Source organism: Festucalex cinctus, chromosome 17 (genome assembly GCF_051991245.1).
Source record: "Festucalex cinctus isolate MCC-2025b chromosome 17, RoL_Fcin_1.0, whole genome shotgun sequence".
NCBI lineage: Eukaryota > Metazoa > Chordata > Actinopteri > Syngnathiformes > Syngnathidae > Festucalex > Festucalex cinctus.
In genome coordinates, this window is record NC_135427.1 from 14,105,807 (window position 1) to 14,232,110 (window position 126,304).

Below are 126,304 nucleotides of genomic sequence, written 5' to 3' on the forward strand. Positions count from 1 at the left end.
TCAGGTTTTAATAAGTTTAATGTGTTTACATTATGTGAGATGGGTAATATTCTAAAAATAAACAAACAATTCCTTCTTTGTTGTTCCTTTAGAAACATTAGATGCATTGTTCAGTGACCCGGCCAACGGTGGCGCCGCCGCCGCCGCCCCTAACGCGGTCCGTCAACTGAGCCCGCAGTTGTCCACGTTGACCCGGCACCCGGCAGGAGCTGCGGCCGCCGGCGCGATCGCCGTCCCGACGCTCCAAACTCCGGCCGCTCCCTTCAAATCCACCGTTAAGAGGTCACCCAAACTGTGGCCCAAGAAGACTGCACACTTGACGCCCATTCACGGCCCGGCCCCGCCCGCGGGCGACTGCGCGGCGGCGTGCTCGGACACCCGGGAGGACTTCAGTCAAATGCACGACAGTTTCGGGAAAGAAATCAAGGAACTGGTTGCCGATTGGTCGAGCAGACGAGCCGGCCGAGAGACTCTCGATGAAAACTTGATCGATTTGAGTTGTTTTGAGTGAATTGGTCCGATAACAATTTTACAAAATCTCATTTCAAGAATATTTGAATATGTTATCATTTATAAACATTTAAGTTTGTTTTATTATCCTGTTTCTATGCCCTAAATTGTGCATACCCTAAAGTGAGTGTTTGTTTATTCAGTGGACATTTCCTGTCAAGTACGTAGAAATGACCTTTTTGGTACTGATCTTTGTTTCTTCTTTCGGTAGCTTACATTGGAAGAGTGAAACATGAATAATACAACGATGAACATCAGCGAAAGCGAAGATTTCCAGAATTTTGATCTGTAAAGCTGTTGCCAAAGTTTCAAAGGCGCATCTGGAGGAATTCTTTACCTTTAAGAGGAGGTTTGTTTACTGATGATGTCATAAGCATATTTGTCATCTCTGGAATAGTTTGTTACTGAAGATTTAAGACTTCTAAGTAATGTCACATTTGGAACGCAGATCATTTACATTAAAATATTATTTTATTACAAAAATGTAATTGCCCCGTCGTTTTACTTTGACAGATGTAAACTTTTCTCAATGTATAGTTGATTAAAGTGTGTTAGAATGTGCTCGACGTTTGGCAATATTTGTCTCTTTACAGCATTCTGAAAGTTGTGAAGGAATGGAACTGCCAAAGTAAAACTTTTTTGATTGATGAGTACATTTGGACGTTTTGCAAATATGCTCCAACAGACTCACAGGCTAAATGCTACAAACGTAGCACATTTTAAGACAAAATTAAATCTTGCATTGCAGACATAATAATAAATCATCAAAGTTACGAATAAACAATGTTTTGTTTTGTTTTGTTTTTTACTTAATTTTAGAACGTATAGGAATAATGTGGGCCAAATACTGAAAGAAAACATTTTTTTTCACATGCACATTATGGGAAATGTGCTACATTTGTAGCATTTAGCCTAAAATGTCAGTACATATTTAGCTTTTTAACCATGTTTACCAAAAGGTGATATTGATTCCCATTTTTGACCGGCAAGCGTATTTACATTTGTGAATACGCTCGAACGTACTCGCAAATACGTTCAAATGTACTTGTGCGCTCTAAAAAGACAAAACAGAGCATTGTTGACCAACTTAATTGCTTCAAGTGGTAACACACCATTGAATTAAATTAATCCAAAGTGATGTATTAAGTTTAATTAATGATGAGTTCATTAAACTTAAGATATTCACTTTGGATTAACTGATTTCAATCGTGTGTTACCACTTGAAGGAATTAAGTTAATTTAATTTAATATATCGCTTTGGATTAATTTAATCCAATCATACCACTTGAAGGAATTAAGTTAAGTGAATATATTAAATTGAATGAACTCATAATTAATTAAACTTAATATATTCACTTTGGATTAACTTAATTTAATATATCGCTTTCGATTAATTTAAACTAATCATACCACTTGAAGGAATTAAGTTAAGTGAATATATTAAATTGAATGAACTCATAATTAATTACATTTAATATTTCACTTTGGATAAATTTAATTACTTTAATATTTCACTTTGGATTAATTTAATCCAATCATACCTCTTGAAGGAATTAAGTTAAGTGAATATATTAAGTTGAATGAACTCAATTAATTAAACTTAATATATTCACTTTGGATTAACTTAATTTAATATATCACTTTGGATGAATTTAATTCAATTGTGTGCTACCACTTGAAGCAATTTTATTAAGTTCTGTTTAAATTGGTTCAACAATTGTCTTTTTTGAGTGTACAAGTACATTTGAACGTATTTGCGAGTATGTTTGAGCGCATTTACAAATGTCAATGCGTTTGAATGTACTCTGCCACGCCAGTCAAAAAGGGGAATTAATATAACCTTTTGATAAACGCGGTTTAAAGCTAAATATTTACTGACGTTTTAGTCATACTTTTAAATGTAACTTTTAGAGTAACAAAGAAAACTGTTTTAGTGATCTGTATTTACAAATACCGTCGTTCAAAGATTGAAAAGCAAGTCAAGATGTAAGTAGTCAAAATGGTTGCGAATGAGAATGGCAACAGGGGGAGGAGGCGTTCGCTATTTCCATGTGTCCAGCTGTCTTGTTTTTACGGTCTTTCTCTCTCTTCACCTTCACCATGCTTCAAGTGAGTGACCACACTGCTGCTGGTGACCTTCAGGCCGCGCTCGCGTCATTAAAACCGAACAGAATCCAATTGAATGACGATAATGATCCAATTAGGACATTTTTGAGGACAACAGGTGAGTCAAAGACGACGTGTGGGGTTCACTTTGTACTCGCCTTAGCTGCACATTGGCCTGACTGATGGCTTCCAGTCCAGCTCATATATGGAAGTGAAGTGGGTGGGCCTCCGCTGCTGTTTGAAAGCGACTATAATGGGCTGGGTACACCACCCAAATTAGTGCGACCACAAAAAAAAGTGCTCATCAAGTTACGAAAGAGGATTAGGGCCAGTGAAGAGAGAAAAAAATTCTCAGCATTCTTACTTTTAAGTCAGAATTCTCACCTTATTCTCAGAATTCTGAGATTAAAGTCTGAATTCTCACTTTAAAGTCAGAATTCTGAGATTAAAATCGGAATTCTCACTTTTTATTCTCATAATTCTGACTTTCTGACTTCCGCCCACATTTCATAGCACTACGTCACAACGTCAGAATTCTGAGACTTTAAAAGTCTGAATTCTGACTTTAAAATCGGAATTCTGAAATTAAAGTCGAAATTCTGACTTTAAAGTCAGAATTCTGAGATTAAAGTCGGAATTCTGACTTTAAAGACTAAAGTCAGAATTCTGAAGTTAAAATCTGAATTCCGAGATTAAAGTCTGAATTCTGATTTCTGAGATTAAAGTTGGAATTCTCACTTAATTCTCAGAATTCTGACTTTCTGACTTCCACATTTCGTAGAACTATGTCACAACGTCAGAATTCTGAGATTAAAGTCAGAATTCCGACTTTAATGTCAGAATTCTGAGATTAAAGTCGGAATTCTGACTTTCTGACTTCCTCACACATTTCATAGCACAACGTCAGAATTCTGAGACTTTAAAAGTCTGAATTCTGACTTTAAAAGTCTGAATTCTGACTTTAAAATCGGAATTCTGAAATTAAAGTCGGAATTCTGACTTTAAAGTCAGAATTCTGAGATTAAAGTCGTAATTCTGAGATTAAAGTGAATTCTGACTTCTGAAATTAAAGTTGATATTCTCACTTTATTCTCAGAATTCTGACTTTCTGACTTCCACATTTCATAGCACCACGTCACAACATCAGAATTCTGAGATTAAACTCTGAATTCTCACTTTTTAAAGTCAGAATTCTGAGATTAAAGTCGGAATTATGATTTTAAAGTCAGAATTATGACTTTAAAGTCAGAGTTCTGTGATTAAAATTGGAATCCTCATTTTATTCTCAAAATTCTGACTTCCTCACACATTTCATTGCACTACATCACAACGTCAGAATTCTGAGATTAAAGTCGGAATTCTGAGATTAAAGTCGGAATTCTGACTTTAATGTCAGAATTCTGAGGTTAAAGTGAGAATTCCGACTTTAAAAGGAACCCCGGCTGTCATGACAAGTTTGTTCTATATTATTTATTTGGTTGTTACTAACATAACTATGAGATTCATTTTTCACAAATCATTTCCAGTTTGATGCATTTTGTATAAACTTTATTTAGACGTACGCCGCCATCATTTACGTCACAACGCATTCCGTGCGTAGTGACGTAGAATGGTGTCGGTTCTCTGCCGAGCAATGTGAAACGTCTCTCAAGAAAGCAAGGTGAACATCGTAACGTTCCTTTTAAAGTCGGAATTCTCACTTTAAAGTCTGAATTCTGAGATTAAAGTCGGAATTCTGATTTAAATCAGAATTCTGAGATTAAAGTCAGTTTTTGGAAACTTCTTTCTTCCAATTCTGAGATGACATGAACACTCTATGACATCATTAATCACTTTAAAACCCTTTTAAGCTTTTAAGCCCTGCTGTGGTTCTCACTTTGCTCTATCTATCCTTCCCTCCTTCCTCTCTTTAGTTTTTCCTCTGGTCACTTGAGATCTTAATTTATTAGAAGTATGAGGTTTCTGGGGTTGGCATAAGACTCTGGTTTTGTAACCACGTAGGAGGGGTCTTGTTGGTGCTGGACTTCACTTTGATGGATTGGATGTACTGGCTTCTATGGATCTCTCTCTGCCTTATCGATCCTTCCCTCCTTCCTCTCTTTAGTTTTTCCTCTGGTCTCTTGAGATCTCGCCAAATTTGCTGGAATTTAGAGGCTTCCGGGGTTGGCGTAAGACTTTGATTTTGTAATCATGGGGAAGGCAGGAAGTGTTTGGTCGGTGCTGGATTTCACTTTGATTTTCCTTTCTTTTCTCTTTATTTCTTTTTTTTTCTGACCTTTTCTCTGGTCTCCTGACCATTTAAACCTCACGACTCTGGCAAGATTCTGAAGTACCTGGTTAAGGCGAAGGGTAATGGGATATTTATAAGGTTTTAGGTGAATGAATGAGTATAAATTTATACGTATTTGCACGCACGCACACACGCGCACGCACGCAAACGCACACACGCAAACGCACGCACACATACACACACACACACAAAAAAAAAAAAAAAAAAAAAAAAATGAATCGCTTTAAAACATGATCCGCAATTACGCGACGCGTATTACGTGCTTCACGTACTTGTTGGCATTTCTCAGTCATATCACAGTCCTTGTCGTCGCGTGCCTTCCCTGGCGCTAAACCAAAGTCCGTCAGCCAACTGTTTTCATGTTTCACGGCTGTTTATAAAATCCTCCAGGCTTCCACTACTCATCCATTCCACCCCTCCCTCCCTCAAGTAAGCCACAGATGAATCCAATCCTCGAGACAGGTGATGATACTCGGATATGCGGGGGCGCGTTAGCCACTTCGGACTTTTGGCATCAATCCACAGATGCTCATCTTTTGTTCTGATGAAGCTGACTTCTACGTGGGCCGAATCAGTCCACCACATGATGTCAAAAGTCCAAGCCGGCGTGTTGGCATTGAATTCGCCTCATTCCAAGACCCCTGATGCCTATTTTGGAACGCGGGGTAGCCAATATGGGCCTCGCCACCTCCTTGCCCCGCCCCCCTTTTCTCTTACTGTTTTCCTGCCAAACCTGATGCTGTGGCTAAAGTTAGCCTGACACAGGCTGGTATAAAAGGGCCAAAAGGGCCTGTTTATTCCATGTCAGTCACATCGGCTTGGCGCAGGCTTCTCTTCTTGACCAACAACAACCCAACAACCTTGAGAGATGGTGAGTGTTTTTCGGACCGGGGGCTCACTTGCTGGGGATTTAAAAACAATCTTTGGATTTTGATTTTTTTTTCAATGCTAAGGTGTGGCTTACTTCCCAAACTAAGATTTAGACTTTATCCATCTCCTGTGCCCATCCATCTATTTTATATAGCGCATATCCTGAGCTGGAGCCAATCCCTGCTAACTTCGGGGTACACCATGGATCAATTTTAGGTCACCTTAAGATTTGACTCAATCTTAAATTCACACATGCAGAAGCTGTGATGCAAATAAAGATTGATTTTTTTTTTTTTGCAATATTGTTTCCTTGACACTAAAGTTGAAGCTAATCTAGTGGCGTCACTATCGAATATTTTTAGAATTGATTAATCTATTGATTTTTTTCGGATTCATTTTAATTTTGCATTAAAGTGTATTACAAAAGTATTTTTTTTTTTAGTTATTGTTGATATGCTGAATTTAGAGGATTTGGTCAATTTAAAAAATAAAATAAAATGGCTCCAAACGATTACTTATCAATTAATTTTGACAACTCTAATCTAATCTATAGCTAACATGTATTTTTTTACCTTGCATTCTAGGCACCCAAGAAGGCCAAGAGGAGGCAGCAGCAGGGCGAGGGCGGATCCTCCAACGTGTTCTCCATGTTTGAGCAGAGCCAGATCCAGGAGTACAAGGAGGTAACCTTCTCCCCATCGCACGTGAATAGCGCGTATAAAACTGATGACTCGGGAGTTTGCGGGGGGGGCGCGGGTATGTGACCCGCCACTGGAATGCTGCCCAACAGCTGGTGGGATTAGCAGTCAATAGAAGCAGGAACAGTCAAAATTGAAATGGTTGGAAAACAGTGACGTGGATGTTGTAGCGATAGTGATGATACGGTATGGTGGAAGACCCACTTGAAGGCCTCTGTGGTGATGGAACATTGCAAAAAGGGAGGAAACATGGTCACAAGACGGAAAAAGTGGACGAGGTTAGGACAAGCTGTAACCGATACCGCCTGCCCGAATGTCGCAACGGGCTTGTCTCGCATTCCGAGAGCATTTTAACACCTCGGGAAAAACAAGTGGCCCACCAGCTGCCGAGTCCCGAATGGTTTCCAATGTCATCTACGGTTTAATGTGTAAAGAGACACGGGCAACATTCACTTTAGCACGAATTTTTGACATCCATGTCACATCATGTCATGGCAGGCGTTCACAATCATCGACCAGAACCGAGACGGAATCATCAGCAAGGACGACCTGAGGGACGTGCTGGCCACCATGGGCCAACTGAACGTGAAGAACGAGGAGCTGGAGGCCATGGTGAAGGAGGCCAGCGGACCAATCAACTTCACCGTCTTCCTCACCATGTTTGGCGAGAAGCTGAAGGGTCCGGTTGACGAGCGGCGCGCATTCACAGCAGACATTTTCTTTTGGGCTTGACCTCGTTTGGGTTACAAGTAGCACTGAAAAACTTTGACTAATCATGAAATTGCAATTTTTTTTCAATGTCGCGATTGCGATTATTTTTATACTACATTTAGCATAGTTAAAAAATTACATAATCTTTGTCATTTTTATGATTCATTATGTTATGCATTTTTTCCCATAATGCCACAGTACATGCCCAAGTCATTACCGCATATGGGAAAAAAAATGCTTCCATTGTTTTAGCTAAAAGTACTTTTGAAGGTACTTTGTAAGCTAAATAGTTAAATATGAGCAGATGGGACAAAATGCTACGTTTTTAGCATTTAGCTACAAGTACGTTCCAACTTATTTGCAAATATTTACGAACATACTTCGTAGGCTAAATGCTAAAAACTTTTACCCATAATGCCACGGGTTATGTACATGCCCAAGTCAATACCCCATGTAGGAAAAAAATGCTACTTTGTTAGCATTTAACTACAAGTACGTTTGAATGTCCTTTTTAAGTTAAATGCTAAAATATGAGCAGATGGGACAAAATGATAGCTTTTTAGTATTTAGCTACAAGTAGGCTACGTTCAAACTTATTTGTAAATATGTTCGAAGGTACTTTGTAGGCAGGCTAAATGCTAAAAACTTTTACCCATAATGCCACCGGCTATGTGCATGCCCAAGTCAATACCCCATATGGGAAAAAAATTTACGTTGCTAGCATTTAGCTACAAGGATGTTCAAATGTACTTTGTAAGCTAAATGCTAAAATATGAACAAGTGGGACAAAATGCTACCTTTTGTTAGCATTTAGCTACAACATACGTTGTCAATACGTTTGAACGTACTTCGTAGGCTAAATGCTAAAGACTTTTACCAATAATGCCACAGGCCATGTACATGCCGAAGTCAATACCCCACATGAGAATAAAAAATGCTATGTTTTTAGTATTTACCTACAAGTACTTTCGAACGTACTTGTAGGCTAAATGCTCAAATATGGGCAGATGGGGAAAAACATGCTACGTTTTTAGCATTTAGCTACAAGTATGTTCAAACGTACTTTGTAAGCTAAATGCTACAATATGGGCAGATGGGAAAAATATGCTACGTTTTTAGCATTTAGCTACAAGTACATTCAAACGTATTTGTAAATACGCTCGAATGTACTTCGTAAGCTAAATGCTAAAAAGGTAGCTTTTTCCCCCCCATAAATTCACGGTGTATTGACTTGTCTAAGTTAAAAAAAAAATAAAAAATAAATGCTATTTTAGCATTTGGCCTACTTTATACCAATATGTTAAAAAATTACATAACAATTGTTTAGATTATTATATTATAATTATTTATTAGGTTTGTTTGCCGTGCATGATTTCCATTCGGTATTTTTACCCATAATGCTAGAGGGTATTGTGCATTCCCAAGTCAATATAGTGAAAATAAGTAACTCTTTAGCATTTAGCTCAGAGTACGTTCAAACGTATTTAAACACGTTCAAAATAAATACCCCGACTAACTGGATTTTCCTCATCTAGGTGCTGATCCCGAGGACGTAATCGTGAGCGCTTTCAAGGTCCTGGACCCCGAGGCCACCGGCGCCATCAAGAAAGAATTGTAAGCTATCCGACGTTCCTATTTTGTTCATTGCGTCATCTTAAATCAACATAACCTTTTCATCCATTTTTACTCCTCTAGCCTTGAGGAGCTGCTGACCACCCTATGCGACAGGTTCACCGCCGAGGAGGTGAGCGCTGTCGTTATTTTTAGCACTTTATGCTATGAGAGGTTCTAAGCCAGGGAACGTCCTTGTGTATAATCACAGGCATATATTCTTTATCCTCTGCGAAGAATGACTAACATTACTGTGGATTTTTTTGTACTGTAAGTCAAGACACCACTATTTTTTTAGGGTAAAAAACTTTTGTAATCACGATGCACAATCTCTTTTATTTGTCGTCCATCCAGATGACCAACCTGTGGGCTGCTTTCCCCCCTGATGTGGCTGGCAACGTGGACTACAAGAACATCTGCTACGTCATCACACACGGAGAGGACAAGGAAGAAGAGTAAAGCTGCCTCTCTGAAAATAAACAGAAAACAAAAACAAGCAAAAAAAAATAAAATCCACTTTTATGCCAAACTGTACCGAACCGTCCCCACACAACAACCCGCTCTGACCCCGCGCACATGCCCCCCCGGGACGACCTGAACGAAAGCTGCGGTGGTGTTTGTGTGTGACTACCGACATGGGATTATTTAAAAAAAGAAAAAAAGTCTCGTTCTATCTCTGTCCCTTCTCCTTTACCGTCCATTCTGTTCATACGTGTTAAGGCCAGCAGTTGCATGCATCACACCTACATTATGCAGTCTATAAAATTTCTCTTGGGTGCTGCGCGGTGCATGCACAGCTACCTACTTGAAACAAGTGAGCAGTCTGACCCACTTGGTCTGTTGGTCTCAACCTCGCAACGATATTGAATGGTGTTGACCTCGTTTTGTGGAGGAGGAGTGGGAGTTTTGCACTAAAATAGTCAGCGTCCATCCGACTCTTTCTCCCAGAGGACAGGTCAGGTTGCAGGGAGTTTAAGTCAATCTGGCTTCTTCACCTCCCTTGCTGCTGTTTTCCCACCTGTTGTTGTTGTGACTGTCCATGTCTCCACTGTAACAAAGAAGTACAAATAAAAGCCACTGTCTTTCGTATCATACTGTCTTTTTTGGGGGGTCAAGAGTACTGTAGAGTACAGGTATGGCCACGCGCTGACTAATAAATGCAGTCTAATCATACAGTCAACAACCTCAATTTTTACAAAACCAAATAAATACTAAATTCGCTGAAAATGACATCATAGTCGCTCAGGTAACGACCAATCGCGGCTTACGTGTTTTCCGAGTCGTGATTGGTCGTTACCTGAGCCCTAAGTATTTGTGATGTCATTTTCAGTAAGAGAGCATCCCCCTGGGATGGATAAAAACGGGCAGATTTGGCTGCCTTAATTTATATTACACAATGACAATATTATTCAGAATATCGTGTTTAGACTAGTGGGCCTGCATGGAACACATGATAAAGAAATTTTTGGCCTTATCTTCCCTTTAAAAGATCTGAAAATTATCATTTTTGGTTCATCTTTTTATGCCAAACCAAAAATAATTAGATGCTATTCCACTAGATGGAAGCAGATAGCTCATTAAACTGTGAGCCCACTTTTTTGGCGTTTTTGTTTGGTGCTGCTGAGAATGTTTTTCTAAAGTAAAATATGTGATCTGGCTCTTTGGTAAACAACAATGAAGTGTAGTAGTGGATTGTGGTGGTGTACCTAATAAAATGTCCACTATCTGTGTTGTCCAAAGTTGAGCCACGTGATGTATACGCAGGAAGTAAAGAATCAAAAGCAAAACGCTTTCTCTCGTCAAAGTAAAATATACCTTCCGTTTATTGGCTTTCATAAACGTCTGTAGAGAAATCCATGATGGATATGAATATATACTTAATTTAAATTTTTAAATTAGATTCAAGAATGAAATATGTTATTACAAGGTAAGTAATGCCATATTGTACAATTCTACTTTGAAAATACAAACAGGAAGTGAGCGTTATGCCGACGTTTTGACGGCCGGGAGTGGGGCCTTTTGACTGACGGTTTCTGGACGAGGCCATCACCACATCAAACCCACTTGCTCTCTGCACACGTGAAAATGGCAGCTTGGTAATGTGGACCGTGGGCTCCGGAATCCCTCGATGTCGCCTCGCCGTGCCTTCGTGAGTACCGCCGCCGCCCGGCAGAGACCCACCACCACCACCTCCACCATGGCCTCGCCGCTGTCCCCCCGCCGCACATCTGTCAGACCGGCTTCGGCGGTGGTCGTCGTCGTCGTGCTGCTGATGTCGGTGATCACCGCGGAGGGCTCCCAGGGCGACAAAGAGCCGGTGTACCGGGATTGCGTGAAGCAGTGTGTCCAAACCAACTGCACCGGAGCTCGGCTACGGTGGTACGAGACGGTCCAGCCGCAGTACATGGCGCTGACAGGTGAGCAAGATACCCAAATTCGTGGATTAAATATTTATTTTCCCCATGAATAAGCCATACACTATTTCGTGAAAAACGCATATTAGATTTATCCTTTTTTTTTTTTTTTTTTTAAGATTTCCCTTTGGTCACATTATTTTTTTTTAAATGCATTTTAATTGTCATCAATTAAATGTGAATTATTTTGTTATTTGAGATACGAGTGTATTTGATTTACACCTCCCAAAGATACAAGCCATTAATCGATTTTTTATTTATTTTTTTTCTTCGATTTAGAGCAGGGCTGGACTGGCCATCTGCCCTACCGGGCATGGGCCAGCCTGTTTTGGGGCCGATGCATGTGCTTTTGAATTATTATTTTCCAGGGTTTTTCCTGTCTACAAAATTCACGGGTGGCCACCTCCACCTTGTTTTCTCACCACCTCCAGCCTAAGTGACTGATAATGAATGAATGCTTTAACATAATAGTCATATTCTTACTGGAACTATTATTCTTATTGTTTGAAACATGGAATTATTATATGATGCCTGTAAAAAATGAAAGCGCGCGCACAGAATAAACACACGTCATGATCGTCATGGTGCATAGTCAGGATTAGGGATGTTCAATACCACTTTTTTTTCCCGACCAATAATGATACCAAATACCGATACCACTAGTAAATAAAATTCCCCACCCATAAATGATAGATGATTTTAAAGAAAGACCTCAATATATTCCAATATATTATTTTTCCTTAAAATTGCATGAAGTTAATGACAACTTTGTGTTCATATAAGTTCTGATTTCTTGTCCCTGATCGTAAAACGGCCGCAAGAGGGCGGCTGATAATGGTATCGGTCAGCACCGTGAGTCCCGATACCTTAAAATAAGACTGGTATTGGTATACCTGATATCGGGAGTCACCCATCATAGTCAGGATGATACCACCTCACTTTGAGCCAGGAAAAAACCCTGTAATTTCCTACATTTTACCCCAAGAGAACTGGCCCACAATTTCGAGAGACTAGTCCAGTAATCCAGTTTGAATATAGATCACAAACTGAAAAATCATCAGTAATCCTGTTTATGATCAAACATTTGAGACACTAACATAGACGACTGTTAGCTAGCTTCATGCTAACATTAATGCAATTTGCAAAGACGAGCTAACAAATTGTGTGGCAATGTTAACTCAAATCACATGTAGACAAACAATATTACAATACCTGCGGACATATGTTCTTCAACATTTGCCAAAACTACTCCTACTGCATCCTACGAGTCACTTAACTCATTCACTTCCAGTCCAGTTAAAATGGATTTTTAGCGTATATAGCCGTCAATGACAGTGAATGAGTTAAATTTTGAAAGTCTTCTTTTAATCCCACTTTTACTATTGACTATTATACTGCTCCGTGTTGTATCGTAATTTCCATGAGGATTGAGTGAGCAGTGAATGACATAATTTAGGTATTAAGGAGCGAAAATGTTGAACTAGGTGGCTATGGAATTGTTTTTTTATTTAATTTAGTGGAATTGGGCCCAAAGCTGATGTGATTTAAAATCTAAGATAACCACGGGGTACTTTGAACAAATTTGACAACATTTCTCATTTTGTTTTTGTAGTAATATTCTTTAAATTGTACTTTTACTTTTTGAAACATGCTGTAGTTTTGTTTGTGGTTAAAGCTACTCCTTGGAGTCACCGTACAAGTTAAAATCAGGTTTTTCTTGTCGAGCAAGGCGTCGCATAAGTGGAGCGTTAACACTTCTCTGGTTTCATCGCAATTATTGTCTGCTGTTACTACCAGGATTGAGTTTATGATTCCAATTTCCTAGAATGATGCTAATTTAGGAAATATCCAAAGTGGGCCTTGGTGTAGCATGTTGTATACTTCAGATAGCTTGGTGGTCTAGTGCAGCGTTTTCCAACCTTTTATTGGATATATTTTATTCATTCAAAAATTCGCCAAATTACTCTGGCCCTGTTTAAGTGACACCAAAGCTATTATTTGGTTAGCAACAGGTGAATACAAACGCTCCACTCAGTCTGAAACGATACAATCTGTATTTACGTTTTTCTTCTTAACGTTGTGAAATACAAACATACCAAACATTCCACTTAAAAATGCGACTGTCACTTTTATTTCATTTCTGCCCTCAACTCTTATTCCCATTTGTCTCCCAGGTTGGACTTGTCGTGACGACTGTCGCTACGAGTGCATGTGGACCACCGTGGGGCTTTACCAGGCTGGAGGTTACAGAGTCCCGCAATTCCATGGCAAGGTTCAACATCTTTTTTTCATGATTGAGTCGGTATCACGTGTGTTTGGAATAATTACTATTTTGTATCATTTCCAAACCCAGTCACAATTATTAAACATTTCTTCCGCCATTGTTTTGTCTTAGTGGCCGTTTACACGCTTCCTGTGCTTCGAGGAGCCGGCGTCCGCCCTCGCCTCTCTCCTCAACGGCTTGGCATGCCTTCTCATGCTGCTGCGCTACCGGAGCACCGTGCCACGCCAGAGCCCCATGTTCCACACCATCAACGCCTTCTCTCTGGTCTGGCAATTTGACGCTGTCGTAGAAATTGGAGCAGAAAAGAAGATTTTTTTTTTTTTTAACTAGGTGGTGTGTGTTGTTTGCAGGTGTCCCTCAACGCCTGGTTCTGGTCCACAGTGTTCCACACCCGGGACACCTTCCTCACTGAGGTAATGTCCTAACGTGGTAGGGTTGTACAAGTTCAACAGGGGCCCCAAAATTGATCCATGTGGAACGCCATATGACAAATGGGCAGAGCGGGACTCAAGAGCAACCAAGGCTAACACAAAAAGTCCCAAAACATGAGTTATTTTTCTTTGTTTGATGTTTTTGCTTGCAGTAAAAGTCAACTGGGAGTGGCATTATTATTTTTTTGCATCCAACTCAGAACGAAAAAAAAATTGGCCAAGTAAGTCAAGGTACCTTTTTCTATGGTGGGCAATTTTAACACATTCAAACCCAAAAACGTGTAAATACGTGTTTTAATACTTTGTCCTTCACTCCCAAAAACGTATTTATACGTTGTTGTTTTTTTTTTGTTGTTTTTTTTTAAAATGCTAGAGCATACAGAAGACTTTGGTACAGCTTCTGACATGAAGAGGTGGCTCAAAGTAATGGTAGTTATTACAATAAACGGCCATCAGGTGGCAGCAGAGTATAAGAGATCAGCCAGGGCCATGTTGCAACAAGCTCTTTTTGCTAACGTTTTCACCAGGAATGTGACTAATGATGAAACTTAACTACATTCTAATGCTAATTGCTGCAAAACGGAAACAGATACAAATACTGTTTTTTTTCCTGATGAAAGAAGAGACTCTATTCTTTGTTTTGGTAGGTTCCATGTTTTTATAGCAATAGAACAGAATATTCTGTGGACCTTGCAAAATCAGTCAAAATCCAGTAAAACAGCCGGGAGTTGCTTCAGTGAAAATGGCTGCGAATCAATGAGTTAAAAAAACCTTTTTTTTTTTTTGCTCTTTGTATTGTAAGCCATTACACAAGACTCATGTCAACATGAAAAATCTTAACAAGTCCCAGTACCGCTGGCTGTACGACATGTCCCAAAGCTCCTATTGAGAAAGGTGTATTTATGTTCAGTTTATTTAGCATCTTAGCTAACGAGTAAGGTCCTAATTCCAATTACTGACAAGCTTTCCATTAGTTGAGGCACGTCCCTTGATTTTGATCTTACTTTGTGTTCTCCTGCAGAAAATGGACTATTTCTGTGCTACTGCAGTGATTCTCTACTCGATTTACTTATGCTGCGTCAGGTAATTGCCAACGTTCTTCCCGCAGGAAATAATGTAAAGTGAATCGGTAACGTTTTCCCAATCGTCTTTGGCAGAACGTTGGGCCTGAAGCACCCCGCTGTGTCCAGCATCGTCGGGGTGCTGCTCATCGTGACCTTCACGTCGCACGTGTCCTACTTGACCTTCGTCAGCTTCGACTACGGCTACAACATGGCGGCGAACATCTCCTTCGGTAAGATACGCGACTAACGACGAGCGGCGTCCATTTTGTTGATTTGTTTTCCCTCTTGATGTGAAAGGCATGTTGAACATGCTGTGGTGGCTGTGCTGGTGCTGGATGAACCGGCGGACGCTGCCCTATTGGTGGAAGTGTGTCCTGGTGGTTGTGCTGCTTCACGGCCTGACCTTGCTGGAGCTGTTGGACTTTCCGCCGCTGATGTGGGTGCTGGACGCGCACGCCATTTGGCACCTGAGCACCGTCCCCGTGCACTTCCTTTTCTACAGGTGGGGCCAGCACAGCTGCACTGGGGATTCTGGGGGGGTCATTAACTCATTTGCTCCCAAAAACATATAAATGCATTTTATTTTAAATATTACCAGTGTCCCAAAGATGTATTTATACGTTTGTTTGTTTTTTTATCTAGAGCATACAGAAGGCTTTGATGCAGCCTCTGAACTGAAGAGAAGGGTTGAAGCAATGGTGGTTATTACAAAAACGGCCAGCAGGTGGCAGCAAAGTATGAGATCAGCCAGGGCCATGTTGCGTTTTCACTAGGAATATGAATATCAAGCAACTTTGCTATATTGTAATGCTAATTGCTGCAAAACGAAAACAGATTTTTTTTCCTGATGAAAGAAGAGACTAATCTTTCTTTTGGTAGGTTCCATGTTTTTATAGCATTAGAACACAATATTTTGTGGGCCTTGCAAAACCAGTCAAAATCCAGTAAAACAGCCGGGAGGGAAGGGGGTTGCTTCAGTGAAAATGGCTGCGAGTGAATGAGTTAAGCTCCAAAATGTTCAAGGAAATGCTAGTTATTACAAAAATGGCTAGCAGGTGGCAGCAGAGTATAAGAGATCAACCAGGGCCATGTTGCAACAAGCTCTTTTCCCCACTGTTTTCAACGTGAATAATGATGAAACTTTGCTATATTCTAATGCTAATTGCTGCAAAATGGAAACAGATACAAATATAAATTTTCTTCTTGATGAAAGAAGAGACTAATATTTCTTTAGGTAGGTTCCATGTTTTTATAGCATTATAACACAATATGTTGGGGGCCTTACAAAATCAGTCAAATTCCAGTAAAACAGCCGGGAGCGAAGGGTTTGCTTCAGTGAAAATGGCTGCGAGTGAATGAGTTAAAAAAAACAAAAAAAAAACACATTAAAAGTTATTAAATGTATTTTGCTCAAATTAAGGCCTTGAATCATATTAAAAAGCACTAAATACAAGGTCTGGAGGCATTAAAAATCTAAATACAATCGATGTATACAATACAAATGCTCTGTGCCCATCACTAATGTCCAACATGAAACACTAATGCCATCCAGTGGCAGGGAAATTACCTCAACACAAATCTATGACTCAGTCTTTCACACTCTTTTTAACCTCACACAACTTCCTGAATTACTTTCTAGATATGAGCGAAATTAACTTATTAGTAACTTATTAGAGCGTACTAGTACATAGATCTTAACCTGGGTATCCAATATATGCTCCACACTAGTTCAACATGAAAATTGAAAGGCGGGCTGATTTTGTTTTTAAATGGTAAACTAATGTGCATTTTTCCCGCCCAGTTTCCTGATCGACGACAGCCTCTACCTGCTTAACACCGAGAAGCTGGGCGTCAAAGTCGAGTAGGGGCGGAGTCCCGTCGTCCGCCGCCGCCACCACACCTCTCCAACCATGGCCGCCGGAGCCCCCGACGTAGAAATAGACCCGCCTCCCACATGACCTGCATGACACCTCCCATCAAGGCACAACTGTTTACATTGTTTTCTTCTTATTTATTTGCATTTGCCTTATCATTCATATGTGTGGGGAAAACAGGGTGAAAGAAATTCTCTCTGCTCACAAGTGAAGCACAAGTGCAGTTTATGCTTCCCCTTCGATAGGTGGCGCCAAAATCCCGTTAAGTGGCCGAGTGGTGCCCCCCCCAGTTCAGTGGACTGTTCCAGAAAGAATGGGAGGAGCTTTATGTTTGAAGGTCGGTTTTGCTGACTGCTTTCTTTTATTTTGTGCCTCTGTTTTCTCCTTTGCTGCTTTTGTTCCTTAAAAAGAATCTATCACCTGTTCCCTTAATAATTTTTTTTCTGATTTTTTTTTTTTGCGCTATTTTATTTAACAGAGTGGGAGGTGCTTGACCAACATGAAATTGAAATATTTTGTTCACCTGGATTGCCTTTTTTCTTAGCGTGAGGACAAAATGTGAAAAGAATATTTCTGAAAGATTGTTATATATTATGATATTTAAAGAGAAATTTGAACAAGTATTTAGGTAATATCTTGATGGCTTTTGTGTGGATTTCATTAACTGCAGTATTCCCTCAGAATCCCCCCCCCCCCCCCCCCCCCCAAAAAAAACCACCCATGTTTAAATTAGGGCTGAACAATTTAAACAAAACAAAAAAATTACCCTCAATATTGCGATTGCGATTTAATATGCGCTCATCATAAAATAATAAAAAAAATATCAGTTAAAATACACCAAAGACTGATGCTAAAATAAAGGCAAACGGAACAATGACTTGAAAGACGTCTACTTCATTTAGAGTAAGCGTTCATTACGACAACCTCGATAAATTCTAAACAAGTCATAAATCAAATCTACTTATCGAGACACTAAATAAATTTAAAAAAAAATTGCTTTCTACTACATTGCAATATTGAATTGAATTGTTCAGCCCGAGTATTAAAGGTGCAGTCAAGTCAAAAATGTTCTTTGCGCCCCAACTAGTCTTAAACGCGCTATTCTGATTAATAATGTGTATGTGGAATATGAATTAAGAAAAATCCACCTGTTTTTAATCCATCTCAGGGGGTGACTATTTTGCCCAAGTTGTACTGCCAATTGCTGATCGCAATTGTAAAGAATTTTTTGACTTGACTAAACCTTAAACCTTTTAACATTCTGGCGCCTCATACTTGTAAATGAGCACGTTGCCCTCCGAGCGGTATTCATCACCATGTTCAGTTTGTTGTCAAAACCTCTCGAGCTCCCCACCGTCCCCACTTTTGGTATGTGCACTTTAGAGATACGCGCGTCCGTGCGTTGTGTTACATGGAGGACCAAAACTGCCAAAATTCGAAATAAATAAATGACTAAAAGTGAAAATAAAAATGAATATAAAAAATTATTTTGAAAATTATATCTAAAAAAAAATAAATATAAATGGAAATAAATCCGTTTTTATTTTCACTTTTTGTCATGTATTTATTTAGTCATTTATTTATTTTGAATTTTGGCAGCTTTGGGCCGTACTGCCAAGTCGAAATGTTATTCAAATGAGGGTGCGGTCCTAAGCGTGTTTTGGGTTGGACTCCACCGTTGCAAACTGCCTGTCATTGGTCAAGTGAGCAGCTCGCCGACAAGGAAGTCTCGCCGGCTTGCAATGGAAAGCTCCAGCAATGGACGACGATCGTGTCCACCTGTCTACCTCAAGTTGCAACTTGAGTTGTTAGACAACAAGTGAGAGCAGACATTTTGACTTGGCAGTACGGCCCAAAACTGCCAAAATTCAAAATAAATAAATGACTAAATAAATAAATGACAAAATAAATAGATATATGACTAAATAAATAGATAAATAAATGACTAAATTAAATGACAAAAAGTGAAAAATAAAAACGATTTATTTCCATTTATATTTATTTTTTTTTAGATATTTTCAAATTATATTTGTTTATATTAATTTTTATTTTCACTTTTAGTAATTTATTTATTTATTTGGTCATTTATTTATTATGAATTTTGGCAGTTTTGGTCCTGCATAGTATTATATTATTAAGAGTTGGGCTCGTGCCTTCTTTCTGTTGAGGCGGTACAATGGTCGCTATGTGTATTTTTAATTTTTTTATTTTATTTATTTTTTTGTCACTGTGCGAGACTTGTACGGTTCCAGACCTCTTCTGACGCAAGTGTGTGTAAAGGTACGCTCGGGTGACAATTTCAGAATACAGCGGCGCCTTAAGTTGCAAGGGACGGCCAGAAAACATTTTGGGAGCAAAAATTAAGTTTTATCGTCAAACTTCAAAAATGGATTACATGCGTATGTAAAACCACCACAAAACTTTGACTTCTGCTAGCTTAATGCTAGCTGTTCAAAATGCTTAAAAAAAAAAAGGGGGGGGCTAACAAATAGCATAAAGTGCTATTTTTATCATTGAAAACCCTACAATATATTTTGAGATACAAGTGTGGTTGCAGAACAAATTAAACTCATCTCAAGGCACCGCTGTATACTGTACGTTTACGTCAAATGGATGTAGTCGTGCTCGCAAAGGTTTGAGAGTGCGGTGGGATCAATTTTGCTTTGCCGACGGACGGCCTGTAATGGTGAGGGTGAGGGAAACTCGTATGGACGTAGTGGACCCTATGATATGAGAAATGATTCTTATGAACACTTGCATATTTAAAATCATAAGAAGCTGTATGAACATAATTTATAAAAAAAAAAAAAAAAAATCACAAAGAGATTCAGTGCTGTGTTTTAGTGGGTTAAAGTAAGATACCATTAACTGCAACTTCTTTGTATACATTACATACTGTGTCCCTTTTCACAATCATTCTCACAAAAACATTTTAAGATGTTGGAAAAAAAATAAAAAAAATATATTCTTTGTTGAAAAAGGAGGATTCTCACTTGTGTGTTTTTCTTGTGTACTAGAAACTGAATTTAAATCACATTTGTAAAAGTGCGTCCCAGCCACTAGGGGTACATGGCTCCCTCTAGTGGTATATGAAAGAATTGTATTTGACTTATGTTTGTTTTTCAACATTGAATTGGTATATTTAATCATGAAGTACACTTTTTTTTTTTATGTTCCTATAATAAAGTACAATGTTAATGTTCGATTTGCTTAATAGCTATAATGGCAACAAATTGACTTTAAAAACAGAATTGTTCACTTTTCATTAATTAGATATTGTGTCTTGACGTCCTGCGATTTTCTCATGAACAATGTAAATTTCAACAGAAGCTCCGAATGGTGAACTCGGTGTTATCAAGCGGACTCCGTAACTAAATGCAGATTCGAGCTGTCAGGAAGTGACCTCATTTTAACTGTTGCCTGATAAATCTGTGCAACTAGCTTTGGACTTTGACCCCGGGCTCCTGTGGGTGGAGACACTGGGGAGTGGGGAGGTTACATCAGGATGAATGAACTTTATTCTTCCTCCGCCTGCTCCCGATTTGCAATAATGGAGTGAAGGGCATGAGAAAAAGTGAAAGTAAAGAGGGGTTGGTGAATAATTTGTCTCCGTGTGACGTCCGAGGCTTTTAAACATCAGCAGGAAGCAGAAAGTTAATTTGGCACAAGGTCAATGATGTTGTTTAGGGGAGAAAGGAGGCAGAGCACATTGTGGGCTTTCTAAGTTTTCTTTTGGGGTTAAATTATGTAATATAAAAAGGAAATACTATACAACTATGTTTCTGTATTTTGTCTTTGTTACTTCCCACCACTGGTAAACACACAAGAAAAAAACATTAAGAACATTTGAATGTTGATTTCGCGTCAGGGTTCTTCGAGTTCACAACATTTGCTAGCGTGGCAAAAGTTCGCCGTTCAGTGAGATGCGGCCTTTAGTGCAGCTTGCAGAAATGCTGAGACAATCTCCATAATTATGGTTGGCCAAAACGTGCACATCAGAAGGAACAACACAGTGTCAGTTGAATTGAAGCAAAAAATGTGGAAACAATTGTTTATTTCTTTATTCGCTATATAATTATGTAGTTACTCAACCAAGAGGACAAACTTACGTAAATAAGTAACAAAAATTGTCTTATTTTGATCATATGCATAACAGGTTTGCATTTGGTAGTGAGACATTCAATCCAGGCTAAGTATGTGGTAGAAATATGAAAAATAGAAGAGAGGACATACGGTACCTTTGTTCTACCCATTATTTTTTATTTTTTAAACTGTTGCATATCATGCAATTCACTGCTTTCTTCTTCTACTGCAATGCCAAAAAAGAAAAGTTATGCTAATGGGGTGCATGTTGTGGGACACACATTCCATGAATAATAATTATTTGAAATATGTTATTTAAAGCATATGTTCCCACAGTCACAAGAGACCGCAATGAAACAAAAAAAATGACATTTAAATAAAATTTTGAGATTCAATTTAGTTCGTAGGTACTAGGGTTAGAGTGGGACAAGAGGAAAAATTGAAAAATTTTAGTGGATACTCCAGATTTATTTCGTATTTTTAAAACAGATTTCAAGCGCTCTTTTCTTAGTTTTTCTGGATTTGTTCTCGGGGCATTTACAGTGACTCGGAGACGGCATGTTTTAGTATTTTGTATGTAGATTATTTAAAATTGGATGGGTGGAATTTTATTTTTATTTATTTATTCATTTATTTATTTGTTTATTTATTTATTTATTATTAATTGAAACTCTGCATTTAGCATTCACAGCATTGCAACAAACATCAGATCAAAGTTTGAAAACCCGCAAACCACCACACCGCGAAGTAGCGAGGGAACACCATCATAAGAAGTTGGGTTGTCTCGGCCACTCCCCTCCTCGGGCCTTCACGGGAGCGCGCCGCCTGCGTGGTGGTGCGCGCGCAGACACGCTCTACCAACAGGCACGACATTCCACAGAGCAACGCTGAGACTTATTTTATTTTTTTGTGAGGGGCGACAAATCACGAAGCATCCAACCCAACCGTGGCGAACTGCCTCAAACGTGGACAAGAGGACGGCAATAGTGTCCGGACGGACGTCGCGAGTATGGACTAGTTCGGCCCGAGTAGTAGTGGGAGGGGAAGTCTGGCAGATGGAGGCGGTGAGAAGTTTGCTCTTGCTCGGGGCCGTGCTGCTCCGAGGCTCGGGCTCGCTGGCCAGGGAAGGTGGGTGACTTCGAAGCACTAAAACACACATTCAGCCGCCGTTTAGCCCACCGGAATAGAACCTCACTAAATTCGAACGCTTTTGAAAGAGTTGAAGAAGTCTAAATGTGACATTTAACAGCTTTTTGAGGTGACTTAACGAGCTGGGAATCACACCTGTTGCTCCCCTACAAAACTCAACGTACAACTTCCCCCAAAAAAGTGCTTCTACTTTCCATGTACGCACAAACCGCGCGAGGAGTAGTTAAAAAAGAAAAGAAAAGAAAAAAGTCAGGTAACAAATATGAGAACCTGCTTTGCAACTTGTGTCGTGTGCAGTCAGTCAGTCAGTCAGTCAAGCGGCTAGTTAGCCAGTTAGCCGCGCATGTAAACAACAATAACAACAACAAGAAGTGCATTGTGCACCCGAGGATCATTGCCATGTCAATTATTCACCAGCGCTACCCAAAACAGGAGTACATTGTCTGATTAGAGAGCCACTTGTCTGTCTGCCTGCTGGCTGGCTCACTGCAGGCTGCCCAAGTCGTGTGAGAGATTTGAGTGAGTGCATGCCCCAGTGTGAGGAGAAACAAACCTTCGCACGCTTTTGAATGCACACGTCCGACTGGTTAAGTTTTTGCACAACTCGATGTTCGCTATCAGGTTTCTGGATGGGGAAAATTCACTATTTTTATTTTTATTTTTTGCCTGTCAGTGACTCTTCCAGTCTCTGTTGCAACCTGCTGACACTTTGTGACATTCTAAATGTTGGTAACAGTTGCAAACAGCTTGGCAATTTTTGAATTTGGAACTTTGACCAAGAACATGTACGCAGATAATATATGATACGTTTTGCAAGTGCAACTGTGTTGAAATGATATTTTTTTTAAATCTTATGTTGTTCAGAAAGAGACAAGTTTCTTCAAGTCTCACTCAAATATAACACTTTTATGGTAAAAATGTGTCATTACTGACATTTTAACACCCAACGTCTCAGTCTGAACACTAGGGGGCACTATGTAAAAGGACTACCTACAGTCAGTATGAGATGAAGAAGAATGATCAATTACGAGTTCTGTCATTAGAATACGATTATAAATTGTCATAATTGTAAACCAAACCCCAAAAAACTTATCAGCCCCCGTACACCTTTTTTTTTTATTCTAAGGTAACTAATTTGATACATTTTGCTAAGCCTAAAAGGAAATTACAAAATTATGTTTCAAAGAATTTTGTCAGATTTTCTTTCTATGTAAAGACGTTCTTGTTTTGTAAACGATTGTGATTTCAAGTATCACCTTCTTGTGCATATTATTTAGCACCATCTAGACATGAACTAATAATTCATTTCAATAATATGCAAAAAAAACTTGTATCACAAGATTCAACATTGATTTTTTTTAATATAATTGTAGGTCAAGTAAAATAATTTAATAGGATGTCACCAATATCCAACATGAAACACTAATGCCACCAAGTGGCAGAAAATTACCTCAACACAAATATGACTCAATGTCTGACTCCTTTTTAAACATATATGTTAACTGTAACTTTATAATTCTGTAAAATTACTGTATCAATGAACTAAATTATGTCTATATATTTGGTAACCAATAGCCATATTTGTCCACTTTTATGTTAATTAACAATAGTAAGAAAACTTGAAAAATATATATTATTGTACATTCAGAACAGATATAACGTGCAATTAAACACGAGTTAACTATGGAAATATATTCTGTATTTTGATCAAGCACTACTGTATACAGTATAGATATCTTTTTTGGCTGAATATGAATAAATACCTCAGCCAGTGTTCTGTTTTATTCAGAAATGTACAAATAATGTATAAATTGAAGCCATGGGCTTTCATCTTGATTTATTGTCATTACAAGGACAGGATTTCCAGTGCATTTGAGTGTGTCGGTGTACCTAATGAAGTGTCCCGTTGCACGGTCAACTAAGCCAATGGACGCATACATTTTTTGTTTTGAGATCAACACATAAAGATCAATATGACTGAAAGCACTGTTTTGAAAAGTGGCCAATAAAACACACTAGCACGGATGGATTCATCCGGGACGTGCCCTTGAAAGTTTGCGAGTAGTAATAATCATGTAACCACTTGGCAGCGCCTACGAGGACCATTACGGCACACAACGTGACACAGCCGCTTGTCGCAGGTAAATAAGTCCCCATTGTTGGCGGGAACAGGTCGGTGCACTTTCTGTGCCTTGCTGTCAATCAATATGAAGCACAACACACTTAAGTTATCATTCCCCATTGAAATGAATGCAAATGGCATGAATTCTTTACAGCCCCCCCCCAAAAAACAAAAAAAAACAAAAGTTGACACAGTGCACTTTCTAGCTGTCGTATTGGAACTCCTCGGATTGCGCAAGTGTCACCTGAACGGCGTCTGCGCGGCTTCGGTAGGTTCGGTGTCACTGAGACCGACGCGCAAGCAAGTGGATTAGCTGAGCTGAAACTGAACACAGGTTCAGGATCAGCCGGCCAGTTGTGATTCACCAGTCTAGACGTTCGTGTTTGGGATCTAACTCACTCTGCAGCTGAGGAGGGGTGGGGGGGTTGACATTAGTAACCATGGCGGGAACTTCCAAACGACTCAAATTCAATTTATAGGCATATGCAAAAGGTAGAAAAGAGGATTAGGGCCAGTGAACAGAAAATAAGGGTGGGCACTGCAGGAGTCTCACTTTATGCTCTGACTTTAAAGTCAGAATTCTCACTTTGTCACTTTAATCTCAGAATTCTGACTTTAATCTCAGAAAGTGAGAATTCTGACTTTGTGACGAGCTATGAATTGCGGGGGAGTCAGAAAGTCAGAATTGTGAGAATAGTCAGAATTCTCATTTTAAAGTAAGAATTCTGAGTTTAAAGTCAGGATTTTGAGATTAAAGTCAGATTTCTGAGATTAAAGTCAATTCAGCATTCTGAGATTAAAATCAGGATTCTGAGATTAAAGTCATAATTCTCACGTTAAAGTCAGAATTATGAGATTGAGGTCAGGATTCCGAGATTAAAGTCAGAATTCTCACTTTAAAGTCAAAATTCTGAGAATAAAGTGAGAGTCAGAATGCTGAGAATAAAGTCGGAATCCTGCCAACATTTTCTTTTTTTTTTTCTCTTCACTGGCCCTAATCCTTGATTTGGGGGGGTATGTAGTGAGTGTGTAGTCTATTTAACTGCTGAATTTATTTACTCCTAGCATTCATCCACTTCCAGATTCATTTCTCCAACATTCGTCACTTTGTCCGAGCCTTTGATACAATCGGTCCATTTTGAAGCCAAGCGCAGCTGCGGCGGCAGTAAATGTGTTTGCCGCGTTTGCGATGCTAATCGCAACACGATGACAGCGGCGTGCGTGCGTGCGTGAGTGAGTGCGTGAGGACGACGCATATGTAGCGTAGCGTCAGACTTGTTCAGATCCTGTTCAGCTTGTCTGTTGAGCAACACTCATCCGTCCCCCCCCCACGTCATGGTTGGAGAAATGTGTTCAGGGAGCAGCTTTCAAAGAACATCTTGATGATCTTTGTAGACTTGTCCATTGAGTGCACATGCTAGTAAACAACACGTCATTAGTAAACAACACGCAACCGCGTTACTGCTGCATTGACTGGCGCGCTGCCACGCTAAAAGGTGCGGCCTCCACCTCCATTTACGGTGTACTCGTTAAATTTTTCAAGGTCTTTTGTTTTTAAATTTAGTAAATGAAACTGTATTGTCTAATTTACCTTGAATCGATTTGAATTTCGATTCACAAGCGTTCAGGTCGATTTAATTTGTTTTTTAAAATTTGATTTGAAGGAGAACAAAAAAAAAAAAAGGATTTCTCAAGATGCATCTGTGTCTTTGAATGTGTGTGGTTTTAAAAGGTGGAGGCTGGTCCGGTGAGTGACGCCAGTTGGGGCTGTTGTGAGCACAAGGTTAGCGGCTGGCTGGCTGCTAACTGATGAGCTAAATAAAATGAAGCAAAGCTTTGAGGCTGAAACTTTCTAATTGAGTTATTCAAGTTACTCAATCATTTCATCGTTTCAACCCTAATCGTAGCAATAAAATAACTAAAAAGCACCATTGTCTGAGCTGCTGTTTGCGGTGGCAATTTTGTAAAACGGGATCATTTTCTGTGTCTAATTGTGACTCTTCATTTGTCCATTTGACGAGCGAAACGATTTGCGATGATGTCAGCGCTCAAGCAGCGAAGGCCTCAGTCAGAATTGACACCCGACACGAGCCGTGACGGCCGGCCGTGTATTTTTGGCAAGCTTGCGTTGCGCCATTTGCTGTAAAGCGAGTTGCCGGCGATAGTACAAGTGGGGGAGCGGGGGGTGGGGTGGTGGTGGGGGGGTACTACTACTACTGGAAAAGCTCGTGGACTGTCGAGGGGCCGTCGGCAGCGTGCCAGAGGAAGTCATTTATAACCTCAAGAAGAAGAGGAGGCGGGGCTATCCGCTGTATGACCGATTGCTAAAGCATGGGAGCTATGTGTGCATGTTTGAGCCCCCACTGTGGGTCATCATGTTGGATGACCCCCCCCAAACTACTCACCCACTGTGGGGAATCTCTTCTATCTCTATTTTTATACGCAGTACATTCTAATTAAATCATGATTAAATCCATGTAAAATGAAAAGAAATATGTCCCTTTCTCACTGTGACGTGTGTGCACTCACAGCTGCCAACGGAGCGCTCTAATGCGGCATCGATGAATCGGATTAAAAAAACCCCCATAAATTTCAATCCCTTTTGTCAACAGTGCACAAACAATCATTTGAAATACAGAAATCGGAGAATATTCGCTGTTGAGGAGCTGAAATTCTGAGCATTTTGACAGTTTTAAATGAATTAAAAAAAAAAAAAAGATATCTGAACGATGATCAAAAATAATTAGCGATAAATTTGAGAATTCATTACTTGTCGATAGGGCTGTGCAATTAATCGAAATTCAATTGCAATTTGAATTATTTCACTCCACAATTACAAAATCAGCATAATTGTAAAAACAGATTAATACTGTACTTATTTTTGAGTTGATTAAATTTATACATTTGCACCTTTTTATTTTTTTTTAAAGTAACTAATTTAATAAATATTGTTAATTATAGTGTTTCAAAGATTTTTAGTTGTCTTAATATTTTTTGTTCGTTTTTTATGTTTAAACATTTAGTTTTGTCCAAAAAATAAATGATTATCCTAGTTTTTGGCAACATAAATGAATAAATATAAAATATTAAAAAAATTGGTCTTAATATTTTTAAATGTGTAAATATTTTCTCATTTTGTACTGAAAAATAAATGTTTGAATAATCATGATTTCAATTATTGCCAAAATAATCGTGATTATTTTTTCCATAATCGAGCAGCCCTATTTATCGATTAATTTTGACACCCCTATTTTAGTGCTACAACTAACAATTATTTCAGTAATCGATTAATCTGTTAGCTTTATGATTAATTGACGAATTGGGTAAAAAAAAAAAACAACAACTTTATTTCCATCCTTTTTGTTTTTCAAAACAGAACATTATTTCAACTTGACAAACTACATAAATTGAATATTATGTACTGTTGTGGAGCTGAAATTAGTAACATTTGGACATTTTATATTAAAAAAAAAACACGAAAACGATTATCAAATATAATTATGGATCAATTTGATAATTGATTGTCATTTAATCGAGTTTATCGTTGAACCTCTGATCGTAAGAAAAACTAGAGTGCAGTGCAATCCTTAATCAGTTCCTCAATCCACACAATTCTTAACAACCGATTAATCGACTAATCGGTTTCAATGCTCACATAAGAAAGCGCTTGATAACTCCCAACCCCACCCCCCAATGTGTTGCAGTGTGCCTCGGCACGGACATGAAGCTGGCCCTGCCCTCCAGCTTGGAAAATCACTACGAGACCTTGGGGCTGCTTTACAGCGGCTGCCAGGTGGTCCACGGCAACCTGGAGATCACGCACCTTCACGGGGACCCGGACCTCTCCTTCCTACAGGTGCTTTCTTTTATAACCCACTTTTAGACTCGAGAGGAGGCATTCAATAAGTCTGACATCGCTGTCAGCGTTTGATTTTTTTGAACCAACGGGGGCTTAGAACAGAACCTTGAGGAACTCCACATTTGATGTTCTCGTTTTCTGCAGGGGATTGTGGAGGTGCAAGGCTACGTGCTGGTGGCTCACGTCTCGGTGAGCCTCGTCCCCCTGGACAACCTCCGCATTATCCGAGGCAGCCAGCTGTACAATTCAAGCTACGCCCTGGTGGTGCAGGATAACACCGGGGGGGCCGCCCCAGGCGGACTCAGGACACTTCGTCTTCGCAGCTTAACAGGTCGGAAAACTTGAGCTGGATCTCGCTCGTTTTGACGAATGGGGGTGGAATGTTCACGTCATTTCATCAACTCCTCCTGCTGTGATGATTCACATCCTCCGTAGAGATCCTTTTGGGCGGGGTCTATATTTGGGGAAACCCCCAGCTGTGCTTCCCGGACCCCCAGAACATCGTGTGGAGGGACACCTTGGACGAGCAGAACGTCCACGCCGGGCCGCACCGACTGCAGTCCCGGGCGTCCAACTGTGAGCAGTGCAGTGGAATACAGTTTTCCCTCGTTTATCGCGGGTGTCACGTTCCAAAAACTACCCGTGTTAATTTAAATTAAAAAAAAAATAAATCCCGTTAATTACGGTATATATATATTTTTGTTTGTATGTTTTTTTTGTTTTTTTTTAATTATAAATGCTTTTTCATTTATCGTGCTCTTTTTCATTTACATTCACTTTTTCCATTAAAAGTATGTTGTTGTTTTTTTTAAATTATATACAGCACAGTAGGGGTGTGAATTGCCTAGTACCCGACGATTCGATTCGTATCACGATTCATAGGTCACAATTCGATTCGATACCGATTAATCCCGATACGAATCTATAAGTCAATTGTCGCGATTTTTTTAATTTAAATTTAGAAAATACTAATCAGTAAACTTGTACAGTGTAAGATTTGTATGAAAATGTATTATCTGAAACTTCAGTCTTATACAGGTTGTAATCTGTTTCATGTTTGAACAGCATTGAAATAAAATTTTAAGGCTTAATGTCCATTAACATAACATTCGTCCATGCTTAAGGTGTGAACCCTAAGACGTTTTAGTGAATATTTTTCCATCAAAAATTTATATTTAAAAATCGATTCGGACGCCTATTGAATCGATTCGAGAATTGCGCGATGTAATATCGCGATATATTGCTGAATCGATTTTTTTTAACACCCCTAGTATATATATTTTTTTCCATTTTGTTTTTCCGTTTTGGTATATTTATATTCTATTATAAATGCTTTTTCATTCATCATATGTTTTTTCATTTACATTCATTTTTTCCCACTAAAAGTATGTTTTTTTTTTATTTACTAGTTATACAGCACAGTATATATTTTCTATCTTCGGAATGCAAATGTCGTGGAGCGACGGGACAGACACGGTTGGGAAGATCTCGTCGAGACGAATCCGCGGATGCTCGTATGTCCCCGGTCGGACGTAGGGTTCGAATTATACGGCCGCGCAAAGACCAAAAAAATAAAATTAACCACAAAATCCGCAAAACCACGAAAGATGAACCGGCGATAAACGAGGGAACACTGCATTCAGCACCTTCATGTAATGGCTTGCTTGATTTTTTTTAAATATTCGGTACCCGATGCAGGTCCAAGTTGCTCCTTGAGTTGCAAGAACAGTTGTTGGGGAGAAACCGCGCAGGATTGTCAAACCTGTGGGTTTTACCTTCACTCACATTCAAGTCATTTTCATCACCAACATGTCGTCACTGAAATGTTTTTTTGGTTTTTTTTTTCACAGTGACGCGTATCCGTTGCGCATCAGGATGCCAGCGGTGCAAGGGCCCTCTGCCCAACGACTGCTGTCACATGCAGTGCGCCGCCGGATGCACCGGACCCAAAGACTCAGACTGTCTGGTAAGATTGCACCTTTGCATTTTTCATGATAGTTTAGTTTGTGAAATTCAGTTTGTTTGATTTAGTTTTTCAAGCAGGTTTGTTCATTTGTAGTTTAGTTTGTTAGTTTTATCAGAGGCGCAATTATTAATTGATTCATCAACAACTGCTGCAATTGGCTGGCAGCCAGTTCAGGGTGTACCCCGCCTACTGCCCGAAGCCAGCTGGGATAGGCTCCAGCACCCCTCATGACCCTTGTGAGGAGCAAGCGGTTAAGAAAATGGATGGATGGATGGACAATTGATTATCAAATTGATTTTTTCCTGTTTTCCTCACGTTGCAGGCAAAAAGCGGTAACTGAAGCTTAATTAAACTAGACTAAGTGCAATTTCTAAAGAAATTGCGCAGGAATGCTGAAAGCTGAATGCTAATAGCTGAATGCTTAAGAAGGAATTGATGGGTAAATCATGTGAAAAATTAGGTAAGGTAATTAACTCTTACTGCTAGTAATTACTTACTAGTAGAATGTAGTAGTAGCATTCCCACAATTATGTTTGTGCACCGTCGATTTGAAATAATGTCCTGTTGTTGAAAAAAGGAATGGAAATTTAAAAGCTGCTTTTTAATCCGATTAAGTTTAATCCAGTTACTGAAGTAATCATTAGTTGACGGCTGCCGCCCTAAAATATACAAGCTGTCAAAATCCAATTGACTGATCAACATTTTTTTTCCGGTTTTCCTCACGTTACAGACAAAAAGCAGTAACTAAAACATAATTAAACTAGATTTTAGTGCAATTTTTGAAGAAATTGCGTGGGAATGCTGAAAGCTCAATGCTAATAGCTGAATGCTTAAGAAGGAAATTGATGGGTAAATTCTGTGAAAATTACAATGTAATTAACTACTACTACTACTACTACTACTACTAGTAGTAGTAGCATTACCAGAATTATGTTTGTGCACCGTCGATTTGAAATAATGTCTTGTTTTTGAAAATGGGATGAATTTTTTATTTTTTTTATAAATCAGATTAATTTTAATCCAATTAGTGAAGCAATCATTAGTTGCCGCCCTAAAATACAGAACTGTCAAAATTAATCCAGTAATCAACACGTAATCAATTATTTTATTAATTGACAATGCTTTCAATAATTGAGTAATTGTTTGGTGCCATTTTTTACCCTAAACTTGTCCAAATGCAAAACGAATAACTGATTTCTAATTATTTATTTTCTGTACAATCGTTTTCAAATAATATTCTGTTTTGTTTAGTTTTTTTTTTTAATATAAAAAAAAGATGGAAATCCAAGTTGTTGTTTTTTCTGATTCATTGAACAATAATCAACAGATTAATACATTAATCACATAATCATTTGTTGCAGCCCTAAAATACAGAGATATCAATTTAATCAATTAATCGACAAATAATCAATTATCAAAATAATTAACGATTTTAATAATTGAGCAATTGTTTGGAACCATTATTCAACTTAAAAATGTCTAAATACTCTGATTTCAGCGCCTCAACAATAATTATTCAGATTTTTTAAATATTTTAATGCACTTTATTGTAAAATAAAAGTATATCAGATTAATCAGGGGAAAAACTGACAGCTCAATCGATTACTGAAATAATTGTTAGTTGTAACGCTAAAATGTAGCATTGTTTACATTTTAGCGCGCTTTAATGCAAAATGGAAATCTGTCCGATTTATTCGATTCATCGGTTGAATGACGGGATAGCACAAATACCGGCTCGTGACGGCACCTCTTTTCCCCCCCGGCAGGCCTGCCGCCACTTCAACGACAGTGGCGTGTGCAAGGACAATTGCCCCCCGCCCACCATCTACGACCCGGTCACCTTCCAGACCAAAACCAACCCGGACAAAAAATTCAACTTTGGCGCCACCTGCGTCAAGATGTGCCCATGTGAGACGCCGACGTTTGTCGACGACGATACCTCGCCTTGCGAACAGTTTTTATTTTTTTTTTACTTACAGACAATTACCTGGCCATGGACGTCGCCTGCACGTTGGTTTGCCCCAAAGCCAACCAGGAAGTCATCGTCTCCAACCCGGACGGGGACGAGACACAGAAATGCGACAAGTGCGAGGGCGACTGCCCCAAAGGTGCGTCTTTTTCGGACTCAAATTCAAGAAACGTTTTGTAATGGTTTGAAAATGGACAGTGTGTTACGGACCGGGTATGGACAACCTCGGCGTCGCCGACAGCCAGGCGGTCGCCACGGTAACCTCTTCCAACGTGGAACAGTTCAGCGCTTGTAAGAAGATTTTTGGAAGTCTGGCCTTCCTCCCGCAGAGCTTCCTTTGGTAGGTTGCGTTTGGAAAGAAGGCGACCAAGTTGCCTGGTTGCTGATGTCTGCCGTTTTAGGGACCCCGCGACCAACACGTCGGGCCTGACCCTCCAGCAGCTCAGGGCCTTCAAGAACCTGGAGGAGATTACAGGTAGAGAACCGGTGGCTGTTTTTTTTTCTTTTCTGAATTAATACAGCAGATATTCTCATGATGGGGATGATCTCTTCAGGTTATTTGTACATCGATGCCTGGCCAGAAGGCTGGAGCGACCTGTCCGTGTTTGAGAACCTGAAGGTGATCCGAGGGAGGAGGCTCTACAAGTAAGAAACAATTTCCATTTCGATTATTTATTTATTTTCCTCTTCATTCAATTCAGTGCAGTGTCGGTTCATTTATAATGATGGAACATCAATTCTTAAATGACAAGGACGTAATAAAAAAAATAAAATAAATAAATAAAATGACATGAGGAGAAAATACTATTTTTGTAATTCATAGGAAAATAAAAAGTGCATAAGTCAGGTCTTTCACAAATGTAAGAAAATAATTTTCAGTTCCTGTGAACAGTAAACTTCCATTTCATTTTTTTTTCTCATTAAAAAAAAAAAAAAAGTAAAAAATAAACGAATTATCACAAATAATTATTGATTAATTAGGTGTCAGTTAATCGTTAAGTGCCTTGCAAGAACAAAAAAAACTTTTCAAATTAAAAGGAGCAAAATAATGGAAAGGTTAATGAATAGCAAACTGTTTTTTGTTTTTTTTTTCTCCTCCCTCAGTCTGCGTTTGCGTTTCCTGCTTCTGGCGGCTAATTATTAGCCCTGCCAGCTGCGTTAACTGGCAACAGGCGGCAGCCGGAACAAAAAGTAACAGTCAGTGAGGACAAGGACAAGCACAACGTGTTCAAAACTAGGTCACGGGCAGCACGTGGAAACAAATCGCCAGCCGCGTCTTCTTCCATATTGTTTTGGAAAATGATCATGAAACATGACAGTTGAGCTGTTTTTTTTTTTGTTTTTTGTTTTTTGTTTTTTTTTCTCAGGGGTGTTTTTTCCCTGGCCGTCCAGAACCTGCGCATCCAGTCACTGGGGCTGCGTTCACTGCGCAGCATCAGCGGCGGTTTGATTCTGTTGCACAACAACTCGCAGCTGTGCTACACCAACTGGTTGCCCTGGGGCAGCCTCCTCCATCCCACCCAGGGGCCCCACTACATCGTCAGCCGCAACCGGGACCCCCAAGTCTGCGGTGGGGGAAACCAAAAAAACAAAAACAAAAGTTTTTGGTCGAAATCTGTCGGAATGTGAGAAAACAATTTTTTATTATTATAATTTTTTTTTCCTTCAGAGGCGCAGGGGCGCGTTTGTCACCCACTGTGTGAGGGCGGCTGTTGGGGCCCGGGGCCCAGCCAGTGCGTGGCCTGCAAGACTTTCCGGCGTGGCACCCAGTGTGTTGAGCAGTGTGACCTCCATCAAGGGTGAAGCAACAGCATCTTTTGAAAATACATTTTTGTTTCTCAAGAAAAAAAAAATAAAAATTATTTATATATATATATATATATATATATATATATATATATATTCTTGACTGCTTAATGGAAATCAGCATTATAAAAAAAAAAATCCTGTTTTGTATATTTTTTTCATTTATTATATATGTTTTTTTCGTTGTGGTATTATTTTTACTTTGTTATAAATTCCTTTTCATTCATCGTATATGTTCTTTTTTCATTTACATTCATTTTTTTCCATTAAAAGTATGTTTTATTTTTTATTTACTTCTTATTCAGCACAGTATATATATATATATATTTTTTTTTTTTCGTTTAGTTTATTATGATTGCTTTTTCATTCGTTTGTTTTTTTTCTTCCATTTACAGTAATTTTTTTCCATTAAAAGTATGTTGTTGTTTTTTTTAATTATATTCATCACAGTATATATTTTTTCATTTATTATGCTTTTTCATTTTGGTATGATTTTTAGTTTATTATGAATGCTTTATCATTAATCATTCGTGGGGGGGTTTTTTCATTTACAGTCATTTTTTTTTTTCATTGAAAATATGTTTTATTTTGAATTTACTTATACAGCATAGTATATATATATATATATTTTTATTTATTTATTTATTTTTTTGTGTGATTTTTAATTTTTTTTATGAATGCTTTATCAATCATTTGTGGTTGTTTTTTTTTTGCATTTACAGTCATTTTTTCCCTATTAAAAGTCTGTTTTTATTGATTATTTTTTTTTTTTTGTAATTTACTTTTCATTCAGCACAGTATATATTTTCTATTTCCGGAATAAAATATCGTGGAGCGACGGGACTGACACCGTTGGAAAGGTCTTGTCGAGACGAATTTGCGGATGCCCGGTATGTCCCCGGTCAGACGTTGGGTTCGAGAGATATGGCGGCGCAAAGACTAAAAAATAAATAAATAAAAATAAACAAACCAAAAAACACGCTGTAAAAAATCAGTGAAACAGTGAGGCCGCTAAAGATGAACCTGTGATATACAAGGGAACACTATTAATTATATTTATAACAATGATGCTAATCGTGTTGCAGGGCTGTCCGTGAATTCATCGACGGGTTCTCGTGCGTGGCCTGTCACGCCGAGTGTCGACCTCTCAACGGCTCCGCCACGTGTCACGGCCAGGTGAGATGTGCAAGCAAACGGATTCCCTATATAATTGGCAATACCGTAAACACATACGATAATAATGACGACTGGGCGTTTCCCCAGGGTCCGGACCAGTGCAGCGAGTGCCAGAACTTCCAGGACGGCGAGTCGTGCGTGGAGCACTGCCCCAGCGGCGTGAAGGAGGACCAGCAGACGGTGTGGAAATACAGCAACGCCACGGGGCATTGTCTGCCCTGCAACACCAACTGCACGCTCTCGTGAGAGGACATATAAACACACAAATACGCATAAACATGCTATTGTAAACGCACTTTGTTGACACTGACGACCCGGTTGTTTCTTCTCTCCGTCAGCTGCACTCAGATGGATGAGAGAGGCTGCCCGATCCATCCAAAGACAGGGTAAGATCACTTCCAAGCGGACTGCCACATGATGGGACATTTTCCCACTTGAATTCTATCATCTTTCTTGCCGTCTTTATAAAATGGCTGCCATTCTTTGTCGTTTTGTGTAAATAATAATCTTTTTTTTTTTTTCATAATCGATTATTAAAAGTAATTATCGAGTAATGTGATTATTAATTAGTTGTCAACGAAATGCTGCACCCAATCATTTTTTTTTCTCGATGTAGACCAAGTCATTATCAAAACTAATTATTGATTAATGTGATTGATTAGTTGTCAATTAATCAATAAATCTCACCTCATAATTTTTTTCTTGATGTAGACCGATTATGACAATAATTAGCAATTAATGTGATTATTGATTAGTTGTCAATTATTCATTGCACCTCTAATAATTTTCATTTAATATAGCCCAAATAATCAATTATCAAAAATAATGATTAACGTGATTTTAGTTGTCAATCAATCTTTGCACCGCTAATCATAGTTTTTCTTCATGTCGGTGATTATCAAAAATAACGATCATTAATGTGATTATTAATGAATTGACAATTATTCATTGCACCTCTAATCGTATTTTTTTTCTTGGTGTTGACGATTATCAAAAATAATGATCTATTGTGATTATGAATTGTCTTGTAATCACATTTTATTTCTCTTTAGACCGATTAATCGATTATCAACAGTAATTAGATATTGTGATTATCGATTAGTTTTCACTAATCGTCATAATTCAGATTTTTTTTTCTCAATGTAGACCAATTAATCATCAAAAATAGATTGTCATGATCAATTAGTTGTCAATTATGATTAATGTTGCACCTCTAATCATCTTTTCTTTTTTTTTTTTTTTCCTTTCTCGATGCAGACCGGGCACAACCATCGCAGCGGCCGTGGGCGGCGTGGTGCTCTTCTTCATCCTCCTGGCCCTGCTCGTCTTCTACCTGAGGCGACAGAAGAAGCTGAAGAAGAAGGAGACCCTGAGGAGGATCCTGCAGGAGCACGAGGTGGGCGGCACCAGCGGGAGGCCCAACACTCTCAGGAAAGTGCCCAGAAACCAACATATTTTCCCTTTGGCAGCTGGTGGAACCTTTGACACCCAGCGGGGCCTCGCCCAATCAGGCGCAGATGCGCATCCTGAAGGAGACGGAGTTGAAAAAGCTCCGCGTGCTTGGCGCCGGAGCCTTTGGGACCGTTTACAAGGTCTGACAACTTTTCCCCGTTGACAAACAAGCCCTCACTTAATCAACGTTTTGTTTACAGGGAGTGTGGACTCCTGACGGGGAGAACGTGAAGATACCGGTGGCCATCAAGGTCTTACGGGAGAACACCTCGCCCAAAGCCAACAAAGAGATCCTCGATGTGAGTCTTTGACTGTTTGATTTCTTTTGACCGCCAAAAACGTCGAATAACGATTACTAAAATCACTGTGTACGCCGCCATAAACATTAATTGACGTCAACCTTTTTTTTTTTTTTTTTTTTTTTTTTTTTTTTTAAAAGAGCTCAGAATTGTTCATTCGGTAGTCTTACCGATTCAACGTCTTGTCATCATTGCTCTTTTCTTTTTATTTATTTTTTTTATTTTTTTATTTTTTATTTTTTTTGTGTGTGTATGTGTGCGTGCGTTTGCGTGCGTTTGCGTGCGTGCGTTTGCGTGCGTGCGTGCGTTTGCGTGTGTGCGTTTGCGTGCGTTTGCGTGCGTGCGTGTGCGTGCGTGCAAATACGTATAAATTTATACTCATTCATTCACCTAAAACCTTATAAATATCCCATTACCCTTCGCCTTAACCAGGTACTTCAGAATCTTGCCAGAGTCGTGAGATTTAAATGGTCAGGAGACCAGAGAAAAGGTCAGAAAAAAAAAGAAATAAAGAGAAAAGAAAGGTAAATCAAAGTGACATCCAGCACCGACCAAACACTTCCTGCCTTCCCCATGATTACAAAATCAAAGTCTTACGCCAACCCCGGAAGCCTCTAAATTCCAGCAAATTTAGCGAGATCTCAAGAGCCCAGAGGAAAAACTAAAGAGAGGAAGGAGGGAAGGATCGATAAGGCAGAGTGAGATCAATAGAAGCCAGTACATCCAATCCATCAAAGTGAAGTCCAGCACCAACAAGACCCCTCCTGCGTGGTTGCAAAACCGGAGTCTTATGCCAACCCCAGAAACCTCATACTTCTAATAAATTAAGATCTGAAGTGACCAGAGGAAAAACTAAAGAGAGGAAGGAGGGAAGGATAGATAAAGCAAAGTGAGAACCACAGACACCAGCACCAACTGATTCAAGGGGCTGTGGGAGGGAGAGGGTACTTCTGTTGAGTTTCAGTAGATGCTGGTGCGACGGATCTGGCATGCATAAGGACCACCACCAAAGAAAGAAGCCGTCAACCGCGGTCCAGCAAAGCGAGCACCCCCCCCCCCCCCCCCCCGGAATCCCCAGGCCGCGGCAGCAACAAGGCCACCCCCAAGCCACCCGAGCGGACACCGGTCGGCGAGCCGACCCAGACACCCGGAACACCCCCGCCCCAGCCCCGGCCCACACCCCCGAGCCCAAGGCCGCAGAACGAGGCCCAGCGGGCCCCCACAGCGCCCCACCGGTCCCCAGCCCCCATCCCCCCACGACCCCCCCGCACCCCACCCAAACCCGCCATCCACCACGACCCAGGCCCCACCACCCCCGACCCCCAAACCCCCGAACACACCCCGACCCCCAGCACCCAACCCCCCACCCACCCATACCTCCACCCCCCCCCCAAACAAGCCGCCCCCCCCCCGACGGCCGCCACCCCCCCCCCCCCCGCGAACCCGGCCCCCCGCGAGAACCCCCCACCCCCCCCCCGGAAACCGGCACCGGGCAGCAGCGCAGAGAGGGAAGATGTGCCCACCCCACCTCCAGCCGCGCGAGATTTGCACAGCGGCGGGAGGGGGGAAGCAGAGGAGGAAGCACCAGGGGAGAAGGCGGGACACCAGAACACCGAGCCCGGTGGGGAGAGGCCCCGGTCGTCACGCCAGAGTACAAGTGACACCTAACCCTGTTACTGAGTCCGCCAGCTCGCCGACTGGCGAGCTCTACCCTTACACCGTGAATGTGGCCCCACCCAGTGTATATACAAGTGTGTGCATGTGGTGCATTAAAATTGGGAGCAGGTGAGTCGGAGCAGAGGGAAAAAATTTCCCCTACTCCGACACACCCGTATCCCCCCCCAAAAAATGAATATGTATATGTGTGGTGCATTAAAAAAGGGAATGGAGGGACAAAGTGGTGGGGCAGGGACACAAATGGGGGGGACCACAGCGCTGCCAGGCACTGCAGTCCATCCCCTCTGATGGCTCCCCGCCCCAACTCACCCCTCCCCTTGGACGTGAGGTGCATTAAAATTAAATTAAATTAAATTAATTAAATTAAAAAATAAATTAAAATTGACGTCAACTATTACTTAACTATTCTAATAATATTATAATAATTTATATAATAATAATAATAATAATAATATATAATACAATGAAATAAAATAAAATAAAAATAAATAATGATCAACATGAGAAGTAGACAGTGAATTGTTTAGTAAAAGGCTTCCCCTGTTAATGTTTCAAGTTTATTTGTATTTTATATACAACAATGTTGTCCAAAAAGGAAATAAAAATTGAAGTGAAAAAAAAATATACAATACAATACAATATAATAATAATGATGATAATAATAATCATAATAATAATAATCATAATAATAATAATCATAATCATAATAATTACCTATTATTTGTTAATTGACGTCAACTATTAAATATTAACTATTATAATAATATATAATAAAATGAAATACAAATAAAATCAATATAAAATAAAGAAAAAAATAAAAGTAAAATAATAATAATATTATTTTAATTAACTATTATTTGTTAGTTGACGTCAACTATTAACTATTATAATAATATATAATAAAATGAAATATAAATAAAATAAATATAAAATAAATACATATAAATATATAAATAAAATAATAATTAATATTGATATTATAATTATTGTTAGTTGATGTTAGTTGATATTATAATTAAATGTTTGTTAATTGACATCAACTATTAATTATTAATGATTGTAATAATATATAATAAATGAAATATAAATAAAATAAATATAAAATAAAAATAAATTAAATAAATCAATACAAAATAAATAAATAAAAATAAAATAATAATAATTAGTAATAATATTATAATAATTAACTAGTATTTGTTAATTGAAACATGACGAATATGATGAAATAGAACATTTTCAAGTATGACACGAATGATCAAAGCCTTTGTCACATTAAATCTAATTCACATTTCTTTTTTCCTTTTTTATTTGCGAGCTCAGTATTGTTCATTTGGCAGTCTTGATTCAACATGTCACATAATATCTCTCTTTTTTTTGTGTGTGAGTTAGTGCTAATTAATTCACCTGAAACCTAATAAAAAAAAATCCATACCCTTCACCTTAACCGGATACTAAAGTCTTGCCAGAGTCGTGAAGTTCAAAAGGTCAGGAGACCAGAGGAAAGATCAAAGGAAAGAAAGATGAAGCAAAGTGAAATCCAGCACCACTCAAATGTAAAATGTGAAAATGTATCTAAAGCCTGTTTTCTCATTTTTCTACTTTTCGCCTGATTGTCACTCAAATGACCTGTTTTCAAATGGTGATTACTAGGGGTGTTAAAAAAAAATCGATTCGGCGATATATCGCGATACTTCATCGCGCGATTCTCGAATCGATTCAATAATCGGCAGAGTCGATTTTTTTTTTTTTTTTTTTTTTTTTTTTAAAGGATTCACACCTTGAGCATGGAAGAATGTTATATGAACGGAACATTAAGCCTTAATATTTTATTTTAATGCTGTTCAAACATGAAACAGATTACAACCTCTATAAGACTGAAATTTCAGATAAATAAATAATACATTTTCATATAAATCTTACACTGTACAAGCTTACTGATGAGTATTTTCTAAATTTGAATGAAAAAAATCGCAACAATCGATTTATAAATTCGTATCGGGATTAATCGGTATCGAATCGAATCGTGACCTGTGAATCGTGATACGAATCGAATCGTCAGGTACTAGGCAATTCACACCCCTAGTGATTACTAAAGAATGGAATAAGGTAGAAAGTTTTTTTTCTAATGAAAGAATGGAACATCATCTTTCATGTGGTATCCACCATGTTTATGTAGTAATAGCACACAATATTCCATTTGCCTTGAAAGATGAGTTCAAATGCTCGAAATCGGTTGTTTTTTTGAATAACGCACGGCAGTCAAAGAGTGAAATAGGGAATAAAAGATCTGCGAAAATATAAGTGTGCGTGCGTCCACCGTTTGCGCTTCTCCAGGAAGCGTACGTGATGGCCGGCGTGGCCAGCCCCTACGTGTGCCGCCTGCTGGGCATCTGCCTGACGTCCACGGTGCAGCTGGTCACGCAGCTGATGCCGTACGGATGCCTCCTCGACTACGTCCGCGAGAACAAGGACCGCATCGGCTCCCAGTTCCTCCTCAACTGGTGCGTCCAGATCGCCAAGGTGGGTGAAGCCGCTCGACCGCAAAATATGGCTAGGATTTCCCACTCCGCCTGATTTTCAATGTGCGAATTTGGACTCGCGTAGGGGATGAACTATCTGGAGGAGGTGCGCCTGGTGCACAGGGATTTGGCCGCCCGCAACGTGCTGGTCAAGAACCCCAACCACGTGAAGATCACCGACTTCGGCCTGGCGCGCTTGCTGGACATCGACGAGACGGAATATCACGCCGACGGAGGGAAGGTAAAGTCGCATCAGCCGTTTGCCATTGAAACGATTCACCGACGTTTTGATCGTTTTAGGTTCCAATTAAATGGATGGCGCTTGAGTCGATCCTGCACAGGAAGTTCACGCATCAAAGTGACGTTTGGAGTTATGGTGAGTGTTATTCCTACGTTACTGTCGAATAGTTTTAGAGTCGATTCAATCGATTTATCGACTAATCTCATTCATATTAATTTTGGATTACTGTGTAATAAAAACATTTTTTCCCCTAATTACAGTTTATTAACCAGTAATTCGTGTTTATTTCATACTTTGTATTTGTATAGTGATTGTTTTGTTTTGTTTTGTTTTTTTAAAGGCGGACCCACCATCCTCACATTGTACACTATTATGACTTTATGACTTTACTTGATTTATTTAGTCATGTATTTATTTTTATTTTTTTCTACATAACATTTCAACTTGGCAGTATGGCCCAAAGCTGCCAAAATTAAAAATAAATGACTAAGTAAATAAATAAATAAATAAAGTGAAAATTAAAACTGATATGAAAAAAATATAATTCAAAAATTAAATACAAATGTAGTTTTATATATATATATATATATATATATATATATATATATATATATATATATATATATATATAATGTATGTATGTATGTGTATATGTATATAATTTCATTTATTTATTTTTTTGCTCTTTTATTTCCATTTATATTTGGATATAATTTTCGACTTATATTTTTTTTATATCTATTTTTATTTTGACTTTTATTTATTTATTTATGTATTTATTTTGAATTTTGGCAGTTTTGGTCTTCCATACTAGCGTCAACACATGTAAGCGTATCTGTAGAAACCCCAAATCCTGCTTCCCAATTCCCCAAAACTATTACTTATTTATTTTTCCCTGCCAGGAGTGACTGTGTGGGAGCTGATGACGTTCGGCGCCAAACCCTACGACATGATCCCGGCCAGGGATATCCCGGACGTCCTGGAAGGCGGCGAGCGCCTCCCTCAACCTCTCATTTGCACCATCGACGTCTACATGATCATGGTCAAATGTGCGTACCCCAAAAACTTCCCAAAAGTCTTGAACGTGTCCCCGTGTTGCGCCGCGTTCGGACCAATCATCTCGTTTTTGTCTTTCCCGACGCAAGGTTGGATGATCGACCCGGACAGCCGACCCAGATTCAAGGATCTGGTGAACGATTTCTCCGCCATGGCCAGGGACCCGCCTCGCTATGTCGTCATTCAGGTGTGGAACAAGAGTTATTGTCGTTTGGGAAGTTGCATTTGACTTAGTTTTTATTTCGTTTGGAATTTTTCTTTTCTTTTTTTTATTTATTTATTTTTATTCAGTTTAATTAGTTTTCAGGGTGGTTCTGTTATTTTTTTATTATTATTTTTTTAAATGCTTAGTTTTAGTTTAGTTTTAATTAGTTTCAGTACTAGTAAAGGTCAAAAAACTAAAATTCAAAAAACAATTTCGTTAAATAAATAAAAACGAAAATGCTTTCTTTAAAAGACGAGAGCTAACTGAAACTACATTTTATGTTTACAAAAGTAACGAAAACAGCAAAAATGTCCTTTGTTTTAGTCTTTGGTAATTAATTGAATGCATGAGCCTTTGGGGGTGATTTTAAATGCGATTTTTAGTAATTTATTTTGAGATTAACCGGAATAAGGACATTTGAAAGTGTGTCACACAGAAGTGACGTCATATAGCAGCAGCCAATAGGAAAGCACCTTCAGATGATGTCGCTTCTCATCGTGTTTTTTAAATATTGCGCACAAGTAATACACATAAAAAAAACTAAAACTAATACTGAAACTAACAAACTAAGCATTTATTAAATCACTAAAACAAACAGAACCACCTAAAAACTAATTAAAACTAATTACATTTAAAAAACAAAACTCAAAACAAAATCAAAACTCAAATGGAAAATTCTGAAACTATAACAACCCGTGTACTAGTTTTCTTTTTCTTTTTTTTCTTTTTTTTACATTTAGTTAGTTTTAATTCGTTTTCAGGGTGGTTCTGTTATTTTTTTTATTAGTTGTAGTTATTTAATAAATGCTAAGCATTTATTTAGTTTAGTTTTAGTTAGTTTTTTTTTTTTAAACGTGTATTACTTGTGCGCAATACTGTATTTAAAAACCACCATGGGAGTTACATCATTTGAAGGTGCTTTCCTATTGGCTGCTGCGAGATGACGTCACTCCTGTGTGACACACTTTCAAACGTCCTTATTCCGGTTAATATCAAAATAAATCTACTTAAAATTACATTTAAAATCATCCCCTAAGGCTCATGTATTAAATTAATTACTAATAAAGACTGAAACGATTTTTGCTATCATTATAGTTCGTTTTAGTTTGTTTTGTAAACATAAAATATCGTTTCAGTTAGTTTTCGTTTTTTTAAAAAAGCATTTTCATTTTTATTTTATTTCGTTAATGAATTTTTTTTTTTTTTTAAGTTTTATTTTTTCCCCTTAGTTTTAGTTCACTTGAACTCTGGTCTGGTCTTGCAGAACGACGAGCAGATGAGCATGTCCAGCCCAGTGGACAGCCAGTTCTTCCGGATGCTTCTGGAGGAGGACGGCAACAACATGAGGGAGTTGCTGGACGCCGAGAAGTACCTGGTGCCTCAACCCAACCTCGAACCCCGGACACCGGGAGACGGGGCGCAGTCAAACGGGCCGTCCCGGCACCAGTCGTACAGGGTCAGTTGGTGGCTTTTTGAACAAAACTCGCCAACGTTCAACATGAACAGCTGATGCCGTCTAGGGGCAGAAACCTGCTGTTAAGACTCTCTTGTCTGTGATGATTTCCAGAGCGGAGATCAGGGCCTGGACGCCGAGCCCCCCGTGGCAGCCCCCCGCGGCATGTACTCCTCCCTCAGCACATTGGGCCGCACTCAGTACCCCGCCCTGGCAGCAGGGGGCGGCGCCTCCAACGGCACGTGGACCCCGATCTACCCCACCCTGGCGCGCAGACCCTCTGCCGGCGGCCAGTCCGACTCGGTCTTCCTGGACGGGGCCCCGCCGGACGAGCCCTCGCTGCCTCCGGCCAGCCCCGGCCGCTACTGCAAGGATCCCACCGACGGGAGCCAGGGCGAGCTGGACGAGACGGACGGCGGGCCCAACGGTTTCCTCCATCCGACCCAACTTCATCACTCCCTGCCCAGGAGAAGTCACGTCCATAATCACAACCACGTCTTGCCAGGTGGGCTGCACTTTTAATTTGAATCGGGCTCTCTCCTTGCCTGTTTTTTTTTTTTTTTTGTATGCTAAAATTCTTAAATCAGATTCATCTTAGAATTTTGATTAATCACAATTAATTGCTTAATTAAAAAGGCCTTTTTATCAACATTTTTTGCCCGCCAAATTTAAAGTGCACCTGTTATTTGTTAATTTTTACGACATTTAATGTTTTGAGGATGTCTAGATAGATAGATAGGTAGATAGATAGATTGCTAGATAGGTTGGTAGGTAGATAGCTAGCTAGCTTGCTTGCTAGATAGGTAGATAGCTAGCTATCCATCTATCCATCCTTCCATCTATATACATCCATTTATTTTCTGATTTTCCGCTTTATAAATGACTTTAAAATTACTGTATCAGCCCAATTTCGCTGTGTAATTGCGGCACAGCATCTACCGGTAGAAAATGGAGTGAACTTTTGTTTTGTTCAGAGTACGTCAACCAGGAAGTGGCCGAGCCCAGGCCGCAGCGACCCAACACCCTCCCTCGCAAACTTTCCAAAGTGGAGCGGCGCCTCCCCAACGGCTTGACTTCAGGCCACAGCGTGGAGAACCCCAGGTACTTGGTGCCCTCCACCTCGCCCGCCTTCGACAACCCGTACTACCTGGACCTCCTGGCCAAAGCCGTCGCCGGGGCGACGGACGGCCCGGCGGAAGCGGTACCGAGACAAGTCAACGGATTTGTCACCCCCACGGCGGAGAATCCGGAGTATCTGGGACTGGCGGACACCTGGAGTGGACACACATGAAGAGCGCGAGGACGGCGCTGGTAGGTAGGCAGCTCGTGACGGAAAGCGAATGACGATATCGATGCAGCCCGGGCGTGTTTTGGGGATTGCGTGAGCGAGTGCAACCGGTTTAGAAGATGATGACGCGCCGTGACTCGCCTCATTCATCTGGTGTTCCCGGTGACATTTATATTCCTGTCAACAATCCGACCTTTCCGGAAGACGAGTTTACTCAGCTGTGAATAATTGACTGTCTTAAAAACAACTGAGGACGCTTTCATTGAATGTATTTTTTCAGGGTTTTTCCTGCCGGTACCATTCGGACCTTCAACTCTTTCCTGTTTTCAAGATGTCTATGATTTTAAAATCAGAAATTAGACACCACAAATATTCCGCTTTTTTTTTCCCCAATCATGATCCAAACGGGGACTTTGCACTCGCCGCACACCGAGGACGACGATTAGTATTCTGCTCGCCGACATCAAAAACCCGCCGGGACGTTTTTTTGTGATGGTCAGAGGGGTCCCTGTGCTGCCCATCTGGCCCGCACGCGCGCTTTCCCCCAAAAGAAAGAAAGAAAGCGCTGTTATGTTGAGCGTCTGCAGCTTCTTTGTCAACTCTTCAGGGATTTGCTCGACTGCAAAAAAAAAAAAATCTCGACACGGTCTTTAAATGTTTCTAAACTATAATACGAATGTAGGGTGACGTTCTTTTGTGCTTGTTGACACTGAAGCATGGCTCAAATTCCTGCCTGCCCGCGCCACGACAAAACACACAACAATGGTATCCCAGTTAATCATCGACGGCACTCGCTGGCCCCGAGGGAGGTCAAACGCACTCAAAGGAGACTTTGTCTGACCTCGGCGTCCATCTTGTCTAGGCCGCCGTGTCCTCAATTTTTTTTTTTACCTCACTGAGATCCCAAACGTGCTAAAAGATGTCTTCTGTATAGTTCCGGCAGCCTCACACGATGACAATTAAGCTGTTTTTAACTTTTTTGGGGGGTTTTGAAAGAATTGTTATTGTTCTACTGCACTAACATTTGTGTGTGATGACGGCACATAAAAAAGCTATTTTATCGTGTTTTCTTTGTGTATTTAAAAATTAGAGCCCAAAATAAGAAAATTCAACATCAAAACAGAAATTTAGAAAAAAATAATAATTGAAATATTGTCATTCAATTTTCTGCCCATAATGTAAATATTGTATGTAATATTGTGAATATTTTGTGATCAGTCTACTGTGGAGAAAATCTGTAAGCACACACAATATTTTATGAAGAAAATGGTCAGTTGTACATGGATTTGTTTGCATATTTTGTGTGTTTAAAGAATAAAAAACAAAAAAAGTAGACTTGTATATTATTTTTATCATTTCTGTTTGTCGGACTTTGAACCTTTTGTCCAGAAGTAAACAAACCCTGTACAGCCAACACAAGCAACTGTTGCTGACCTCTAGTGTTTTTATGTGGAACTACATAAAATTGACTTTTTTCTTTTTTTGGTTAAAATTCAAACATAAAAATAAGTCTAATTACTCAATCATAGAATGTAAGACAGATGTTTATTTTTCGAAATGCAGATCTAATTAGATTGTGTATGTGTGTCTAATGTGTAACCACTGAGGCTATGTAAATACACACCTGCGCACACCTGACTGATTTACATTTGTAATGCGATCCTAGTAGATAAGCAAGCACATTTCTATGAAAAGGGACAAAATGTTCACCACAATAAGATATATTGTGCAATAAAAATGCTCATTTGTCGTCTCAAATAAGATGAAACGTGTGCAAAATGCTCATTTGTGTGTTTAAAAATCGGTTCTGGAGAAGGTGCGCTCCATTTGCTCACCCTTACTTTGTAGTCACAAATTAGTATTTCGTGCTCACATTATGCGTAATTTGACGTACTTACGGCCACGTTGATTTTACACTTCATGTCATGTTTGGGACTCAGTAAGTGTGTTCGTATTTTATTGCATAAAAAAAAGATTATAGAATATAAAAATATGGAAAATATTGAGAGGAAAATGTTTCAAGACAAAGTAACTTGTGCAGTTTATTATCTTTGCTTCGAGGTCAAACAGTCAATGTGACATTCAAGATATTGAGGTTTTACATCAATATTATATATATATATATTAGCTAGCTAGTGCTATTAGTATTTCATGTGCACGTTAAGGCCAAATTTACATTTTTACACTTTGGAAAAAAAAAATGTCACGTTTGGGACTCAGTTCACTCTGCCACTAACTCTTTCTATCCTTCACTATCTCTCTCAATATAAATCTCAATATCACTCGCTCAAAAAATTAAATCTCTTAATCTCTTGCTTCCTAGCTAGCTAGCTAGCTACCTTACTGTATTTATCGCTACATATCCGCTATCGTCTCTTCAGCTATCTGTCAATCTTTGTATGTAAAATCTTCGATTACAGTTACTTGGAGCCTCTAACCCAGAGACAATTGAACTTGCCAAGATTACATAAATGGAGCATTGGCATGACGACAGAGCCCAACGTGGAAGTCAAAGAGACCGGAATTGCGATGGTGCATATGAAGACGTGTTGATCCGATATCAGGTGGCGGCCAAATAGGAAGAGGAGCACGGGAGGAATGTAGGAGATGACAGCCACCACCAAGCTGTTTGTGAGCATTTGAATGGCTCTCTGCTTCTGCGGGTGGACACCTTTTCTGTTCTTGCCAGGCGCGATCAACGCGAGCAGGACGAAGGTGTCGCAGATGCCGATGATCAGCATGGTGACGATGAAGAACGACGTGGAGAACAATGTGAAGTACAGCGTATGGAAGCGAGCGTAAAACCCGCCCGTGACCAAAGTCACAATCCAGACTACAGCCACCGCCACCGCCCTGGGAGTCAGACTCTTCATCCTGCGGTAGAAAATGGGGTGAAGCACAGCCACGTAGAAATCCACACAGATGCACGCCATCAGGAGGGGTCGGCCGCATATGTTGAAGGCGTACGTCATGTTGGACAAGGCTTCCACCCACCAGATATTAAATTTGAACAGCTGAATGATGGACATTGGTAGGAAGAGTAAAAAGATGATGTCCATGGATGACATGTTCAATATGAACAGGTTTAAGGACGTGAAAGCAGCTCCGGTTCTGTGTACCTTGAATATCTCCCATAGGGTGACAAAACTTGCGGGAAGGCCCACCGCACAACAAATGAACGAAGAAATCGCCCAGATATACAACCCGGTCTCCATGCCGACGCAGTACTCCAAAATGGGTACGTCCCCGTAACCTGGGTGGCCAGAAGTGTTGTTGGCCATCCTCAGAGCAGGTGTGTCACAAAAGAACAAATCCAGCAAACCAGTTCTGCTCACCTACTCTTCATGGGTCTCATACCTTCCATATAACCACAACTTGCAAATTCCTGGCTGCTTTTTACCGGGTGCCAGCACGTATTTATGGAAAAGAGCAGGAGTGCTGAGGCATGTGATGATAACCAAACTAATGTGTTTGCAACGACACGGCTCGCTTCATTTCAATATTATTTGGAAGATTTTCCGCTCAATCAGATTTCAGCCTCTATGTGCAGCCAGGTCCCGCTAATCTTCACAGAAAATAGTGCTGGTTGATGTAGCTTAGACTACAGGGTGTCCCAAAAGTCACTATTTTTACATTTGTTTCAAGTATCATTTGGACAGACTGACTTGAGTATTTGACAGCTTAGGCTTTGCAGTTTTTGATAGCAGGTGGCCCATGGCTGGCCTGGTAAGACGTTTTCTGTTCCTGACTAAGTGAAACTGTTGGAGAAGCTGTATGGTTGCAGACTGCAATTTCTGCTATACATTGCAAGCTTCTCAAAACAGAATCTATTGTTAAAAAACACACAGCAAGAATGCCTGCTCCCGCCACTGTTGAAAACACCAAACTCTTAGCATAGGCATTTGCGCAAAACCAGAGAAAGTCTATCAAAAATGTATGCTTTAGGTTGTTGAACATCGTAAATGTCCGCCTGAAGCCTTTGAACAACCCAAAGTTCGTACAAGTAAAGTTTTAACACTCACTGATGAGTCTACTGAATCGAGGTTCTGTTGATCCTGGGTTCAAGTGCAGTCCTCTGGAGAAGATAGATTTACCCTGGCTTGGCAAGACTGCCTGCTCCATAAGTTTGGTGTTCTTTTTTTTTTTGTCTCTACCGACCGCATATGCATACCTAAATGTGTCACCCCTGGATGACCCTAGTCTAAGTATAAGTTCTGGTGTCACTCGCGGTTTGTTTACTACGGAATCTATGGATTCCAAGTGACAGGATGCTCTGGCGGTCGTCTGGGACTCATAGAACCGTACAGTAGTCGCAGTTGTAACTTTTGTTTTCCTCAGTGGTGATAGTTGCAGGTCTTCCGTTGTATGGTTGATCAAGAACAGATCCTGTTTTGAGAAACGTCATGTGATGGCCATGAAGCTACTGAAACTGCTGCTGAACTGTTTTTTTGGGACAGCCATGACCAAGGGAACGGTCAAATGCTTCAAATGCCGATGTATGTATGAGCACTGGGATAAAATCTGGGTCATGCAGCTGGTGCCTCGGGTCATACGGAACCACATACTGCATGGAGCGAGATCAATAAAGTCTAGTTGGACCTCCATCCGGCTTGACCGCGTCTTTATCCAATATGATTGTCTAGAAAGTCACAGGGTCAGAGCTGCACTACAGACAAGCCTAGGGAAGAAACCCGAACCCCATTCGGGGAACGTTGAGACCACATAATACAAGATTTTTATTTATGTATTATTTGTTAAACCAGTTAAGGCAATTGAGAACAGTTTCTCATTCACATTTTTAAACTTATAATGTATTTGGGTCTTTCATAAGTTTCCAACAAGCAATTCTCAAGTGAGAAATTGGTGACTTAAGTCTTACTCAAGTCAAGTCTTAAGATTCATGTTCCCTAACTCGGCTGCTATTCCACTTTTGGGACTTACAAAATGGACTGACGGAGAATGTGTCCATTCAACTTAGAAAGTCACACTGACCCGGTGCTCCCTATTAAATGACAGGAAGTACTGGTTCTGAGAGATGTTTATGGATCTCAGACAGTCCTGAGGTCATGTCCAGGTTGTCCGGCAGCGAAGGGTAATTCAGTGAGGCACAAGTCCCCAGGTTCATGGCATGTGGTCGTTCCGGACTTGAACGTGGATGAGTTTCTGTTTCGGGGGTACCGCTGGATGCCGACTCTTGGGACTTCTCTGCGAATTTCAATTCTGACTGGGTTGAACTCTAGAGTAACACAGATGAAAAAAAATGAATACTTATAATTTTACCACAGTTTTTATTTTAAATTTAAACAAGTATCTGTGCTTCTACAAGTGTGAGTTGAATGGTGACTGTTAACTATACCGGAGTGGGTGCTGGGCTGTCTATGTGCAAGGGGGCAATAGGGTACATTGCATGCAGCACGGGTGTGCCGCTACCATACAGGCCCGTTGAGTCAGTCGAGATTGTCCGAGACGACACGGTGCTGTAAGCCGGAGGGACGGGAGCAATCTGCCTCTGTAGAAGCTGGAGGATGACGTTGATGTCAGCCGTCATACGGGTCTCCAATCTGGGGAAGTAATAGATACCAGGGTATCCAAACTACTGATCAAAATCTGTTTATTTCCACAGGCAGATCAAGTTAGTGCAACTTTCATGCTTCTGGGCTTAACTGACCTGTTCAGCTGTGAATGCAAAATTTCCAGTCGAGATTCAAGCTCGCTTGGCCGCTCTTCAATGAAGGGTGGCGGATGGTAAGAGTTGCGGTCCGAAGACGATCGCCAGGCCCGACTTGAGAACTGTTGAGATCGTTGATCTGTCCAGTAGTGCAACATTTCCGGCACATTTAAAGACGAAGCTGCGGACAATGGGAATAAAACAATGGATGGTCCTTCCATCTGACTTGCTGGTGCTTTAGGTCTTTAGGTACCCTCGTCTGCCTTCTTCTGAGGGGCAAAACTCTACTTTGGCACCTTGAGCAAGAGGTTTCGTGGAGTTCTCGCTGGACTGGGAACACGGGGACCCGCAGCTACAGCAGTCTTCCCAGCGGTCTTGGGGTGGGGAGCAGAGATGCCGGCAGGACTGAAGAGGGTAGGAATTCTCATGATCCATTCCGTCTGTTTTAGGACAATGAAATGTGAAGACTTGCTGGTTGAGTTAAAAGCAGTGAATTCAGACGCCTCACCTGGTCGGATTCTGCAGTCCAGAGAGTGGATTTTGTGCCTAGATCCGTGGCTGTAATCGCTATCGTCCCCAGAATCGTCAGTTAATATTGACACCGCTTGATCTGCCTAATAGACCGTAGAACTCTATATTGTAGTTATCTGTACAAATCCAAAACTGTCACAGATCCGGAGCAGTATTTCCAAACCTACATCTCTGAGGTCGAACGTCAAGTCTAGATTCCTCCAGAAGTTGCTCGCAAAGCTGGGGTACATATCCAGAACTTCCAGCAGGTCATCTCTCAGAATCCGGTGCAGGTCACAATAAGTGATTGTGAGCACATCTGAACTGGACTTCCCAGGATCATCATAAAGGTGGACCGGCTCACCAAAGATGTCATCCTTCTCTATAAGAGATGCCACATGCGTTGAGGCAGAAACCAGTTATGGAATTAGTTATCAGGTTGGATCTACACTAATATTCTGTTGTGCTCAGTAGAGAAGTTGGTTATTGATTTTTTTTTTTTGTGAGTGTGGTGTTTAGGCCCACCTCGGGTCTAATATGCAGATGGGCAACACATTACCTAGTATGGCAACCACCACATCATCCCTGATGATTTGGATGGAACCCCGCGAAATGAAGAAGAGCGAGTCAAGGATGTCGCCATAGTGGATGAGGGTGTCACCCGGAGGTGCGTGGACCGTCTTGAACCTCATGGTCAAAGCTCGCAGGCAGGCCTGGCTGCCACCGCGGAAAGCCTTGCACGTCTGCAGCAGAGATCGGTTCAAGTGCAAACAAATGTCTGCTTGCAAGGACTCTGGGAAGCCCTTCAACACCTGCGTAGGAGAAGACAACTGAGTTGTAGACTTTCACACCCGTTAGGTCATTGGACTGCAGGCTTGTTGAGTGTTTCCAGAAACAAACAAACTTGCAGCGTTCATGTCGATGCCATTCGTGTAGGACCATGCGTGCTGGAAGTAGTCCTCCAGTCGCTGACGCAGGCTGACAGGGATTTGGTGGAAGCGGATGAACTCTTTGACACGTAGCATCTGGGTATGGTAGCGAGTCGTACCGGAGTACAGCCGTTGGATTATGGCCGACACGTTCCCGAATATGCTGGCATACATAAGAGCTGACAGGGAAGAAGCAGAACACAACATGCTTTATCAAGTCAAGGAACATACCAGTTGATGTCACATCTTATGACAGATCAATTATGTGAAATTGGCACAGTGGTTGGGAGTCGTTCCACTAAAGAATTGATTTACTCACAGCCAATGACCATGACACAGATGGAGAAGATCTTCTCCGAGTTTGTGTTGGGAGAGACATTCCCGAACCCGACGCTTGTCAGACTGCTCAAGGTGAAGTACAGAGCGGTCACGTATTTGTCTTTGACAGACGGACCGGAGCCGGAGTCGCTTTCGTCGTACGTCTTGCCGAGTTGCTCGGCCAGGTTGTCTAGCCAACCAGTCTCTGTGTAGGGTCTCTCCACGAAGCCGATCGCGTACCAGATACAGGCGAGCCAGTGGGCGATGAGCACAAAAGTGCACATGAGCAGGAAGAGAACGGCGGCTCCATACTCGGAGTAACGGTCCATCTTTCTCGCCACACGGACCAACCGCAGCAAGCGAGCCGTTTTGAGCAGGCTTGTTAAGGTCACCATCTGTGGAAGTATGGAAGAGATGATTAGGGAACAGCAGAGAGAACATCAAATCGGGCATACTGTACTGAGGACAATTAACATTTCAATGGATACAAATACAAATGACTAATGGTCTTACCTCGTCAGAGCCAGACCTAAAAATCAGAAGGTCAAATGGGATTGCCGCAAACAGATCAATAGGGAACCACCCTTTGATATAATGCTTTGCGATCCGGCCAGGCTGCGTCACCACCTCATCGTTGTGGTCCACGTAAGTGGTGCGCAGGTTGATGACAATGTCCACGATGAACAGTACGTCCACCATCAGGTCGGCCACGTTGAGCGGGTTGCACGTATAGCCGCAGATCCTCTGGCGCACGTCGCCGTGCTCGTTCAAGAGGAACGTCGCCGAGTACGGAGTGAACACCGCCGTGTAGAGCACCAGGAGGAGAATGATCCAGTCCCAGAAGGCCTTGAAGGGGCTGTAGTGGAGCAAGATCCACCACGTTGTCTCTGGGACTTGAAGTTTATGTTCTGGCAGTATGTCAGACTCCAGGGAAAGAACCTGAAGCAGAAAAGAAATAGAGCAATAACTAGATCAGGAATGTCCGAAAGACAAGAGTGTACTTGTAGAAGGACCTTAAATCAGGTACCAAGGATATCAAATAAAGCTCAAACGGTTTGGATCAAATGTGAAACTTCAATGACATAAAGGAAGTTGACCAAACAATATCAATACAATACAATAAATCACGAAATGGAGGTAACTTGACTCCTGACTCTGAAGTCTTCAACTACCAAGTCCAGTTACCGCCATCCAACTATGAGAGCTCACTAAATAGAAACCTTTAGAGACTGAGTTCTGTCTTGTCCATGACGGTGCATCCTGAAAGCCAGTGCTTCTCTCAGCGAAGGAAAAAACAAGTTATTCAAATTATATCCGGTTGGGCTAAGAAGAACATCCCAGAGTTAGGAAATCTTCTCCTTAGTCTCGTTTGAAGTTTAATTTCAGTTAGGATGGTTCTAGCTTTTCCATGCTTAGGAGCTCCGGTAGCAGCCAGCGTCCCAGAGAGGCAGTGATGCAGAATGCTGATTCTCCCCTGGGCAGAAACTCAATTGAACTGCGGTTCAATGAACGTTGCTCTTGTCACCCGGAAGAAAAACATAGCCACCCGAACAAACTAGTGATTTTTCCACTTGCAGTCCAATTAACGGCAATCATGAGCGTAGGGCTTTAAAATACATTTAAAAAAAAAAACTGAACCTGCACAATCTATTGACTCCTCAATCATACCTGGGTGACCTTCTCTGTGATGTTCTGAGAGTGACCCTTTACCTTTGAAGGGCTGAGAAGCTCCATCCTGGGGACTGGAGGAGATCGGCATTCGGGGATCCTGCCGGCTGGCCCCCCGCACTTCATCGGGTCCAAGTCGGACATCTACAGGAAGATGGAGGACTCTTCCCATCAGCAATTTGATACAAAAACGTCAAGAATCAAACATATCTGATTTGTGGAACCGTTGGTCCTTCTTTTTCACTCCAATAGTCAAACATCCATGTATGCGATTAGGAATGGTCGCCACTTCCCATTCATGGCTCTGTTGTTGTCAGAACGGATGCAAATGTCAGTGTCGGACCCTCCTTTCTGGCATGTCCTGTGACGACTCTGTGGCCCGCAGCTCGCATGTCTTCGTCAACGCTGGAAAACCGATCGATGCCACGTTGTAGCTCCCGCGGAAGTGAGGGGAAAATCAATGACTGTCATTGGTAAACACAGAAATGAAGCCGGAGGGCTGTTACAACGGACTTCCCCAGTTGACGTTTTACATTGCGTTCTATGGATCCTCGACGTAGTTGTTGCTACATATTTAAGGGTCAATCCGGAATTAACAATGAATTGGACACTGATATTATTTAAAAACTTGATATTTATTTTAGATGATTTCATCGTTATCTCAAAAAACAATATCATCGAAATCTTATTTGTCATATCATACAGTTTGTTCCTTTTGACAAAATACTGGAACCTGGAAAGGCTTAAAATATTGCTGAATAAGTCTTTTAAAATTAGTTACCTTTTATTTGAATATTAATTTAATCACTATAATTTCAGTAACAGGGTTGCGAGTTGATGCTAACGGTTTTTGTTTAGTACATGCTAGCATTCTTAGCTGCTATGCTAGGTGTCTTAGCTGCTACGCTTACTGGTCGAGCAAATTTAGCTTTATAATAAAAACAAAGCCCTTTAATATCTTCTTCTGAAAAGAAGAGTAACATGGTTTGCTTTGGTTTGAGTGATACTTTCCAAAGTATTCATTTCTGCTGAGTCATGTAGTCATGTAAAAGGTTTAAACGATTACAAAGATATGTCAAGAAAATCCTACCCCCAAAAAAGGTGATTCAAAAATTTTGATTTCTATTATTTTTATTTGGTCATCAAAAGCAAATAAATAAATAAGTTTTGGGGGCTCTCAAGAGCTATTTGGCATTTTAAATTTAGGAATCACAGCTACTGTATAATTTACAAGACTCGTTTTCTGTTTTGTGTATTTTAAAGTTTTATTGAGCAGTCAGAAAACATCCCCCAACTCTATAATGCATAACATACAGAAAGTGTTCGATATGTGGCATGCCATACCACTAATGTGTTATCTTATTGACTGCAGTGTTGACACATAATGCTGCGAGGTTGAAATGATCTGTGATGACGTCCTTCAATTTTGACCTTCATCTTTATTGCTGCATTGTCAAGTGTATTCCACTTGAAATCATTATTGTAGTTGTTGAACAAAATACCACGCAGAAGCTCACAATTGATTGAAAGACATGATTCAATGGATGAATTTTTTTTTTAATATGAGCATTTACATCAATTCTTATCTACAATAACGCATCTTTTTCCCCCCCTTTCTTTGTGTGGGCAAGTATTCCACACGCTGAATATGCAAAAGTGTCCACAGTCTCACGAAACCTTCTCAGCTCAGAGCCTGGATATTGTCCCAGACGCGAACCACGTCCGGACAGTCACCAAGGGCTTCGACGAGCGCGGAGGCCGCCTCCAGCTGCGCCTGGTCCAGAGGCAAGAAGTCACGAGGGACAAACTCCGAGTCTGACGACATCACCTTCATCCCCAGCTCCTCCAGGGACGTCCGCACCTTCCGCAGGTCCGCATCGTCACAAATGAACTGGGGGGGGGGGGGGGGGGGGGGGACAACTGTCAGTTTGTGTTCAAAATACTGACCCTAAATTCGGGTTAAAAACTGAAAAATCTCGATTAAGTATTTGATGAAGAATGGTTCATTTCCTTATGATATACCCGCAGGAGGGGCGTGTCATCCTCCTCGTCCTCCGTCTCTTGGACATCCTCCGCTCCAGCCTCTATGGCCAGTTCCAGCGCTCGGTCGGCTGTGACGTTCTGTCCGGGTACCACCACCACGCCCTTCTTGCTAAAGTTATAGCGCGCTCCCTCTGATAACATCCCACTGTGGACCGGATACACAATCACAGCAGGTTCAGGCAGGTACCAAATATGGAATTGGTTATCAGGTTGGATTTGCACTACAATTCTGTTTTTCTGTTTTTGTTCATTCCATTCAGAGTGTAAGTGTAGTGAAGGTAGTGCTTTACTGCCATCTTGTGGCAGCTGTAGACAATTTTAAGGGTATTCAGTGTCCAGTGTTGATGCATGTGGAGTTATTTACATGATATTATGGCTTTGAAATGGACAAAAAAAAGAATACAGGGATTAAATCAGAACAAAAAAAACAGGAAGCCCGCCTGACCCGTTTTTACTGAGGACGGATCGGACGTCCTGCTTGCTACGCGTGCTGTTATCAGTCAGGACTTCAATCAGCAGAAGGCATCCACCTGGTCCCCGAGCTTCAAACATAAACTGCGACATCGGTTTGGCCTTCTCCTGTGGATGGAGAACACGGAAAAGGTTCTTTATCATGCACAGTCGTGTGATTTGGAGGTGCACGCTAATTGACGAAACGCCAATGCCACCTCTACCCACGACCCTAATGAGGTTAAGTGTGTAGGAGATGGATGTATGAAACTGAATTACAACCCAAGATTACAAACGCACCGCATTCTTGATTGCGTTCTCGATGGATGCTTTCGGTACGTTCTTGTTTCTGCACTGCTCCAGCAGATGGGCTAAATTGAGGTTCATGTCTGGATTGGGTCCACCCTCTGAAAAGGACAAGAATAACTCAATGAAATTGAGATTAAAAAGCCATGGAAAAAAATCCGTCAAGTTCTGCTCACCTTTCACCACATTCTTGATCAACATGACAAACTTGGCTATCATTCGCCCCCTCGCCTCATCTTTAGGACCTTTAATGTGTTTCACTTTGGACCACTTGTTGTGGCCTGCGCATAAGGCGGGGCTCGGGTGCACAGCCCGGACAGGAGGATACCTCCAAACCCGATCGATGGGTCGCATGGTCCGGATAGTTCCGAGCACCATTCGCCCCGCCATGCCATACCCTTCCCACACGAACACAAACTCTACACGGTTCTTTTCGACTACAAACACATGGCGATAAAATTTAACCCAAACGCGCTGTCAAATTACTTCTGCTAAACTTTGCACAAAGATTGCAATTAAGACTGCTTAATGTTGGATAAGTTTTTGACACCGTCCTTGTTACGAACCCGTCACTTCCGGGTTGTGATGACGCGAATCGAAGCCAGGCTTCCGTATTACCAAATATACCGTCAAATAAATCCCTATTTGCTTATACAGTCTTGCGTGTTTGCAGACGGTTGTTTAATTTACCTACTTACTCTCAGCTGTAATTACGGACCCACGCCAAGGCTCAAACTAATAAATTCCCTTTTTATTCATCAACCACAGCACGGCAAGCACGCGAATGCCGCTTACTTCCTGGTTTTCAACCAATCAGCCGCCACTTGCTCTCTCAGTCATCCGAACGGTGCCTTCAAAGACTTCCGTGATTTGGAAAGATAAAACGGACAATTAGGCCCGCTTGTAATTGTTTTGCTTATTATCATTACACAATGAATTAATTACCTATTTGCCTCCACGTGAGCGGAAACTGGTATTTTTCATGTCAAAAACAAAATCCTACAAATTCATTCAGTATCACCACTTGATAGATGGACAAACTTGCCTTCAACGATCCATACATTAATTTGAGCAGCACGTCATCCATTTTGGTTTGTAGCAGCCATTTTGTAATTTTGGGCTAATTAATTAAAATTTATCTGAAAAAGCCCCATATAATTAGGTATACTGGAACCCCCCGCCATACTATATGTATTGTAAAGTTTGATGATCATTATTTCTTTTCTTTTTTTTCTTTTGTAAAAAGGGAGGGCCTGTTCAAATCTAACGGCAAGTTTAATATACAGTACTTGATATTGTCCTGATTCTAGAGTGTCTGTTTTGCTTTCCATGGCACGACCACCAGATATGTCCTCAAGACAGTCAAGATGAGACCTCCTGTGAGAGATAAACTTCCAAACAACTGCAGAAGGAGGAGGTGTCCTCCCCATTTCTTCTTCCCTCTCTCTCTCCTCCCCACAAGGTAGCACGTTTCTTCTGCACTTTCCCTTTCTCGCTCTCCCTCATTGTGTCCACTGAGCCATGCACAGCAACATCACAATCTGAACAATCATGGTGCACGAAAGAGACTCTGAAATGTAATTTATTTGTATTTTTTTTTTTTTTTTGACACAACAACGCAGGAAAGGAGCCCAGGTGAGAGTTTTGGGATGAGTGGACATGAGGTTTCGTGTGGAAAATTATACAACGTTCAGCTGAAGTTGCCACAATGAAAGACGGGATGTGGCTTGGACTTGGATTTGCTTTTGTGGTGCTTCTTCACAGTGGAAGGATTGTGACAGGACTGGTAAGTGGGCCCCTTTTCATGTTTGGCTGATTGACTCATTGATTATGTCTTTTTTTTTTTTTTTTTTTTTGCACACTAATTCATTTCTTGTTCAAAATAAACTAAACCCAGCCAATTTGTTGAAAATATTCATATAAATGAATTTTATTTCGCTCCAGCCCTAAACTATAGTTGAAAAATACAGTATTGTACTTTAAAATGTCATGTAATGGTATGAATCAAATATTGTCCCACAGCGACATATGAATGTAAGAAATAGCACTCCCGACTTGAGGCCAAATATGGAAAATGTCACAGAGCATTGTGAAGTTTTTGGTTTGATTTTTTTTCCCCCCCAGGAAACATGGCGGGCTTTCAGCAGAGATATGAAAGCAATGGGAATTCGTAATTTAGATATGCGTTTAATTTGATTTGTAAAATCCAAAGCCAAAAAACAAACGAACCCTTACTAGAGTGCAGACCTCAGGCAGGTGGTAAAATTCCTAACTATAAGTAGTATTAAGCTCACAGAATGTAAATTTGTACTGTTGTTTTAAAATCATAACATGTACCGTTTAATTGTGTTTTATTTTAATTTTGGCAATAATAGTATTAGTAGCAGTTTTGGACGAATTGAAAAATGAACCAAAGAAAAATAGGACTCTCGAATTTTGTTCCCGCAAATCAAAATAAACATCTGGATTATTATATATATATTTTTTTTTGCAGCTGCAACCTGAATGTAACAATATAAAAAAAGAAAATAAATTCCTGCATTCACATTTTTTTTGCCAATCTTGACCAACATTTGTTGCCGGATTATTACAATCTTTTTTTTTTGTTTTTTTGTTGAGTTGCTTTATGATCGAAGTCACGAGCTGCCACATGACAAAGCAGGCATTGAATCAGTCAAGCTCCCAATCTCCAGCATCAGATGATAACCTGGCGTCTACTTTCCCCTCACAAATAAATCTCCGTTAGCGCTGACAGCCCAGGCAGTCACCTTTCACCCTTCGAAAGTTCATCTTGGCCACCTCGAGATGATGCTCGCTCGGTCTAAAAATTAAACATGGAATGGGTTTACGGAAATAGGGCAAAGTGCTGCCTGTCGGATCATTTATTGCCATCTGGACATCAGCACAAACATATTGCACAATAGTTACAGTCATTTACAATTTATTCTTTATTTAGTTTGGTGTTCAAACCATCAAGAATTCATTTCTATAATGAATTCCACAAGTGTTCTTTTTTTTTTCTTCTTCTTTGTGTTGCCACCTCAGAAGAGTTGATGAGAATCATATCAACTCACCATTAAGTATTCAGCGGTTTGTCCTTATTTTCATGATTTAGTTTTCTCATATTTTTAGTACAACATTCAAATGAACTAATATAACTAATATTAGCTAATCTGTCTATAGAAGCCTGTTTGAGAAGTGTGTGTTTTTGTCGGATTATTACCTCTGTTCCTCCGTGCAACTCTCGTTGTTTCTCGTCTAGTCAAGTTTGTTCCACGCCTCTCGATTTGAGTAGTTCAAATCTTATTTGTGTCTGTGTTTTTGGGATCCAACCCCAGAACATAACATCTACTGTTGTTTACTATGTGTCGTTATTCAGGAATTGGGTCTCATGTATTTTATTATTTGCCTTGATATACACTTCCATAAGTCAAACCACATTTTGGAAGCTCCACCGCACTGTCTGTAACAGACGCAACATGGCAAAAACGCTTCTTCCAGGAATCACCACACGAGATTGACTGCATTTCGCAACATGTCCGTCCCTATTGACTTAGGCTGAGCGTTCACGTTCTCAAAACAATTGATACCCGCTCAACATTCCAAGCCAAACGCCAAAATTCACCTACTGGCAGTTTATTTTAATGGGCCGCCTAATGAAATGTGTTTTTTGGGCTTCTTGACCTTCTTCTTTGACGTCTAATCCACTATTGAGATGTTTTGAGAAACAATAGAGGTTTAATGGCAACCCCTTGCCGGTGGCTGTGCTAACATTGAATCCCGTGAAGCAACAAAAGCTCAACCTTAAAAAAAAAAAAAAAAAAAAGGCTTTTATATTAGAAGTCATAAACTGGCGCAGTTGATTTTTCAGGCACAAAGGCCACGCTTGTGTCCCGCCACATGTTCGGGGGGCTCTTCCGGGATCGGGCAGCGGCAAGCAAAAGGGGTTGACGGCGCGTCATCACATACCGCGTCCTCTCGCAACTATTTCACAACACCTTGAGGCATCTCGTCGTCAAAATTGTCCGGAAGAGCTGACAGATTGTCCTAGGTGGTGGGAAAAAAAATGGTGAATGAGCTGCCATTTCTGCCTGTTTGTCTTTGGCGGTGGTCAGCGGTGGGAAGTGACAAAGTGTAAATACGGCTTCCTGCCACGCCCAGTCGAAGTTTGCTGTCAAACTAAACATCACACAAAGAGAATTCCACGTTGCGTATTGAGCCAAATCAGTTATGAAGGTCTGTTAGCTTAATGCTAACACACAATACAAAACCACATAGCTAGCTAGCAAAACTAGCATCGATGATACAGCAATTTTAAGCACTGATTGTAACGTAAAGCTGGAATATTACAAGAATAGGGGGAGTATTTCAAAAGTAAATTCAAAAAGGTGGTGGGGTAGCTATAGCTTTCAATTTTTTTCAATTCAATTTTTTATTTCATTCCTTAAAAAAAGAGAAATGAAAGGTGACAGAAAGAAGTAAAACTTATGTTATCTGCCCCCAATCAACAACAACAACAACAACAAAAATCAACACACTGTAAATAACAGTGAGCGGTCAAAATCTTTTAAATATAACAATTCTATGTAATAACTAAGCAGCATGTCCTTGTGCTATATGTATTTTTTCAATAATTGAGCTTTTGTCAGATTTTTGAAGCTACAGATGGACTGGGATGATTTTGTTTTACAATCCAGATTGTTCCACATTGTTCTTTTTGTTTTGTTCTATATTTTGTTCTCAAGAAAATATCTGTTCCTCTTAACACATTCACTGGCAGCCCAGCAAAAATGCATCATTTGACGTCTTTTTCCGTCAATGGCAGTGAATGAGTTAATTTATGCTCACTTTCTCTCTCTTTTTTTTAATTTAATTTTATTTGAATATTAACTGGTAAACTTTCATGATGTGCTTTAAACATTATTTTGAGACGGTTAAACTCCATCAATTTATTAAATTTTAACACATTTAGTTGTATAAATAATGGATTAGTGTGGTCTCTGTATCCACAGCCGCAATCGACAGGAATAGCACGTTTCTGTAAAAAAAAAGATGGAATCTGTGTGGGATTTGAGCTTGAATGGCGCTCAACACAAATTCCTCAAATTCCCATTACAAACGTCAATCATATGCGTACATGTTTGAGTGGGTGTTGAACCCCCCAGAAATGGCGCCATGTGCAACCTCACATATCGCACATACCGTTAAGTGGTAAAATCTCACGTCTGCGCCCACCTGACGAGCAATATCCATTTTCCCCAACTGGACAGGTGGACTCCGATGACGTCATCACGCGTGACGAGCAGATCTTCGTGCTGATTGGTGCTCATGCCAAGTGTGAAAAGAGCATCAAGTCGCAAATGGCGCTCATGCAAGGTCAGTTTGCACATTGCTTTTATGATGCTAATTAAGTTTGTCATTTCGAAATGCAAATGACTGGAATAGTTTTTGGTTATATTTGTAAATATAATTGAAGGTCAGGCAGAGCGAATGCATAATGGGCGAGCGCTGTTATTGCAGCCGTGATGTATGGCAGCTGATATGATACAAGTGAATGCAGGTCATATCCTGCAGGCCGACGGAAGCTCGGACAAAGGCCAAACGTTTCTCATTCACGCTGTGATGCAAATGCAGATGAGCCGCAAGATCGCCTCAATGCTTTCATGGGAGAAATTATTGAGATGCTGCAGCGCCAGTTGAACAGGTCGAATGTGTATTTTATTTTATTTTACATTTTAAATATAATTCCATATTTCACTTTATCTTAGTCATTGTGAGTAATTATGTGACATACGGTATAAATCTATGCATCATTTTTACACATTTTGCGGCAAAAAAATAACTTCCTGTTTTTTTATTTACATTTTATTTCAGGTTTCACCTCATATTTTATTTATAATAAGTTATTGTTTGAAATACAATACAAATATGAAGATTTTTCTTTTCTTTTCTTTTTTTTTAAACTATTTGTGATATTACAATATATAAGAAAGTATTGTGTATTGTCCCTTAACCATCTGCCTTTTCTGAATAATTTATTTTTGGGCCTTTTTCTTTTGGGGGTGGGGTGGTGGTATTGGGGCTAGATTTTGTTTTTTTATAGAATAATTTATTTTGTTATTATTTTTTTTAAATGTTTTTTTCCCCTGTTTTTCAGACTATTTCCCCCCTGTTTTTCAATGTTTTTTATTTATTTTTTTGGGGGGGGCTATTTTTCAGAATACTTTTTAGCTGTTTATTTGGAATAATTTTTATTCTGTTTTTCAGACAACTTTTTTTTCTGTATTTTTGGAATTTATTTTCTGTTTTTCAGAATGTTTTTCTCAAGCAGTCCATATATTCTCTTTTTTTCTCTCTCACTCTCTTTTTGGATTTTTTTCTGTTTTTCAAATATTTTTTAAGGGACTGTTTCTCCAGATTTTTTTTCTTTTTTTTTTTTTTTAGAATTTCTTTTGTGCTTTTTCAGAATTTTTTTTTCAAGTTTTTTTTTTTTTTTGGGGGGGGGGGGGCACATTTTTTTTTTTCTGTTTTTCAGAATATTTTGCTACTTTTCTGAATAATTGTTTTTTTTGTTTTTTTTTCTTGTATTTTTATGACAGAAAATTATTTAAAAAAATACAGAAAACAATATTTTAAAATAAATAAATAAAAATGGTTTTATTTTATTTTTATTTATAAAAATTACTCTCAAAAACAGAAACAAAAAAAAAAAAAAGCCTGAAATAAATTATTCCGAAAAGTCCCAACAGATTTTTTTCCCCCAAGTGAATGCAATATGCTTCCGTAATAATAGTGCCCATTTTCATTTTTGTCATTTATTCACCGTACTTTTTTGCTTGTGCTCTGCAGAAAGCGACTGCATCCCCGAGTGGGACGGCATCATCTGCTGGCCGAGGAGCAGCGCCGGTCAGCTGGTGTCAGTTGGTTGTCCCGAGTACATCTACGACTTCAACCACGGAGGTAAGTAGAGCACCTTCTAATCAACCCGCGACGTCCCACAATACGCAAAAAGATTTGTGTTGACGTCAGGTCGCGCCTACCGCCACTGCGATGCGTCAGGTAACTGGGAGCAGGTGTCCGTCATCAACCGGACGTGGGCAAACTACAGCGAGTGCACCACCTACTTGTCAGCCAATTACAGGACTCAAGAAGAGGTGCTATGGAATAAAATATTCAACACGTCTGTTATTTGGGTCGAGTAAATTGTCTTCTGTGTTTGTCTTTGTCATGCAGAAGGTGTTTGAAAGACTGCACCTCATGTACACTGTTGGCTACTCCGTCTCTCTGGCGTCCCTCCTGGTGGCCGTCTTCATCCTCTGCTACTTCAAGTAAGATAAAACTGACGGAAAAGTTTTGATTTGTTGCTTTTCATTGAGACCTCATTTATATTCGGGTGCAAGTACAAAGTATATGGTCCATCCCTTCAGACGGCTCCACTGCACCCGCAACTACATCCACGTGCACCTCTTCACGTCCTTCATATGCCGAGCCGTCAGCATCTTCGTGAAGGACGCGGTGCTCGACTCGGTCTCCGGTGAGGGTGCAGAAGCAGAAGTCGCGCTCGGGGAGCAGAAGCAGCAAATGGTAAAATAATATACCGTAGTTCGCAAATCACATGATAGCTGTGTGGAAGTATTTCAGTGTCATCCGAGTTTGAATGTCTGAATTGGGGTTTTAGGAATTTAAAAATTGGAATTCAGCATCTGTTGTGTCAGTGTAATAACAAAAGGGATGGGCAAGATTTGGTATGGGGTACTCTTTGTTGTTATTTGCTGTTATGCTATTAAAATAATTAAATTTGTTTTTTTTAAATATTTTTTCAGGCTTTTTTCTTGTTCTGTTTTTTCCCAGATTTTTTAAATTGTTTTCTGTCATTAAAACACATATATTCAGAAAAACAGGGGGGAAAAAAACAATTATTGAGAAAAGCAGAAAAACAAATCCTGAAAAACAGGGAAAAATATTGGGCAGAAAAACAATAAAAATGATTCCCCAAAACAGCAAAAACATTGAATAATAGAATAAAAAAATAGTCCGAAAAACAGAAAAAAATACCGTAGACCGAAAAACAGAATACAAATTATTTCAAAAAACATCCACAAAAAGTTGAAAAATGCGGGGAGAAAATTAGTAAAAAAAAATTAAAAAAAAAATCTGAAAACTGAAAACTGAAAAAAAAAAATTTGGGGGCGTAAATTCCCAAAAACAGAAAAATATTTTCCATGAAATTAAACAAAAAATCTTTGAAAAAAACAGCAACTAAAAAATAATCTAGTTTAAATGAAATTTTATGTATCAAAAGTACAATATTTACAGCAGCAGAAAATAATCCTTAATTAACTTCCTTCACTTTCTCTTTGTGTGTGCGTGCGTGCGTTTAGGCTGGCTGCAAAGTAGCCGTCACCTTCTTCCTCTACTTCCTGGCGACCAATCATTACTGGATCTTGGTGGAAGGCCTTTACCTACACAGCCTCATCTTCATGGCCTTCCTTTCCGACAAGAACTACCTGTGGGCCCTCACCATCATCGGGTGGGGTAAGCATACCCGGGGAGGGGAGAGGAGAAGGCGGGCTCACGCCGGCTAATGGCCGTCATTGTAATTGTAGGCGTTCCGGCTTTGTTTGTGTCCATTTGGGTCAGCGTGCGGGCGTCACTGGCAGACACGCAGTGAGTCAGCATCAGAATTCAGACGGGAATTGGAAATACAATTGTGAGATGACATATTTGATTTGTAGGTGTTGGGACATCAGCGCTGGAAATCTGAAGTGGATTTATCAAGTTCCCATTCTGGCGGCCATTGTTGTAAGGAAAATACACTCAGTGGTCACTTCATTAGGTACCACAGGAATCAACATTGTTACATGCAATAGTAATCACGAGAGATGTGCGAGTACCAATATCGGCTTTATTTCCTGACGCTCAAAAAAATTATAATTCTGACATGGAGTAAGTCCGCCTGGGCAGTAGTTGGCGCTATACTGCGGCAGTTTAACACATCAGCGTCAGAAACAAAACTCTTTTTTTTTTTCATAATTTTTTTTATGTTAAATTTAATGAAATTTGATCTATCAAAAGTCCTAGTTATAGAATGTGTAGCTATTGAAGTGGCCTGTCAAACTATATTAACATAAAAAATATTGGTGAACTATTTTTGTGCAGGTGAACTTCCTGCTATTTGTCAACATCATACGTGTGTTGGCCTCCAAATTATGGGAAACCAAAACTGGGAAACTGGATCCTCGTCAACAATACCGGTAAGAGGGACGTAGTTGCCCTTAGCCCCTCCCACAACATGTTTTACGTGGACCTTCACCCTGCAGGAAGCTTCTCAAGTCCACGCTGGTGCTCATGCCCTTGTTTGGAGTCCACTACATGGTCTTCATGGCTCTCCCTTACACGGAAGTCTCCGGGCTGCTGTGGCAGGTGCAGATGCACTACGAGATGTTCTTCAACTCGTCGCAGGTGGGACGGAATCCACGCGTCGTGTCTCGTCGTATTGAGGAAGGTGATTTGGGGAATTGATTGTGAACTTTATCGTTTTAGGGATTTTTTGTGGCCTTCATCTACTGCTTCTGCAATGGCGAGGTAATGTTGGGACGATGACATGCAATATTGAATCGGAATGGCTAAAGCTAGCGAGGCTAATCGCTAATCTCATCCACATCATCATTACGGGCGGTGAGTCAAAAGTCATCTTGTAAATTGGCCAGTTGGAAGATGAGACGGCAAAAACACGGGATTAGCGATTAGCCAAGCTTTAAACGGCGATGTGGACTAGTCGAGTTGAGTCTTTGACTAGTCGACCAATCGGATCAACCCATTCTGAACACAGCCCCACTTGCTAATTCTTTTTTAACCTCCTGACTACCAGGGAAAAAAAGTATTGTCCAATCATGTTTATTTTGATATTCCCCAATCTTTGTGAGGTAACTGGAATACTGCAAAAGAAATTTTTGGAAAAAAAGTTGTTATTTTTAAGCTATAATGTGTCCACTACAGAGGACATTTTTTAAAACTTAAATGCTAGGCTCAAATACAGTTAAAATAATTCAAACAATACTTTAATGTGTTCTTAAGAGTCTTATAGAACACATGCTAACATAACAAGCCTAAATTTGTTCAATAAAAAGTGTTATACACTTATTTTTCCTCTTCCCTAAAAAGTGCTTGCACTGAGGGAAGCCATTTTCTTTTATGATGCAAACAAAGGTAGCAAAGCCCCACCCCTACACATTTGGTATCATTGGAAAGCTCTGAATGTGTCTACAGAGCACAAAAGGAGTTAATTCACTTGGGTGGGGGATATTCTGGTTTCAAAAGGTCCACTACAGAGGACAAATTTGAATTGCTGGTAGTCAGGAGGATATAGTAGAAATTTAGCTTTTCAAAAGGGGGGTGTAGACTTTTGATATCCACTGTATTTGTTGTGCGAGAGCAAGACTGTTTGACTTATTCAGTTGGCTAACCCAAATAGTGACTTGACTTGACTTGCTTGAAACTTAAAATGTATACTTGACTCATTGAGACATTTTCAGCAGTAAAAAGTGAACATGTATTTTGGCTATAATTAATGTGGTAACTTCATTATTTTTCGCGTACAATTAGTACCTATAAAAAGTCATTTTTCTACTTGCTGTCGACTGATGATGACATCACCTGTGCTGAGGAAGTAGCTAGCGACCAATCATGGCTCAGTTTACGGACCAAACTTGAAAACAGGTGAGCCATGATTGGTCGTTACCTACTTCTTCAGCACAGATGATGTCACCATTAGTCAACAGCAAGAGAAAAAAAATTGTTTTTAAAGGTATTAATTGTACATGAAAAATAATGACGTTATTAAATTCATTCTGGACAAAATATGAACTTTCACTGCTGAAAATTGTTCAGTGAGTCAAGTGTCCCTTTAAAGGTTAAGATTTGAGACTTTTCACACTTGCATATTTGTGATGTGACCCTACATTTTTCACATTTGCTCACTTCCGCCCTACTTCAAGGTGCAGGCGGAGGTGAAGAAGGCGTGGCTAAGAAGAAGCCTAGCACTGGACCTCAAACAAAAAGCCCGGATAACCAGCAGTAACGGCGGCGGCAGCTGTTACTACGGCGGCATGATGTCGCACGCCACCACCAGCCACAGCGTCTGCGTGTCCGCCGCCAACCACCGAACGTTCCCCCTCGCCGCAGGCGGTGGGGCGGGACTCAGGCTGCCCCGCCAGGCCGGCGGTCTGCCCAGCAGACACACGGCCGGTGAATGCGAGTGCTCGGGGATGGCGGCGAGGAGGCCGGGAGGGGCCGGGGGGGTCTTCGCGAGGCACGCGAGAGCTAGCAAGAAACACGACGAGCCGAAAAGTTCTCTGGCGGAGACCCCCGGAGAAGCGGATCCAGACTCTTCCTTGTCTGTGAAGGAGTTGGAGACTGTCTTGTAAATATCTTTGGATTGCGTTAATATTGTTTGGTGAACTTCTTACTCGTCATGCAGCGATGATACACTTGCACAATCTTATAACAGCTAAATACAGTGGTGACTTCAGATACGAGTTCCTTATGGAGGACTGAAACTGCCAAAATAAAAAAAATAAAGAAAGAAATAAAAGTGGATATCAAAATGGATATTAAAAATATAATAACAAAATTAAATACAAAAAAAAATAAATATATATATATATATATATATATATATATATATATAGAAATGGAAAAAAAAAAAAAGCAGTTCAAGTTCACGGTCTTGCTGTAGACGGGCTAGCAAATAGCATTAGCGTCATGGTGTTGTGACCTTTTTAACCAACAGACACGTGACAACTAAAATAATGCTCACAGGCGTCTTATTCAACTAACATTAGTATTATACTGCCCCCCGGTGGCCAAAATGCGCACACCAGAAGGAGCAGCACGATGTCCATTGAACTGAAGCACAAAATGTGGGGGAAACGGTTTAATTCGTTACATTCTATTTAATTATTTTTTTTACTCTGTTTTTATAAAGGACAATATTATAGGGTTCTATTTTTAATATTATTTCATGTTTTTTTTTTATGTTGGAACAGATTAATGGCATTTCTATTCATTTCAATAGAACAAATTAAATTCTTATCTCAACCCACTATATGTTGATACAAATAAGGAATAGGAACAATAAAACAAAATATAATCACATTAAGCTCACAGAGTGACTGCATATTTGCTCATCTTAAGCACGTTGTTAATATTCAAAGATGGCTTTGTTTGTGGAAAAATACAGTATTGTCTCGCTTTTTTTAAATATATATTTAATGTTTTTTTTTATGTTGGAACCGATTAATGTAATTTCCATTCATTTCAATAGAACAAATTAAATTCTTATTTCAAGACACTACTGTACAATATCAATACAAAAAAAATGGAATAGGAACAATAAAACAAAATATGATTAAATTAAACTCAGAGTGACTAAAAGTACTCTTGTTTTGGTCTGTAATAGATTGTGCAGCTGTACCTAATGTTGTGGACGCTTCCTCTCATATCTGTTGCATATCTGCTAATCTTTAGCAAGTTGTTAATATCCAAAGATGGCTTTGTTTGTGGAAAAATACAGTATTGTCTCGCTCCAGTTTTAATTTATCATTTTAAATTGCTTTAAACGGAAGTAAGCCCCAAAATTTTCTTGACCGTAATATGGTCTAAACACGGCATTCTGATTAATATTGCGTTTGTGGAATTTCAGTTAATTAAGCAGCAAAATCCAGCCGGTTTTACCCATCTCAGGGGGCGGCCATTTTGCCACTTGCTGTCAATTGAAAATGACGGTTGACAGCAAGTGGCAAAATGGCCGCCCCCTGAGATGGAAAAACAAAACAAAACGTGGATTTTGCTGCTTAACTCATATTCCACAAGCACAATATTAAATAAAACGAGACAGTAGACAACTTTTCAATACTGACCCTAAATAAACAATTTCAATGCCATGTAAAACTGAACACTTCTGCTTGTGTTGACAAAGTTAACTTATGTAAAATGTGATCATTCCTTCCTAACAGTTGTCTGTGGTCAGACACGTCGAGACGGGTTGGGCGCTGTGCAGCCTCGTCGTTGGTTCTCTGTTTATTCATCAGTCCCGGCAGGGCCCCGGGGGGCCACGCAGATGCCTTTGGCTCCCGTGCAAGCTCCCTCACCTTCCTCCTGGCTAGCCACCTTTCCACTTGATCACATCGCAACAGCATCCTGAATTTCACACAGGTTGCTTAGAACCGGACTCGCGCGGGCAAACGCTACCTGAACCTGCTCCAGCATTCGCATGAATGTGTGTGTTCTATCTTTATACGATAGTCAGAACATTAAGTACATATGCACAATCTTGCTATCCATCCGTTTACTGTATACAAAGTCAACAAAACTAAGTGAATTTTTATGTTCTGTTGGCTCAATGCGAATGTGTAATAACAAACACAGCTCCGACGAACGAATACCATCAATGGAGTGAAAATGCAGCAATAAACAAGAATAGGCCAATAATATAACAAATAAAAGCATATATAGGTTTCATCTTCATCAATAAATTAAGAAGTAATTGTGAAACATCTTCAGTTGTCTACATGAGTATATGCCCCTGGTGGCCAAGTTGCACACACCAGAGGTGCACATATTGGATTAATCCTGATTCGTGAACTGTTTAATTCTTTACGTTCTAATGAATTATGTTATTATACATGCGCATTAAGTAAACTATTATTGAATGCTATTTTCCTTATTAAAAAAAAAACAAACAAACAAAAAAACGACAATGTTTTGTCAGGTTTCCTAAGGAGGCTGGAATGGGTTAATGGCATTTCCATTTATTTAAATATTAAAAGATGACTTGAGATACAAGTGTTTTGAGTTACGACCATGGAATGAATTAAATTTGTTTCTCAAGGCACCACATGTGCTGTGCTGTGACAGTGCATTTAACATTTATACTGTCCTGTTGTTGTTGAGATAAATAATAAATATATGATAGAGTTGAAAAAAAATCAAAGAAAAAAGTATAATAATGGTACAGTATATTCATCTGCATTTAATTTTTCAAATGGTTAAAACCTCCCAATAGTTTTTTTTTTTTTTCGTCGCGTAGATTTTGTCGCGTCATAGTGACGTCAGAGAAAGGGGCGGAGACACCGTGAACGGCAGGGAGAGAGCACAGATGTCCACCACCAGTCTGTTGGCGAGCTTAAAAACAAAAAACAGAGTAACGGCACACAAATTGTACGTCCCGCTTGCACCTCGCGGCTCCTCCGAGTGTTTCATCCGTCGTGGGTGGTTGTCGTCCGGGGGTTGCATGAGGCGGACCGGTGTCGGGAAGGGAGGGGCCCTTTGATAAGCGGGGCTGCCCGGCCGGATGGAGCCGTGCTGTGTGGCCATGGGTGAAGTGTCGAAGAAAGCATCCACCCGGAATGTGGCGGTGGAGAGGAAGAACCTCATCACCGTCTGCAGGTCAGTGCTACTTTTACGAGACATTTGCTATAACATAACATCCAATTGTGCATTTATTTATTTACGTCACACTTCATGTTGTTGGTACTCAAATGACCTCAGATGACATCATCCTATTAAGAAGTCCCTCGTAGAGTGACAAGCTCAGTGCGGTCAGAAATATGTCCAAAATAAATAAATAAAAACAAAACACAACAAAAAGGTGCTGGGTGCGAGTTTAGCAGCGTCATCTTCCATTTACCCACAGCTCACTGATGGCGTGGTTGCCCTGACGACAACCTTCTCGGGGCAAGGACTGGCTGGCACCCTGGGGAATCACCATAGAAGAGGCCTCATACCTGTTTGCGCTTATGCACACCTTGTAGTCCATTTGGCATTCCCATAAGCGGGTTCTAAAGTGCGGTCGACGCTCTCATCAGTTGTATTTGTTCTTTTGTCTGACCTTTTGTGTCTTCTTCGTAGAAATTTAGCATTAGCGGCAGCATTGGTTTATAATGACACCCAAAAGGTGCTTGCATGCAGTTTCTAATATTATAGTTACTCTATTTAGCTGTTAGCAGTACTGTACTTACATTTGAGTACTCGTGTACCAATACTTGATCATGTCTTGCAATTATGATGAAAATGCAAATTTTGTTCCAAAACAAGCTTTTTCTTGAAGTTGCTATAAGTTTCACTAAAATGTAATTAATAGAATAGCAACTTGTTCATTACTTCAACTTGAATATGACCTGTAACAAAAGGTATTTCAGTTACGTGCTGTATCAGTTTGAACACTAGAGGGTGCTATATATTAAGAGTACATAAATAAGAGATGAAGTACAGAGACACTCTCCTACACAGAAGGTAAATGTCAGGCTGGTGTTCATTAGTGGCTTATAAGGAAATATGCAGCTTACGTGACATGTAATGCCACCCCGCAACTACAGGGGCAATAGTGAGCAACTGAATCATGAGAAAGAGTTCCTGTCAGAGGCTGAATATGGTGAACGAGATGAAATAATGAATGGCATGTACTTATTTGGCTCATGTATTTGATAATCTGGTACAATTGTGTTTATTTTGATTGCGAGAGCCACCAAGTGATTTGCCAACTGTGTACTTTGTCTACTGAATGACACAATTGATGCCTTCGGAACAATGGAGGTGTTTGATCACTTGCCTCGCAATGGGATGGACGCAAAAAAATGCAAATGAGTGCTTCTTTGGAGCTCAAGCTGGACTTAGCAGTTAGCTGTGCCTGTAAGCGATCGCGTGCAAACTACAGTAAACAGCACAGAGCATCATCAATATGGCTACGTCACATATGAGTCATCATCTAATTGATCTGTCCAGTAAAATGTGACTGTGCTTCTTCTGAATGCTCGCCAGAAACGATCTTCATTTAAGCATGACTTCCGTTCAGCTTGGGTGGGGCAACATGAGTCCTCATAGTAAATGAATGTAGAAGCTATGCCTTTTTTTTTCATTCCTCCCTGTGCCTCCTCACAGGTTTTCAGTAAAGACCCTCTTAGAGAAATACACAGCCGAGCCAATTGACGACTCATCGGAGGAGTTCGTCAACTTTGCGGCCATCCTGGAGCACATCCTCAGCCACCGTTTTAAAGGTAAACACGTTTGTTTCTGTCTGTTCAAAAGTCTGGCAGCAGCATCATCAGCGCTGTCACTATTGAATCTTCTTTTAACTCATTCACTCCCAGCCATTTTCACCGACGCTCGATTTTGACTGATTTTGTTTTGATTCGTCAAAGTATATTTCTATTTGTTTCCGTTTTGCAGCAATTAGCATTAGAATATAGCTCGGTTTCATCATTATTCACAAATCTGTTTAAAACAGTGGGGAAAACGGCTTGTTGCAACATGGCCATGGTTGATCTCTTATACTCTACTGCCACCTGCTGGTCGGTTTTGTAATAATTACCATTGCTTCAACCGTTAGCTTCAGTTCAGAGGCTGCATCAAAGCCTTCTGTATGCTCCAGCATAAAAAAAATAAAAAATAAAAAATCATTTCAAAAACGTATAAATACGTCTTTGGGACACTGGTAATATTTAAAATAGAACATATTTATACGTCTTTGGGAGCTTATGAGTTAAAAATAGATTTTACGATCAATTATTCCATTGAATAAACACGTGTTTATGTTCCCCGACTTCTTCTGGGCACGTTTGGTGCATGACTGCCCTCTACTGGTTGAGTGATAGTGATGAACATCTAAAATTGAATAGCAGGTTAGATTTTGGAATAACTACAACCTCAAGTGCTTTTTTTTTTTTTTTTTTTTTTTTTTTAGGAGATTCAGAACTTCCTTTCCTGTGTTTTGGGGAAGCTCAATTGCTGTATTATCTTTTCATAAAAATCCCACTAAGTACTAAATTTAGTGAGTGTTTTGAAGCAGACAAACAACATCCACCATTTGACCACTAGATGGTGCACTAACACGAGATAAATATCAGAATTGCCTTTAGATTTGATGACTTAGAAAGAAAATCAATTATTAAAAAAAAAATATATATATATATATATATATATATATATATATATATATATATATATATATATATATATTTCAGGTTCTGGTAGCTGGTTCGATGGCCATAGGAGTTTCTGGGACTACATTCGTCTGGCTTGCGCCAAACTGCCAAACAGCTGCATCAGCAGCATCGAGAGCATGGAGAACATCAGCCCCTCGCGAGCAAAAGTAAGGCTGAGGATGACGTCTTCTTTAAAAAAAAAAAAAAAAAAAGTTTTAGTTAATATTCTGGATTTAACTTGACTGTTTAAAGCCTTTGCTTGATCCTTTTAAGGGCCGAGCCTGGATACGAGTTGCATTGATGGAGAAGAAGCTGTCAGAATATATATCGACCGCCCTTCGGGACACGAGGACGACAAGGTGCGAGACGAACAGTTATTTATTATCTTTTTTTTTTTCTCTTTCAGATGTATAACGACATGCCAAGCTGCTGTTTTTGTGTGTCTTGCAGACGCTTTTACGCCGATGGCGCCATCATGCTAAGGGAAGAAGCCTCCGTGCTAACCGGGATGCTGATAGGCCTCGGAGCGATAGACTTTAGGTTGACCTTCATTCCACGCACTTTCAGTTTCAAATCTGATGTTACCTTTTCTTATCTGCGTGTCGTCTCCTTTCACAGTTTCTGTCTTAAAGGGGAAGCCTTGGATGGCAAATCCCCCGCCGTTGTCGACTACACGCCGTATTTGAAATTCACACAAAGGTATTTATTGAGGGTGTGCCAAAATATCCACTCATAAGAATCCTCAATTAGTACAATTCGGAATCGATTTTTGAATGTCCTAAAATCGGGTGGCACGTCGTATGACTGGTTAGCACGTCCGCCTCTCAGTTCTGAGGACTCGGGTTCGAGTCCAGGCTCTGACCTTCCTGGGTGGAGTTTTTGAGGAATAAGCGGTTAAGAAAATGGATGGATGGATGTCCTAAAATCGATTTTATTTCAATTATTTTATACAGTCTTGCCCTTGTTTCTGTACTGGGAGCGCTGTTCATGTTGTACCCGATTTGGCCACTTAGGGGCAGTGTGGTTCCGTGCGTCCTGATACACAGTTAAAGGGATACTTTACTCATTTAGCCATTTTTGGCAGTCAAACATTAATATTTTGCCTGTAATAAATTTGATATTTTCATTATTTTTCATGTACAATTAGTATCTTTAAAAACACATTTAGCAACTAGCTGTCGACTGAAAATGACATCACAAGGGCTCAGTTAACCAATCACAGCTCAGCTTGTGAATGTCACATGACCAAACCTAGAAAACAGGTGATCTGTGATTGGTTACCTGAGCCCTTGTGATGTCATTTTCAGTCGACAGCAAGTTGCAAAATGTGTTTTTAAAGGTACTAATTGTACGTGAAAAATAATGAATGTATCAAATTAATTATAGACAAAATATTAACTTTTTATTGCTATAATGGGCTAAATAAGTGAAGTATCGCTTTAAGTTGTAGCCACATTAGAGAGTAGAAGGAAGTCACGATCAAGTTATGCCAATAAAAGTTGATTATTTTGCAGCTTAGGAAGACCATATGCCGGTGAGTCATGTTAAGATGCTTCTCTGTATTTTTTTATGAAGAGCCATTCTTTTGAGGGATAAAAGTGCCGCAAGTAGCGCGCTAATTAGCATTAGCGAGTCAGGCTGGAGAGTATTTCTAAACAGAACTTCGAAATCATTTCAACCAACCGGACTCTCGATCCTGTTCCAGCTACGACTACGTGAGCGACGACGACGACGACCGCCAGAGCGTGGACAGCAGCGCGAGCGACGACAGCATCCCCGAGCATCCTTACGTGCCGCTGGTCGCAGACGAGGAAAGCTGGAGCGCAAAGTGCCGCAAGATGGAGCAGAGGTTCAAGATCGTCCATGCACAGAAGGTCTGTCGTCATTCCTTCTTTTTGGGGGGGGCACAAAGTCACCAGACACTTCATGCTCACAATTATAGCTGTCAAAATTAATTCGACAAGTAATCGATTATCAAATTAATTGACAACTATTTTAAAAATCGAGCCATTTTTTAATTGAACTCATTCACTGCCAGACATTTTCACTGAGGCAATCGCTTTCGCTCCCGGCTATTTTACTGGATTTTGACTGATTTTGCAAGGTCTGTTCTCTTGCTATAAAAACATGCAACCTACCAAAAGAAAGATTAGAGTCTCTTCTTTCATCAGGAAAAACAATTATATTTTTTTCTATCTGTTTCCGTTTTGCAACAATTAGCCTTAGAATATAGCTAAATTTCATTATTATTCACAAATCTGTTTAGAATTGTGGGAAAACAGCTTGTTTTCAACATGGCCCTGGTTGGTTGATCTCTTATACTCTGTTGCCACCTGCTGGTCGTTTTATGTAATAACTACCATTGTTTTAAGTGACCTCTTCATGTCAGAAGCAGTATCAGAGCCTTCTGTATGCGCTTAAAAAAAAAAAAGCATTAAAAAACATAAATCGTGTGTCAGGGTTACTTGGAGGAGCTGGTGCGGCTGCGGGAGTCCCAGCTGAAGAGCACAGAGGTGGAGAACAAGCGGCTGAAGGCCCGCCTGGATGAGCTGCACAGCCAGAGTCAGCAGGAGAAGAAAGAGCTGGAGACCATCGTCCTCGAGCTTCAGGAGCAACTGTGAGTAGAAACTAGTTAGAGAACGATGTGTTTTTTTTTACAAGGCCGATATTGATTATTAGGAGTCAAGGAGACCGAGAACCAATATTCCAAGCCGATATTCATTTTAAGTAAAAGAGAAAATATTATCATAAAAAAAAGTAATTAAAAAAAATATTTTAAGTCATTCATTCACTCACAGCCATTTTCACTGGAGCAACCCCCTTCGCTCCCGGCTGTTTTACTGGACTATGACTCATTTTGCAAGGCCCACAGAATATTGTGTTCTATTGCTATAAAAACATGGAACGTACCAAAAGAAAGATTAGAGTAAAAAAACGTATATTTTTATCTGTTTTCGTTTTGCATCAATTCGCATTAGAACAAAGATAAGTTTCATCATTATTTACAAATCTGTTTAAAACAGTGGGGAAAACAGCTTGTTGCAACATGGTCCTGGTTGTTCTCTTATACTCTGCTGCCACCTGTTGGCCGTTTTTGTAATAACTAGCATTGCTTCAACCAGTAGCGTGCACAGACATTTTCGGGGGCAAGTGCTCTGGGGAAAAAAAGGGGCACTTTTTGCACAAATGGAATAATAGTAAATAAATAGACCAATTAGTAACCAAACAGCCCACGGGCCTGAGAATGAATAATACCGACTGTTGTCATTACAAGACAAGTGACAATTCCAAAATTTCTGATATTTCCACAATGCAACTCAATTAAAATGTTTCGACCACCGAGGATATATTGAACTGCTTTTGAATGTGATTAGTGACTACTAGCCAATGGCGGGCAGTGAGTGTTTGGAGTGGACATGCTGAAGTGTCACATATGAGAGCGGCCGTATTGTATTTCTTTATATTATTTTTATATTATGAATTATTACTTTTTATTTTTTTATTTTATTATTATTTATTTTTTATTATTTATTGATATTTATGTATTTTATTATTTTAGTTTCATTATTTATTTATATTATTTTATTATTAGTTTTATCATAGATTATCGTGGATTTATTACCTGAGCAATGTATTGATAATCGCGGTATCGTCATATCGTGAGATAATCGTTATCATGAGCCTTGTATCGCCTATTGTATCGTATCGTATCGTATCGTATCGTATCGTATCGTGGGCTAGCCAGAGGTTCCCTCCCCTATGTTCCAACATTTCTCCCATTTACGATTGACAGAACAAGTTTGATTCCATGCGACAGGAGCCACTTGGCCAAGGATCTGACCATCCCGCTGGTGAACCAATGGCCTCTGCTCGAGCCGTACGACAGCCAGGACCATGTCAAGCTCTTCCGCAGGTTTGACTGATATTTGCCTATCTCAACTAACTACTGTATTTTAGATTTATCATAGTTATTCAGTACCTTGTTGGGCCTTTTTTGTTGTTGTTGATCTCTAGGAGGAGTTTCCCGAGCACAGAATTGCTGTCAGTGGAGATTAGCCTGGATTCAGACCCTCTAAGAACAGGGGGGAAGCAGAACGGAGGCGCCTGGCGCACAGGTAAACAACCCTACTGTTCTCGTTTAAAAATAACAGCTAAAAATGTCGCCCTTGCATCCAGAAAAGAACGACACCCCTTCCCTGATGGGACTTTGTGGCTCCTTGGGCTCCCTTCCAAGCTGCAAGTCGCTATCGAGCCTCAAGTCCAGCGAGTGCCTGGTCAACATCAGCACAGAAAACAGTCCCGCCCTCTCTCCCAGCTAGGGGCCGCCAAAGCCAACGCAACCGTCCACTTTCCAGACAGCAAAAGACAATTCAGTGTGAAACCAAACGTCAAAATAACACCTTTGTTGGACTGACACCACTTTCCGTCCCTCTTTTGGGGGGAAAAAAAAATTAGCTGCTGTACTGCCTGACGTCCTTCTTCACTCTCCTACACATTGACTGACCACTGTCTACTTTTTTTCTGTTATCTTATCAGTCAGATTTATCAGTTTTTCCTGACTGTTGCGTAATAGTAGCAGGTGAGCTATAGTAACACCAACAGATACACATTGTTTGCTAGCTTCTCTTCAGAGATTGCTTTCGAGATTAATTACACATATTTGAAGATAAATGCGAAACACATATTAAAACTTGAGAGCTATCTCAAGTATTTATCACCATTTTTTGGGGACATGGCTAAAATGCTAAAAAAAAAAATTTGCATCAGCAGCTATCTGGCGCAAGTGCGATGTAGATTAGCTAGCTAGCCCACACCTCCACCTCAAAAAGTCATAAAACATTTATTTTTACTTTGCAGTGATGTCAACCAAAAAGTTAACAACTATCCTTGCCAGTTTAGATGTTGCCGAATCAAAGATTTTAGATTTTAGGATCTGATATTATTAGCATCAGGATAACAGGGTTAGCATAGGCATTACAATGCGACCAGACAAACGCAAAGTGATCATGACTATGCAGAATGAATGTTTCCATTGTCTTTTACTTGTGAATTGGTGTTTTGTTTTTTTTGTTTCATTTGTGTCATGACATAGCCAAGTAACATCACTTAGTCCTGTAATAACATTTTCACTGAAAGCTATGTGGTACATTTTATTTAAATAAACCTGCCTTTTTTTGAACAATTAAATATGGGATGAATTTGCGTGCTTAATGCCAATCAACGTGTCAATTAACTCCCCACTTTTAAAAGTTATTTCATTTCTGTTGGCTGCACAATAATGAGCGCATTTGCGTAGACGCACATTTACTTTTCAGTTTAAGGGGGAGGCCGCTTGGAGTGCGCTTAAAAAGGAGGGCATGGCATGTTATCTGCGTCTCCGTTCACAGTCCCCACCATTGGCACTCCCTTTTTGCACAGAGTCGGGACATTTATCTGCCACAATGCATGCTGTTGCACACACACAGACACACTTATCCCAAACCAGTCCACCCAGATGATGTTCACACATGTGCCTTGCAAGCCTTAAAATCAGGGGTGTGGATCCTTGATGCTATCAGGGGGCGTCATTCGGGCCTCCGAGCGCTATCTGGAAAAAAAGTATATGAGGAATTGTGGGTTAAATGCTCTGGCCAGGTTGGATTAAATGAATGACTTAAAAATATCTACCCATTCATCCATTTTCTTGTCATTAGGATCATTGTTGAGCTGGAGTCAGCCATTTTGATGCAAGAGTATGAGTATGACTGATCGCCAGTCAACAGGATGATTTGGTTCATGGGTCTACATAACACTGATTTTTTTTTTATCACAGATCACATCATAGTTATGAATCCTATGTAAGTGTTTTACTTTTCAATATAGATTTTAGGAGGTTCCTGTATTCAATATTGAATGATGTCTGTTCATAAAAACATAACTGCACAATAACTTTTCCGAACATCATGTACCACTATAGGTCACTCAGTCATTAATGACACGTATTAAAAGTGTTGAAAGTGATCCTTTAACGTGTGGAGCGATGATGTTGTGTTTATTTTATATTACGTTCCAAATTTATTAAGTGAGCTGAAAGAAAGGGGGCGTTAACAACTGGATTCATCACGCGTTCCTCGATAGATTTGTGGTGAATCGTCCAATAGGAAAGCGGCTTCAAGTTCCCTCGACCAATCAGAAGTAAGAATCTTTACTAAGTCCCGCCTCTGACATAATTAAACCCACAACAGCGTGGCGGAGGTGTTTGGAGTCTGCGGACCGACCGAGCGGAGCGAACTGGACCCTGGGAGCCAGCTCGAACCCGCTCCGGCCCTCACAAAGATAGAAAGTTATTTTTAATTTAACAAGAAAACGCTATAGTCGGCACTGTGTTGACGTCTTTTTCTTTTTTTTTCTCTATAGTAGGTGTCCGCTTCCTTGTTCGCCAGCGAGCTTCAAAACATCTCCACATCCTCACAAAGAAACTTTTGCTTGCTAGGCAGCTAACTCCGCCAGAACACGACAAGAAAAGTGGCCCAAAACTCATGACGGGCCAGAAATAAACACTCGCCGTCGGAGGAAACTCTTCCCCCCCGCACGTGGAAATGTCTAACTCGGTGACTCGTGCTTGAATTCGCCTGCTTTATTCAGCGAACAGTCGCGGGGGTAGCAGCGGTAGTGCTTCCCAGAGAGCAACCTCTACCCCCCCCTCCCCAAACTCCATCACCTTCTTCCACCACCGTCGCTGGTCCATCCACCAACGACTGCTGCAGGCATGTCAGGCCGGAGTGGAGCTACTCTGGGCCCGCAGCCCCTCAAGGCGACCGTCCCCTACCAGCTGGCCAGCAAGCACCGAGCCAAAGGCAGGGATGGAAAGTCAGGTATGAGCCCCCCCACCTGTCACTTGTCATTCTGAGGCAGTAAGGCAGGCTAATATGCATAAGTAATGGCGTAAAAGTACAGATACTTTTTTAAAATAAAACAATATTGGTAAAGGTACTCACACTTGACACTTAAGTATTAGTACAGATATTTCTGTAAGAGGAAAAATACTGTTGACATTGAAGTACTGATTAAAGTACTTGATTTCAATGACAGAAACTTAATATGAAAAAGAAAACATCATGCAAACAAAAGGCAGCTGAACCAATTGTCTCCGGATCTGGGCCTTTGTATTGTGTAGCATTTAAATGTAAATTATGATTGGCAAGTACCGAAAGTACCAAATGTTGACCGATAAATTAATATATTATTAGGTAGGCCTACTACTAATATAGTTAATAGGCTGTGTTCATCAGTTATGGGGAAAATGGAAACTGCAAAACTAATCCATGTTCTTGCCTATGTTTTATTATCATTATTTTTTTTAAATAAAAATATCTATGAAATCCAGTTAAGAATAATAAAGCATCTGTTCAGGATATGAACAAATTGCAAAATGGCTATAATAATATTCAGAGCTTAAAGTTAAAATATGATGTTATTCATATGATATTAAGAAAAACAACAATAAAATTGTTTTGAGTTACAGAATGTGTCATGGCAATCCCTGGAGAGATGTAATGATAATGGCAATATCGTGATTATTAATAAAATTGCTACAATATCAGTGCTTTGTTGTTAATCTTGTCTACTTTTTTAACTTGGTTTAGAGTTTTCTTTTTTCCAGACAATAATAATTTTAAACTGCAAAAAAGAATTTGTTATTTTTTTCCCTAAAAGATGTTTTCTTTTCCCAGTTTTTTTCTTTTATTGAGAGAGAAAAAATAATAATTTTTGTCTAGAAAAGAAGAAACTCCAAACTTTGTCACAATATAGTTGTGGTCATGTCACGATATTAATTAAAAGCAGCAAATCTGTTTGGAAAAAAAGGCAAGGTTGTATTCCATTTGACAGCTGGAAAGGCCAAAGCGTTGCCGCCGCCGCCGCAGCAGCTGAGCCCCGGCATGAGGCGGACGTTATCTCTGGACGCCATCATCGGCCCGTACCTGCAGGGCCACTGGCCCAAAGAACCAGACGGCAACTTGTGTCGGAAGGACAAATCCACTCAGGTCAGATGATTGTTTTGGTTCCACTGTACTTTTTCTCTTTTTAGTGACATTTTTCTCTGCTCTGATTTTCCTTCTGTAAATTACAACCGGAGAAGACGGGGTTTGTGATCATTTTATATATTTTTTTCTTGTTGCCCACATAAGTTGTGAGAACCACAGCCTTGAACAAGACTCTGCTGCACCCATCCTCTCTGCCTGCTAGCTTCCTTTTTGTGTGTGTGTGCGTGTGTGTAGGCTGCGATATGACTCGTCTTGGCAACCAAATTTTTCTAATGTCAACGTAAGGAAATAATGCAATTGGGTCCAGGTACAAACAGCACGCTAAACTGTCTAGAATAGGAGTGTGACGATATTTCTATCGTGGTAATTCGTGATACTTTGTCTCCCGATAGATTATCGATATGTACGCCAAGTATCGACATTTGTAGTTAATACAGCCGCTATAATAGGGGTGGGAACCTCTGGGTACCTCAGGATACGATACGATATGCGATACAAGGCTCACAATAACGATTATCTTATGATACCGCGGTTATTGATATATTGTTCAGGTAATAAATCGAGGATAATCTACGATAAAACTACTCAAGACGTAACTGATGTTTTTTCAATGAGAAAGTAGTTTCTTTTTGTGCCATTATTGAAACACAATAATAAAACTGGTGTCTTCATCACAGTGAGTACTTTAGTGTATTTTTTTAAAAAACAAATACAAATGTCTTCTTAACATTGCAAAAGTAAATAAATAAATTAAATATTAATTCCATTTAATTCAGTATTAATATTCCTCAGAAATTGTGCGCTTCACAAAGTCGAAACATAAAATATGTTTTAAAATGTTAAAATTGAAGATATAATATGATTTTTCATAAACGTATGCAAAACTGAGTCACTTGCTGGACAGATAAATGTCTTACACAAGTAAACGTAAGATCATGAGTCTTCTTCGCCTGTAAACTTCCGTACATTTTCCCGCCCCTCTTGTGAGGCGCTCCCCCTAGAGGCCCGCCAAATAATTGCTCAATAAGTATTGAACAATGGAGCTGTCATAGTGGCTGTATATTAATTACAAATATCGCAATATTTGCGTAGGCGTATCTATAATCTATTGGGAGACGAAGTATCACGATTTATCGCGATGTCGATATATCGTCACACTCTCTATTGTTTATGACTTATTGAGCAATTACTTGAAGGGCCATTAGGGGGAGCACCTAATAAGAGTGGCAGGGAAATGTACGGAAGTCTTCAGGCGAAGAAGACTCATCAGCTTATTTTTGCTTGTGTAAGACGTTCATCTGTCCAGCAAGTGGCTCAGTTTTGCGTATGTCTATATATTTTCTTTTCTTTTTTTTATTGAACATATAAGCAAGTAGCAGGAAAAAAATAAAAGAAAGAAGAAACTTATACAATCATTAGTTTACATGTTCAAAGGGAGAAGGAAGAAGTTGAAAACTTTTCTAGTCCTACCCCTTATTCTTTGTATCTTTTGACTTATTTCATTATTAATACAATATATATTCAATTTTAAAGTTTTAAAACATATTTTATGTTTTGACATTTTGAAGCACATCATTTCTGAGGAATGTTGATTTAATATTGAAGTAATTTTATTGATTTACTTTTGCAATGTTGCACAAAAAAATTGTCAGTTTATAAAATGAAACAATTGACTGTGTAACTGTCACTGACATGTTGCATGACAATAGTGTTTTAACAAAGACACAAATTTGATCACAAAAAGTTGTCTGTTAAGAAGACATTTTTTTATTTTTATTTTTTTAATACACTAAAGTACCGTACTCACTGTGAAGAAGACACCAGTTTTAATGTGTTTCAGTGATGGCATAAAAAGAAACGATTTTCTCATTGGGGGAAAAAGGAAAAAATAAAACAGTTTGTCTTGATTATAGTTTTATCGTGGACTTACTTCACATATTGTATTGTATCGTATCGTGAGGTTCCCACCCCTAGTTTCAAAACAAGAAAAGCTAACTTGTTTATAATGAAACTGAAAATGAGGTAAACCGACTCACCCTTTGAAGACATCTTGACAAACTTGTAATCGAGTGGCAGCAGGAAGATCACCGTGGTCATTTTCTACGTAGCATATCTTTGTGTAGTATTAGTGCTTGCTCGCTAAAATTATCTTCTAATAAAAATAGATCAAATGGAGATATTCACGTTGTATTGCTCTGCAGCCACACCCTTTCTGATGCTGCAGTAAATTCCATTTCTGGTTCAGTGGCTATCATGACATCTTTGTCATCACTTGTGTTTTCTGCGGCGCAATAACAAAAACACAAAGGGCAGAAAAAAAGCTGAACGTACTCCACCTTCCGAACTAGATTTTTCCTAGAAAATGTTGTTAGGACTCCATGTGTCATCAGATAAGCGATAAAATCTGATACAGTAGTGCGTTAACGTTAAAGTTTAATACTGCAACTGACGTAATGACCAACAGATCCCTGTAGATGGCAGGGTTTCATCACTTTGCATTTGAGTTTAGCGGCGCTTTTGAGTAGATTAGGCGATGATGAATCTCTGCTTATGTTCATTTTGAGGGAGCTAAGAATGTGCAGTTAAGTGTCGCGGGAGGCAAGATCGAATACTATGTTAAAATAATAATAATAATAATAATAATAATAAAAAAGGTCAGTGATATTCAACTCGAGCTAAGACGGTGAGTCAGCATCGCTCACGGCACTTTCCTTAGTTGTATATCTGTAAATAGATGAATATTTTGCCATCAAAAGCCCTTTCTTCCTCTTGTTGTTATTGTTTCATAGTTTAAGGTGTCATAACAGTGCAAAATCTTTTCTTTTTTTTTTTTTTCCTCATTTATCTTTTGCGTCATTTATTTTTCTTTTTGTTTTTATTGATTCATTTTTCCTTTCAGACACATAATTATCAGTTTTGTTGGATGTGTTAGCAACTAATTTTTTTTATATTTTTATTTTTTTAAGATTTTGTTACTTCATTTGAGGGGTGATATTGACTTGCATGGCAAGAACTTTTTGCTTCTCCTCACCTTTACATTTATATTATCCATAAAAACATTCGTTGTCTGTCATCATATATTTAATTACATATTTTATAAATTCTTGTTAGTTAATGTAATAAGGTATTTTAGATAATTATTTTATTTTATTTTTAATTATTATTATTATTATTTTTTATGTAAATGTTGTTATCTTGATGCTACTAGTCTGTGCCATGTATGCACCAATTATTGAGACAAATTCCTAGTAAGGTGAAATTTAATCTCTTACATGGCAATAAAAAAGGAAAACAAACTACAGCTCATGTCTCAAAACTTGCTATTTGGGGCCCAACCAATATGGATTTTATTTTAACTCATTTACTGCCAGTCCAATAATAACGGAACTTTGACGTCTTTAGCCGTCAATGGCAGTGAATGAGTTAATTTTTGTTAGGCTAACGCGATTCCGATATTTGTCAGAATCAAATTCCAATAACCAATTATCCGGCCAATGAATGAATTAAAAAGAAGAATGTGTAGCTAATGAAGTGACCTAATTGCCACTCTCTTTCCTTGTTTGCAGACTCCCAACTGGTCCGAAAAAACGGCGAGCAGGAGCGACGACAACGGTGACGAAAGCGGCGTCGTCAACCACAAGCGCTCGGCCTCCTGGGGCAGCGTCGAGCATCTCCAGGAAGTGAGCAACTCATTGTTTTTGTCTCACTCAAATGAAATGGTAATACTGTACTTGTGACAGAGTTTGTTTGTTTTTTTTTTTTCCCGGCTAATTGACAGACTGAAGGTAACCTCTTTTCCGTTGCAGGTCACCAAACTAAAACAACAGCTGCAGCAGCGCGGCAAACCCGCCGTCCCGGGGGGGCACGAGCGAGACCGCCAGCGGGGCGTCGCTCTCGGGAGCTGTAACCTGGGAACCGCTCAGGTGCTTCTTCACCACGTCGTCAACATGCACATATACCGAACACCTCATTGTCAGAGAGCTTACACTGTACAGTTTTGTTTTTTTTAATCAGTCTACAACATTAATAGCTAAAATGAGTGCGTTAATATCTTAGAATTATAGCTAACAAAATCTCAAAAGTTGAACTAATCTGATGATTGATATGACAGATGTCATGTCAAACTAGCTGCCACAATGTGCCGGAAACTTCAAAATAAAAGTAGGACAAGTAATTCTGTACATGGATGTCAATGCTTTATGTAGCTGTTACTTTGAAGTTGGCCCTCAGACGCAATCGTCGTGACGGATGACTTTGAATTGAAGCTGGCCTGAGTCCTAGTTGTCAAAATTAATCGATTATCAAAAGGCTGTAACAAATGATTATTTGTTTGAATTTCCATCTTTTTTTTTTCTTCTTTTTTTTTTATTTATTTATTTTTTATTTTTTATTTTAAATCGACAGTACACAAACACATTGTTATTCAGTTACTGAGTTACTGGTTTGGTTTGAAATGTGAGGAAAATAGGGAAAAAATGTTGATTTTACTGTGGAGTAGCTGAAATTCTAAGAATTTGGACAATTTAAAATAAAAAAAGAGATTTAAACTATTACTAACTGTAATACACTTGAATGCAAAATAAAAATGTATTTAATTAATCAATGCAGTAATTGATTCTTAAAAAATAAAAATTTGATGGTGACAGACTTGAACTGGAGCGCAATATTCCATTTTCAGTCCTCATGTGCACCGGCGCACCACCCCTGCGCACCACTGCTGATAGCCATACTTGGAGATTGGACCCTTTTGCGGTTTTGTTAGTGTGTCCAACTGCTGCGTTCAGTATGGCGAACTCACACAGTGGTGAGAATCGAGCGGAACAAAGTACAAAAAGTGTTGAATGAAAAATCCATGTATTCATAAAAAGTCCGGCCATCTTTGCCTCACTTGGGCACATCACAGGAAATGAAAACGAAAAAAACTGAAGCAACAGGAAGGCCACAACATCACACTGCTTCTGCATTTCAGCACAGCTGTCGCATGTTTTATTTTTTATTTTTTCTTCTTTCATTTTCAAACTCTGCTCAGCTCAGAGAGCCGCTGTTGCAGTCATGCTGGTTTTGAACTTTTTTTTTTGTTTATTTTTTTTGCTGCTGCTTCATGAAATTCCTGCGATATCTCGGAACATGTTGCAGTAGTGCTCGAGAATTTGCTTTCCAAGCGCTCCCCCTTTTGCATGTAAGGCACATCCAGGACGGCCTTAAATGCTGTCTGTCCAAATCTGACTTGTGTTGTGTTGTGTTGTCTTCAGACTCAGCCCATTCCCATCCCGCTGGCTCCCCTGTCCAGGCTGGTGCCCCGGCTGCGCTGCAGCGTCGAGGGCCTCAACCAAGAGCTGGAAGGCATGTTCGTCTGTCAGCCGGGAGGACATCGTCAGCAGCAGGTAATGCAAAAATTGCACTTTTTTTTTTTCCCACACACCTTTATATGAACATCATTCTTATTTTTCAGTTGCATGAACAGTAACAAATTGTGACTTCAGCCATCTAGTGGACAGAGTATGTAACGGTTCTGCCTGTCATGTCGCTGCTGTAGATTAGGGATGGGTGATATGGCTTAAAAATTATATCACGATATTTCAAAGAAATTTGCGGTGACGTTATTTTTGACGATATTGGTAATAATTACTGAACAATAGATTTGCGATTAACATTTCAGAATAATAGCACTTTTATTGCAGCAACAATATTTTAGCCACCTTTTTTTCTTCCAGAATTGAAATGTAAACAAAGTGCAAATATGCCAACTGTGATGGAATAAAATGGAAATAAAAACAGGCCATAGTGTTTACCCTGCGAATTATAACATAACTGTTTAAAGGACATTTACCTAGAAAATACAATGAAAGCACATACTTTCAGAAGTCAGTGGCAAATTGCATGAGTCAAAAAAGTCCACTATTTTCTCTTGTGTAGTTGAGCCTCATGTTGTTAGCGGGGAATCACCAATGATATGGGAGCAGCCAGTTTGTGGCGTTATGCTTTGTAAATCACAGGCAAATTGTATTGGTAAACAAATGTTTTCCGTCTGTGATTGTTTCGGCAGTGGTTATTTTAGCCGCAACTTTCTCAAGCGTTAATTTGCCGTGAATGCCGCGTTTCCTTGTAGACATTACTAGCGGGTATGAATAAGACAAATGTGCACTTTTAGGGCGCTGCGCGATAGAAACGTGCACACCTTCTCGTCAAGAGCATATTAGCTTAGCGGTCGATTAGCATCACAAACTCACGTGAATTAGAAGGTGAATTACCAGTCACGGTATAATAAACACTGCGGATTTTTGATCTTGGCCAAACGATACGCGACCGCTTCAGTATTAACCAACCACAGGCCGTTTTTTGTTTGTTTGTTTTTTTAACCCCCCCCCATAAGGAGTGCGTCGAATCAAGAGTGCTCCAGTAATTAACTAATTCACTCCCAGCCATTTCCACAGAAGCAATTCCGTTCTCTCCCGACTGTTTTACTGAATTTTGACTGATTTTGCAAGGCCCACAGAATATTGTGTTCAATTGCTATAAAAGCATGGAACCTATCAAAAGAAAGATTAAAGTCTCTTCTTTCATCAGGAAAAAACAAGTATGTTTCTATCTGTTTCCGTTTTGCAGCAATTAGCATTAGAAGAGAGTTAGGTTTAATCAGTTTTCACAAATCTATTTCAAATTCAAAGTAATTTAGCTTTTTTTCTAGATGGCCCTGGTTGATCTCCTTTGCTCTGCTGCCACCTGCTAGCCATTTGTGTAATAACTACCATTTCTGCAACCGTTCTTTGCAGTTGAGAGGCTGCATCAAAGCCTTCTGTATGCTCTAGCATAAAAAAAAACCCCAAAAAAACCCAACAACGTATAAATACGTCTTTGGGACACTTAAAACATTTAAAAAAAACGTATTTATACGTTATTGGGAGCAAATGAGTTAATGAACAAAACAGCCTCCACTCAAAGAAGCTTACTCCCACTTTGTCGAAGACACGACAGAACTGAGCTCTTGCGGCCTCACACGCTCCTACATTGTTTTTTTGTGCAGCAGCGAATGACGCGTGTACGTCCAAGTTGATGCGAAGACGTATAATGTTACGCATTGCGTCATCACGCCAATTTCGCGATATGTCAAATTTTTATCACCTAAAAAAATACACGGTCGATATTTTTTGGAACATCCCTACTGTAGATAGATAAACAAACCTGCATTGTTTTCTAGTAAATGGGTAATATTTTCTCAGAGTAAATAACTAGTTTTTTTGTTGTTGTTTTTAAAACTGAGTAACTGGTGAATAACTCCTGAATTGGTGATTAATTTTAGTTTTTTTTTTGTTTTTTTTTTGGAATAAATGATTATTAAAACAGGAATGTGAGAATTTAGTTTTTGCCAAACAAACATTTTAAAACCAATAAAATTGTAAAATATAGAGCTGTCAAAATTAATTGACAACTAATTGATTATCAAAGTAATTATTTTAACAGTTGAGTAATCGTTTAGAGCTGTTTATTAATTTTAAAATTATCCAAATCCTCTGCTCTCAGTAGTAATTACGGCCCGATCATCTACTATTTTCTAAATAATATTTTAAAAAAAATAATAAGAAGAAATGAATAAATATTGATGATGATGATGATAATAATAATGTTGCTTATTATTCTTATTATTCTTATTATATTAATTAATATATTTATTTATTTTATTTTTATTATTTATTTCTGTCATGGTTTGAATTTTTGAGGGCCTAAACAAAACTATGCACACACTTCAGGCTTACCGAATTTTGTAAAATAAACTAAAAAATTTTTAGTCCTTCATGAAAGCAAAATGATTTTTTTTTTTAAATTACTAAATGGTAGTAAATAAACAAAAATGATTGGTTAATAAACAAAATAACTTTGTAATAAACTTCCAATGCAAAATGAAATGTTATCCTCCTAATCAATGGACAGTAGTGACAGCCTTAAGTCAAATTGAGAGTCGGACACAAGAAATAGTCTTCAATTAACTTTTCTGTTTTCAGATTCATGAAACAGCACAGTCGACTCGCCAGGCAGAGATGACATAAATGGAGTTCTTGTAGGCTGAAATGCCACTTTTTTTTATTTATTTTTTTATTTTTTTTTTTATTTTTTTTTTTTTAGGCAGACACAGCTGACATGGTCATGAGTTTATTATTACTATTATTATTATTGTTGTTGTTATTATTATCATTATTATTGTGTGTTTTTTTCTCTTCTGTAATATGACCTGCTGACTACATTTGATAGAGTCAAATCTTAATGGTTACGTCTGATTGGTAAAACAGTCACATGACGATACACGAGGCAGAAGTCTCTCTGACGGTCCAAAACAAATAGCACGCAATAATAGATACAAATAAAAAGTAGTGAGTGGGATGTAGCTTAATGTCACTGGGTAAATATAGTGTTTATTAACGAAAATACTCAAATAAAATAGTGTGAATAAAAACGTCTGACGTGATCTAATTCCTAATGTTTCCTGTGTTTGCAGCTTCTGGAGGTCCCAGACGGCCACCGTGCTCCCGCCCCGCCGCTGAGCAGCAGCAGTGGATCTCAAAGCGACCCGGCTTCCGTGACGCCCCCCTCGCCGTCTTCCGCTTCGTCCTCACCGGGCTCCTCCCCCGCCTCCGCCTCCCCGCCCATATCGGAAGACGCTCCTCTGCACGCGTATAAAGGTGTCGCTCGAGTCCCCAAACTCGTTTACGCTTTCCCATGATGACATCCTCGTTTTATTCACCGGCAGGATCGGATCTCCTGTCTCCGGTGTCATCCCTGAGCGAGGTTGAGCCCTCGCTGGCTCTGCTGATCTCCACCTCGCCCGGACGTAACAAGAGCTGCTGCTTTCAGAGAGAACCTCCAGAGGGCTGCGAGAAAGTCCGAGTCTGGGAGGAGACCGGGTGCGTCCTTTGCGTTTATGACATCCGTCTCTGTGTGCCATAGGCCCAGCAAATATGATTAACTCATTCCCTCCCAGCCATTTTGACTGAAGCAACCCCCTTCGCCACTGGCTATTATCCTGGATTTTGACTGATTTTGTAAGGCCCACAGAATATTGTTCTAGTGCTACAAAAACATGGAACCTACCAAAAGAAAGATTAGTCTCTTCATCAGGAACAAAAAAAGAAGAAGTATATTTCTATCTGTTTCCATTTTGCAGCAATTATCATTAGAATATAGCTAAGTTTCATCATTATGCACAAATCTGCTTAGAACTGTGGGGAAATCAGCTTGTTTTAAGATTGCTCTGGTTGATCACTTAAACTCTACTGCCAACTACTGGCCGTTTTTTGTAATAATTACCATTGCTTCAGTCGTTTTCTGCAGTAGAGGCTGCATCAAAGTATGCACTAGCATTTATAAAAAACAAAAAAACAAAACGTATATTAATACGCCTTTGGGACACTTAAAACATTTAAAATAGAACGTATTTATACGTTTTTGGGAGCAAATAAGTTAAGTACAGTTTTTGTCATTTCAAAACGATTTTCACGCATGAGATAAAGCTCTTATCCTACATTTGCGATGAGTTCATTGCATGTCAGGGTTCGTTCAGCATTTCCTAAACGTTCGTCTTAATGGTTTCCTAAACAGTCTTAATAGTCTTTGTTGTCGCAAAACATTTTGAACCTCTTCAAAACAATTATTTTTTTTTCCTCTTCCTTACAGCACTTCAAACCAGCAAAAGCCATTGCCTGTCTCCTCCTGCCCAGACCCCAACAAGGTCAATTTTACCCCCCATGGGGTCTCCGCTTTCTGCCCCGTCAGCCTCCTGAACCCGCTGCTACCCTCCATGGACCTGCTCTTCTGCAGCTTGACCGTCACAAGCCAGGGGGCGACGCGCACCCCCTTCGATCCTCCCGCCGAAGGCGCCGTGCTGGCTGATAACATTTAATCGAAACTCACATTTTTTTTTCTTTTTTTCCTGTTGCTTTGTTTTAGGAAAGCTTCGTTTTCAGTTTCGGTGTGAAATGTTTATTAGAAGAAAAAAAAAAATTGTTCAAAGTAACCAATCCAAAGAGGAGTTTTTTTTTTTTTTTTTTTTTTTTTTTTTTTTTAAATAGTGTGTGTGTGTGTGTGTGTGTGTGTGTGTGTGTGAGATCCAAAGATGTACTTTTGGCCAAACACGAGTGTGGGAGGTGGGATGTGCTTGTGAAGTGAACTTGTTGAAGACATGTTGCTGCTTGACTGACACACACACGCCTTTTAGTTTTTTTTTTGTTTTTGTTTTTTTTTTCTTGATTGACCTCGCGCCGTTGGTGTATGAAGCACGACAAATCAGTTGGATTCTTTTCATTCACACTTTGATGATTGCTAGCTTCAGAGAACACATTCTTGCTTTAAACAGTTTGTATATTCGGGAGTGAGGAGAGGAAACGTGTTCACATGTTGGGTTAAAAAAAAAAAAAAGTTTGTCTTAATGGTGTTTATAAACGTAGTTGACTACCTAACCAGTTTTAGTGGCGTAGATGTCATTTCCCTCTTTTCAAGTTTGTGTAGTTTTATTTTCTGGTTGACACATTTGCACAATCGCAACTGCTACTTTTTGCAAATTATTTTTTTACATTCACTTTTGTACTTTTGTAAACTAGCTTCATTTTTTTTTGAAAAAAAATCTGCAAAATAAGCTAAAAAAAAATGTTTTAGTTATATCTGTATCATCAAGACAAGTTGTGAAATAGATTTTTTTTCTCATTATTTTTATTTGCACTTCCAGGAAAGGGTTTTCATGTGTTAGTCTGATATTGTTTATGTGCATGTGATTGTGGATGATGGAACATTAGTCAGACTGTTTCTAGTTTTCATGTCCAGGTGAATTGTTTATCGGCTGAAATGATTTTTTTTTTTTTTTTACCCCACCCCCCCGAACTAGGGCTGACTTTCAACAAGGTGAGTGTGTGTGTGTGTATGATGGGGGGGAGGGGGTTGTGTTATCTCAGGTACTGTGTCCTGTCCACATGAATGACACCATTGATGATGCGTGCGGCCTTATATTAAAAGTGAAAACGTTCAACACTGCTTCTGTGCTAGTGCTGCTGTTTATATAATTATTTTCCCACGTCTGTGCGTTTCTGTTGTGGTTCAGAGAAACCAAGGTTGAACTTTGTGGCTTACCTGAGACCCTGAGCAACTGTGATGTCATTTTTTTGGACAACAGGAAGTGACAAAATAGCTTCCCCCTGAGATGGATATAAAAAAAATAAAGGGAAGATTTTGCTGTAACTCATATTTCACAAACACAATATTAATCTAAATTCTGTTTACACAGGTAGGGGCACATACAACATATTGTAAAGAAAACGTTTTGTTTGGTTTCCCCTTTTAAGTGAAATATTTTGGGGACGCTCATTGCTGTGCCTGAATGCCTTAAAATGGGCAGACTTGAGGCCAATGGCACGTAATACGTCACTTTCAGTTAAACATTCAAATGTCTTCCCTTGTGGCTATGAGCAACATGGGGATGATGACAAAGCACTGGAGGCCTAGTAAAATGCTTTGATTTTGTAGGAACAGGAAATGAGACTGCTATCTGTTATTAAAACGTTAACTATTTAGATTTTGTCTTAACCGCCACACAATTGATTTAACCGTTTCTGCCCTAATTTGTGACCAAAAAAAATTCTGTACGTCTTCCAACACAGGTTGAAGATATGTTAGACGCAGGTTGCACGTTGACCATATGTGGTCATTAGGGAAGGACGTCACAATTGTTTTCTTTTTGTTCTTTATTTTCTTTAAAGGCCCCCCCCCCCCCCCCCCCCCGCCCTAAAATAAAACTGATTACACTAAAATATTTTTGAGCAAAAAAATAAAAATAAAAAATCAGTTGCGGTCACATGTATGCCATCGCCAGCTGTTGCCCTCGACGCGTGCTGATTGGGTGAGCTGTAAGGAGGCGTGGTGTCTACTTCAAGGGTCCTTCCGGCTTGTGGGAAACGGTAATTTTGCTCCCCCGCAGTGAAACCTGCCTTCATTACAAGACAGTGTAGCATTTTCTAAATCCACGCAGCCGGCCAGTGTCATCATGTCGATGCTTGGGACCATCGCTAAGCAGCTCAAGAAACATCCAGCTGTGCGTATGTTCCTCGACGTTATAAATTATAATATATACATGTAGAAAAAATGACCCGATGACATTGAAATGTGGCGCAGCTGAAGGACGAGCGCCCACAGTGCCGCCCTTGCTCAAAGCCACTTTTAAATGTGATGGTATTTAAGAAGAAAACAATTTACAATCGGGTTTTAGATTACTATATTTGATCAATAATGGCAGGCGATTGATCATATCATATATGATTATATGGGTTTCAAATAGCCTCGTGACAGGAGGAAATAAAAGATTCTGAGACGTATTTCACAGTTTATTTGCTTACATCTCTACACACCGTGAGGCTTTTTTGTAGAAATAAAATGAGAAAATAAAACACGCTATTGCCGAGGCATACATGATAGCTCCACGGCCATTTATGTAAGCAGCCATCTGCACGCATGTACTATATACTGTGTTATGTTCTGCGATTCCAAAGATAAACATGACTCAAGGCCTGTACTTGTATATTATTTACATAAGGGCAAAACATATTGACAGCCGTTTTGCGAAATCTGACTTGTTACCATGAAACTGAGAAACATCGTGAGTCATTACATGAAATTTCTAACGTTAAACATGTAGCCTACACATAGTACACAAGCGTACACACGGTTTAATTATGTATCTTCTGCCATCTAGTGGTAAGAACGTGTAATTGTTCTGCCTACGACACTGACATCATAGATAGGTGAACTAAGGGTCAAGTGAGAAAAAGATTACTCATGACGCTAATATGCCACGGAAGTCAACCGTGGCATACGGATGGGAATTACTGCTGTACGTAAACCAACGTTGGTGTGAACATATAAACAATTCAAAAGTCCATTTACCAAGTAATTTTGTCTGTTTGATGACTGATCAACTAAAAACGTGGGGTCCCAAACTTAGCATTGCATTTAAATGTCTCTTTTCCCTTATCAGCTCATACCCCTGTTCATCTTCATTGGTGGTGGGGCAACCATGAGCGTGCTGTACCTTGGCAGAATCGCGCTGAAGAGTCCTGATGTCTGGTAAATCTTTAGGATGACCCCCCCCCCCCCACACACACACACACACACAAACATCTGTGTTAAAAATTATTACTTGATTTGAAAAAAATGATCCATTTTCTATTTGTTAGTTGGGATCGCAAGAACAACCCCGAGCCTTGGAACAAAATTGAGCCCAATCAGCAGTACAAGGTAAACATTTATAAATGAAGACCATAAAATCATTAGTTTTTCCTTATTTTGCTATTTATATATTTGTGTTTGAGTAAAATGAACATGTTGGTTTTATTCTATAATTTAACAACACACCTCCCAGATTCCCAATCCAAATATTGTCATTTAAAATACATCAGAAATGTATTTATTGTTCGTTTGTTCTATATATAGCTTCATTTTCTTCTTGCATCTTTTTCACGGAGCTCGACACAAACAACAGCCTTTTTTTATGACACAGAATAAAGCCATATCTTCGCTCTTATCTTGCCTCAAAGTTCATATCACCTACTTGTGTGTGTCTTTCTAGTTTTTCGCAGTAACCACGGACTACTCCAAATTGAAGAAGGACAGGCCTGATTTCTAAGCCCATCTGTGATACTGTAGAGGATTTGCACAATGCTGACTGAAAGTGAAAAATGCTGACTATAGTCAGTTAAATGTGAAAGAAGAGGGAAATACATAATTTGTTTATCAATGCCTGTATAAATAAAAACAGGCGAGCACCTGTTTGACTGAGTAATTGTGAGTTTATTTTGAACTTTACTGTGTTGTAAATTATTAAAAAAAAAAAAAGTATTGAAATCACAGTTGTTTTGTTGAACAGTGACTATGCAAAATGTAGTCAGTTGATTCTTTTGGAAATTTAGTACATTTAGAAACCAACTCATTTTCATCAAAGTGATGCATGTTATAATTGTTCAATTAACGTAAGAATAACGATATTCTACATAAGAATCCGGATTTAATCATTTAACCTTAATCCAGAACTATACATTTGCCGTCTGTAGCTGCAATTCAAGTTCTGGCCACACGATGCCACTGTTGTGTTTACAGAATCAGCTCGTGATTGGGTGAGTTACATCGAATGTGCGAGAAGAAAACATACCTTAGATACCATATTTTATGACATAACACTTCCCAAAAAATTGATATACGTTTTACATGCACATGTCCATCTGAGTGACCATAAGCCAATGACACGAGGAAGAGGAAGACCAGGCGTAGAACAGAAACCGGAAGAAGAATTTAAATCTCGCGAGATTTGGTCAAAATTAACGCGGCATCCTTGACGTCTTTGTCGGTTAATGGGCGTCCTCAAACAATTTAAAGTGTGACAAACTTCGTAGTCAACAGATTATTTTGGCGACTGTGTGACAGGAATTATTTCAGGTACGTTAACGTCACTTGCTTCGCCCCCCAAGTTACCGTTTAGTCGTTAGCTAACTGCGAGCTATAGCTCAGGTAAGCAAGCGAGATGGATTCGAATGAGGACTTGTCAACACGGATTCTTTTAAGACATGTTCTCAGTACCGAGCTTAGCAGGACTCCCGTCAACTCCAGGTACGCACAAAGACTCCATTAGGTCACCTTTACCGATTAAAAACGGGGAAAAAACGGCACACCACTAAACTAAACGTCACAAACGATAATTGGTTAATACATTTATAAATTTGTAAACATAGTTTATAAGTAACCTGACCCATCTCTCTTCTTTTTTCCCCCCTTAAATCAAATGGAGCTCAAAAGTTTGCCCACACGTACTGTTGAGAGTAATGGTTTCGTTTGTCAACATGTTTTATTTTTTAGTTTCTTCGAAGGGCAGAAACGCAGCACCAGACTCCGAAACAAAGTTGAGCCTGCACAAACCCCGCGGGACCTCATAAAGCGCAGTATGAGGGATAATCTGCGTCAGGTGAGAAACGCACCTCGCGGTATAGCAGCTGTTTTTCAACTACAACTTCTCTTTCCAGAGCATATCCAGGCAACCTGTGTCAACCAGAAAAAGAACAGCCTCTTCCATGCAGAAAAAGGCAACCACGCCCTCACCGACCTCATCCTCCACAGACGATAATGACACACCGAGGCGCCTTCTCAAGAAGATCCTGCAGACAGGTGTGCGATATTCGTACAAATCCTCACATGGCGCTATTCAGTTGTTTTAACAAGCATCTATTGCGGTGTTTCTCAGAACCTGTCAAGTCTCCTGCGGTTCACGAAGAAGCCGCTCGAGTGGCGCTGCAACTGCCTGCGGCAGACTCCAGCATTGCCAGCAAGCGTCAAAGGTGAACAATACTCTCGCTTCGCATTCGGATAAATGAATTGGCTGGCTTGATTATTATAACAGCGTTTACGTTTTAAGCCTTGAGCTGGATACGTCGGATCTCTCCAATGTAACGTTTGGCGCCGCGGCCAGCGTAGCAAAAGGACTGAAGAGGAAGCGACCGGCTCGCATCCTCAGCGTGACCGCCTTTGAAGAGCACCTCAATGAAGGACGTGATGGTAAGATGAAAGTTGTTGATGGAGTTAGTGCGGTGAGGCTGACTCCATTTCTAGGTTTTTAATTTGAGAGCAGTTTTTCCATGTAAATTAATTCCATCATTATAAAACTTTTGGTTTGATTGACTGTTGGATTCTTGTGACCACAGATGCTGTCAATGAAAGGGACGAATTGGCGCAAAATGATTCATCGCTTTCTTTGTCAAAGTATGACTACACAATTTTTTTTTCTCCCCTCTTATAAGCATTGTCATTGTCCCAGTTATATATTGGGCCTTCTCCTTTTGTTTTTCAGCATCACTTCCCTGAGTCTCAAAACGCCTTTCGTGGATGATCGGAATGAGAAAAAAGGCCTGCGGCGAAGAGTTTCTCACCGTCAACGAAGCACCAAATTTAAGTTTGGTGACGCTGAAATGGAATTAGATCATGGTGACTATTGACTAAGCTTTTTTTCTTTCTTTTTTTTTTTTTTAAATATATATTTATATTGAGCTGAGATCACTTGAAAAACGTCTTCTGCTACTAGTTTTTATGACAACTAGTTTTACTGCCATTTCACAACAAAAATAAAATTTCTGGGTAGCTAGCGAGATGCAGCTGGCCGCAGTCAAGTCCTACCAGTTCAGTATGCATATAAATATTGTTTTATAATAATACTTAACTGTATGTATAATTGTATACACACCTGTGGCTGAAAAGCAAAGCATGGAGTAGAGTCGCTGTTGTCAAATTGAAAAAAAGTGGGGCTATCATTACTGTGGCACCAGATTGTGGCAGAGCAATATTTTTTTGTGAGATATGGCTTTGTGATAAGCACAGAAAATGGTGAATAATAGAGGATAGGTTCCTCTTGGGTGGGGAAAAAAAAAAAAGTAATCTGATCATTTCATTAACTGTTGGATTCTTATGCACACAGATGAAAGGGACAAATCAGCCCAAAATGATTCATCGCTTTCCTTGTCAAAGTATGACACAATTTTTTTTCCTCCCCTCTTATAAGCATTGTCATTGTTCCAGTTATATAATGGGCCTTCTCCTTTTGTTTTTCAGCATCACTTCCCTGAGTCTCAAAACGCCTTTCGTGGATGATCGGAATGAGAAAAAAGGCCTGCGGCGAAGAGTTTCTCTCCGTCAACAAAGCACCAAATTTAAGTTTGGTGATGCTGAAATGGAATTAGATCATGGTGACTAAGCTGCTTTTTTTAGAAAACCTATTGATGCTTTTTTTTTTTTTTTTTTTAAGAAAACATGTTTGCATATTTTTTTAAATGTATTTATCAAACCTGTTGATGCACTTTTTATTTTTATTTTTTTTTTATTTTTTTTTAGAAAACATGCAGTTTTTGCATTTTTATTTTTTAGAAAACCTATTGATGCATTTTTTTTATTTTTTATTTTTTTAAGAAAACCTGTTACTGCATGCATTTTATTTTATTTTTTTAAGAAAACATGTTGACGCATGTTGTTACTGCTAATTTGATATGTTTCATGCTACTTTCCCTCTCATCCCTCTTAATTTGCTAATGTATTATTTTTCCTCCGGTCTCTCCACTTTCACCTCTCAGGATCGAGCATCTTCGTGCAAGGCGAGCCCGGCCTCAGCGAGACCGCCCCCGACCTCTCCCTGCTCGCCGCGCAGGACAAGTCCGTGGTCCCGGGCTCTTCGCATCAGGGGGTGCATAAACAGCCTGACGTCGGTCGGCAACTTGTGGAGTCGAAGACGACCGTCGGCGATCGTGAGGACCAGGTGGTGATTTCTCCGTCCGAGGGCGAGGGAGATGTCGTGTCGGAGTCTCAGGAAGAAGATGGCACACAAGAGGAAGTGGAGGGCGCTGCAGTTGATCGTCAAACTGAGGAAGAGGACGAGGCGGCGACATGCGAAGACGAGGAGGAGGCTGAAACTCCACCAGAAGAGGAGGAGGCTGACGTTGACTCCCAAACCGAAGGTGTGGTCGATTCTCAGACCGAGGATGACGCCGCCTCCGCCGGGACTCGGTCTGAGGAAAATAATGTGGCCGAAGATGACAATGATGGGCAGCAGGAGGAGGAAGATGGGGCTGCTGAAAATGATGATGATGACGACGACGACGACGAGGAGCACATCGCGCGGCGAGCGCATCGATCTGAGCGCGCTCTCGTCGTGCCTGTTGCAGAGGATGATTCCGTTAAGCATGGTAAGAATATTGGCTACTGAAATCCAATGTGAAAGTTGTATTTAAAAAAACAAAAACAAAACGGTCATTTTGAAACAATCCCTCAATGGGTCAAAATATTGCAGACTGATGCAACAAGATGGCAGCAAAGCACTTTTTGCAAACATGGCCTGACTAAATGAAGCCCCTCCCCCTCACTTCAACATAGGCACACGGGTTAGCGCCAAAGCTAATTTTTTGTATTAAGTGTGGCTTTTTTTCTGAGCACAATAACCGCAATTAGACTTCAGGAGTTTTAAATTGCAGAATGACGATGAAAACAAATCTCAAGATTTTGGGGTTTACTGTAGTGGTACGCCAGCTCCCTCTTGTGGTGTGCCAAAGTATCACAGCCAAAGTCCAGTTCAGTTGTGTTAGTTAACTGTTTGATAATTAAACTTTGATGCGGTGTGTTTGAATTGAATCTTTAAAATGCAAAATCCAGCTGTTTTGATCTTTCTCAGGGGGCGGCCATTTTGCCGGGGGCTTGGGTAACGACCAATCACGGTTCACCTGTTGACCGAAACTGAGCCGTGATTGGTCGTTTCCTGAGCCCTGAGCAACTGTGATGTCATTTTCAGGTGATAGCAAGAGGCCAAATGGCCGCCACCCTGGGAATATCGTGTTTAGACGAGCGGACACTTCCGCTTAAGTACAGATTTGTTAGTTTACTATTAAGTGCAGTGTCACAATAATAGTGAATGTGATTGGCAGATGTTGGAAATAGATGGTGCTGCTGTACCTAATATTGTGGCTGGTGACTTTATTTTTGAAATTTTTATTATCATGCAATGTGTCGATGTTGCGCAGGACGGTCAGTGGTCAAGAACGGAACCCAGCGACTGAGTGATTTCCACGGCCTTGAAGACGGTCAAGATGCGGACCAGGACTTGTCAAGCCATCTCGTGGCGGCGAGCGACCGCGAAGAACCACCCGAAGAGGCGCTCCCTACTGAGGTTGCAGATCCCACTGAGGAGGAGGAGGAGGAGGAAGACGGCGATGATGAAGACGAACAACAATCTGAAGGTTTTGCTCTTATTCAGCTTGAGCTGTTTTTTTTTTTTTTTTTTTTTTTTTTTTTTTTTTTTTTTTTTTAAAGGGGGGGGGGGGGCGGTACAGGTAGTCCCCGAGTTAAGGTGCACTAGACTTTATAATGGTCACACATGGTCCACCATTTTGGCTCCTCGTCCGCTATTTAGGCCTGAGCTAGTGCTAGCGCTTGTGCACTTGTGGGAGTATCTTTGGCTTTTTCTTCTTTTCCATCCACCTCTAAGCGGTAATGGTAAGTAACAGCACCTTATTTTATTTTATTTTTTTAATTTTAATGTATTTTAGATTTTTTTTATGCAAATTATTTTGATGTAAATATTGACTTTAAAAATTCGACTCAAGTCGAAATTCGGGTTACATCACTAGTATAGGAACGTAACTCGAGGACTCCGTTTTGTATATTAGGGCGGACTATCGATTCTAATTTCCTCCATCGATTTTGATTCACAAGAGTTCAATTCGATTTAATTTCGATTTTTCTTTTTTTCGATTTCATCCGCTTCAATTCAATCTATTGATTAATTATGGAACATCAGGTAATGACCAATCACGGTTCACCTGTTTACCGAAGCTGAGCCGTAATTGGTTGTTGTTTCCTGAGCAACTGTGTGTCATTTTCAGGCAACAGAAAGAGGCAAAATGGCCGCCCCCTGGGAATGTCTTAAAAATCAAGGGGATGATTTAAGAAAAAAAAAAAAAAAAAACCCCGCCACAAATAAATTCCATATTAAATTTTGGCGGAGGCCGTAACTGGTGAAATGATTTCGTTTTTTAATGAAATTAATACGTAAAAATCCCTCCAGTGTTCCCCAAAGATTGACATCAGCAAGGGTGAGATGAAAATATTTCCATAATTCTAATTCAATAATAATAATATCAAAAAAGATTCTAAATGCCTTGACGTTCAATAAGTCAGGTGTTTCATAAATGTAAGAAAATACTTTCAAATTCATGTAAACAATACATTTCAAGAAGAGAGGAAAAAAAAATTTGGCTTTTAAAATTCTATTTTCTTATGAATTTATGGGGGGGGGGGGAGGAGAGATTAAAATAATCGATTAATGGTTTTATGAATCGATATCACGCTCAAACGAAAATCAGTTTGATATTTTACTGCATATTGATTATGAATGGAATTTCCCCCCCCCCGCCCCAACATGAGCAGGAATGAAGACTCCAGAATTCATCCGAGAGAAAATCACTTTTCAACTCCCCGATCCGACCTTGGCCACCATTTTCAAGCCTCAAGCCAGGCAAGTCCGCACGATTTGACATCACGGGCCAACGATCACATGAATCATGTTGTTTTTTTCCCCTCTTATGTCTAACTGATATAATCAATCCCTCATCAGCACTTCAGCCGCAGCAGCACCTGCAACCAAACCGAAGCGGGCGAGAAAGCGGAGAAGTGAAGCGGCGCCGCAGGGTCTTTCGAAGAGCTACCTCATGAGCACATTTAGGCACTTTGCCAAAGCTCAGGTCTCCGCCGATGTTTACCCCGTCTTAAGGGACACGTAAGTACCCGCAAATACTCCAAATAGTCCATGTTTGTAAGCATGTTCAATCAAATAAAATAAACTAGAATGGAGAAATTCCTTGAGCGGATGGCCGAGGACCTGGAGACGTTTGCCAATCACGCTGGGAGAAAAACCATCGAGGTGGAAGACGCCGTGCTGCTGTTGAGAAGGTTGTTTGATTGTTTCGATTCAGGAGCGCTAACGTTTCGCTAACCCCCGTCAATTTTGTAGGCAGGGTCACGTGAACGACAAGGTGCCGGTGGAAGTGCTGATTGAAAAATACCTTCGCTTGGAACAGCGCAAGCTCCTCATCCCCATCGCGACCAGCGGCAACGTTGTCGTCCCAAAAATGAAGAAATAATTTGCAAACGTTGGTGTATATACATCTGTTAGTAAAAGTGTTTGTTTGCACTCGTTTGTAAAGTTTAAGTAAAAATGATTTCACAATGTTTGATCGCAGTCTTTGAAAAATGTAAACATTGTACAATAAAGTTTGATGATGCAAGTTTTGTGTTCTTTGCTTTCCATCACTTCACATGATCCCGACAGGGAGAGACTTTTTTTTTTTTTTTTTTTTCTTCTTTCCCCCAGTTTGTATAAAACCCACAGAGAGCCAATAAAAAAAAAAAATGTAAAAAGTCCTGAAAAATAATTCTTTGGAGATGTGAAGATTCTGCCTAACAATTATGTATATGAAATAAATCTTTGGAGTTACTGTATTGTAGTTTTTTTTTTTTTTTGGTCTAATTGTTTATTTTAATTAGTTTTACATGTTCAAAATAAAAAATATATTGTGTATTTAGAAATAATCCTGATAGACCAGTGAAAATTGTACAAAAAAAGAACATTGCGAAATTTACAGTTTATAGTGTAAATTCCCCGCAAAAAATCGGCACTTAAAAAAAAAAAAGTTTATTTTTTATTTTTTATGCACTTTAATGCACACAACGTGGAGCAAATGGTAACAAACCCCACTACAACTAACCCAAAATAAATCATATTGCAGACAGGAGCGAATATAATGGTTGCAACTTGTAAGATTAAATGTAAATCAATGACAAATTAAAAACTACTGTATTTTTTTTTTTCCCAACACACCACTAGAGGGAGCCTGTTTGTGGTAATACTGTGTGAGAGAAAGATATAATTATACTATAGCATTCTAGTCTAAATGACATCATGTAGTAGCATCAAGTCAACATTGTTTCACTTTTGACCCAAAATAAGCATTATCATAAAGTTTTATTTGTAAAAAATAAAAGTACTGACTAAACCAGCACGGCGCTCCCGGTGTCGTCACAAGGTTCGGGTCTGCCTGCTACTTAATAGCTAACAACACACAAGATTCCGGAAAGCTAACGAGCACAAAACAAGAGGTAAAAACCGTCGATAAATAACACTAAACGCGACACGTACGGGACGCGGGGCTTCCAAACAACAACACGGCGGAGCCCGCTGCCGCGTGTTCTCAAGTTGCAGCTTGTGCAATTTGAGAAGCTTTTCGTTTGCATTTGGCTATATGTGGCTAACTAGCAGCTAGCTCGCTTGATGATTGAACTTAGCTCGCGTGCTAGCTATCTCTTCGTCGCCACTTCCAGCTCGTTTCAAATGCTTCAAGATCACGTTGTCATTTCGTGTTCTTTCAGCCCTACTTTCACGGGCTGAAACGTATTTTTAAAACGAGGACATGTCAATTGGTGTTAGCAGGTTGCCTACCTGCTAACTGTCATTCCATACACATACACACGCCTGTTCACATGTCAGTATTAAGTATATGTCATATATATCGAGCGTCATTTATATAAACTCTCGTACGGTCACTTTTGTTTAGTAGTGAAAAGTAAGTGTCCATAATGGGCAAATATATGACAGTTGTGTGCTGGATGGGCCCTTTTTTAGTTAATGTCAAGTAAAATGCCAAAGATGAATTGATTTGCTTGAGATATATATTTTTCCTGAGATAAATATTCTAAACGTTATTAATCTTTCAAACCCAATTTCTGAAGTTTTAAATCCAAGTTTCAACTTTAATAACCTTCTTAATGATTATCCTACTGCCAATTGGAAGCTTTCTAAACCAGAAATTGACATATTGACATAGACAAATTATTTATTAGTGCTGTCACTGACTTTAAAAAAAAAAAAATTTGATTAATCTATACATTATTCTGTCGATTAATCAACTAATTTGATTCATTGAAATTTTGCGATAAAGTGTATTAAATTTAATTTTATTTTTTTTTGCCCCCTGATAACTGTTTATTGACCAGTGATTTGTTTAGTGTATTGTTTAGTATTCGTGTAGTGATTAAAGAAGGGGATTGATGTTCTATGTTACCGGTTCGGTCATTGTTTTCCAAAGTAAAAACATATGTTTGGAAATGTCTTATTTAGATTAACACAGACAGAAGATGTTCTTCTTTTACAAAATACTACAGAAATCAGTGTTGATATGCCGAAATCAGAGGATTTGGACAATTTAAAAAAATAAAAATAAATAAAAAAAATGGCTCCAAATGATTGCTCATTTCTTAAAATAGTTGTTGATTAATTTGATAATCGAATACTTGTCGACTAATCCATTAATTTTGACAGTTCTAATTTAAATTAATTTGGATTAATTCCAAAGTCAAATCCGGAATTCAAATCATACATATAGAAAAAAAAAATAGAAAGTTGAGAATGAACAAAACGAGATGTTGTCAAAGCAAGGCATGACATTTTTGTAGGTCAGAAAATTCCCCCAACACCGTTAAGAGGAAACACCAACCACCGAACTCTTGACTTCTCATTTCCGTAATGTGATCACCCTCACAAGTTAAAAGCAGGCTAATGCGCAGTTTTGATTTTATTCTGTCTTTTTTTTTAAATGTATTTATGGTGCGTAGGGGGAGAGCCGCGTCCGTCTGACGGGTTCTGCTGCCGATGGACTTTTGGACCCAGCGCTGACGAGTGGAAACGGCGGTTCCTCCTCCAGCTCCAGTCGAGACCCGCAAACAACTTCTGTCACGCTGGCAATGTCAAGAGTCCCGAGTCCCCCTCCCCCGGCAGAAATGTCCAGCGGGCCTGTGGCTGAGAGCTGGTGCTACACGCAGGTAATGCCACATCTGTCAATAAACAATTAAAAAAAAAGAAGAAAAAAAAAAAGAAATATCCTCTTCAAATAGGGCAACAATTATATAATATATTTGTTTTCTCACTCCAGCCTCTTGTATAGAGATTCGAATAAATTGCTCTTATCAAAGCTATAACAGAAGACCCAGAATTGACCTTTGGCCTCTCATAATGAGATAACGAACCGTGTCATGACATTGTTTGTCTGGCGTGAAGTGCACAATGCTTATCGGGCAGACAATTTTTGCTTTCAATACAGCAGAGCGGGAGAAGTGAGGGTCAAGTATGAAACTTCACGCTGTGAAATTTCCTTCCACGTGAGTGTCGTCGTCATCCCCCTCCGTTACCACTGAATGCAAGACAATTACTCAGCTCATTTCGTAAGGTGAAAAAAAGTAAACTAACTAAAAAACAAACAAAACAACAACAACTAATGTATTAGTTAAAAATGGGAAGCCACTAATACCGTTTTGTTTTTTTGTTTTTTTTCCTCAGATCGAGTATATTGAGTACTGATACCAAGGATTGTTCCTTGTCATATCTTATGATTTTTGTGTGTGAAAACTTAAAGAGATACTTGACTCATTGAACAATTTTCAGCAGTGAAAAGTTCATATTTTGTCCAGAATGAATTTAATAACTTCATTATTTTTCATGTACAATTAGTGCCTTTAAAAAGTATTTTTTCTCCTTGCTGTCGACTGATGATGACATCACCCGTGCTGAGGAAGTCGTTAACGGCCAATCATGGCTCACCTTTTTTTCTGGGTTTGGTCAGTAAACTGAGCCATGATTGGTCGTTAGCACAGGTGATGTCACCATCAGTCGACAGCAAGTAGAAAAATGACTTTTTAAAGGTACTAATTGTACATGAAAAATAACAAAGTTACCATATTAATTACAGACAAAATATGAACTTTTTACTGCTGAAAATGGCTCAATGAGTCAAATATCACTTTAATCAATGTCAATTTGCTCCCTATAGGAATTCAGGTGTGACCGATTCTTTGGCTAAAGATATATTTTTTTTTGTTCCGCAGATCAAAGTAGTGAAGTTCTCGTACATGTGGACCATCAACAACTTCAGCTTCTGTCGTGAGGAGATGGGCGAGGTCATCAAGAGCTCCACCTTCTCCTCGGGGGCCAACGACAAGCTGAAGTGGTGAGCAAAAAGCGATTTTTTTTGTTTTTGTTTTTTTTTCTTTTTTCGTCTTCGTGAGCTTGAAGCCATCCATCCTTGCAGGTGTTTGCGCGTCAACCCCAAAGGTCTGGACGAGGAGAGCAAAGACTACTTGTCTCTCTACCTGCTGCTGGTCAGCTGTCCGAAGGCCGAGGTCAGAGCCAAGTTCAAGTTCTCCATCCTCAACGCCAAGGGCGAGGAGACCAAAGCCATGGGTGAGCGGCGTCTGCTCCGAGTTTTTACTTGTACCTGCCGACCATCTGATGACATTTTCATTTTTTTTTCATTTTTTTTTGGTCCTCCTGACGACGCAGAAAGCCAGAGGGCGTATCGCTTTGTGCAAGGGAAAGATTGGGGATTTAAAAAGTTCATCCGGAGGGACTTCCTCCTCGACGAAGCCAACGGTCTTCTGCCCGATGACAAACTCACGCTCTTCTGCGAGGTATGTTGCCGTTATCTCATAGGGATGACATCACGATACAATATTATCATGATATGAAGGTCACAATATGATAATTAACTAATTTGCTCCCCAAAACGTATAAATATGTTTTTTTTAATGTTTTAAGTCTCACAAAGACGTATTTATACGTTTTTTGTTTTGTTTTGTTATGCTAGAGCATACAGAAGGGTTTGATGCAGGCTCTCAACTACAGAGAACGGCTGAAAAAAAATGGTAGTAATTACAAAAACGGCCAGCAGGTGGCAGCAGAGTATAAGAGCTCTACCAGGGCCATGTTGAAAACAAGCCATTTCCACACAATTCTAAGCAGATTTGTGAATAATGATGAAAGTTAGCTATATTCTAATGCCAATTGCTGCAAAAGGGAAACAGATAGAAATATCTTTTCTCCCTGATGAAAGAAGAGACTTGAATCTTTCTTTTGCTAGGTTCCATGTTTTTATAGCCATACAACACAATATCCTGTGTGCCTTGCAAAATCAGTCAAAATCCAGCCGGGAGCGAACGGGATTGCTTCGGGGAAAATGGATGCGTGCGACTGCGAATGAGTTAATCACGATATTTTGGCGAAGTTGGCAATACAAAAAAAGTCATAATATTGTTAAAAAAACAAACAAACAATAAAACCACACAGACACACAATATTGTGCTTTTGTACATTACAGCAATAAAAAAACATTAATATATATACAAATTATTAGAGATAGACTGATATTCTTTTTTCAGGGCTGATACCAATTAGGGATGTCACGATAAGGGCAATATCTGAATTGTCTTAAAGTAAGGTCTTTCATAAATGCAGGAAAATATTTTTAAATTGTTGTGAACTGTAAATTTCAAGAAAATAATAAGATACAGAAAATTCTCTTATGAATTTATGGGAAAAAAGAGATATAAAATATCGATTCATGGTTGAATAAATCAATATCAGGCTCGAAAAGAAATATCAATTATTCAAATATTTTTTTTAACCCAGCCCTTCTCAGTATCGAGGTTATGTAAATATATTTGAACAAAATGCAACAAAAGTATTTGTCAAAAATAACCAAACCCTTTTCACAGCAGTTATGCAAATCAGTATACAAACCAGTTAGCAAATTATTTCAAAATATGTGCATAGTTATAATGCAAAGTAGTTTAACTCAGTAAGCCCGTCGATTGTTTTGTCCATTAATTGCTGAATTGAATTTTTAGCCCTTTATACGAAAACAGGACTCGTGTTTTTTTTTTTTTCCCCAATTTGACACAGATAAAAAATGTGCTAACTATTTTTTTTTAATGATTTGATTCACTGCCTTTGGTCATGTCACAAAATTGGCAAAAACAATTATCATAGTTTTCTAAAGTTAATTAAAGCAGACATTTGTAAACATCTTTTTGATTGAACACAACGATAATCAATCGGCACCTTGCAGGTGAGCGTGGTGCAGGACTCGGTCAACATCTCGGGCCAGAACACCATGAACATGGTGAAGGTTCCCGACTGCCGACTGGCCGACGAGCTGGGGGGCTTGTGGGAGAACTCCCGCTTCACCGACTGTTCCCTGTGCGTGGCCGGCCAGGAGTTCCAAGCCCACAAAGCCATCCTGGCAGGTAAGGGACCCGAGTCTCACCTGCGCACGTGGAAAAAAAACAAAACAAAAAAGCCCTCCTTCTTAAGTCGTCCTTTCTGTTTGTTTCAGCGCGCTCGCCCGTGTTCAGCGCTATGTTTGAACATGAGATGGAGGAGAGCAAAAAGGTGAGACGTGAAATTGTGCTGCTGCACTTTTATGGGCGGGAAAAATCATCCTGCTAAGTGAAAGTGTAGACGTGAAATAATTTGCCCGTCTTTTCTTCCGTCAGAACCGCGTGGAAATCAACGACGTCGAGCCCGAGGTCTTTAAAGAGATGATGTGTTTCATTTACACCGACAAAGCCCCCAACCTTGACAAGATGGCCGACGACCTGCTGGCTGCAGCTGACAAAGTAAGCTCGCCTGGGAAGCAGGGTTATTATTATAGTTTGGGAATTTTCATTTTAGTTAGCTTTTATTTTGTTTTGATTTTTGATTTTAGTTTTTTGTTTTTTTGTTTTTTAGTAGTATTCAGGGTGGTTCTTGTTAGTTATTTTAAAAATGCTTACTTAGTTTTAGCTTAGTTTGAGTTATTTTTTTGGTTTTTTTTGTTTTTTTGTTTTTTTTTGTTGTTGTTGTTTTTTTGTTGTTTTTTTTTCAAATGTGTATTACTTGTGTGCAATATTTTAACTCATTCCCTCCCAGCCATTTTCACTGAAGCAAGCCCCCTTGTTGTTGTTTTACTGGATTTCGACTGATTTTTGCAAAGCCCACAGAATATTGTGTTCTATTGCTATAAAAACACGGAACCTACCCAAAGATAGATTAGAGTCTCTTCTTTCATCAGGGAAAAAAAAAAAAAGTATGATTCAATCTGTTTCTGTTTTAGAACTGCGGAGAAATTAGCTCGTTTGCAACATGGCCCTGGTTGATCTCTTATACTCAGCTGCCACCTGCTGGCCATTTTTGTAATTACTACCGTTGCTTCCACCATTCTCTGCAGTTCAGAGGCTGCATCAAAGCCTTCTGCACGCGCTATCATAAAAAAAAAACAAAAAAAAAAACGTGTAAATACGCCTTTGGGGCATTTAAAACACTTAACACATTCACTGCCAGCCCAGCAAAAATGCATTATTTTACGTTTTTTTCCATCAATGGCAGTCAATGACTTAAGATGAGATGTAACCAAAATTGATGGATTTTTAAACATTTGCCTTAAAAAAAAAAAAAAAAAAAAAAAAAAAGGAAAAAAGGATGCTGCAATATAATCACAAAATATATTGGCACATTGTGTTTAACACCTTCACTGCCAGCCCAGCAAAAATGCATTATTTGACGTCTTTTTCCATCAATGGCAGTCAATGAGTTAAAATAGAACGTATTTATAAATTTTTGGGAGCAAATGAGTTAATAAACACCAAGGTAAAATGTAAATAAGTAACAATTTCTTACGTAGCTTTGCATTTCGGCTGAGTTAAATGAAAAAAAGCAGGCGAGCTGAGCCATTGGAGCCAAAAAGCCAAACGTTTAGTTTTCTGTAACTAAAATAACCTTGCATGCCCCCCCCCCACCCCCCCAAAAAAAAAACATTTATTCAAGATTGTTTACATACTCCATGCATGTTGTTGGAGGCTTTGCCGCCATCTTGTGGCATATATATATCCTGACCATTTTATCATGTCCCGCTTTCCTCACCAGTACGCTCTGGAAAGATTGAAGGTGATGTGCGAGGACGCGCTGTGCACCAGCCTGTCGGTGGACAACGCGGCCGAGATCCTCATCCTGGCCGACCTGCACAGCGCCGACCAGCTCAAAACGCAGGCGGTCGATTTCATCAACTAGTGAGTTCGCACAACCACCGTACACGCGTGATTGAAATGCATTTCTCAGGTATTTATACATTTACTATATACACATAAGTACCAGTACTCTAATAATTCTTCTAATGTAAGAGTGTGAGTACTTGTGCGTGTTTTTATTTTTATTTTTTTATCAGCATCATCAACGTAGCATTATCTTTTGTGTCTCGCTGTGGTTGCCATTGTCAACACAATTCACCATCACACTCAAAGCTCATCAGGGCAGCCTGACTCCCGAGCGTGTGATAATGACACGTGGTTGTCCCCCCCCAAATTTATTGCACCTGCTCAACAAAATCTCATAAAATCTCGTGAAGATTTTTTTTTTTTTTAAATGACAAATTTAATAAATCTTGTTTGGTCCAAAAGGAACTTGCATAGTTATAGTGTTTCAAATAGATGTAATATTTTTTACATGTTGAAAAATTTTCTTGTTTTGTACCATCAAACAAAATGATTGTCCTAATCGTCATTTCAATTATTACCAAATGAATCGTGATTAATATTTTCTTCACAATCGAGCAGCCCTGCAAATCATATTGCACGTGAAAATCAAGCAAAAATTGGGGCCGTGTATTTGTACATGGGATTTTAGTAAATATTTTGTACATTTCATTTCTTTTTTTGATGCACACCACACTCCATACTCCACTGTTGCATTCTCCAATCGAGACGTCTCCCTTTTCTATTTAAAAGTAATTGAACGGTTGTTGTTTTTTTTGTTTTTTTTTTACCCAACCCCCACGTCCGCCAGCCACGCCGCAGAGGTGATGGAGACGGCGGGCTGGAAGTCCATGGTGGAGTCCCATCCTCACCTGGTGGCCGAAGCGTACCGCTCGCTGGCCTCGGCCCAGTGCCCTTTCCTCGGACCGCCACGCAAGCGCCTCAAACAATCCTAATGGGAGGGCCTCGCCACTTTTCCACGCATCACAGAAGAAAAACAAAAAAGGAGAACCTTTCCCTCCCCCCTTTTTTTTCTTTGCTGTTACCTACTACACTACCTACAGCCTCCCCCTTCCCCCCGATCCAGAACCTGCTGTATTTTAGTCCCTTCGAAAGATGGAGGGAAGAGCGAGGGGGAGGAGGAGAGGCGAGTGGATACGTGTCGTTTACAGAAAAACAAACCTGCACTTTCCTCTGTGGCTAGTGAGGTGCGACGTTGCGCTCTTATCCTGCCCCCAACCCCCCCCCCCCATTTGTAAAAACCGGATTCCTTCAGCAACCTGCTATTATGGATAGCAGACGCCAAGTGCACACGAGGTCTTTAACATCCCCAAGAAAGACACCCAAAGGGCTAGTCAAATGGAGGGGGGGAAAAAAGTTTTTCTCAAAACATATTTGGGAAAAATTGCACTAAAAAAAAAAAAAAAAAAAAAAAAAATCCACAGGCCGCCCCCCCGTAACAGTCAAGTGTTACCAGCAGTAAAGTCGAACTACTGGAGGGAGAAAGCACATGGACTAAATGAACACACATTTGGAACACACAGGATAAGTATATACCCTTTAAAGATGCGATATCAGCAACCTCCGTTATTTATTTTTGAGTCAAAAGCAGATGAAATGACATTGAGTATCATAGCACCCATGAGCCTTGAGAGGAAATCTAATCCAAGGCCTCAACATTCAAAAATAATATTCATGCATGCCCGTTAAACAGCATTTTCGCCCCAAACTTTTTTTTTTTTTTTTTTTAAGATTTTATACCGACGTTCAACACAATTTTCCTTTGCAGGCTTGTTGACTGAGGGCCATTTAAAATTAAATGAACACGTTTTAATGTTCAGTTGAGACCAGAATGTGAAAAAGAGAAGAAAAAAAACAAAAAACATGAATTGTTCTTTGCCAGTGAGAGGAAACGTGCTCATTGAATTAAGAAGGAATCGTAGTTGTTTCTTTCCTGTAGATATTGTTTCTTTATGAGAAGTGACACTTAGTTGTTGCCATTTTTTTTTGTTCCCTAAAGAATAAACCACAACTATTTTTTATTGAATGCAAACCTTGACTGTTTTTTTTAAAAGCCTATATTTCACATGGAACTACAAATATCAAACTTCTCCAAATCAATCATTAGCATGGTAAGATAACTTAACATTAGCATTAGCATGCTATGCTAGCATTAGCATTAATATGCTAAGTTAGCATTAAAGTGCTAACTTAACATTAGCATGTTAATTTAGCATTGCACTTAGCATTAGTATTACCATGCTAATCTAGCATTATCATTAGCATGCTAAACTAGCATTAGCATGTTAACTTAGCATATATATATATATATATATATATATATTAGGGGTGTGAATTGCCTAGTACCTGACGATTCGATTCGTATCACGATTCACAGGTCACGATACGATTCGATACCGATTAATCCCGATACGAATTTATAAGTCGATTGTTGCGATTTTTTTTTCATTCAAATTTAGAAAATACTAATCAGTAAGCTTGTAGAGTGTAAGATTTATATGAAAATGTATTATTTATTTATCTGAAATTTCAGTCTTATAGAGGTTGTAATCTGTTTCATGTTTGAACAGCATTAAAATAAAATATTAAGGCTTAATGTTCCGTTCATATAACATTCTTCCATGCTCAAGGTGTGAATCCTAAAAAAAAAAAAAAAAATCGATTCTGCCGATTATTGAATCGATTCGAGAATCGCGCGATGTAGTATCGCGATATATCGCCGGATCGATTTTTTAACACCCCTAATATATATATATATATATATATATATATATATATATATATATATATATATATATATATGCAGACACACACACACACACACAACAGTGTTCAAATAGGTTTCTATTAAAACAAATTCCAAGATAAATCATTTCAAAACTTTCTGCACCATTAATGTGACCTATGTCCAGTGGAACTTATTCTTTTCCAAAACAAAAGTAAAACTACAACTGAAATAATGTGCTTGCGTAAGTGTACACACCCTTCTATAACTGTGACGTGGCTGTGTTCAGAATTAAATAATCAGATTCAAACTCAAAATGGGGGTCATCACCCACCCGTCACCATTTTAAGTACCCAATTGAAGTTCAGCTATTCTAGATGGCTTTTCCTTTATTTATATATTTTTTAAACTTTTGAAATAAACTGCTATTTTGAACAAACCACCATAAGAGCACAATACCAAACGTGTGGAAGTATCACTATAAGGTGAAATTCCGCCACCTGATGGCTTAAAATAATGTACTACAAGGCAAATCTGTCCGAATGTCTTTGTTGCATTTCGACGTCTGCGAGTGGCTGAATAACATCACGTGACCCGTAGAGTTGCGGGCTATTGGTTCAACTGACAGTTCATCTGCAGCGCTTGCCTGCAGGTTTAATGACGTTTACAACTTGATTTTGGGAAGATGTGCAATAATTACGGATGCCAACAAACAAAATCTGATTTAAAAAAAAAAACAATAAAAAAAAACCTTCAAAACATGAACTTTCCTAGTTCTCCCTCACCAGGGATCATTGATCTAAAAAAAGACTAAAGCCTCGGCCCGCCGCTTATGAGGGCCACGAACAGAAAGTGTAAGTACGAGGATGTTTTGTCATTTTGTGTCTAAACATGCTAAAAAACTAATATGCTTGAGGTTACCATGTTAAGGAGTTTAAAATGTTTAGAGGAAAAATAAAATAATTTAATTCCACTTAAAAAAAAAATGGTGACACTGCAAAATATCATTCATATTAGATATACTCTAAGTTAAATTTTTGTGCACATTTTTTCAACTTTTTCATGAAACTTATCCATTTTGCATTTTGCCTGAATAATAAACATTTACTCAAAATTCAATAAAAGTACCGAAGGTGTCATTTGAGAGAGTGACAGGTGTCGATCACGTTCCCACGCGTGTAACGTGACAGTTGCTCATATTGAACGGCAGAGGGCAGCAGCATGACGCTCGCCCCACCGGCCACAACATTAGGTACACCTGCATGTTTTGATCACCACTAGAGGGAGCCAATGTACCACCAGTGGCACTCAAACTACGACAACTACGTCTATTCCTAAGTTGGTCGTGCCTCTACAATTAAAATAATTAGAAAATATATCGAAAATTAAAATAAATCAATGTATTGTTATAATGCCCTTGACAAGTCCAAACTGTTTACAGTCAGCGCAGTCCTCATGAAACAAGCTGTTGGCGATGAAAAAGGGATCAAGTTTCCCCCTTTTGATCCACAATTTCCATTGTGACTGCCTGACACTTGATGAATCTTGTGTCTTGTCAGGTCATGTGTGTGAAGTCTACAGTAGAAATTTACTGTATACACACACACGTAACATAGCAATTTGTCTTCGGGCTCACGGAGGAGGAGGAGGAGTGTTTCCAACATTCTGCACTTTTAAGGTCATAAATTACAAAAGTAACGTCTCATTTATATCATTGTCGCATAAATAAGAGTTTAACAACGAACCATTAGAGGGTTAATCCTGTGGTTTATGAGGCATTCGCAAGCTTTTAAATCAAAAGTGACAGCTAGCCTGCTGTGCGGAACTGAAGATTCACAAGACACAAAATACAGTTTGCCATTGTTGCAAGTTTATTTGCTTGTCATAATCGATTGCATATCTTTGTTTAACGGGCTAAATAAAGCAAAAGAAAGCTTATGTGACCTCTCATGTCCCTCTGGGAGATCTGTTCTTGTACAGTGGGAAGTCCAAAGTAGAACACAATCCAACTTTTTAGATAATTCCCCCATCGTAAAGTGAATTATATATTATATACACACAAAAAAAAAAACACCAGGGTATTTCTGGGTGGCAAGAAATTGATTGACTACTGCCGATTTGCACTGAAAATGGTGTCAATTTTTTTTTTTTTTTTTTTTTTTTTTTTTTTTTTTTTTGTGGCTTGCACTGTCCAATACGTACGGTCCGACACGCCACAAAACGTTTTTTTTTCATAAATAGTTGTGCAGACGACAGCAAAATTGCCAAGAGGTGGAGTAGCTGAAAGCAAACCTCCATCATCACGTTTTCTCACAGGTATGTATCAAGTTTTTACTTGGGCTATATGAGTAATTTAACAAAACAATTGCTAGCCTTGCCAGCTAAACGTCCACGCTACAGCACTTGTATATTTCAGTGGACATCATCACCATTAACCCAAAAGCCAATTTATTAGCCAGCCCCTCAATTAACACGTTAACTACAGGTATGAAATAATTTTCACTATGTTTATTATTGATTTTTTTTTGTACTATAAACTTGCTCATTAGAAATTTCAAGCACTAATTAGCAAGTAACTCTGCTAAATAAACAGGCTCACTTTCATTGGAAAAGTATGCTAATATTGCTAGTAGTGCTAAAGTTCAATGATAACATAACACGTAGTTATTTATAAAAGGGTACTTGTGTAATAATCTGTAGAAACCCCAATGAAGATTAAAAACAAAAAAACAACAACCTTTGAAACAAGTGCTGTTAGCGGCTACAAGCTACTGCTAGCGCTAGCATAGCACAAAGAAAAAAAAGCACTTGAGTAGAGATATTTTTTTGTTGGACGCTTATATTTCTATAATTCTTGTCTTTTACATGTCTTCTCACCCAGTGACACATTAGTGTTTTATTTATTAGGTCCAGTTATTCTTATTCTTATTATTATTTAAGAACAACAGGATGATAGATTTGTGTTGAAGTTAACAAACTTAAATTAATTTGTGGGTCAATAAATTGATTTTTCTATTGTAAAATTTGCCATCTAATCTCATCGTATTACTCAAAATATTCAATTAAATTCTTCCTTCTTCCTCTCAAACATCAATTGAATTGATTCCAAACGCAGTGAGTCGTATTTTAACGTGTTTTTTTTTGTTTTGTTTTTTAAATAGAAAATTTTCCGGTTGAACTGCTGATGGAGGACAATTGAGGACATGTTATCCGTTCAAAGCAGGTGAAGAGGGAAGGAGGTGCCAAAATGCAAAGGTGAGTGACAGCTTGTTGACATTAACGAGATGTTGAGATGTTAGCGGGTTAAATCCGAGTCCCTCATCATCATCAAATCCCCAGTGCGGTGTGCTCTGGGGTTCACTCTACCTGACGTTTGACCTCCTTTACCTCACTTGTACATCTGAACTAGAACTTTGGCATTCTTTTGACCACTACAATTTTATTTCACAAACTTATATTCCCCGTAGACATCATCCGCAATCAATTTTCAGACGCTATCAATATTCGTTAAACTATGTTTTAATGTGAATACAGTGTGAAGGAGGCGAATTTTAAGACTTTAAACTATATAAATTATAATTATTATACCTACATTTTATACTTACAATTTTTGTTTGTCCCTATATCGCATCTAGTAGTTCCCAAAGGTGACATAATCCGACCACAAACCAAAAAGGAAAACTGGGGGAAACACTATAAATAAAAAATGTATTTCGAATGGTACCCTGAGGGGTGCCCAAGGTGATCACCGAGGAGGAAAACTGAACTAAAACTCAGCTAAAAAAAAAATTGTGACTTGAAAAGAGAGATTTGATCCACAATATTTTTTTTACTATTTTGCTGATGCTATTTTTAAACAAGACAGCGAGGCTTACTTCCGAGTAGTCTCCATTTACATACAAATGCTACAAAGTGAATTTGTAAAATCCTAATTGGGTTAATGACAGGAATTACAGCTTGATAGACTTTGCCATGGACAACAAGCCCCCCCCCCCCGTTCCACTGTGTCATCATATTATCTTTCCTGCCCCCCCTCCACCAGAGCAGCCATGGGCTGTTTATCGACGAGCTTCTCCTTCCTGTTTGTGGTACTAAGAGGCTGAAATTAGATCTGTATCACCGAGCATATGAGATAAATTGGGTAGCCGATCGCTCCTAACTTAATCTGCTCTTGGTGTCTTTGGAGCAGGGGGTGAGGGGGTGTTGGCGGGGAGGGAACCCTTCATGATGCACTAGATTGGAATAAATAGAACTCCCATGTGTAAAAAAAAAAAAAAAAAAAAAAAAAAAAAGTAAATTATTGAAACTAAACTGTACTTATATGAAAAACAGTAAATTTATTTTCGCCATATAGTTTTGTAAGCAGACAATTCACTGTTATTTGTTTTGTTTTCATTACCTATAATAACCCCGTCACCCCCACGTGAGGCTAATCAGCCACTCCCACGACACCTCCCGAGGGGGAGGGGGTGGGGGTGGGGGGGTGTAGTTGGGGAGTGAGTGGATCCCGATCTTTTCACTGGCCCGCTTTGATCCGACTCCAATCCCTGACAGTCGATACTGCGGCCGAACATGACACTTGGTGCTGTCGTTGCACAAATTTGCAGCAGGTTAGGAAGAGAACAATGAGCTTGAAAGCGTTTTGGGATTTTGATTATCATCCGTCACCTCGGCCTTGTCGTTACACCTGACACTGTAAATTGAACGGATCGTGAGATTATACACTTGATTTACAAAATTGGTTCAACTCAATTTAATTATATATCAAATGCATTTTAACTTGCCTCAATGTTATAAATCAGTCGGCCACCAAAAAATGATGTGGGATTCACTTCAAAACACTCTTTTAATAATAAGTAACCACAAAATAAGGAGTGTATGAAATTGGAGGTTGATACTTTTGTTTAGACGCCATCTCTGTCAGTGTTGCACAAGAGACCAGTCGAAACATAATTATGTTATTAAAGCTTGGCGTAAAACGGTGTTGTGAAAATTCAAATTAGGTTTAATTAAACACTCAAAACCAAAGTTGTTGTTTGGGACACATTTTGATTTATTACTAATAGTTAGGGCGGCACGGTGTCTGACTGTTTAGCACGCCCGCCTCCCATTACTGAGGACTCAGGTTCGACTCCAGGCTCCGGCCTTCCTGGGTGGAGTTTGCATGTTCTCCCCGTGCCCGCGTGGGTCTTCTCCGGGTACTCCGGTCTCCTCCCACATTCAAAGACATGCATGGCAGGTTAATTGGGCGCTCCGATTTGTCCCTAGGTGTGCTTGTGCGTGTGGATGTTTGTTCGTCTCTGTGTGCCCTGCGATTGGATGGCGACCAGTTCAGGGTGTACCCCGCCTACTGCCCAGAGCCAGCTGAGATAGGCTGCAACACCTCCCGCGACCCTTGTGAGGAGTAAGCGGTTCAGAAATTGGATGGATACGAATAGTCACATATAGTAGCAATGAGGATTTTTGAACAGAAAAAAAAGTAAATACTTGGCTAGTTTCCAATGTTGTGAAAGAACCTTGAATGCACCATTAGCTTGTGGCTAGCATGTAACGTTACGCGTCTCCACCACCTTTAAGTGACCTTTAAGCTGTTTAATGACAGTTGGACTGTACTGTAAAACTAAACACACAATAAAAAAAAAGATGACATAACAATAGCCAAAGGCACACATTCTTCCAAATTTGTGAAAAAAGTAGAACTATTAAGTCATTCTCTCCCAGCCATTTTCATAGAAGCAATCCCCTTCACTCCAGGCTGTTTTACTGGATTTTGACTTTGAAGGCCTACAGAATATTGTGTTCTCTTGCTATAAAAACATAGAACCTACCACAACAAAAGATTGAAGTCTCTTCTTTCATCAGAAAAAAAGTATATTTCTGTCTGTTTCCGTTTTGCAGCAATTAGCATTAGAATATAGCTATGTTTCATGATTATTCACAGATCTATTTAGAATTTTGAGTAATTGAGCTTTTTTTCAACATGGCCCTGGTTGCTCTCTTATACTCTGCTGACCATTTGTGTAATAACTACCATACTGCAACCGTTCTTTGCAGTCGAGAGGCTGCATCAAAGCCTTCTCTATGCTCTAGCATAAAAAAAAAAGCATAAATACGTCTTTGGCACACACAAAACATTTGAAATAAAACATTTATACATTTTGGGGATCAAATGAATTAATATAGTTCAATTATAGCTTTCTTCTTCTACTCTTATTATCTCATTGCGTTTATTCCATTAAGGGCACCACACTGCCCCTAAGAGGCCAACGTATGCACAACAGTAACTATTATTACAGTCTCGTCTTATTTTTCAAGATAAAATTGTGGTTGTTGTTTTTTTCCCAAAATGCACACTTAATACAGCAGATTAGTTTACTTTTTTATTTTTTTTTTACATTATGTAACACTCCACAGTAGCACCCTGACAGCTTTATCACTCAAGCTCTATTAGCTGAATAGCTTTTAGCAATCTGAGCCCTCCTGAATTAAAGCCAACCTTCCCTTGGGATACGCCCCCACCTTCCCAAGTGAAATCTTTGCATGCTCAATCAGTCGTGAGAACATAATGTGCATGTCTTGGTTTTGGGGAGTGTCTTTTGGCTTTCTGAGAAATGCTTAAAAATAATTCTTCACTTGTGATTCACGTATAACCCCCCCCACGTGTGCGTTGCATACGCCAAAAAACAACAGACATGTCACGACGCATTGCCCCTCAAGTCTGCGCACCCCCGCAACGCTGGAAAATACCTGATCCTTGCCTTGCTCGCTCTTCTCAGCATGTTTTGATATATTTTCGACCATGCTTCTTTGTGGGTGGGGAGGATGATTAAAAAAAAAACAAAAAAACTTCAATCATAAATCACCGTGGCCTAAATCAAGGTGAGAGGAATTAAAAGGATTCCAAATAGCAGGTAAGAAAAGAAGTTAGGGAAAGCCTACAAGAACAGCTATTGATGAGACGGAGTTAAATCATTCAAATTGTTCCCACTATTATTGTGGCCTATAAATTGTACATCAATTCAGTTTTGTTTTTTTGTTTTAAGCGGGTTACTAAAAATAAACTGAGATGATACAGCTGCATAAGTGTGCACACCCTCTTATGTATGTGTTAAGAACTAACAATCACATCCAAACTTGTCCTAAACGGGTGTCAGCATACCTATCACAATTTCAGTTGCTTGTGATTATCTCCAGTTGAAGTTCAGATGTTCTGGTAGACCTTTCCAGCCTTTTTTTTTTTTTTTTCTTGTCAAATTAAACATTTTCTTTTATTATTTGGGCCTCTAATATTTTCCGAATTAACTTAGTAACTAACTAACTAACTAAGTAACTAACTAACTAACTAAGTAACTATTCTGTAATATTGTGACGTCGTATAGCTAAATTACTATATTTATTTTCTTCTAATATTAGGATTTTTTCTCCCTTAAATTACATGCTTTTTTGTTTCAATCCTACATTTTTTTTCTCATTAAATTACAACTTTATTCTTGTCAAATCACACATTTTTCTTGCATTATTCTAGCCTTTTACTCTTATTTATAAATCTATATTTTTTTGTAATATTTCAACCTTTCTTCTTGCTGACGTCCTCATTTTTTTCCTCTTATATACAATATATATATATTTTTTGTCATTGTTTTATTTTGTTAACTTTTTTCTCATAAAATAGCAACTTTCTCTTTGTGAAAATAAATAGCTTGTGCATCTCCTTAGAGCGACCAAAACAAGCTCAGGTTATGCAAAGTGCTTCAAGCGACAACATGAGGAGAAAAGTGTCCGGCTGAAGCTTGAATCTTTCCAAGTGGCACTAAAAAAAACAAAAAACGAGTTTGCGACGTCTGGTAAGCAGGCCCGAACGCAAACCACGCAGACTTGATGTGGCTTCACATAAAAATCTGTTCGTTTAAAAAAAAAAAAAAAAAGGCATCCTTCACTTCCGACAACCTGCAACAAATAAAATAAATGGATCTTTTCCTCCTGCCCTGCAAAACCACCGCAAACAAAAATGATCGCTGATAAACATCCGTCGCTGCCCCACAGAACATTCCAAACACCAAATACTTTCAGGAGGTTGGACCGTGCGTCCGGAGAGGTCGCAAAGATGGAAGAAATTGTTTTGTTTTTTTTGTCAAAATTCAACACACTCAATAACTATTTTTTTTTGTCCAATATTTTACACTGCTTCATATTTAAATTATTATTTTTCCTTAAAGCATTACTTGACTTACTAGACATTTTCAGCAGTAAAAAGTTAATATTTTGTCCAAAATGAATTTCATAACTTCATTATTTTTTCATGTATAATTAATACCTTTAAAAAAATAACTTTTCCACTTGCTGTCGATTGATGATGACATCACCTGTGCAGTGGAAGTAGGTAACAACCAATCATGGCTCAGTTTGCTAACCAAATCCAGAAAACAGCTGAGCCATGATTGGCCGTTACCTACTTCCTCAGCACAGGTGATGTCATCATCAATCGACAGCAAGTGCAAAAATTAGTTTTTAAAGTTATCAATTATACATGAAAAATCATTTTGTTATCAAATTTATTCTGGACAAAATATTAACTTTTTACTGCTAAAAATGGTTCAGTGAGTCAAATATCCCTTTAAATGAGCTTCATAGAGGAATGAGCAAAAGTGACGAAAGATACAGTGGCTAGCGAAAATCTACACACCCCTGTTTGTTTGAAAATTTCAAAACTTTTCAATTAAAAAATACATAAAAATCAAGAGTGGAAGTACAAAAAAAATAAGTTACTTTGTTTAGATGTTCAAGTAGGATTTTTCCTAACTTTTTTTTTGTTACGTACTTTTTTGCTTACATTACTTATTACATTGTTACATTTACTTTTATTTTGTATTTATTTATTTATTTATTTTATTTATTTATTTATTTTTTATTTTTTTGCTATTATAGTTAATGAAAGCGCATAAAATAAAAACTGAAATTGACAAATAAAATGTTTACCAATAAAATGAAAAACGGTGTTTAAAAAGATAACCAACTGAAACAACATTGTCTATTTGCATGGAATTTAAAACAAAATGTGGCAAAAGTGAAGCGCTTTTTCAGTCTTTTAATGCAGATGCGGCATCTTTTATAAAAAAAAAAAAGCTCCATTCTGGAAATCCACATGGGAACTTATCTGGTCCTTTTTTTTTTTTTTTTTTTTTTTCCTTACCATAAAAAAAGTGCTGGGCCTTGCAATTGAATGCAGCAAGCCACAACGTAGCTTTGAACTGCCCTCATAAGCAAAGTGAGCCGTTTACAGCTTCACGAAAATTAGTCTATTTTTGCAAAGGCAACTTGCGCGCAGATGCCATGGGCCCTTATGCAGTGCACATGGTGAAGTTTGAATGAGAACTGCAAGGAAAAAAAAAATAAATGGAAAGTAGGACATGTTATTGATAGCGCTTCACTTTCTTTGTGTGTTTTTGTTTTTTTGGCCCATTAGGGAGATTCCACACGTCTTGTTGAAGTGTCGACAAAGGGGTTCCAATTGTGTCATTTATGTGAACCAATATTAGCTGTTTGTCAGGACCCCCGACAAGCCACCAAACAGTACAAGGTAAGGGCGGTTACTGACACATTGTCATTGCAGTGTCTAAAGCAGCGCCATTGTTATGTCATTGTTACGTTCTGAGGTTGGATCCCAAAAGCGCAGACACAAATAACATTTTAACTCTTTATTAGCACAATATCGAGAGGCGTAGAACAAACTTGACTAGACGAGAAACAACGAGAATGCATCGAGAATCACGAGACGCCAAGCCCCCTTGGGCTGTGGAGATGCACAGAGGAACAGAGGTAAGAATCCCACAAACATACACTTGTCAGTTTGGCTTAAATAGACAGTGAATTGATTGGATTGTCGATAACAGGACTGACATGGAATTATCTGATTGGCTGTTGACCAAGTCAAGAGAGTAAAGATTCTTGACATCACATAGCTCCTGACATCACATAGCGTTTTTCTCAGTTGAAACCAGATGATGGTTACATCAGTTCAAAACAGAAACTTGACCTCACGATCATGACCCAAACATAACCTTTGCATGACCCAAACATAACCCTGGCATGACCAATTCATGACAGTCATTGATATGGGCCAATGTTAGTCGTTGTCAGTGCAGTGTCTCGGTTGGTGTCGTTGAAATGGATCAATAGCAGCTGTCTGTCAGGAACCCCAACTAGCCACCAGGCAGAAGCAGCTAGTATGGGGCCCCCTGTGGGGGATTCCAAACATGTTGTCATTGCAGCTTTAGGGGGGGGTTTCCAGATGTGTCGTTGAAATGGACCAATATCAGTTCATAAAGGGGCCATTGTGGTTTTTGTTGGCCTTTTATGTCTTTATTTGTCATTGTTAATTGATTATTTTTTTTTAAATTTTGTGTTTTGGTAGCATAGCCTGAAACGGAAACACGAGTTATATTGTGGAAAGTATCTTGAGCACTTTCTAAAATCTCCGCAGAGGAAAAGCAATCGGATGAAGCATGTGAACATGAATAATAGAGAGCGCGCATGTTTAAAAAGCAAAAGATGGAGCGATATGGGAGCAGGTGAACAATGGCCGTGTTACACGGCCTAATAGAATTTCCCAGAGTGGACTTCTCCCTCCTCGCCCATCCACTCGTCCGTCCATCCATTTGCTCCGAGCGCAGATTCAATTTCATCGCTCTTCACTTAATTGGCAGCTGCCGGTCGGAGCTTCCCCTTGTTTTGTTTTTTTTTCCCCAGCAAACTGAGGAGGAGGAGGGGGAGGAGAGTCGGAAAGGCGATCGCGCTAACCGCAGCACTTCATTTTTATGGATGGACAGTTTGTAAAAGCGATGAGTTAGGGGATAGTAGGCGGTCCCTTCTGAGTAGCTTGGCTGTAAACACAACATAACACTCGGCGGGGTCTTTAAAAAGCTTATTCTGAGATTACAGCTACAATACGAACACCAACGCAAAACGCAACAAAGATCTGATGTCATTCGATCAGATGGAGTCGGTGTACCTAATTTTATGACCGCACTGTGTTGTTATTCTGAGCGCAACCTCCGGGAACATCTTTCACCAACGACTTCCACAACCTCATGCTTGTCCACCTTCCTGGGGGAGTCCTCTTTCCTGCTTCTTCCCCAGAGGTCATTGGAAGAAAAAATAAAGTTGCGTAAATCAACGTGACAACGCTCGAAAGAGATTGGATCGCTTTTCCAGTCGTGGATAATTAGTGTGAGAACGTGTTCAATTTCTTTTTCTTTTTTTTTGTTAAAAATATGGATGTATTCTTATTTTTATATATATATATATATATATATATATATATATATATATTCTCATGGTAAATATTGTGTTAGTGAAATACGAGTTAAGCGTCAAAATCTAGCTGTTTGTATCCATCTCAGGGGACGGCCATTTTGCCACTGGCTGTCGACTGTAGATGACATCACAGTTTCTCCGGTCTCAAGTAACAACCAATCAGAGCGCAGCTTCAGAAAACAGGCGAGCTGGGATTGGTCGTTGACTGAGCAACTATGATGTTATCTTCAGTGCGATAGCAAGTGGCAAAATGGCCGCCCCCCTGAGATGGATCCAAACGGCTGGATTTTGCTTCATAACTCATATTCCACACATGTAATAGTAATCAGAATGTCATGTTAGTGAGGTAACATATATTGTCAAGAAATGTTTAAGGTTGACTTCCACTTTTAAGAAAAGTCTTCAAGTGAACTTAACATGGCCTCCATGTTTCTGTCCTGCACGCACACATGTGGTTCCTCTCACCCGTCCGACATTCCTCGCAAACGACCCACTGGAGGTTCGGCGTGGTTACAGCGGGAATGTGTTTCCCATTTGGACCCCCGTTTGACTTATGAACCGGTCTGCGCTTTTTGCTGCTCAAATCTGACTTAACCCCCACGGTGACTTAGAATAATATCGAAGACGCGGGGGCAAATGTGGCCTGCATGTGCGATTTCACGCCTCGTTAGCGTCTCGTGTCACTTCGCCGACTTGATTGACTTGACGGACTGTTTGTTGTCTCGGACCTGGAGCACATGCGGGAAGCGTGAACAAATTTATTTATTTTTTGCCACTTGGAGCCTCCGGGGGTCCCGTTTGGCTTGGATTACATGCCGTTGGGATTTGTTTTTTTTCCCTCAACATTTCTCAAATCTCAACATTTGCACATAAAAAGCAGTTCATCCAAGGTTATTAAAGGAAAATAATTTTGGTGGATAAATCTTTTACTTTGTGCAGATCAATTTGAATATTATTTCTAAACAATTTAATTATAATTAATTAAATTTATAAAATGAAAATGAATATATATATATATATATACATATATATATATATATTCATTTTATAAAATTGATATATAATCGATATAGAATATAATTATATAATTGATATATATATATATATATATATATATATATATATATATATATATGTGTGTATATATATATGTATATATATATATGTGTGTATATATATATGTATATATATATATGTGTGTATATATATATGTGTATATATATATATGTGTATATCGATGTAGTATCGCGATATATCGCCGAATCGATTTTTTTTAACACCCCTAATATATATATATATATATATATATATATATATATATATATATATATATATATATATATATATATATATATATATATATATATATATAGTGTGTGTATATATATATATGTGTATATATATATATATATATGTATATTAGGGTATCAAAATTAGTGTGTTAATTTAAAGTTCCTTTAACGCAACTAATATTTTTGCATGCGCGATTAATGGATTATTTGGAAAAATGCAAATATAAAAAAACTATCATCGCCTGACACCTTATTCTAAATATATATGTGTATACATATACATATATATATATATAGGACAAAACGCAGGTGACAAAGCTCGCCGCATAGTTGTTGACAATTTACTGGAATCCTGTGATATTCTTTGCCTTCAGGAGACTTTTTTAGCTAAACAAGACTTGGAAAATTTGAATTCTTTTAATTCTGACTTCC

General features: G+C 39.4%; 11 protein-coding genes across 25 annotated transcripts in view; 9 read left to right on the plus strand and 2 right to left on the minus strand.

Annotated features, from left to right (window-relative positions):
* The window catches only part of mylpfb (myosin light chain, phosphorylatable, fast skeletal muscle b), a 15,762-nt gene extending 5,883 nt beyond the window's left edge, over positions 1-9,879 (plus strand). For 2 of the 7 annotated variants that reach the window (XM_077501651.1, XM_077501652.1), the window contains exon 5: positions 93-998. In XM_077501651.1, the coding sequence (XP_077357777.1) occupies positions 93-511 (419 nt within the window). In that variant the 3' untranslated portion in view covers positions 512-998. Of the gene's footprint in view, positions 1-92; positions 999-1,625; positions 5,778-6,360; positions 6,460-6,972; positions 7,154-8,720; positions 8,800-8,880; positions 8,930-9,150 lie in introns of those variants that run through there. The other 5 variants (XM_077501655.1, XM_077501654.1, XM_077501653.1 and 2 more) reach the window with 5 other exon arrangements.
* Positions 9,880-10,771: 892 nt separating this feature from the next.
* On the plus strand, positions 10,772-17,554 carry pgap3 (post-GPI attachment to proteins phospholipase 3). The gene is made up of 8 exons (XM_077501650.1): positions 10,772-11,213; positions 13,385-13,482; positions 13,606-13,758; positions 13,845-13,907; positions 14,947-15,008; positions 15,083-15,219; positions 15,287-15,491; positions 16,791-17,554. Exons 1-8 carry the CDS (start codon positions 10,925-10,927, stop codon positions 16,852-16,854), a joined length of 1,071 nt encoding a protein of 356 aa, XP_077357776.1. The 5' UTR covers positions 10,772-10,924; the 3' UTR covers positions 16,855-17,554.
* Positions 17,555-21,737: 4,183 nt separating this feature from the next.
* On the plus strand, positions 21,738-46,516 carry erbb2 (erb-b2 receptor tyrosine kinase 2). The gene is made up of 27 exons (XM_077503754.1): positions 21,738-22,074; positions 27,922-28,073; positions 28,221-28,407; positions 28,512-28,652; positions 29,775-29,840; positions 29,927-30,042; positions 31,809-31,950; positions 32,022-32,150; positions 32,210-32,351; positions 32,413-32,486; positions 32,566-32,656; positions 33,379-33,581; positions 33,681-33,810; positions 34,903-34,993; positions 35,081-35,235; positions 35,332-35,379; positions 36,251-36,389; positions 36,463-36,585; positions 36,646-36,744; positions 40,756-40,941; positions 41,026-41,181; positions 41,241-41,316; positions 42,084-42,230; positions 42,327-42,424; positions 43,707-43,898; positions 44,010-44,400; positions 44,870-46,516. Exons 1-27 carry the CDS (start codon positions 22,002-22,004, stop codon positions 45,184-45,186), a joined length of 3,864 nt encoding a protein of 1,287 aa, XP_077359880.1. The 5' UTR covers positions 21,738-22,001; the 3' UTR covers positions 45,187-46,516.
* A 2,854-nt stretch (positions 46,517-49,370) lies between these two features.
* On the minus strand, positions 49,371-54,877 carry kcnh6b (potassium voltage-gated channel, subfamily H (eag-related), member 6b). Of its 2 annotated transcripts, XM_077503755.1 has the most exons (11): positions 54,319-54,873; positions 53,122-53,547; positions 52,610-53,003; positions 52,270-52,469; positions 51,921-52,173; positions 51,550-51,743; positions 51,360-51,465; positions 51,148-51,291; positions 50,852-51,032; positions 50,540-50,744; positions 49,371-50,419 (listed from the first exon to the last, which is right to left on the minus strand). In XM_077503755.1, exons 1-11 carry the CDS (start codon positions 54,418-54,420, stop codon positions 50,189-50,191), a joined length of 2,436 nt encoding a protein of 811 aa, XP_077359881.1. In that variant the 5' UTR covers positions 54,421-54,873; the 3' UTR covers positions 49,371-50,188. The 2 variants fall into 2 exon arrangements, 1 of the variants encoding a protein (XP_077359881.1); XR_013279590.1 differs by lacking the exon at positions 49,371-50,419 and having other exon boundaries at positions 50,607-50,744; positions 51,105-51,291; positions 54,319-54,877.
* Positions 54,878-55,695: 818 nt separating this feature from the next.
* On the minus strand, positions 55,696-57,871 carry taco1 (translational activator of mitochondrially encoded cytochrome c oxidase I). Its single transcript, XM_077503758.1, has 5 exons — positions 57,252-57,871; positions 57,070-57,176; positions 56,765-56,898; positions 56,299-56,464; positions 55,696-56,167 (listed from the first exon to the last, which is right to left on the minus strand). Exons 1-5 carry the CDS (start codon positions 57,463-57,465, stop codon positions 55,958-55,960), a joined length of 831 nt encoding a protein of 276 aa, XP_077359884.1. The 5' UTR covers positions 57,466-57,871; the 3' UTR covers positions 55,696-55,957.
* An 863-nt stretch (positions 57,872-58,734) lies between these two features.
* Positions 58,735-70,026, plus strand: pth3r (parathyroid hormone 3 receptor). The gene is given in 14 exon segments (XM_077503756.1): positions 58,735-58,755; positions 58,757-58,861; positions 62,346-62,451; positions 63,925-64,035; positions 64,105-64,229; positions 64,309-64,403; positions 64,503-64,659; positions 65,457-65,610; positions 65,682-65,742; positions 65,811-65,877; positions 66,235-66,329; positions 66,396-66,537; positions 66,619-66,660; positions 68,073-70,026. Coding segments are annotated over 14 exon segments (1,710 nt in total). The 3' UTR covers positions 68,502-70,026.
* Positions 70,027-71,177: 1,151 nt separating this feature from the next.
* Positions 71,178-79,244, plus strand: rundc3ab (RUN domain containing 3Ab). 4 transcript variants are annotated; one of them, XM_077502913.1, is made up of 12 exons: positions 71,179-71,523; positions 71,771-72,532; positions 73,015-73,130; positions 74,097-74,224; positions 74,331-74,416; positions 74,508-74,597; positions 74,676-74,756; positions 75,763-75,931; positions 76,517-76,674; positions 77,851-77,970; positions 78,072-78,172; positions 78,234-79,244. In XM_077502913.1, exons 4-12 carry the CDS (start codon positions 74,195-74,197, stop codon positions 78,374-78,376), a joined length of 978 nt encoding a protein of 325 aa, XP_077359039.1. In that variant the 5' UTR covers positions 71,179-71,523; positions 71,771-72,532; positions 73,015-73,130; positions 74,097-74,194; the 3' UTR covers positions 78,377-79,244. The 4 variants fall into 4 exon arrangements, with proteins under 4 accessions (XP_077359037.1, XP_077359039.1, XP_077359034.1 ...); XM_077502911.1 differs by lacking the exon at positions 71,771-72,532 and having other exon boundaries at positions 71,178-71,523; positions 77,875-77,970; XM_077502908.1 differs by lacking the exon at positions 71,771-72,532.
* A 926-nt stretch (positions 79,245-80,170) lies between these two features.
* Positions 80,171-92,121, plus strand: LOC144005046 (protein FAM117A-like). Of its 2 annotated transcripts, none has more exons than XM_077502914.1 (8): positions 80,171-80,911; positions 81,927-82,081; positions 85,648-85,800; positions 85,888-86,004; positions 87,334-87,465; positions 90,573-90,756; positions 90,825-90,978; positions 91,748-92,121. In XM_077502914.1, exons 1-8 carry the CDS (start codon positions 80,806-80,808, stop codon positions 91,971-91,973), a joined length of 1,227 nt encoding a protein of 408 aa, XP_077359040.1. In that variant the 5' UTR covers positions 80,171-80,805; the 3' UTR covers positions 91,974-92,121. The 2 variants fall into 2 exon arrangements, with proteins under 2 accessions (XP_077359040.1, XP_077359041.1); XM_077502915.1 differs by having other exon boundaries at positions 80,172-80,911; positions 85,648-85,761.
* Positions 92,122-93,988: 1,867 nt separating this feature from the next.
* On the plus strand, positions 93,989-95,894 carry ndufa4b (NDUFA4 mitochondrial complex associated b). The gene is made up of 4 exons (XM_077503247.1): positions 93,989-94,151; positions 95,091-95,179; positions 95,290-95,350; positions 95,682-95,894. The coding sequence occupies exons 1-4, from the start codon at positions 94,104-94,106 to the stop codon at positions 95,736-95,738; spliced, it is 255 nt and encodes an 84-aa protein (XP_077359373.1). The 5' UTR covers positions 93,989-94,103; the 3' UTR covers positions 95,739-95,894.
* Positions 95,895-96,042: 148 nt separating this feature from the next.
* On the plus strand, positions 96,043-102,915 carry cenpt (centromere protein T). Of its 4 annotated transcripts, XM_077503244.1 has the most exons (16): positions 96,248-96,544; positions 96,612-96,715; positions 96,962-97,067; positions 97,126-97,267; positions 97,344-97,437; positions 97,515-97,654; positions 97,801-97,858; positions 97,947-98,080; positions 98,568-98,616; positions 98,702-98,835; positions 99,217-99,825; positions 100,654-100,869; positions 102,059-102,146; positions 102,246-102,407; positions 102,476-102,580; positions 102,642-102,915. In XM_077503244.1, exons 2-16 carry the CDS (start codon positions 96,630-96,632, stop codon positions 102,769-102,771), a joined length of 2,253 nt encoding a protein of 750 aa, XP_077359370.1. In that variant the 5' UTR covers positions 96,248-96,544; positions 96,612-96,629; the 3' UTR covers positions 102,772-102,915. The 4 variants fall into 4 exon arrangements, with proteins under 4 accessions (XP_077359371.1, XP_077359370.1, XP_077359369.1 ...); XM_077503245.1 differs by lacking the exons at positions 96,248-96,544; positions 96,612-96,715 and adding an exon at positions 96,043-96,225; XM_077503243.1 differs by having other exon boundaries at positions 96,249-96,715.
* A 644-nt stretch (positions 102,916-103,559) lies between these two features.
* On the plus strand, positions 103,560-112,568 carry LOC144005389 (speckle-type POZ protein). Its single transcript, XM_077503515.1, has 10 exons — positions 103,560-103,786; positions 105,299-105,505; positions 106,565-106,686; positions 106,768-106,919; positions 107,019-107,146; positions 108,583-108,760; positions 108,850-108,905; positions 109,010-109,132; positions 110,418-110,560; positions 111,333-112,568. The coding sequence occupies exons 2-10, from the start codon at positions 105,428-105,430 to the stop codon at positions 111,475-111,477; spliced, it is 1,125 nt and encodes a 374-aa protein (XP_077359641.1). The 5' UTR covers positions 103,560-103,786; positions 105,299-105,427; the 3' UTR covers positions 111,478-112,568.
* The last annotated feature ends 13,736 nt before the right edge of the window (positions 112,569-126,304 follow it).

Coding starts and splice junctions, on each gene's coding strand:
- rundc3ab (XM_077502908.1), top strand. CDS start 71,429: ATGGAGCCGTGCTGTGTGGCCATGGGTGAAGTGTCGAAGAAAGCATCC. Junction 73,131..74,096: donor CCTCAGCCACCGTTTTAAAG/GTAAACACGTTT, acceptor TATATATTTCAG/GTTCTGGTAGCTGGTTCGAT. Junction 76,675..77,850: donor CTCGAGCTTCAGGAGCAACT/GTGAGTAGAAAC, acceptor TACGATTGACAG/AACAAGTTTGATTCCATGCG.
- LOC144005046 (XM_077502914.1), top strand. CDS start 80,806: ATGTCAGGCCGGAGTGGAGCTACTCTGGGCCCGCAGCCCCTCAAGGCG. Junction 86,005..87,333: donor GTAACCTGGGAACCGCTCAG/GTGCTTCTTCAC, acceptor TGTTGTCTTCAG/ACTCAGCCCATTCCCATCCC. Junction 87,466..90,572: donor GAGGACATCGTCAGCAGCAG/GTAATGCAAAAA, acceptor CTGTGTTTGCAG/CTTCTGGAGGTCCCAGACGG.
- taco1 (XM_077503758.1), bottom strand. CDS start 57,465: ATGGCGGGGCGAATGGTGCTCGGAACTATCCGGACCATGCGACCCATC. Junction 56,899..57,069: donor AGAACGCAATCAAGAATGCG/GTGCGTTTGTAA, acceptor CTCCATCCACAG/GAGAAGGCCAAACCGATGTC. Junction 56,168..56,298: donor ATGACACGCCCCTCCTGCGG/GTATATCATAAG, acceptor CCCCCCCCCCAG/TTCATTTGTGACGATGCGGA.
- pgap3 (XM_077501650.1), top strand. CDS start 10,925: ATGTCGCCTCGCCGTGCCTTCGTGAGTACCGCCGCCGCCCGGCAGAGA. Junction 13,483..13,605: donor TCCCGCAATTCCATGGCAAG/GTTCAACATCTT, acceptor GTTTTGTCTTAG/TGGCCGTTTACACGCTTCCT. Junction 13,908..14,946: donor GGGACACCTTCCTCACTGAG/GTAATGTCCTAA, acceptor GTTCTCCTGCAG/AAAATGGACTATTTCTGTGC.
- kcnh6b (XM_077503755.1), bottom strand. CDS start 54,420: ATGTCCGACTTGGACCCGATGAAGTGCGGGGGGCCAGCCGGCAGGATC. Junction 51,033..51,147: donor CACGAAACCTCTTGCTCAAG/GTGCCAAAGTAG, acceptor CATTGTCCGCAG/CTTCGTCTTTAAATGTGCCG. Junction 50,745..50,851: donor TTGCATTCACAGCTGAACAG/GTCAGTTAAGCC, acceptor TTACTTCCCCAG/ATTGGAGACCCGTATGACGG.
- LOC144005389 (XM_077503515.1), top strand. CDS start 105,428: ATGTCAAGAGTCCCGAGTCCCCCTCCCCCGGCAGAAATGTCCAGCGGG. Junction 109,133..110,417: donor TGCTGGCTGCAGCTGACAAA/GTAAGCTCGCCT, acceptor TTTCCTCACCAG/TACGCTCTGGAAAGATTGAA. Junction 110,561..111,332: donor GCGGTCGATTTCATCAACTA/GTGAGTTCGCAC, acceptor CACGTCCGCCAG/CCACGCCGCAGAGGTGATGG.
- ndufa4b (XM_077503247.1), top strand. CDS start 94,104: ATGTCGATGCTTGGGACCATCGCTAAGCAGCTCAAGAAACATCCAGCT. Junction 94,152..95,090: donor AGCTCAAGAAACATCCAGCT/GTGCGTATGTTC, acceptor TTCCCTTATCAG/CTCATACCCCTGTTCATCTT. Junction 95,351..95,681: donor AGCCCAATCAGCAGTACAAG/GTAAACATTTAT, acceptor GTGTCTTTCTAG/TTTTTCGCAGTAACCACGGA.
- cenpt (XM_077503244.1), top strand. CDS start 96,630: ATGGATTCGAATGAGGACTTGTCAACACGGATTCTTTTAAGACATGTT. Junction 97,438..97,514: donor ATTGCCAGCAAGCGTCAAAG/GTGAACAATACT, acceptor TTACGTTTTAAG/CCTTGAGCTGGATACGTCGG. Junction 102,581..102,641: donor GCCGTGCTGCTGTTGAGAAG/GTTGTTTGATTG, acceptor TCAATTTTGTAG/GCAGGGTCACGTGAACGACA.
- erbb2 (XM_077503754.1), top strand. CDS start 22,002: ATGGAGGCGGTGAGAAGTTTGCTCTTGCTCGGGGCCGTGCTGCTCCGA. Junction 28,074..28,220: donor CGGACCTCTCCTTCCTACAG/GTGCTTTCTTTT, acceptor CGTTTTCTGCAG/GGGATTGTGGAGGTGCAAGG. Junction 35,236..35,331: donor AACACCAACTGCACGCTCTC/GTGAGAGGACAT, acceptor TCTCTCCGTCAG/CTGCACTCAGATGGATGAGA.